General features: G+C 38.5%; 3 protein-coding genes across 3 annotated transcripts in view; 1 reads left to right on the top strand and 2 right to left on the bottom strand.

Moving 5' to 3' along the window:
- Window positions 1–3,469, bottom strand: part of LOC120801082 (FAST kinase domain-containing protein 5, mitochondrial) — a 4,252-nt gene extending 783 nt beyond the window's left edge. Inside the window, 3 exon segments of the mRNA XM_040147614.1 lie at window positions 1–917; window positions 920–2,192; window positions 3,365–3,469. The exon segment at window positions 1–917 is cut by the window's left edge and continues 783 nt beyond it. Coding sequence (XP_040003548.1) covers window positions 1–917; window positions 920–2,180 — 2,178 coding nt within the window. The 5' untranslated portion in view covers window positions 2,181–2,192; window positions 3,365–3,469.
- A 34,828-nt stretch (window positions 3,470–38,297) lies between these two features.
- LOC120801714 (glypican-6-like) lies at window positions 38,298–123,560 on the top strand. The gene is made up of 9 exons (XM_040148902.1): window positions 38,298–38,448; window positions 61,158–61,316; window positions 71,859–72,250; window positions 78,702–78,867; window positions 96,551–96,681; window positions 97,348–97,491; window positions 121,030–121,166; window positions 122,268–122,443; window positions 123,355–123,560. The coding sequence occupies exons 1-9, from the start codon at window positions 38,298–38,300 to the stop codon at window positions 123,558–123,560; spliced, it is 1,662 nt and encodes a 553-aa protein (XP_040004836.1).
- Window positions 123,561–126,399: 2,839 nt separating this feature from the next.
- dct (dopachrome tautomerase) lies at window positions 126,400–130,939 on the bottom strand. Its single transcript, XM_040148788.1, has 8 exons — window positions 130,654–130,939; window positions 130,225–130,524; window positions 129,519–129,619; window positions 128,575–128,741; window positions 128,241–128,420; window positions 127,945–128,080; window positions 127,655–127,853; window positions 126,400–126,575 (listed from the first exon to the last, which is right to left on the bottom strand). Exons 1-8 carry the CDS (start codon window positions 130,937–130,939, stop codon window positions 126,400–126,402), a joined length of 1,545 nt encoding a protein of 514 aa, XP_040004722.1.
- Window positions 130,940–144,179: the final 13,240 nt, after the last annotated feature.

Here is a 144,179-nt window from a genome sequence, read left to right as displayed (position 1 = left end):
GGTAAGAGTTTCTATAATGTCACTAGTCAGGTTGAGCCCTGTGTCAAACAGCCTCCCTTCATCGGGCTCTACTCTGTGAAGAGCTGTAGGCTTAACTGTGGGTGATGGGTATAAAGGTTCTGTGGTGCTTTTAGTATTTATTAACTGTGCTAAAAGATCATCAGTTATAGTTACTCCTATATTTATTCTTCCCCAACCCTGGTTTGAAGTCAATTTGGATGAAGTGTTCTCAGGAGATAATGGAGTTGTGTGGGATGCTGGGTTAACAGGTATCGGCTGCCCAGTGGAGTCAAGATGTACTTCCAGGTCAATGGAGCGAGTGTGGGGCAGAATCATTCTCTTACATACAAATTTCTCTCCTCCAAGCAGATCCTGCAGAGCGGATTCTGCCTCCTGCACTTCAGGTTTCTGGCACACATCTGATTGAGCAAACTTCCACAGCAGCTCAGCGATCTCCTCCCTCAGTTCACAGCTTAGTCGAGGGCCAGTCCACTGAGGCAACTCCAGAGCCACAGATCCATCTAAAGTGAACAAGTCTTTTTTCAGCTCCAGCTGTGTCGATTTCAGCGCTAACTTGACAAAGTCAGGGTTCAAGGCTAATGCAATTAGGTCCTGTGGGAAGTGAGAGACAAAGGCCAGGCCTAGGAGACCAGTAAGCAGATGCTCCGGGTATCGCTGGAATTCAGCTTTCCTCTGCCTCAGGGCTTCTGTAAGGCTCGGATAGAAGCTCTGACTCTGAGAAGGGAGAAACCCTAATGTGCCGAAGGCCCACAGCAGTTTGCATGAGTCTTTACTCCTGCAGTGTGGCACCAGCGAGGGCACTCTTTCAGCAACAGCAATAAGGATGTCATCGTTGTGATAATGCACCGCTGAACAGGTCAGTGCCACATGCATCAGCCCCTTGACACCCATCCTGGGGCCCGTCGGGGAACTTCCTTTGTCATGGCCTCCATCCACGCTCTGTGATACATGTAACTGAAACGCAAGAATTTCAGCACATTCACCATGGCAAAGTCACTCATCTCCTTAACATAAGAGTGTGCCTTATCAACAATATGAGCCACTGTGCTCTGAGATATTGAAGTTTGGGATTTAAAGAGCCCCAAACATATGACGCCAACCTCCTCTGGGTACAATTGTTGTAAATGGTACATTAGAAGCTGCTGTACAGGACGGACTAATCCTGTAGGGCACTGCCTACCTTCACCAATTATATACAACAGCTGGACTAGCTCAGGGACCCCCATCTGTCCCAGATTTAGATGGACTGAGTCATAGAGGTGCTGCAAGAACTGGGGGACCTGTCTCCCAATACAGCGCCACAAATCAGCAGCTAACAGCAGCTGGTGTAAAGTCATCTGGTTGGCCCGGCGGCTCAGCTCGGTCTCACACAGCCCGAGTACGGTGTGGGCAGAGGGCATTTCCAGCCATACAAACGACTGCAGCACTTCCAGCAGCTGCAGGTCAGTAAAGAGGCGCAGGTTTTCCACAAAATATCGGAGGAGCATGATGAAGCGTTGGTTACTCCTCACTAATGACAATTTGTCTGCGTGCAAGTGGCTAAGCTCCACAAGAAACTGAGAAACATCAGATGGCTTCATGCTGCCCTTTAAAACAGCCACTTTTTTGAGCAGTCGGCAGGCCTCTTCCCATTCTATTGGGTGAGGCCGCTGGGTGACGTCAAGGGTCATGGAGGCATACTCAAGCCGGCATTTGTGGAAGGCACGTGTATCTACTTTTACGTCTGGTGGTATGGGTTTTCTAAGGTACGGTGACACTGATGGCAACTCGGGTTCAGGGCCTTTGTTGAAAGCTAAGTCAAGAAGTGTGTTTTTTGAGCTGGAAAGGTGCCGCGAGCAGCTCACACTGTAGCGATTGCTCTGTTGCCAGTAGGAAGGTGCGAGAACGGAGAGACACCGTTCATCCTCATCATTATCTGTTTGGTTCCGGGAGGTTGCAGAGTTCCAAACAGAGTGGTGATATGAAGAAGGGTTGTAATACAGCCTGTAGCCTCCTTGGAGAGGGGCATCCTGGTGTTGAAATGCCCCTTTCTTCCCCTCCCGCTCATCTGTGTCATCCTCTGGTTTACCATAGAGGTGTTGAGCCTGGGTAAAATCCTTTTCCAAGCCTCGGAGGTAGCGTAGCCTGGGCAACCGTCGACACAGCATACAAGCAGCCATCAATCTGCCACACTAAACAGAGAAAACCATGATTTTAAAAAGTAGTTATAACAAAATAAAAATCTTAAGTCAACCAAGTGTGCAGTTTCTAATGTACCATGGTGTAGTATACTATACAAAGCTATAAATTGGGTTTTTGGGATTGTTTTGTCTGTACTTTCACTTTAAATTTCATCAGGGAGGCGACAGGCCAAAATAATGGTGCTTCTAAATTATGGGGAATGGTGTGACCCAGTTTTAAGACATTCAATTTTTATTTTAATGTTTATATTTAAAAAGTGTCTATTTATAGTGAACAAACTTGTTTTGTAGAATGATTCTGGGTAGGATGCAATCATTTCAGAACCTGTCTCTGAACTGCTGCTTCATGTCTGTAGTCATTATTCATGATTGATGGAACAGGTTCTGTTTAAAATACCCAAATCAAGCTAAATGCAACTGACTGACAGCAACATTTTGCAGCTGATCACTTTAGCTAATATTTATGGAACACTATGATAATGCCACAAATATGTATTGCATTGTGACTGTCTCATGAATGTGAATGTGAAACCAATTATTTCTCAAGCATGTTATGAATTATAATAATAATAATAATTATTATTATTATTATTATTATTATTATTTATTCCCTTAAAGGAATAAATAATAATAAGTAAGGAAACTAAAGGAAACTAAACCCGTCAGTTAAGTTTGCTACTTAGATTCATTTCTATGTACAACAGCTATTTTCTGACTGAAACCCAGAATCCCAGTTGTTTGAGTGAATGAATACATATATGTCTATAAATACACACTATAGATTTATTGAGTTAAATAATAAAACTTTGAATCAAAGCATCCAGATTAAACAGGTAAGGACATGACATGGTTTATGACAGGATGTAGTGAGCAAAGCCTAACTGTTGTATTGTTGCCCCTTCAGTCTAGACCATGATCATAAATGATTTCTGCTGAGACTGGCTGCTCACATGCTCAGTAATTTCAAAGAATCGCCCCGTAGTTAATACATTTATTGTTGCTGTTAGACTTCCTGGCCCAAAGTCTGGCAAACGAAACTTGACATAGTCCTCCTACAAAATGAGTGTTTCCCTCCATGAAGGCGACTGCCGGCACATCATTTAAACTAGAAAACATTTGGTATAATAATAAAAAAAATAATGATAATGTAACGTTCATCTCACCTTTACCTCTACAACATCAACATCGGCCTGCTATTAACTAGTCAATGCAGCATGAACATGTAAATACCTCGTGAGGTTAAGAGAAGAAGAAGTGTAAAGTCAACGGAAATTCTATAATTACACTAGCACGCAAGTAGGTCAACCTTCAAAATAAAAAAAACTAGTTAGTTAGTTAACTAGTTAGTTGTTTGCTAGACGATATAACCGGCGATATACTAAAAAAAGATTAAGACATCATGTTGTGCTGTACAGTATTGAAATAATGTGTCGGTTCTCTAATGAATGACTGTAAATATTGTGTCAGACCTGTATTATTATTTTATTTTGGCAGGTTGATGTAGCTTCCGTGGAGAGCAGCCATAACGAAACACAATGTGACTTACGGCGGCCGGGTGGGTTAAAAACGATGTCCGGCACGACGAAAGCGTATTTGGAAAAGAAAAGAAAAGAAAAGGAAAAGAAATACTGCCATAAAAGCACATACACGATAGCACCACTAGTTACAAAGTAGTTTAATTTGATTGATTCGCCCTATTCTTGTGGTTACGGGTAAATCCGTTTTTAACCTATATACAACTCACTGAAAAGTCAAGTCAAGCTCTCTTTTTTTTTCTTTCAAAGCCTTATACCGAGTAAATGTTTTGACAAGTTAAAGACTTATACCAAAAATGTGTTCAAGATAGTACTTAATATTTCATATTGTTAAAACCAAAACAACATTTGAAAAATTATATTTGAAAGAACTTAAATATATCCTAATTGTATGAGTTTAAATTATTGGTTGTTAGTTGATAGTATACCATTATAATACCAAAACGGTACGTTTATATACTACTTAATTACCAGCATGATTATATAATTATTGTAATGAACTGAACTCAATTTCTACTGTTATTCTGTTTTGCCAGACTGTTCTTTGTTCTTGTGTATTTTCAGAAGTTGAATAATATTTGAAAATTTGTACTGAGGAAATCCATTTCAGTTCACCTAACTCTAATACATATTTGAATTACCTTAGCACATATATTGATTATGAGCTGTTTCCTTGTAAACACTTGTAATTTCAATGAATCCATTTTTAGCAAAGATTTTAGATTTTAGATTATTTGTTGTATTATTACTTTACAAAAATGAATAGAACTTGAAACTGAGTTGTTACTGAAAGTAAACACTTAATAGAAGACATAAACTGTGATTTAATTTAAAAGCATCTGTTAACAATCATCAACAATGAGGTCATTTATCAGTAAGATTACGGCTGAGATTAATTACCAGCCCTAACTGCGTCAAAGCACTTTGCAAATAAAAAAATTAATGGTGGTTAATTCTGTTTAGCTTAATTTCTTTTTTAGGGTCCTGATATTGTTCATGCTGGCTCACTGCCACACTGCCATGGCTTAATGGGACACTTGAATAGAACAGAGCTATTGTTAATGTTATTAGCACTACCTGTGCGTTTTCCTGTTATGATGAAGAAGAAGATCCTGTGGTTTAGAAGCTAAGGTTTTTTCTGCAAGGAGCAAATTACTAAATCAAGTAATTTATATATGCTGAATATATGTCTATGCTATAGGCCATCAATAGTTCTGTTTTGCCAGAAATGAGTCTTCATCTGTGGTTTCTTTCCCAGTGGACCAACTATGTCCGGCAGCCCCCCAGTGTTCAAATAAGAAGTCATTATTGACCATATAAAATTCAGACATAATCTCCAAATATCCATTTTAACTAAAGAAAATACTGAGGTAAACAAACCTTTAACAATATCAGAAATAATTAAGTGCTATGTTCCCCCTGCCTCCTCAGCATACCTCTGTTTTACATGGTTTTCATCCTCAAACTAAAGTAAAGTACAGTGTAACTTTATGTCACAGAAATGCATCACAGTTGATTTATAAATTTCACCTCTTTGGAATAATGTGTTTAATATTACATTGATATCTACTGTTTCTTTTAATTTTGCAGTCATTTTATATTGGGATATTTAAACAAAAGATGCCTAAAAAATAATAGCTTATACATTTAAATTGCAGCACTTTTTTTTAACACTCTGTGTGAGCAGGATTACAGATTCTGTGCTTCCATTGTGTGTCTTCACACATGAGTGAATCTAGGGGTGAAAGGTGAACAAGACTGACCTATGGTCATAAGCAAGACAATTCCCTGCATTTTTACTCTGAGAGGGAACACTCCTCATTTTCTCTCAGTGGGAGGAGCATTGGCAACACATACTTTAAACCATGTTGGTAGCAGTTACATTCATTTTATTGAAGTCTTTGCTAACATCAGTGCCCTTCTCTAACTACAGGTTCCTCTTGACATTGACTGAAATTAAATTTCATATTGCATACTTCATACTTTCATACTTCATACATTGGGATTTTTGTTTCATAAGAAGTGCCCAAAAAAAATAAATAAAAATGCGTAGCTTTGAGTTAAAGAGTAATTTGTGGTTTCAATGTAACACAAAATCTGCTCACAATTAACCAGCACTGGCTCTGTAATTTTGTTTGACTTTAATATTGTAGAAAATTATTTCTGTCAACAGTAACAATTACAACAACAAATTATTACAACAACGACCCAACATTATGCCATTATACTCTAGAAATATCTTTTTTAAAGAGAATGTAAATATTTTTGTGTATGTTATTAAAATCTTATGCAAATACTGTATTCAGTTGATATGAACAGGGTAATCAGTAATAGAATTACTTTGCATCACAATATTCTTGTGATAACTTGTATTACTATAGCCTAAAATGTAATAATTTCACCTGGCTTTGTGTCTGTCCACGCAAACATTTGTAACAGATAGAAATATATTTCCAATTTTCTTTCTTTTGGTGGTTTTGTATTTATAACCTAATGTTCCACCTAATCAAAAAAAATTGATTTGCAGGTAGCAAAGTAGACACTAAGACATCAAATTATTTTTTTTTATAATTAGGTCTATCTAAAAATTACAGCCTAATTACACTGCAGTTAATCATTTTAAATCAGGCACATCAGGCCAGCAATTTTGTTTAATTTCTGAGGCCTATTTTCAACTCTCACCTCGTAGAAATGTTGTAAGTTTTAATAATAAAGGATACGATTTTAAAGTTTTCTGTATACAACGACCTTTCAAAGTTGTGAAGCTACTATACATCTGAAAAATACCAGTCATTACTGGAAATTCTATAGTAATCGGTAATAAACAGAAATAAGTACATACATTAATGTTAGTGTTAGAGAAAACAATTTCTCCTTAGAATGATACGATATATTTGTTACTTAATATACTTGTCAATCATACTCATAAGATATTTTTTTTGTCTTAACAACACGCAGGACAACAACAAAACCAGGTTATCAAACTTTATGGGCGTCGACTTGTGTAACTCTTGTGTTGATGTTTCCTGTAACAGCAGCCTGTTTGTTTCCTTGCTTTGTTATTGTTAGTCCTTTCTTTTTTCTTTTTTTTTTTTTTTTTCTTTTCAAACGAGTTTATCATTTCGTGGTTTGTGTATTTCTCCACCTCCGCATGTTTATCAGCAGCCTAAATCGAACGGTGAAACTTGAGAGCGGCACTTGGAGAGGAAGTAGTTGATTTATGCTAATGAAGGAGTTGGGGTTTAGCTACGCTGGCTGGGAGCCGCCCTTCATTCACCACATGGTTAAACCTAGACTCTACTCGCGCCACTTTCGCAATCTTACTACGATTCCCAAACTCCTAGCAAATCATAATAGCAGCACATGGTTGTGTTTTTTGGATTATACGTCCTAGCTGTTATTCAATTTGTTAAGTCTCTTTCTTTTCTCAATTTTGCAGATATCCCCGAAACAGTGTGAGTAAACGGTAAGTCCTGTACAAGTGAGTGAAGATGGTGGATTTTTAGAAGCTAGTGTCTAATTACGCGCATGTTATTGGCAAGAAACCTGTTGTTAGCCTTGTCGGGAGACGCGGTAAACGTCAGGAAAGTGAACTCCTCGGGACCGTACGCGACACCGGAGCCATACTTTCGCGTCTACATTGGGGGAAAAAACGTTTTAATCGTCAGTTTCCGCATTTGAAAACAATGTTGTAAGGGGCGCATGGCAACCTCTCCTCCATGGTTGGAGAATGAGGGAGATTTGAAAAGCTTGTGTTGCTGCTGCACCTCAAGTCGGTGCCTCGGGAAAGTGAGACGCACTCGTGAAAAATAATGCGTTGCACACCTTGGTAGTAGCTGCAAGTTATAGACTCGTGTGGCCCCGTTGCCGGCCACATGTTGGCAGAATTATAAGTTTTCACGTAATTTATGCGCAGTGGTGTACACTTGGAAGTGCCTCCAGAACAAAGCACAGCAGCACATGGGGTTCCAGCAGGCCGCGCGCCTTTGCTATCCCGCGAGCTGCCGAGTTAGCTGCTAACGCTAACCCACCGACGAGTTGATATAGTTAAGTTGCATTATTGACACCGGCTCGACTGACCATGTTATGTGCGCTTAAGTGGAAATGTCGGCATCTACAAGCACCCGAGAACACACACTTATATTTAATCTGTGTTAGCATGTATTAGTAAGCTACACCAATGCAGCTAAGATGGCTAGGGGAAAGCATTGCTTTGGAGTGGATGGAGAGTTAACGTTAGTCTCCCGACTCCGTGTGTCTTTTATGCGATTTTACCAAATGCTGCGGTTCAACATAACCGATCTGTGGATTAATATTAAATCTTTATCGGAGAATCATTTTGAAAGCGGACCACACTCGCAGGCTGCACGCGTTAGCCTGTTTGGCTAACACATGCTCGCAACGGTGTGTTTTGATGGAGCCCTCGGGTACTACTAGCTTGTTGTGTGCTGGATTCTATCTTAAGTTTGCAGTAGCTCGTATCATACGCTTGGTGCGCCCACCCATAATGAGCGCACACCTCAGTTGCACCTGATTTGAGTGTAAAGTGCAGGGGCATTCACACAGCGCCAGGTTAGTTATACTCATGTTGTGTTGTGCAGTACATATATTAAACGCTCAAAATGCAGACTCCCGGGCGCCATGTTAGTGCGTGGGGGAGGGGTACAGCAATGTGACTGGAGCGCAAGTGTTTGCTATCCTCAACAGTCCTGGTTCAGTCTCAGGTTTCCCTTAGAACTTTGTCAATATAGACAGTTCGGCATGTGGTCGTCTCTCTTTGTATTTAACGAATGCACCAGTGTTTATCAACTAAAGGTTTTCTGGATTGTCATCTGGACCCCTGTCTGCATCAAAGTACACGGTAATAGCCAATTAGGCGGGTTACTGGGCAAAACCTCAATGTTCGGCTTATTAGGGCTTTATGCAAGGATGACTGTGCAAAACACTAAATGAATCACTCTTCTGACCACTGACAGGACGACAGGAATTTACTATATTCCTGTGTAGCCACGTTAAAGTGAAATGCCAACAAATTTTTTAAAGGATTTCTACTTTCTAAAAAAAAAAGTTGAGTTTGCATCCAGATGTTGCAAATAAAAAGAAAAAATCGAAATGGATGGGTAATTAGAAAAAGGAACCAAAGTTCAGTATTTACAAGCAAAAATGTTAAGCGCTTCGTAAATGTGCACATAGCTGCACTACCTGCACCAAAAGCTAATATCAGTTCTCCCATTGTCTAACTTACTTTGAAATTGCATCTAATGAAGATTTATTATAATTTTTTTTAGTTCTTTAAACCTAACAAACACAGACTTCTCGGTGGAGGTCACAAAACAGGTCTTAACACAACATGAGTCATTCCAGTTGGAGAAAACGGTCTCAGGTAACTCAACTGTTATGTCACATGGTGCACTCATGGCAAAGTTACTGCGAATGTGAAGCACTGCTGAAGTGATCAGTTTTAATTAATAGACAAAAATTTCTAACGTTCTTTAGTTTCACTTTGTCAAATGTGAGGATGTGCAACTTTCCCGTTTTATATCCTTGGAAAATTAATGTGTGAATTATGGATTGTCAGTCCAAGAAAACAAGAACCTTCATGTCATCACCTGGACTTTGCAAACTTAAAACCAGCATTTTTCACAATTTCTTGACATTTTGTAGACTATATGATAAGTTGTTAATCAAGCATAATGCATTTTAGCTGATGATGAGAATCAGATTCAGCCCTGAATCGAAGTTGCTGACATTCTCTTGATGCTATGTCTCATTTATGTTTGCAGACCCCTGTGCACATCTGCCTCATCTCTGGAAAGCACTTCATTGTGGATTTAAAGACATCCTAATTCATTCTGTGAAAACTCCCCACAAACTGTTATAAGTCACTGTAGTGTCAAAGTGCTTACAGTGCAGGTAGTTTTATAAAATCTACTGCAGTGAAGGCACTTTCAGCACTATTCTGAAAATCTGAACTAAAGGAGACAGTTTATTCACAGACTTGACTGGTTTTGCCAGTTCTGGATAGACTGAATCCAGATACACATCTGGCAGGACCTTGTCTCCATCCTGCTGTGAGGTTCGGCACCCTGCTGTTTCAGAGCGAAGCAACTGTGTCTGGAGCAAGTCCCCTCTTATAAAATACGTTTCATATTTGTGTCATGCATACTGTCACTGTGAATAATGGCATTTCAGCATTCAGCAGTGCACAAAAAGCGAGGCTACTGAGTGTTGCTTAGAGTTTTACCTGTTTTCTTTTAATTTAGTAAGTACCATTAAATACAAGACCAAATAAGGCAGCGTGGATCTTTGTTTACTTTGTTATTATAGTATCAAGCATAACTTGCACTTACGTTCCTTCCACTAGTGCTTATGCTAAGGTGCATCTAGTGCAGATAGTGAAGTAGACTAGCACCTACTGCCCTAAGTGCTCCTTCTGGCATAAGGTGCTGGGACTCTCATCTGCTCTGTATTTTTGTGTGTGTGTGTGTGTGTGTGCATATGCACGCTTTTAATTGTGGCAGTTCTCTGTTAGTTTTGCATAGTTGCGCTGCAAGAAGAATAAGTTGTGCAAATCTATGCAAAACTGATGGTGACCTGTGTTTCCATCTGAAACCCTTTTCTGAATATGATTTTCCTCCATGGTGGCCAATCAGGTTTCCACTACAGCTCTGGTAATAAGGTAATGACAGGTTTCAGTAGTATTAAAGTGCTTATAGTGCAGGTAGTTATATGAAAATCTACTGCAGTGTGAGCACTTAAAGTACTTCTAGACACATGTCTCTTCTTGGAACACTGCAGAAATAGCTTGTGCACATGGGTCTCTGGTTAGTTTTGCTGGTTTGCTTTCAGCTTTTCACTGTATTGCTGTGCAAATCCATGCAAAACTGATCATAGAACTGAAATGAATCTGTCAGAAGTGATCCCTTTCTGTGCAGGTTGGGAGAGGTAGCAATGCTCTGCACTTGTGTGGTATTGCACTTGTCCCGGCCTGTTGAGGACTTGGGGAATTGTTCTGCGCTAGGTTCTTCTGTAAAATGCCCAGAAATGTATCTAGGACACCTTTTGTATTGGTCTTTTATATTATCATCCTCATGTCACCATCTCTATCTTGTCTGATATGCTGTTATCTGTAACAATCTAACTACCAAGTGTAGGTAGGTTACTTCATTTGCTCCATAGTTAAGCCATTTCGTTTATCTTGACAGTTGAAGATGATGTAGACTTCGAAGGAAAGTGTATAATCTTTTTTGTGATGAATATTCAGTTTTGAAAATAAAATATTTCCATTGGCTAACAGAGGTATTTGTTGCTTTTTCACCAGATGTACAACCCAGTGATCACCTGGTTAAATGTCTGAGCAGATTTAAAGAACAAAGGTTGCTTTGCTGTAAAGAATATAATTGTTTAAAAATTCATATACTCGTGTTTTGGGGTTTTTTTTTTTTTTTTGTTTTTTTTTTTCCACAATATGAAAAACGATGCTTTTGTTTCATGGTAAACAGTAAATTCTCCAAACTGCGCTGCCTGAAGTTGTCATTTGCTTACTTACCTTTTTAAGCTAATTTTATTATTGCAATATTCTCTTGTCATGTTCTTCACTATGCCTCATTACTATTTTGTTATTTTAAGGTTTATCTTTGGCTCTTAAATGCCTTTTAATGTTTTGTAGAGTGGATCGTCGGTTTAGCTGCGATGAAATAATCCATGAAGAGCGGCAGAAATTATGGAAACAGCTGTCGTTATATCTTTTGTCATAAACCTGATTTGCATACATTGAGTTAATTTTTACATTGTCCTTAAAGGAAAACGTTTTTGGAATGAAGTCAGCACAGAGATACCTCACATTATTTATCAAGGTCAAACATTTCACTAAACACTAATAATGTTAAATATTATTTACTGTAAAAGATCAAATGTTAAAACAGATTTCTAGAAAATATTACGACAAATTAAAAATGAATAAAAGAAAATTGTAAACATTTAGGTGTCCACTGCTGATTTATTCAACTTGTAAATTATAGGTTAATGAACATTTTGGAAGTTTTACATGTGCAGCAGGTATCTTACCATATATAGAGAGAACTTTAAAAGCAGCAGGACACAATTTTGATGCAGCTGTTAGTGTTACTCCTTGTAATACAAGGCATGTCAGTGTGGGAGTGATGAGAAGCTTCAAACCTGTGTTTTGAATTTTGGTACAGGGGGTAGTTTTTTTGTTCATTTGGATTGTTCCTTTAAACTGAATCTGCAGTTTGAGGAGAACAGTTACGCCTTCCTCCAGCAGAGGGAGGTATTTGCATACTTATTAAAGTGTGCTTATCTCAGGGTAAGTGGCCAATGTAGTGTTGTTAATGAAATGTTAGTAGAAACTTATTAAAGAAAGAAGCAAATTTAATCCAAATATTCCAATTTAAGACTTTTTAAAAATTGTGTAAACAACAGTAGCTTGAGTTTTGTGCTTTGAGCAAGAGATTTTACTAAATTTTCCAATTTTATAACCAAATGTTGACCTTAGCTTTTACAAAATCAACAATATTCAATATATAATGAAAATTATTCACCAATATTCTTGGAGCTTTTTTTTTTTTTGCTTTAAATTTTTTTTAAAAGCACCTGTTTTAAATTGTCCCAATTTATGAATTGGAAGGATGCTTTTGGTCGCTCTTTACCTAAATTCCATTGTCACAAGCAGGTATGTATTGCAGATATTACAAAGATAAATACTCCACCTATCCTACATATTTCTCACACACACACACACACACACACAGAGTTTTCATTATTCGGCATTGGATGGTAGGTTGGCTTAGAGAGCCATCCACCGGAGTATTCACCTTTTATTATCATGTCCTTTGTACTTGACAAACAAGATAAATGGGAAGCATCCAGAAAGGACATGAACTCAAAGATGCATTTCTGCTTGTCGGCCCATGCTGAATTGCTCCAGCAACCTCTATTTACTTTGATGTCTTGAAAATCATAGGCCTTTATTACACATAGAATGCTGCATGATTGTGTTTTGTCAGGTAGATGGCACCTGGTGTTTTCAAGCTGTTGTGCTAATGTGGCCAAACTGCGCCAGGGATCCACAAACACTGTATGCCAACTCGTTTCAAATTCACACATTTAACCCACACATTAAAACTCTACGCTAGTTTTTTTTAGACATGCCAGCGGCAAGCTCTAGGGGTGGAAACGTTGGCCTGTCTGGCGGTCGGTCAGATCGTCCATGTCTTTGGGCCAGACTGAAATATCATAGCAGCTACTAAATGGATGCCATCAAATTCCACACAGGTATTAATGGTTCCCATAAGATCAATCCTAATGACTCTGTTGATCTCCTGACTTTTCCTCAATTGCAACCAAGAGGTTAATATGTGTAGGTTTGAGTGATGTCTAGCGCCATTATCAAGTCAAAATTCCAGTTTGTCTAATACTTTGGTTTATGGCCAAGTACTTGCAAAACTAATAGCATTCCCATCAGCCTTAGCTGTTCTTTATGTACAGTGCTAATTAGCAAATATTAGCATGCTAACATGCCAAGCAAAGATGGTGAACGTGGCAAACATTATACCTGCTCAACATCAGCATGTTAGCTTTGTCAGTGTGAGCATGACATCATGTTGACATTAGGATTTAGCTCAAAGCACCACTGTGCATATAAGTGCAGCCTCAGCGGCTCGCATGGCTGTAGACTTTCAGGTTTGTTAGAACAATACCATTTATATCATTCCTTTGAATAAATATACAGTAAATTGTGAAATAGTCTAATTTTGGTAAAAAAAAATAAAATAAAAAGTCTTACTTGATCATCTTTGTCAGCCATATTACATTATATTGTATTATATTAGAGTAGGAATCAAGAGCAATTGTGTGCTGACTTGTACTGAACAGATGAAAACAACATGCTCAGGTTATTAAATATTTCAACATGTTGTTTGGGAGATGTCATCATCTTACATTTGCTATGAGATGGTGATAAGAGAATATTCTGTTCACGAGCTATTAGTTGTAGCCATGGGAAATGAACGCCTGTTTCTTTGCAGATGCCAGTTGTCTCAGTTGTTCAAAGGCGGACTCTAATTAAGACGCGATTCTCTCAGCACAAAAGTGCTCTTTGCTAGTTGTGCTGGGCGTTCTGCCTTTCTGCTTGATTATATTGTTCATCTCATGGACCTGTTCCTCCCTAATCTATATTCAGAGTTAAGTCTCTCTCGTTCCTCATCCATGGATAGAAATAATAGAAATTTTACTGGCCCTTTAACCCATGACTGTTATTTTTCAGTTCAGGCTTATGCAAAAACTTATTGTGAACAGTTATTGCCCTAACTGTCCCCTGGTTAAGAGGAGATCATATAGGATACAACAAAAGACTGTTAATTCATTATTTGGATGCAAGGTACTCACCTTTCCTCTGAGTGCCAAACCGAAATAAAACATGAAACAAAAGAAAACAAAATACAAAAACAAAAACAAAACAAAAAAAAAAATTAATATGCCAGATTTCCTTGAGGATCCGCCTGATGGGAGTCTGTTTCTGCATGCTTAAATTAGTTGGGATCCGTGGTGCAATTATTGTTGTGAATTTGTGAAGGATTATAAAGAAAGAGGATGTATGAGTCATTCTTCTTGGTGGTTGGCTGTTGTTGGTTTCATCAACATTTAATAGCCCCAAATTCTCTGCTGACGACCTCAAACACTTAATCAACATAAGTCCTGAGCACAGACTCTTGTCCTGATAGTAATTACCCAACCCCAACTGTGTCCACCGATTACTACCAAATAATATGTGGCACTCATGATGGTCCCAATTTAGCAGATATTGATTTGTTTTTGCTTTAACAGTCTTAAACCTAGACAGCTCTGTACAAGTAGTATTTACATGGTTATCAGGTTGGGACTGAATTTAGAGAAAACCTGCTTAGTTCCTCTTGGTGCTTGTAGGGCTAATTGAATATTCAGAGGGGAGCTTGTGTGTGTTGATGTTTTGTCTCAGGGGATTGTTTAATTCTGCTAACAGATACAAAAAAGCCTGTGTCAGCCATGCTGCTGAGGCTGCAGTTCACTGTTGGCATTCACTCTGATGGGGGTCTGTTCCTTCAGCTGACCTCTGTGAGTTAACCTTGGCTCCCTCTCCAGGATCGTGCCCGACCGGAGAATGAACTCCATTTTTACGTATGCATTTGGCACACCACAGCTGTCAATTTATGCTGATGCACTTTTGAATTAGCCATGGAAAACAATTAATTTTCTGAGTACGTTGATCAGGAATTTTCACAAGGAGCTTAATCACAATCTTTTGTGCTAGAACACTTGCTGACTATGTGGCTTGTGAAGTGAGACACGGACAGAATTCAAAGGATGTCCATTTGAGATTAGGAAACAATCTCTTGCCTACTTGATATACTGTACACACACTACATCTGTTGCGATGTCAAGATGGACCCTTGTGATTTATTTCAGTTAGCAATAATTGTATCAGTAATTTTAAGTTCCTAATTCGTGCTAGTAATACAGACTTACACATTTTCCAAAATAAAGGATCTTTCACAAGTTACGGTACACAAGTATGAGAATGGTGACAGCAGTGTCACATATTACACACTGAAGAATTCAAACTGCTTTTGGACCTTGAATGAGCTTATGTAATATGTGTGGCATAATATTAAGTAAAATGTAAAACCCAGACAAATGTTGTCATGTGATTCTACCGATATTATATTTTACACACATTATTCTTTGGACAAGAAATACTAATACAGAGTAATTACTCTCAGAACATGAATTTATGATTCTGGCCATGAAAAATGGTTGCAAGCTATGTGTGGATGAATAAATCTCCAAAAAAACGTCCTCGTAAAATATAGGCCAGTTTGGGGGATGATTGTGGGAAGCTGCAGTCTCAAGTATAAGGCCCCAAAGGCACTGTGTGCAAGAAAGAGCACTGCTGTGGTTATATACTCTGCTTTTAAATCACATAAAATGTCTTTAACCACACTGCATCGCAGCTACCAATCTGTGTCCTATTTTTCACTCACCCTTAGTGTCACCTGTCTCTCATTTCCTGTCCTTCGGGAGTCAAAGTTCACTTTGGCTCGAGAACCTCTCTAGTTTTTTTTCATCTGCACAACTAATTTCCAGTAGGCCTGCCAGTAAGATGCACTGGCAGAGGATTCAGCCTTGCAGATGTTGAAGCACCAACTGTTCTACAGTTTTCTGGGCCTGCAGCCTTAGAGACAATTTCAAGGTTGTTAACTGAAGGGACAGTGGTATCTAGTCTCTATAATGTTTTACTGTATTTGTGATTGTGTACCTCCTAAGAAGTCTTATGTCAGCCACAAACGATGCTATTCAAGATATACATGTAGTGTAGCAGCTGTCTCTTTTGAAGGTTTTCAGTCCAAATTGCAGTATGGAGGAACATAATAACTTTTTATGGATTTGGAGAGGCTGGGTGGCAATTAAATTGGCTGCTATCTCTCGGGTTTGTGTTATAGAACAACCACACAGGGAAAATGGTGGTGAAACATCTGTGAGTATTCCATCAGTATTATATGGTGTGAACGATCCAAAATGTGCCATCTGGGCTTTTGGTCCCATTCATGGACAGTGGCACTACAACACTATTTTGTGCTATTCCCACGTCTGTGTTTTTCTAATGTGCAGTTATCTTCAGTAGAATACCTCAGTATCCTACAAGAACTCGCCTACTTAAACTTATATAGCGGCATTTTTCTAATATATTTTCCAATATATAGTGGAGTGTGAAGTGGGTTTATTGGAGCTTTTTCACTGAAAACAGCTACATGCTGCTGATGGAAACAAGTTGCCGGAGCAGCAAGACTGAACTGAAACAATAAAGTTGTGGCCCTAAAAACCAAAACAATGAAATGAAAGACACTAAAATGCTCAATAGAGCTTAGGGGAATGGCAGAGTTGGCAAATAAATATCTGTGCAGGAAACCAAGTTGTGTTTTTTAACCCAAAATAGGTTTTCCTATAACTTTAACAAAGTATTTTTGTAGCTAAACCTAGCCAAATCTTAGCTATGTTGGCAGATCACCAAAGGATCATGTGAATCATTTTTGTAACAGTCATTTGTAGCAGTTTTTAGAGGCAAATGATTTGTTCTGCCAATAGGGGCACATGATTGGAAAACGTTCATATGTTTTGTTTTGGAGGGCAATGACGAACATTGTAGCCTATTATGTCATTTAGTATGGAAGATTTGATGGATATATCACCTTTATGTTGGTTGAAGTTACCAAATATTGACGTTTGTAAGATGTCCCACAAGTTGATTTTTCACTCAGATCAAGAGAGGAAATGGCCACAGCATTTTTACTGTATTTTGCCACCAGACTGGGTGTTGTGGGAGAAATCTGGTGGATTACTGTGTAATACAAAACAGGAAGCTGGCTGTTTCGAGAACAAATACAGGAAATGTTTTCAGGAGGTGTCTGAATGGCAGATGGTGGATCAAGTGAAAGCCAATACAGAAATCCTTTCAATGTACAGACGGGTGACAAATTAAAGGACCCATATAAAGTTTCTTAGTAAATTGTTGGGCCACAAAATCCTGCCAGAACAGCTTTAATGCACCTCGGCATAGATTCTACAAGTCTCCGGAACTCTACTGGAGGGATGAACACCATTCTTCCAAAAGATATTCCCTCATTTGGTGTTGTGATGATGGCAAATGAGAGTGCTGTCTAACACGTCAGTCCAAAATTTCCCAAAGGTGTTCAATTGGGTTGAGATCTGGTGACTGCAAAGGCCATAGCATATGATTCACATCATTACCATACTCATACGCCACACATGCACTCACCCAATTGTCAAGAATATGGTGATAAGGTCATCTGACCATATCACTTTTTTTTTCACATCTCTGTAGACCAGTGACTATGGTTTTTTGCACCACTGAACTCTCAAATGGGCATTCATCTTTGCAATGACGGGTCTGTGCACTGCAATCCTACCATCACATCCCTCTCTATGTAACTGTCGACGGACTGTTCCTGCTGACACAGTCTGATCACGTCCTGCACTGACATTCTCAGTCGCCTGAGGAAGTGCTGCTCTCCTGTTTTTTTCTTACATATCACACTAATGCCGGAGCATCAAAGTCATCAAATGTGCGCTGTCGACCAGAAATTTCCAACCCTATTTACTCATTTCTTTCCCATAGATGTAAATGCAGATGTCACTTTAGTCACTGTTCCTATTGAAACACAAGCCAGTTGAACAGTCTTTGTGACTGAAGCTCCTGCCATCCCTGCTCCACACAGTGAACCCTCTCTGAAAGTCACTGAGATCTTTTCCTCTTGCCATCATGGGACAAAGTAAGAAACAACGGGGCCTGCTCAGCAATTTTATACATGCAACAGAGCATGATTGGATGTTAACTGCTTAATAGTTTCCATGCAGTGCGCCTGTGTGGAAGCATCTTCATTTGTTATGTTTCTCCACTCATTTATTCAGATTGTTCCTTTGATTTATCACCTGTCTGTATTTCCTCCTTAAAAAAGAGAAAGGGCACTTTGAAGTGAAGATCCTAATTAAGACTAAAAGTACATTGGTTTATGGTAAATATAGTCTTAAATTTAAACTTTTGCTATAATGAGATGGAGGCTACCATCTACCTCAACCATTGAAACATCAGCGTTATTAATTAATCACTGCAGTATATTACATTTTGTGTTCTGTTTTCTGTTTACAGAGTGAGATGAAAGCATATTCACACTTACTAGAATAGCACATAGGCTAACAAGACCTCATACACGATGTCTCAGTTCCTGTCACTTTACTCTTTCTCCTCAGTTACACCACTAGTCGTGGCCAACAACAAAATTAGAATGTTAGATAAATGACAGAAGAACGTGTGCCACTGTGGCACTGTGTCTGCAAGACATAAAGTACATTTTTAGAGAAATTTGTATTTATTTTCCAGTGGATAAAGAGGAGAAAAGATTGCAGCTAAGTCTTTGCAGTTCATTCCCAACTTTTTATAATGGCGACATGAAACATTGGCTTAGCCTTATCTCACTTAAGGCATTTCACCGCTGGAGTTATGTTCAATCGAAGAGAGGCAAAGCTTTCTTTTCATTTTCTGAGAATAACTCATATCCCATCAAAGACCATGTATTCTCCCTCTGTATGTCGTCTGCTTGAAGAAAAACTCCTTTCGCCATTAAAACTTTTCAGTTCCGCATTCACTGATGATAATCTGTAAGAATGTCACAGTGACAACAAATCAACTCAAGGAATGCTCCACTGATTTTGTTGACTATGGTGATAATTACATTGGGAAATTTTTAGTTGTGCATAGAGGTTAAAGCTACTTTATTTCAGTCCCCCTGTGGCTCACCAATGCTGAGCACTACCTGACAAGGTTTGGAGGAGAGTTGTGAAGCCAGGTCATCTGAGGTAACAGACGTTGTTTTTTTTTTTCACTGAATACGCAATCTGGGGTATTCCTGGTCTGCTGCCTCAGCAGGTGTTGACAAATTTCAAACCATGCACCATAACTGTTACTTGTACCATAAAGGGATAAGGTTGAAAAAAGTGTATTATTCCTTTAAGCAGCATAAGAGGTGCTTGGGTTTTCCACCACATGTGCCCTGATCTTAGCCCATCTGTGTTATCTCATCGCCTGTCATTTTCCTTTGCCTTTCTGCACACTATATGAAATGTTTCACACAGAAGTCTCTGGAAAATAAAACCTTGCGGAAGGAGAGTTTTATTGACAGCTCAAATGGCACATTGATTTTCTCTTAGGAAACCAACAGAGAGGAGAAAGACACAAGCATCTTAGCAGTGTCTCATTAATAAATAAATTGTCTCAAAGGGGAAAAGAAGAGGTCTTGTAACGCTGCATCTTATGTTCAGTTGTGGGCAGTGTGGGTGAGAAACAGAACACTTTGGTGATTTATAAAACTGCTGCCCATTTGTAAGTTGCAATTAAGTAACATTTTGATAATGGGAAAATGCTCAAGCCAATTTTAGTCTTAAATGTATCGATCAAATGAGTCAAACTATACAGTATATCTCAGCATGCTGAATTATATGATCTGCTTCTAAATGTAAACTGGTTCATCCCATGTAGTAAAAGACAATACTGACAATCATTTTATTGTTCTTAACCTTAAAATAAAGTAAAACTGTCGCTGATGTTGTAAGTCCGACATGTAAAAGCATATTGCTGAAACTATGTATGAGCATTTGCAATAATCCTCCTATATCTCTTGCAGGGAAAAGATACATTTACAGTCCCACTGTGGCCGATGAATCATATGATTTATCATCACAGCGTGATTCCCCTCGGAATTGCTATTAGATTGCCGTGTCTTCTAATTACTCAGTCTGATTTAGCATAATATTACAGCTGCATCCTCTGAAAGTTTACAATGTAAAGCTGCAAGCAATATTCTGTCACTACCTTCTGTCAGGAGAATTGGTGGTTTGACCCCACTTGTCTGGAAATCACACTTGACACTCGTACTCCTGCAGGCAATGTCAAACGAGACAGCTGGGGCTAACTCTGGATGACATACGTCACTGACTGCTGCTAAGGATGTACCGTTTGTCAGAAATAAACTAATATTTCCTCTCAGCAACAGCTCTCTGTTCCGCTACATTTCATAATTGCTGCAAGGCAGCTCTGGATGCATGCTAGGCTGGAAAGATCTCCTGCGATACACACACAAGTGTGGCACTGACGTGCCCTTTGTCCTAGATCTATCTGCTAATGTGATCCAAAAGAGTTCTGCTCGTGTCTGCTCATTTTTACACAGACAGTTTTGACAAGAAACTTGGCGATACCGCCAGACTGAATTCTGAAAGGACTTCAGTGACTTGCCCACCAGAGAGGCAGCCATCACAGTGCATTGAGCCAGGTGCAGTAAAGTTTATCATGGCCTGCCTCAATGGTACGATCCTGCACTCTTTTTATAACATAGTTGAAAATGTAATGCACTCTTTACACACATGGACTCCACCGCTTAACTGCGCATCAATGTAGGGATTTGAATTGCTTTGTGTATGCATTTCATTGTAAAAGAACAGAGGAAATCAAAGAAGGATTCCAAGTATAGAAATGCGTGGGATTACACGAAAACAGGAGGCTTGAGGACCTTATTGATGAATTAGTGGGTGGAGTGTACTCCAGGCATATCTAAACCTGTGCATCTAGTGTTTTGTTTCAGGGTGACTGTATTTTTCATTAGAAAACAGATAGATTTTATTACATAAAAGGATATTTTCACCTTAAGTAAAACCCGCTCATTCAACAGATGAACATAACGTTAGTTTAATTTTAGCTATCTGTACGAACCGTACACAATAATGCAATCTCTCTGAAGGTTTTAACACCTCTTAGGAGTCCTACCCGTTCTTCTGCAAATTGAGACCTTAACCTCCGTCACTCTGGTATGAGTAATACAGGCTTTGAATTAGTGTCAACTTGGTAGTGGCAAGTTCACATCATCTCCCTGAAACTGAGTAAAAGGCTCACAGAAACCAAGTTAGTTTTAAATGAAAACAGAGATGTGATTTCAGTTAAGGATGGGCAAATGTATTGCTAAACCAGGCTATATAACAACACCCTTAATTGCAATCGTTAAAATCCTAACTACTTTAAAAAGGGGTAAACAACAGACTGCTTTATTTTACTGTCTTCATACCCTGTGATATCACTATAATTACAGTGAAGAATAAAATAGAATAAATTATACCATAAAGAGGCTCATTGCAATATCAACACTGTTCTTCCGTTTTTTCATTTTTCTTCCTTGTTACCCTGTAATAATATTACTTTACCCTTTAATTATTACAAGGGTATTGAGTAATTAAAAATATACATATTTACAGTGTAATTTATCACTCTCAAACGCAAAGTTGTCACCCCCTGCTATTCCCTAACCTCTTCTCTTCTTCTTGTCTACTTACATATTTGCCTTGGTATAGGCACCCAATAAGTATTTTATTGAGACCCTGTATAGCAGGTATTGTGGGTTGTAATCTAAAGTGTTAACAAATCCTAAACAGGGTGCCAACAAGTTAGTACTGGCCAGCGCTAGAATTACATAAAATGATAAATAATCTTAAAAAAAACATAAAATCCAGTTGGACCTTGTGGTTACCTCAAATGGAAACTGTGACACACTTGCAAACTAACACTCTATAATGAAAATTTACAAAAATTTGGCTACGAGCCAAGTTGCGGTGAAAAGTCCAAAAATAACAACAAGTAATGTTAACTTGAGGCCAAACACACTCCATGGAAAGCTCACAAACAGACCTTTTGATAATTTACCTCATTGCAGTAGATAGATAGTTAAGATTAGCCGTTGTTGATGCAGAACGGGCCTCTGCTATTCTCAAACCGATGTACTAAAGGAAATTTAAAAAAAAACAAAACCCAAATCCATCACAATTTAAAAACAAGAATAAATACCTCATAAGTCGTGTGTCATGTCCAAATGATTACTACTCTTATCCCCTGTTACAATAGATTAAAAATATTACTAAACAACTTAACCAAATCATTTATCATACTTAAAATAAACTCCAAACATATTACCTCTCAATGGCCACTATCCGCCTACCAAACACCAACGCTGCTCTATTATATTCTCACTGATGTGCAGTGTTTGTAGGTGAGGTACCAAGGCCACGGGGAGGAAGGAGGGGGCAGGGCTGAGTGCAAGAGCTTTCAGACCTATCACAAAACCAGGTTTTATGCTGCCAAATGACACATATGCTCATCTCTATGCAATAATGTAGACATGGCTGTACCAGCCCCTTAACCAAGCTTCCAGTACAATCTCAAGTTAAGGACATGATGCGTACGGTTATTCCTGCTTCATAGCACCAAATGACCTTTAATAGATGCTGACGCTCATGGCTTCAAACCTCACTTTCCAAAACAGCCAAGCATGATATCAGAATAAATTTTCATTAAGGTGCACATGGTTTCCTCATGAGATCTCTGCTCTGATCCGTTAATTCGCTTCTTTATTTAGCTAGTTTACTAGGTGGCTTATTTATTTCAGTTACAGGCCACTGTAAACTGCCATAAATCTGTCAATTGCTGAAGCAATATCTTGGCTACAGATAGAAGTCGATTAATGTACCATTACGTTTTAATTCCATTATCTTCTTGCCCTTTGAGTTACATCATTTTCGGTTTTTGATTGGGCCAGCATTGATTTCACCTGCAGCATGGAATAATTCAACCATCTCTCTTGCCAGTTGTGTCCATTTACAACTAATTTGCAAAGGATATGAATGTCAGATAAAGTCACCTTTGACTTTTTAATAAGCGATACCACCTTGACCAAGTGGATTAGTTGCCTAATCTTCCCCATACATTAATTGTACTGTGCATGCTTTATATCCAGGTCTGAGCAAGTTTGCAACTTTCAAATGAAGCATCATCCTATGAAATTAATTTTCTATGAAGACAAAGAAATATTCTCTGCATTTTCTATCTAATTAAAATGTTGGACCATACATAGGCTCAGCACATCGAGGCTGATAGTGTTTCAAACTTGTCAAGTTTATCAAGGATTCCTTAAGGTTTTGCCCCCACATTCAAGTTTCATTCATTCAAAGGGTTTTTTTTTTCATTTTTGTTGCAAGCAGTTTGATGTCTGAAATTGAATGTATTCTTGATGAGGGAAGCTGGGAATTGGCTGCCTGTCAGATCAGCACTATTATCTGCCTTTTAGGTTTGAAGCAAATTAGACTCGGGGTCCCCAAGGTGCCAGGACCCTTGCATACTGGTAGTGTTGAACTCTCAGAGCGTGTCACTTCCTTGATGGAAATTCACTTTAATCAGAAGAAGATTCACAGCCCCTCTGGACTTGTTCTCAGCTTTTTGATTTGTTTTCAGGGCGTGTCAGATAGAACGTTTTCCACCTGAAACCAAGAAATGTTCATGTGTATCAATTAAATACCCTATGAAATTTTTGACTAGTTATTAATCTGTTGCAGGCACACATAAAATCAGATTATTATCTAGCTGTTACACCCAACCTCAACACGTGACATGCCCAGGAGTGATGCAGACATATCCCACTTTGATGTCGCAACGTGCACATAGATTACGAAAGAAAAGTGAAACTAAGATCAAAAATATATGTAAAATATGGGTTAATTGATAACTGTACGGTCGGCATCTAAAAATAAATGTGCGCAATTTATACAGCAAGGCGAACTTTTCTCGGTACATAAACTGGGAACACCAACAACGTTAATTAAATCCAAAATCTGTAGTTGGATGAACACTGGGCACTGAAACTATTTTGTGTTAATTGTGTTTATCTTGAGAGGTGTCCCAAAGCACTTTGGTGCAGTGCCCGGGTTAGAGCAGCGCATCCAAATTCTCTTGCTGGTGCATCTGTGAAATATCCAATTAAGCTTTCTCTGGTGGCCGATGTTTTGTCACAGAAATGGAGACGACGATATTTTTCCTGACATTTCTTGCAAAAGAACGGGAGATGCTGTCGTCTTGACACAGCGAGGATGTCCCTGGTGAAAAGGCTTTGAAAATGTAAATGTATTTTAGGAACTGAATTTCACTCTGATACCGAAGCACGTGCTTTCATTTGACGTATACATCGTACACGCCACCTACCTCACCTGTGCGTGACAGCTACCTCGCTGAACTGCTGCTGCTCGCACGTGTGTGTGTGTGTGTGTGTGTGTCCACACCGCCGGCGGCGCTGCTGTGGAGCTGCTACTGCCAGCTGTTGCTTGCCTTTGATAACGGCCATGGATAATCATAATCATCCGTCGTTGATTAGTGGCCCGAAAAGCGAAGAGTCTTAACCAGAAAAGTAGTCATGTGATTTTGTTTACCCTCAGGGAGAGAGAGAGAGGAGAGGAGAGAGAGAGAGGGAGAGATTCACCTACTGCCCTTCACCTAATGTTCTGTTAACTCACTGACATAATTTAAATACAACCTGTATCGGGTTTCTGCTGTGACTATATTGTATACCTGTAGCCTCCACGTTCTCCTTTAATCCTGTGCCTCAGTCAGGCACAGGTGAGATAAGCAGTGTGGCCTGGGCGGCTTCTCTCATTTTTCCAACCCGGTTTAGATGAAACCGGCCCCCGGCCCTAACCCTACAGGCGTAAAGGGCCTACAGCCAAGCAAGTGCTTGGCACAGTGGCACTTTGAGCTTAATGCCGATGTCAGCATGCTAAGCGCAACAATGCTAATATGCTGATGTTAAGCAGATGTCATCTTTACCATGATCACAGTTTAGCAGAGCATGCCAACAAACTAAACACAACGCACAGCTGAGGCTGATGGGAATGACGTATGTTTTGCAAGTATTTAGTCAAAAAAAAAGCAAAGTGTTGGACAAATTGAAATTTTGACCAGAAGACCTTTAGGTTCACGAGTCATAAACTTGTTATTGGCAATCCATTCAACTGTTATTAAATATTTCATTCAAAACCTAAAATATCAACCTCATGGTGGCGCTAGAGGAAAGGTCAGGGGATCACCGAAATCAGTAAGATTTGTCCTCTGGGGATCATAAATGTCATGGTCATCTATTAGGGCTGGGCGATTGATCGAGTTTTATTTTCAATTATGATTTTGGCTTCCAACGATTATGAGACATGATAATCGAGATAAAACGATTATTGTGCCGCATTCCGTTTAACAGTGAGGCTCTCATTTTGTCTCGTGTTATAAATCCAGCGCACCCCTTTCCATTACAGTGGTGCAATTCCGCCCCTCCCTGAAAGCCCAAACTCCCTCTCAGCCAGGCTGTGGCAGCTTTAGTTCAGCTCGAGCCAAGATGGCAGAGAGAGAGACCGTGGTCAACAAGAAAGTTAAAACCAATTCAGCTGCTTCGAAACACTTTGATTTCAAGGAGTCCAATGAGGAGCAACAACAGATGCTGTGAAAGATTCGTTACACAGTGGTGACTGCACCATACGGCAACATGACAAATTTGTTTAATGATCTGAAATTCAATCACAAAGTGGTCTATAACCAAACAATAAATGAACAAAAAACATGAAAAGTAAAGCGCCCTTATTCCATTTATTCCACTGCAACACAGTCACTGATTAATGACACTCTTTATAATGCAACCCCCCCCACCCACTCACCCCTCCGGCTCTCAAAGACATAAAGAAATAACAGATGCAATCACATTCTTCCTAACAAAAGACATTTGCCCAGTTAGCACTGTTAGCAACCTGGGATTCAAGAAACTGGTAAACACTTGAAGCACATGCTGTCAGTGCACTAACTTGGATATTTCCATAACAGCACAGTTTGGATCTTGTTGCTCCTTCTCTATTCCAATCCATCTTGTCTTATCTGTGTTTATAAGCCATCAGGTGTGTTGTGTCTTACTGATTCCCACAGGTAATTTACTTGCAATATATTTTCTGAACATCCTCCAGGCACCCCAATAGTCCAAATCATTATGGTTTCTGGCAGATACAGAGCTAGCGAAGGATTAAAAGAGAGAGGAGCCAAGGAGTGTCAGGATTTGGTTTGTTTGTCCCAGCTGTGTTGTTTACAACCCCCTGTGCCATAGTCTGCTCAGCCCAGCACAACAGACCGCAGACGGCAGAGAGGCGTCGGACTGCAGGGGCTTTATTTCCTCACACACTCATCTGCAGGCTCTGTGTGTCCACCACAGGAGAGTGATTGACCACTAGCCTTAGATTGAAATTGATTGCATGAGGGCTATAACAATGAAAGGCTGTTGGTATTCTGGCAGAGGGCGTTGGAAGAGTGTCAAAGGATGGGATACCGCTATCACTAGAACAACTGGGTTCTATATTAACGTATTGTCTTGTAGTCAGATTCCTAAGATCGGAGTAGGCCTTAGATACGAGAGATACTCTGTTTCTAATTGGGTTGTATCGATCCATCCTGCTCCTGCTCATGACAGCACAGTCATGATGAATGTCAGTCCGCTGCACTGAATGAAAAACTGGAGTAACCAGGCAAATGTTGCTTCGAGTTCATGTGGGTCGACTGGGCGATGTGCGGACCCGGTTCTAGACATTTAGGAAAAAATGAAACTTTAGTGGCACAATAGACATCATAACCAGACTGCTTTAGTTTTGGATCACAGTTGTTGGATGATTTTTAAACAGTTCAGGATCCAATGTCAGTTTTTTACATCTAAACTCTAATGAGAAAAAATTCAATGTCTTTTTTTCAATCATTAGAAATATTTTTTTTAAAGACCAAATCAAATTAAACTAAAGAATTTTTTAAAGGACATTCGATTATGAGTGTATTTTCATTAAAAAAAAATCAGACTGCATCATATTTGACTGCTTATTGGAACATTACACTGGATTTTAACAATTGATGTCAGTAGGAAGGACAGGGCGCAAATACACACACTAATACCCAGACTATCATTTATTGATCTGCCTCTTTAAATCAACAAAAACATTAGCTGAGATCAGTGAGCAAATTTTCTTATCAACTAATCAATATTATGCATTAATGCAGGGTATTTAAAGCAAAGGTGGCGTGGTTTGTTGGAAATATTTGTTGTTGTAAGTTCTGACAGTCTGAGTATTTTTTTTATTCGTGGTGAAAAACGGTCTTTTGGGGAAACGCCATAAAGCCTATTAAAAATAACAGTTCCATCTTAGTACACAATGGCGTAACCAAAACTATAACTTTTATGTGTAATTTGGGTGTATGCTTCCTTTAACAGACAAGTTGCTTTACACTCAGTTCTTAAGAACGTAAGGCACTTACTGCATAATATAAGGCAATTATGACCAGATGAATGAGTATGATTAAGAAAAGAAGGATAAGCCTAATCTTGCCTTGAAGCCTGCTGATTTTAGGTTGCGTTAATCATTTTGACATTCGTATATGGCTATAGAGTTACAAAAAACCACCACCTTAGACATGTTATGTGGCATTCATTTGAGTTGCTCTGAGCAATTGACATTAACTAGTTCAGAACATGTCTTTAAAAATTAATCTGACATTTAGAACAAGCACCACAATACTATACAAATGCACGGCATGTTTTGGATCATTTATGTAAGTTTCATGGATCCATACCACTGACGTTGACACAGGCTTTATCTAAGAGTATCTGCCACTGATTCATTATGCTGCATTAGATGCCCTGGGAGGAGGAAGGGGGCAAAGCTTGAAGGATTGCACTGCATATTAAATCTGTCTTGCTGAACATCAGTAGAATGAAAAAATCCCATGAAGATCCAAATGCAGATATAAAATAACAAGTTGCCAGTTGAGAGCGAGTGACTTTTAACTCACATGCAATCCCAGGAAATGGGGTGTAGCATAAATTGCAGGCAGTAAAATGGAAGGTAAAAAAAAAACAAGTTAATATAATGTCACTTACTGTATGAATGGCTGATTTCATTGGTAGTTTTTTGTTGCTTTGTTGTCTGGAATACACTTGCCCAGTGCCTCTGCAGCCTCTGGATAACTCCAAGCACAATACTGCGTCAGTGTCTTGCATGTACAAATCACTAGGACGAAATTAGGGAGAATTTATTTACCCATCATTAAATTTAATTATGGACACATGTCTTAGTAGTCAGCCTTCTGATATTTGCAAAATCTACAGCACCTTAACTGACAGTTCTTGATTATGGCCAGCTAAGTATTTGTACTTGAGTCAAACCGCGGTCCTTAAACGCCACTACCAGAGTCCAGACTAGACTGGAGCAGCCAAGGCCGTCAGACCAAAGATAAATCATTGAAATGGCCGGGTTTAATGACACCACACTTATCTCTCTGTGCTAATCTACCAGGCTTTATTGCTTTACCCGGGCTGTTTGCTAGTGTTTGCAGGTTCTCTCAGGTGAAATTCCTCTTCTCAGGGTGGTTCACATTCAGTTTAGACTGCAATCCAATGTTACCAGAATGCTAATTAATTTTCACTGGGCCCCAGGGAGGAAAGAGTTCAGGCTTTGCTTTGGACAAAATCAGAAATGATAATGATTAAAACCTGTGAATTTTGTAGGTGTGTTGTTCAAATGTTTTTATTTTTGCTTTTGAGATTTTCAAACTACTGTACATTTTGGTGTGGCTACAGGGCTGTGCTGCAGTTGACTATAGCAGACGCAGGATTTATCATGGGGAAAATCTGTTTTGTTGTTTGCTGTATTTCCATACTGTAACTGTTGATCATTCTTCATTATATAATGGATTCATTTCTCATAGTCAGCCCAAGACATGCCCCCAAGACATGTTTGTTTCTAATGCAATGAACAATTGCTGAGATGACAAAGAATGAATAATGAAAATGTATTCAGTCTCCCCCTGCCTCAGGCTCTTGGAGAATGTGTGCGACCTCTCTGGCCATACTTTTCAGGAACTTCATTGGTGAACCGCATCGATAGAGGAGCGCTGATGCTGTCAGAGACACGCAATTTTATCGCGCATGCCTTTATTTTCACACTTTGCATGTACCTGTAAGGTGTTGTAGTAATTAAAATAATTGACTCTGGAAATTAATCAATCTCATTACAGTGCACAAATGTCACACTTGTACCAAATTGTGCATGTCTCCATATAAGAAATACTTAATGTGCCTCTGAAGCATTATGTGTACTACAATGGTATTATGGAGTAAAAAGGACAAGAACTTGTAAAGCAGTTTGATTCCAGTCCTGAAGGTATTGAAAGATTTAGCAAAGATGGGTGAATTTGCATTACTACAGACCTTAATTAAAATATATATCTTTCGGGTATGGATTATAACTGCCTCAGATGTCTCTTTCATTTAGCACTGGGTAAGCCATGAATGAGGGCAGCGTAACACGTGATACCTTTTATCAATGATGACACCCTGTGGTTTTCATATTCATCAGCGGAGTATATGCACTGCTAATACCATCATGCTTTACAGTAGTTTCTGCTCTGTGCTAGGCTCTGTAGGTTTTGTGACTTTTTTAAGATGCTTGATTTAGGAAGTGTTCTTACATAATTTTGACAAGATTAAAGGTTCGTGTTACCACCAAGCTCCAAAAAAGGGGGTTACTATGTTTTTTCCAGAGTATAATTAAGGTCTGTAAAATAGTTGAATGTGTCCTAATCTGAACCTTCCGGATATGAGATCATAAACATTACAGTGGTGATGCTTGACAATACAAGATGAATACTCTTGCTTATGTCTGCACAGTAAAGTATGCAATAAAGAAACCCCTTTGTTAATTTGTAGTTAAAGCTGATTTAATTAGAATCACTCAACTTGATTCCAGGTGACGGCAATTAGCTTTGTGTAAACATAATTATAATCTGCAGTTTAAAAAATGCGTATAAGTGAGATGTTTTAGTTTTCAGTTTTTGATGAATCATGTCATCCCAACAGGAGTACTGTTTAAACTGACATTGCAATATAATATTATATAAATAATATGGTCACAAGTTAAATGGGTGGGATGATCTGAAAAGAAACTAGCAACTATAGCTGTTAAACAAATGTAGAGGAGTAAAAAGTACAATATTTCCCTCTGAAATGTATTGGAGTACAAGTATAAAGTATCTCAAAGTGGAAGAGACGAGCCCCATCTGTGCCAGGAGCTTATGTCGATCAACGTTTTACTTTTAGGTGACCTCTAGCAGCCGTAGTAATTACGACGGGAGCAAAAGAGGAAGCTGGATGATTTAGTATATAGAGCTATGTCACCTAACTTCACCTAACGCTGTTCATTTCTAGTGCGAAACCGATTGCCAGTGTTGTTTCTTTTATCCTTAATCATTCCACAACCTTAGCTGCTTGTTTATTGCATGACGACGAAGGTCCTCTAACCTTCAGGAAGTACTTATTTTAACCCAAACCACAATCTTTTCCTGACCATTTCACGACCTTAACTGTGTGTTTATTATTATTACCATGACGACCAAGGTCTGGTACGCCTTCCCTATATGGTTGTTTAAGTTGGAGGCCAGGCTGAAATGGAAACACACAAGTAAAGTCCCTTTAAATGAAATTCATTGCACTTTCATCAATTCCACTTTCTCTGAAACTTCAACTGCTTTAACCGCTCACATTTCAGTTGACGCTTCCTTCCAACATCCTCAGTTGAAATTTCAACTATTACCACTTACACGGTAACTGACATTTCACCTGCTTCTGATCTTTTACTCTTCAAACAACACTTCAGCTGCTTTCAGTGGTTACATGTCAACAAAAGATTTCCACCGCTTTCATCTCTTACTCCTCAAATGACAATTCAAACACTTTCACGACTTCACTCAGCACTTGTGCATAAATTGACACACTTAAACTGAAAATTATCTCAGCACTTCAGTGTCAACTGCTGTTTGAGCTTCTTTTAGTTTTAGTATTTTGACTGAACTTTTAAATGTTTCGGTATTTCATCTGTTTCAAACCCTTACGCAGCAAAATTACAGTAAATTTAAATTGTAATGTAAAATTTCCTCAGAAAATTAAGCCTTTTCTAGTTCTGCTTGGTATGGTTTTCATTTTCTTCTGAAAAAAGGATCAATTTGCTATGTGTTATTGAGAGTAATGATGGCATGTTTCATTTTTTGCAGTTTAGACATACGGTTGGGTTAGAGTAAGTAGAGATGACTGGGTCAAACTGATTTTATTTGTGTCCCATTTTCCTCCTGAAATTCCAGTCTTATTATGGTGGAGTCCTGTTAACATGAGCCTCATGTTCCTGTAACCCAAGGCGAAGTGGTCTCAGGTGGAGGTCCGTACAAGAGCAATTCAAGAATAGCTCTACAAGTGCTTTAATAAAACCAAGTGAACCTAACCTCGAGTAAAGACACCGGTGCCCACTTCCAGTGCAGGTTTGGGAGTGGCGCGTACAGTCAAGGGTTTGGTGACTAGGTAACCCCTTTAAGTCAAGAACAGTCTTAAGATTTTGATCGCAATTTTATTTAGAAGGTAGTGTTTGTTGATTCTTTTCTTGGTGGATCTTTTGCCTCCCAGCTCTGCTGAAACACGGCGGATCGTCTCACTGGAAGTGGATTAAAAGTTGCTGTCCTCTGAGCATCTGTTCAGTTCAGCGGGAGATGTTACTGTATGTCTCCCCACAGCTCCAGACTGCTCCTGCAAACTTGTGTGTTTTCACATCTCAGAGGAATGTGAATGAACGCACATTTGCTGAATGTATAGACTGATACAGACTACTTCTCTCAGGAAGGATTTCAATTTCACTTGAGGTGCTTCGGAGTGGAAATAAAAACAAGACAGATTTTTATTTTTTAAAAGTATATTTGTTTAAAATTTGCTGTTTATGGTACTCCAGATGGTGTGTTTAGGGAGGTTTGTGCAGTTCATTACAAGATACAAAAACTTTTGGTTGGAGATCATTAATGTTTGTAATTGTTTATGACTACAGATGTTTATTGCTTAGCTCTCTCTTCTCTTTCATCACATATGAATTGTCTCAGTGTCACCAGAATATCTCCTGGGATACATTATCTCTTTATCTCAAGCGAGGCCTGGCATGAAAGGAACTATTTGCCAATTTTAAACTATTACATTATTCATTAAACATTTTTTGACAGTGGTGTGAGTTTGGATTGCAGCAGTTTTAAAAGAAGTTTGTGAGATTATTCCAAGGCCAGGGTGTGTTGCTTGAAAAGGCAGTTTTGCTGAGTTCAGAACTGATTCTGTGGACACTGATGTTTATCCGTCCGAACGATCTGGCAAGATAACTGGTAGAAATAGGAGAAAGCATTTCACAGAGAGTGACTTTGAAGATGAAAAGGAATGTATGCACCATCCTCCATATTGTATTTTCATTGAGGTCAATCCAGTTAACACGTCAGAGCGATGAGTACGTATTTTAACATCCAAAGTAAGCTGAATGTATGAATGGTAAACAGAACCAAGCCTGCACAATAGTAAGTGTGATTTATGCATATACAGGTTATCACCAAAATCGAAAATAAACTTTTAAAGGAACACGTAATCGTTTATTTCAATGTCAATGTGATACAGTGATAAACTGGCAAAAGGCTGACTGTCTGAGGAAAAGAAGTGAACCACTCTGCGTCAGTATCACGTCAGTATCACAACAGATCATATTGCAGTAACGCTTTCTGTGTATTAGAAACATATCACAGCAAACCATGTCACCAAATATTACTATGCCCATATTTTTTTCCCCCAACTTACTGGGCTATGAGCAAACTTCTCGTGCTTTCAGCCACATTGCTGAGCTGTAGGCCTTTTTCTGGGAAACCGTCTCCGTACATGCTCTTTTCTGAGGTGTCTGTGAAATAAATAGCTAAAACACTGCTTTATCTCAGGAAAATGTAATAGGTAATAGCCACAGATTATAGCCTACTTTAGTAGCACCTTGACGTGAAGATGACATGAAATTAAAAACTGACCAGAAACTCTGACTTTGAAATGTAACATGAAGTGGAAGCTTTCAGCCATTAACTAGACAATTCACAATAGCATGAATCCAGGATTACTGATGGAACAGTCCCATGAGTAACCATATAAACATCTTAACTGGACTAATGCTTTGATCTGATTACTTTTACTGATAATTGTTTTATTATCTGCATGTAAACAAGGCTGCTGGTCCTTGAGGTATTTGCAGGTTGGTTGTTTACATCCATCAACACCATGGATCAAATTATTTTAAATTATTTTGACAATAGCAATGGCAAGGATTAAAAGGGGGGAACAAAATCAACAAAGAAAAAAATTACAGGAATCTATAATACTTCAAGTGTCTATAGCTGAGATATAAATACTGTAGGCTTAACCCTCCTGGGACACAGACATTGTGATTAACAGTGGCTAAATTAAAAATAGAAAACAAAGACAATATGGCTTGTCTCCTTTGAATACACCTATAAAAAAAAAAACGCAGCTATCTACAGTAACAATTAGATAATAAGAGTGTTATTATCAGTGACAAGATATCTAGTCAGCAGTCACATCCAGTGAAAATTCCCCCAAATCTTAGTAAATATTACAAGTGTTGAAGACTAACAGATTTGGCACACTGACCGAAGACAAATATATACTTCATGAGGTACAGGCTACAGACTGGAGACTGGATGTGCTTGTGAAGATGTGATTTGCTCTATTGTCTGACTCATGGAAAACAGCATGTTAAAACTGTCCACACTGTACATGGTTCCAGAGCCATGTAGACTGCATGTCAGTTGTTCTTTTTTTTTTTAATTTTATCAGATCTGAGAACATATTTATTGGACCTTCTGGCTGATTTGATGGTGGAATTTTGACTAAGTTCAAGCCGGATTCCACTCCACTAAACTTTTTTATTTTTATTTTAAAGGCCTTAACAAAACATTTTGGGGTTGTAGCAACTGACATGTCTCTTCAGCCTTGAGAAGATTTGGGAACGCTAGACTTCAAGAACTACACAAACACTACACAGCCTTTCTGGAAAAGCCTATGCCAGAGGTGCATGAAATTAGTTCTGTGCTTCTCACAAGGATCACAAGGATATACTGCCTTTCTACATGTATTAAGGATTTGGTGAAGGCATACTGTAGATGTATATTGTGGTAATTGCCAGGAGTAAAGTAGTCCCCATACAATGAGAGAGATAGCTGTATTCAAATTCTTGGCAGTAAGCATGTTCTACGCTTGCCACATACAGTACATAATATGAGATGCATACAAGCATGTGCTTTACACTCTTTCTTATTTATGATATTTGTGGACACAGTGTCAAACAACAACAATGAGTCTGGTTTCATTACATCATGGTGTCCACTCTGGGTCTCTCCGCTCCTCTAATTCTGACACCCCGGTTGCTGCCACGAATAAACGTGGATTTTTTTCTCCCATATGAGGAGTGCATAGCTGCCCCAGGTACAGACATTCAGTGGTTAGAGGGGTGAAATCAAAGCCCATCAGGATGCCAGTCAGGGAGAACACGTTGACTAATATTCAAATATTCAGTTATTTTCTTGTGTCTGTTGTCGTGACTCAGAGGAAGGGCAGAAATGAGGTCATCTGGGTTTGAAGTTCAGTTTATCAGCTTTCAACAAATCAATTTTCAATTTCTACCAAAAAACATAAATCCCTCGGAGCTTTTCTGATGAAAGACCCATTGTCTATTTCTCCACTCCAAACCTTTTTGTTCCACTCTTAACTTAGCTGATCACCACTGACTGATTTATGATTTACCATGATTTGTTTTACTCTTCTTATCTAGCCAACTGCAGATGAGCTGTAACATAGACAAAACTGTTTGACTGCTATAAGAATAAACAGAATTACAATAAGTCAGTTCACAGACCTATGGAACATCTTACAGGCTGAGGTAGAAAAGGGCAATTTCAATTTTATTTTCCCCAAGGGGAGATTTGTCTTGCAGCCAGGTGAAACGCTATACACACAGTATAAAACATAGTAAAACACATAAAGCAGATCACAGAAGTGTGTAAAACACATGCCAACCCCCCCCGTCCCAGACAAGCTCCCATAAAGCAAGGTACATCAGCACAACATGTAACTTGGTGTACATCTGGACATCATCATCCCACCCAGTTGTCAATGGTTAAGACAACATCACCATCATCCCCTACCAACATTATCTGACATGATCATCAGCTGACTCATCCTGAGCATTTAACAGGCAGGGCTCTCAACTGCAGAGACATAAGTTGGACCATGTGGAGGCAGCCGCAAAACCCCTTGATTCAATGGTTTCTCATGCTAACGATCCCCACTTATAAACACAAGCTTTGGCTGAGTATCAAAAGAGTGAGATTGCAAATGCAAGCAGCCAGAGAGGAGGTCTCGCAGTTGGTTGGTCTCATTCTGAGATATGGTGGAAATTTCAGTTGTCTCAGAGGATGTCACTGCTGTGCAATTGCCTCTACATATCAGAAGAAATCAGATGAGGTAGTTCAGGCACCAGGTGAGGATGTGGAGCTCTCCAGGGTGCTGATCACATAAGGTTGGGGTCAGTTGCAATTGAACTGTTCCAGGTGCTCAGGCTAGTTTTTGCCAGGTGTAATGGCAACTGCCGGCAGGAAGTTACAGGACAATCACTGAGCCGTTGTTTCATCACTGAATTTGCCTGTTTATGTGGTTATATGTGTTATTTTTCACGGTTGCTGAGATTTGAGGAGCTGTTCTTACTGTGCCTTGACCTGATAAGTACTGTTAGAGTGACAGCTCAGACATTTTTTTATCCAAGTTCAGTTTGTTGCTTTTTGCAGTGTTAGTGTGACAGTTGCCAAAGTTACAGTTTAGTCACCTTGATGGCTGCAGCGTTTGCTTTTTTTCCAATCAGCATTCGTGGTTTTGCCAAGATAGTAAAACTGCATTTTTAATGCAACCTCAGTCTCCTGTCTTTTAACTGCGCTTGAGTTTGAGACTGACTATTTTTTAGACCTTCCTTTGGAGTAGTTCTGGGTCTGGCCAGCTGGAAGGAGACCCGAAGATAAACTTAGAAAACATAGGAGGGACTAGATCTCTAGCTGGTCTGGGAGCACCTGGGAATCTCAAAAGAGCTGGAGTAAATTGCTGGAGAAAAAGACAAAAAAGAGAATACATATATTTCAAATGGCGTGCACAGGCAGCACTGAAGGCCGTCCATACGCCCTCACACACGTGCATACGTACAGAAACCATTCCTGCAGTGCTTTATAGTCTAGTAAGGCAACTTGACAGCTATCTTAGCTGAAAATTTCCCATGAAATGAAGTTTTCAATGTATTAAATATGTTCATTTGGATGAAACTGCCCCCTGTGTTTCAAAGTTGCACACATTAATTAACTGTGACATCTCCAGGTCAAAAAGTCTCCGTATAAAAGTAGAGCGGAGAATTGATGAAGGGAGCTGTGGGATGGCTATAAGACTAACCACTGTTTCTATCATCCTTTAGTTCAATGTCATATTCTAGAGACTACATTTGTACTTCAGATAATGTTAACATTTGTGTTTTGAGAAGTTTATTTATTTATTTATTCTGTGTCTCCAAGTACATCATTCACAAGGCCACATATGCTGCAATCATCTGAGTCGGAGACAGAGACACATGGGAGTGTAAGTTTGGTGTGAGATTTATTTGTTTTTCTGTCAAACTGTAGTCCCCTTTTGAAGTGCTGAAGACCTACGACCAACAAGGTTTTTTTAATCTGTGATGGCCACCTGTGACGGTATCAGGGAGATACAACACTTCCGCTGTGACCTGTCAGCGAACATATCGAATCTTAAAGCAACGTGTACATAATATATTTTTATAATAATGACTGTCTTTCCTGAGGGTAATCCAGTGTGACCTCATGAAAGGGGAATGGAGACTCTTTCACCTCAAAAAGGAGAACCTGTCCCACTATTCCACTCTAAAGCTGCACCCATGGATTTAGACATCTAATCCAAAGTCTTCCAGTGCAGCATCACTCTCTGAAGCAATCCAATGTCACTTTAAAGTACCTTCCAAAATGTGGTATCCCATACCAATAGGAATTCTTTGCACAGTGATGGCAGCCATGTTAATCCACTGTTGATCTACCCCAGGATCAAGCTGTTCCAAAATCAATAAAGCCACGAAAGCTTGCCTTCTGGTCTTCGTCACATCCTATACATCCTCTATTTAACACAATTTGATACAGTGCTACTGGGGTTTCTATTTGGTGTCAGATGAATGGGGAAAACATTTACATTTTCTGGATTCGTAAAATCACTGGAACATCATCATAGAATGGGCCAAATAAAGGCTAGTTAAGTATTTTAAATCATATTTATAAATATCAATAATTATAATCAAATAAATAAAGAAATTGAACTGGAATAAACCACATTTCACAATACACAAATATTCTCTTAGAGCTCTAAAATATACCCATGAGAACTGATAGTAGCGATACGTATTGTACAGGTACCTTATCATTAATATCCCCAAATTCCTGTAGGGTCAATGAGATTTACTGTAAAAGGGTGTCTAAAGCAGTACTGCCTGGTGATGTGTATCTTAGCGGATGAAACTTCATGAAAACTACTTCTTTCAAACCCTGACTGATATTTTATCATATCCCATTGTTGATCATCAATGTCTTTCTAGCCTACCTTTATATAGCCTACTTTTGTCTCTGATTTATTTATTTCTACTACATTACCGGTGGTATGTGCCGACCTGCCCCCCCCCCCCCCTTGAGATAGATGAGGCCGGATTCCACTCCACTCCATATTTTGTACGGAGCCACTGCCTTGCCGGTGCATCTGATCTGAACACAGAGGGCTCCCCTCTACACAGCATTTCCACTCCAACGCAGCAACCAGGGGCTTCGTGTGCTCAGCGAAGTTGAGTCAACACGCCGGGAGAACGCGCCGCGTGGATTCATGTGGCACCTCCATACGCGCAGTTCCTCTTCTCTGCGACGCCGGAGGACTTTTAACCGGAGCCCTGTTTAGCTTTGGGGAATGTGTTGGTAGACACTAATAGTTTAGTTGCAACCATAAAACATCCACTTATTAAGTACCTGCGGATCTACTGCAGGGGAGTTTTTTTTTTTTTTTTCCCCCAGCAAGCGGGATAGCCTACTGCAGACAACCTTAAACAATAAGGATCTTCACAGAAGTGAACAATGCTCAGACTAGAGACCATCATTTGCACTTTTTCCGTGCTGTCGGTTGCGGCAAGAGCAGATTTTAAGGCACGGAATTGCAGCGAGGTGAGGGAGGCTTGTGTCGGGAAAGGTTTCAGCTTCGCACATGTTCCTCTTCAGGAGATCCCAGGTAAGGTTGGACTGAGCGCCACCCGTCAATTAGGCTCACGACCTGCCTAATGCAGCGTTATAATGTGCCTCGTGAATAAACAAGGGCTTTCGTAAAAAAAATAAACACATCTGTAGGCGTGTGAATGTTTAGCTGTGGTTGGAAAAAGTTAAAAAAAAAAAACAACCCAATCCATCCCACTGCAACTCATTTATGGTGCAAAACAGGTCTGTGAAGCGGTCCGAACGCTGCAGGGGTAGCCTGCGACTGCATCAATCCTCCACCACCATCCCAACCACCTGTCACTCACTAAGTTGCTGCGAGTCTCACTGACCAAAGTTTTAAGCTGCACACAAGGGACATGCTTGGTCGCCAAAATAGACCCAGTTGACCGGATAGGATAGTGACCAACAGCTGGAGCAGCCTCCCGCATCCCACAATTTGCGCCAGTGAAAGTGTCAGGCCCGGTGTGATCAGCACACCGGTAACTGAAAACGCCCGAACACACAGCACCGGACCTCGCCGTTTATGTGAGGTGTAGTGTTTGTGCATTCACGCTGCCATAAACATATGCTGCAATATCAGCCGGCCATCGGTACTGAACGTGGAAACAGGCCCGCAGGCAGCTGTGGTAAGGCCAGTCTCAGGGTGTCCAGCAGAGGTCTCCGACGGTGCTAAGCAAGCAGAGGTAACGAATGGTCAACTATGTGGATTAACTCCGATTCCTGCGAAAAAATGGGGTGACACGGTGAAGGGGGGCTGCTGGCTCTGGCAGTGCTTCACTAGTAGCCCATAACCACTCTACATAATGTCAGCCACAACCCTACAGAGCAATTCAATCAAATACCTTATTGATTGAATGGCATACGTAGGCCTATTTGCACCTGGATCCTGTGACAGTAAAAGGTAAAAAAATGGACAGAGATCATACATGCAAATAATACAAGTTTATCGATGTTTAGTTGGATTCCACTTTGACTGTCAGAGCATGGACACTTAAGTGCCAGTTTTTTTTAATACAATTTTCAAAATACTTATATGTAAGTGGATCTAAATAAGTAGTTGATAATTCTTTTTTTTTTTAGCAGTTTAAATCATATTGATATAAATGACCCATGTAGAATGTCAAAGCAATGCTTTACTACAATAATATTAAATATACCAGGAAATAAATTCTTAAAAGGTACACCATTAGGATATAAATACATAAAAGTCAATTTTTGCTAGTCACGCATAGTTGTTATTTAGTTAAATATGTCTACGTATAAAGAAAAGTAATTAAGGATAGGTGTTTTTTTTTTTTTTCCTATTACCCCAGCAGAGTTATCTTTCCGGGTCGTTATTGTTATGCCTCAGGGCCAATGATCCTTTCCACAAAGCAGGAAATCTGGCAAAAGTAAAAGGCTGCATATTTGATAGCCGGCACACCTGTTCAGAGATGGGTTGAATAACGAACTGATTAAATCCTTTGGATCCAGGTCTCTGACATCACAACTAATCTCCCAAATGAGGGAAAAATTCAATCTCTCTCATCTCTGAGTGATGTCACCCTGAATAAACGCGTTTTGATCTGGTCTTTGAATGAGTCATAACCTTACATGTCTGCTGTAGAGACAACGCATTATCAACACCTCAGCAACTTTGCTCCGTGATGGGCATGTCCTTCAGGCTTCCGACTTATTTCCTTTCACTCATGCAAACAGCATTTGAGCTGAGCCAAGTCTTGACTAAAGTAAAAGAGGAAATGCCCTTTATCTAAAGGTTAATGTAAAAGCACAACATCTTTTGATCAAGAAAGGGTGTCTGCCCAAACTTGTTCGAGTATCTGAAGAAGAAATACGGTACATGTTCTCTTTGGAGATCTTCCATTTACACTGTGTTAAGCTGTGGAAATTCATATAGTTTTGAGCTGATTTTAAGTTTTGTCTCACTTTGGTGCTATTTAAATTGAGTTTGTTTACAATATAGTAGTTGCTTGGGGTTAATAGTTTATTTTTTGGATAAATCAGGTAAATGTACACGATCTTTAAATTGCATTTAACTGCACAAACGTAGTAGAATTACTGTTAAACACTCTATGAAGGACATGGTGAACTTGTTTTAGATTTGGGGGTTTAACTGACAGATTACATCACATTACATTCACTCATTTGGCAGTGCAAGGAGATCAGGTAAAGAAGCGCACCAAAAGTGCACATTAAGTGGTAGGTAGGCATGTTGGGGTGTTAGAGGTGTTAGAAGAGGAGGTGCTCTCGGAAGAGATGTGTCTTCACGAGATTCTTGAGGACAGAGAGCGATGCCCCTGCTCTGATAACATTTGGTAGCTCGTTCCGCCATCGGGGAACCACAAACGAGAACAGTCTGGACTGTGATTGCCTTGTGTGCCGGGATGGCAATGCCAGACGACGTTCCTTGGAGGAACACAGTGGCCGAGAAGGAGCATAAGATTACCAAACAACATAAAAACTGCAATCACAAATTTGTTTGACCTTCATTGTCATTACTTTCATGTCGCAGGTTTGTAATATTCGCTGTTTAGGAAGTGGCACTGACGCGCATTCATGTGGCAGATGGGGAGCATGTTCAGTCATGACATTAGGTTGGAGTTAATATTCCAGGTCTTGTAGATTAGTTGGTCCTTGTAGGACTCAGTGAAGAGCAGCTCTTAAAGCTTCCAGGAGGCTATAGCTTATTGCCATAACACTCTACTAACTCTCTGATGATTTGGGAAAAAATGTCAACCTTCATATTACTGGACAACCTATATACGGTAAATGATGCTCTCACTGCTTCTCTATACTGTACTTTTATGTAAAATGACGGCTCTTTGCCGTTTGATGTTTTGAAATCAGCATTATCTGATCGGCAGAGCCGTTAACATCAAATTGTAGTGACAGATAGATGTATGTGCTCTTGCTGCTTTGGCTATAAGATGCCATTAAATACCATATTAGACATCAAATTAGTTAGAAAACACTAGATTTCGACTGTCACATCATATATATATAAAAAATGTATATAAATATATAGCTATAACCTATCAGTTTATATACAGTATATACATTTTGAGTTACATTATCTGTTTAATGATAATCACATTAGACTTCAGTTAAATTCTTTATCACATTTATATCAATTAATTTTATTTATTTTCATTGAGAGCCTTTTTCAATATGAGGTACTCATATTGCCCAGATCTATTATATTTGTAATGGTTCAACCATTACAAATATAATAGAGAAATAAAAGCAGGGTATAGTGTGCTCAGCACCACTTGAATTGCTCTACCACAGCTACGGCATGTTTTTGTGGGAGCTAAAATTGAAAAGCTTAATATCACCAAGTTTTGCTGTTGTGTTTGGTCAAACAGAAGGAACCAGGTCAGGTGGAAGGACAGCAGTTGAGTCAGTGTTATTGACAGACATGTTGTTATGATCCAAAGCCTAAAGGCTCACTTGATACAGTACTTCCACAAGACTGAGGCGATGCTTCTGCCTGCTGACCAGGCCAGGCTGGAGGCTGTAAGCTGCAACATGGTGAAGACATTTTGAACCATGGGAGCATGAACTTCCAGACTGCTGTAAAAGTCTTTTGAGTGTTCACGCGTCAAAAAAATGCCCAGAGCATCTCCTTCGCAACAGCATGCTTCATGTAGTATATTTCGATTTAATTTGACAGCTAACAAATTCATAAATTTTAACTTTTTAAAGCCTTAAAAATGTCGCCTTGAAAGTCTAATTTTAAATCCATTTCTTCATTGCTCTGGTTAAAGATCTGACCTGCCCTCAGTCTTGCCCCTTCTGTCTCACTTTCCACTCAGCGGGTCACCCACCGTCTGAGATAAGATGGGAAGATATGGAAAGTGAGTCATACAGCAGACTGCTGCATTCTGTGGAACTTCTTAGCATGTCATATTCCGTCATGCAGTCATTTGACGTCCAGCTCTGTTTACTCCCAGCCAGGAGATGGAGATGGGACAGAAATAACGTTGCTGATATTTTATGTGATCCTTGGCTGCCTGCACAACGAGGCAAATGATCTCTGCTGAAGCGTGTAATGTGCACAGGTTTTCTACTGTCATGTAATGGGATGGAGAGGATTAAAAACGGCTAAATGGAAGTGCCTGCAGAGGGAATGGCCAGGTGACTTTGTTAGCCCCTGCAGCATACGTCAGTATCGCTGTGATGTATTGTCAAATTATTTTGACCTTCCTGTCAGTCACACACGTGGAGATTGATCTGAGAGTAAAGTCCTGAGAGGGATCACAGCTTTTGAAGGGTTTATGGTGTGTTCATGCCTTTACATTTCACCCCGCAAACATCACCATATTTGTGAGAAAACTGCAGATAATTGGAGTTTTCATCAGCAGTTATTGTTTCAGTTTGTATATATAGCCACAGTATTTGAGGCTGCACTCTGCTACATAATGCAATGTGAACGTGTCCTACTGAGAAGCAGGGGGGGATACTATCAGGGAAGAAGAATCCAAACAATCATCATTTTTCCCGCAGCAGAGGGGATTTCTCAAATGCTGCCTCCATCCCTGTGTCATCAATCATGCTCATGAATGCCAAAATGGTCTCATGATGGGCTCTCTCTGTGGGTGATCCCTCCGAGAGCTGTAGGAAACATTTTGTACTGCAAGTGTTTCAGGGTTGCGGCATTGGAAATAGAACAACACAACTCTCAAAGCTCATCCAGTGGACTGTGTGATTTATTTATTTATCTTTTTTTTTTTTTTCAGGTTTGGTGAGATACAATTTGCTTCACCACTGAATAAAGTTCGCTGTGATATTGTGTGTAATGCAGAAGTGTGTCAAGTACACTACACCTGTATAATTTAATACTATCGAACACAATAGTTCTGCATTAAAAGCCCTGAAAACTTATTTTCTCAATCAGTTTCTTACTATGAGCAGTTGAGTCCTTCATGAATACATTAGGGTTTTGCCGGTACTTTTCTCACTTGTTGGAAGTGGGCAGGTCTTATTAGGAATAAGATGACGGCATGAACTTCTGAGAACCAATCTGAGTTTAAGCATCTTTTGAATCAAAATCTTAAAGGCAGTTTTGAGGTTGTTTGCTTGTGTTTACAGGCTATGGTCAATAAAATCTTATCAAACCCCATCCACATAGTCCTGATGAAGCAGATTAAGTGAGTTTTTGAGTGTAAAATGGTGGATTGCTTTTCTTAACTTTAGAGAAATTTGAAGCCAAGTTTTCAGGGGCTTAATGCTAGACCTGAAACGATTAGTTGATTAATTGATTAGCTGATTTTGTTTATTCATTAACTGTGTCAGTCATATTTTTTTTTTTTTTTTTTGCAAAAATAATTAAAAGATTCTACACATTCTAAGGTTCCAGCTTCTCAAATGGCTGATCCTCTTTCAAGACATTTGAAGATGTCACATTGGGCTCTGTGAAGTTGTATTTGACATTTCTTTACCATTTGTTTACATTTTGTAGACCCAAGACTAATTCATTAATAAAATTTTAAAAAATTAATAGTGCGCAGATTAATCAATAATGAAAATAATAAATAATTACAGCCCTACTTCTGTTTTCTGTAAATGCAGTATATATTCCTTATTCAGATGTTGCTTCATTAGCTGATATTCACAGAACGTCTGTGACAGTCTGGAACACTATATTTTCCATTACAGGCCATTTAATTTGTTCTAATGCAGTATTGACATGGAACGCCTCCATGTTTGCCTCCATAAAGCCGCGCAAAGTTTTTTGACTAAATTATTTTATTCTGCCACTCTGGAACTTATATTATATGTAATAATGCTCTTTTGCAGCTCCCAGAGGGAAGATATCCTCAGCTGTGAATTTGAATGTTTTTGAGTTTGTTTGGGAAGGATGGAAAGTAATGTCTTCAGGGTTTGTTTGTTTTTAACACCAAAAGTACTTTCTGGATAATATTTCTAAGCCCTAATCCTGTCTGTGACCCAAGCCTTCTGTTTATTTTGTTTGTGGCCCTCAGCATGATTTATGTCCAACTTTCTGTTGCTCATAACCCTGGTTGCTTAAATTTTAATAGAGCCTACACATTTTAAAACCGGAGATGATTTTAGTTGTCAGGTGGGCAATTATTAACAATTCTGTTTATTTTTGCTAATTTCCAGTGCATATTATGTTAAATAATTATTCAGATATTTTCCGTTGAATTTTACTTGTTTTAAAACTGTGTAGCAACAAAGCTTACTTCTGTAGTTCCATATTGTAATTCCTTAATACATTAAGAATGGAAACAAAAACACATGCAAGACACACTGGGTTATGGAGGCTTGGCCTGATGTGCCACGTTCATACTGTTGTTAAGCACCAGCTGTCATATAGGTTACTGAAGGAAATATGCTGCAAACCCAGCCATGGAGAATTAATATTAGTCAAACTCATTTGAGATCAATCTTTTTTGTAAAACAAGGAAATGGATTGACGTTATTCCCCTGAGATGGCCTGGCAATAGCTATATAATGGTTTAAGAATGATTTGAAATGTGAAAGAATGAGGGCTCCTGTTGACAACAAGAAATTGAACAGATGTTATTTAGATCTACAGTATTAGTTCCTGTCAACAACTGTCCAATTAAACTCTAACCTGCAGACACTGAGAGTTTAGGAAACTGGCATAAACACATTTCCACTAATCATTGCTCCTATTTTTTTCCTATTTCCTATCGGTATAGACTACACATGCTACATGCCTGATTTGTTATGGTAGGTTACAACTCACAGTATAATAATCACTTTCAATCAGATTCCATTGATGCAGTGGACATCATTCTGTTCATAAACTCTCAGGCTCAAAATTGAATTTACTCAAATTGAAATGGAAGGTAGTGGAGAGGTTTTATGTTATGTTTCTGTATGTTTAAGATTATCAGAAGGCTGGAGTCATTGTTCTCTTATCTGTTACTTGATATCTGACTACCTTGTCTGATTCTATTTATTATCTATTTTTTGGAATTGTCTACACAGTTTACACAGGAGTAGTTGACAAAATCTTGCTGTCTCTTTTCAAGCTGTCCACAGATCCTTACTTACTTTCAGAAAACAATTCCCAGGATCGATGTGTGTTTCCTCATTGACTTGAGAATCATATTTTGGCTTTTGGCTGTTGAGTATAGCTGGTACTTTTCCCCAACACCTCATCTGCCTGTCAAAACCTAGCCATCATGAAATAAAGCCCCCTTGAATGCCTCGTTGCTGTCGTTGGATCTATCTTTAGCCACATGTCTGCCACTCCTGTCTTGTTGACAACGTCTGACTAGACCTGATGTGCAACTGGAGATGATATTTGCCTTTACACTGCTCCTGAGGACCGTTCAGAGCAGTGTGTTTCATTAACCCGCTGTGGGGAGCAGTGTGTTGTGCAGCTGAGTTGTGTCCTCTTCCTTGCAGTTATGTGGACTAGAGGGCACTTGCACAGCAACAAGGTATCAGAGCTAATAATGGCCAGTTTTGCTAAACTAAACTGTGAAAGCTGAATTAAAGGTAATGATCAGCGCAGGTCTCCGACTGCTCCAGGCCTCCAAACAGCCACCAGCTTCTACCTGTAGTGTACTCCTCTGCCATGCTCCACTTAGCAAGTTGACACAGAAGAGAGTGGCTTGCCTGCTCAGGTCTAATTCTCAGGGGCTTCTAGGCATGCGGCCCACGTGGATCGAATATCCACACCGGTCTTCTCTTGCCTCCACAAGGCTTTTTATTCCCTACTTCTCGATAAATATCAAAGCCAGACATCGTGCTACATATGCTGATTATGCTGTGTCTGTCATTCCTAAATGTGCTGAACATGGTTTTAGGGAAATCCATGCATTAATCTTAACTGTAATAATACTGGCGCACCTTGCAGAGGGGTATGGCTCATGAATATTCCATAGCTATTGCCCTCGAGGTCAAACAGTGTACTTTTTGTTTGTATATTTATCTTCTTGGCAAATGTTTATACAAGGATAAATCTAGTATTTGTGTATATGTGTTGCATGTGGGCGATTGCCTCATTGTAGGATGTAATATACAGCTGAAAGAAATTATTATTTTTTACAGATTAAACTGCTGATCTCAATTAATTGTTTAGTCTGTGAAATTTCAGAATTTACCAGAGCCCAAGGTGACACATTCAAATGGTGTGTTTCATCTGACTAACAATCCAAAACTGAAAAATAGTCAGTTTGATATCGTATATGACATAGAAAAGGAGCAAATCATCACATTTGACATGCTGGGGTCAGAAAATTGCATTTTTGCTTTTTGAACGAAATTGACTGAAACTGTTAAACAGTTATCAACATAGTTACACTTTAATTTTCTGTAGACCGAGGACATTATTTTTGAACCCAGAGAAGTAGGGTAGGTAGGTAGGTATCAGTTGCAGCTTCAGAGACAGTTTCGTGTTCAAACGTCATAGTGAAGCCCAGTTTTGGGCAGGATACAAGTGAAAATGAAATATATTGTCTAGAAAACCTATTTCTCCAAAACAATTTATTCAAAGCCTCTTAAAAATGCTTCTTCTGTAGTGACAGAGGGCAGTTATGCATTTGTATTTCTTCTTTCAAGGAGTTTTTTTAATAGTATAATATTTCAATATGAAACACCGTACCGTTGAGTCAACACTTGGCTGTTTTATCATGCACACAGCCTTGCACATGGCATGTTGCAGTGGAATATCTTGACATATTGAAAAAAAAAAAAAATACTGACACATTTGCTAGGAGTATGAATCTGTTCCAACATCTTTATTCTTGTCCTTTTTCCCTTCACGCTGACTCTCCTGAGGATGAAGAATACCATCATACCATTGTACTGTGCTGCTTTTATTGTAGAATGTTTTATGTCAGTGAGATTTCATTTCCTCTTGAACCTGTCCTCATTCACCCAAGGACATACACTCCTCTGTATCAGCATCCCCCAGTTATTTAAAGCACGAGCATGCCTTTCATTATGACTTCTGACATGACCCAAAATGTGATTGGAATAATGTCATTCAATTTTGATTGATGCAAGTTCTAACTTGAGTGAGAAACTTGGCTATTCTGTACACAAAACCCTCTAGAGACATTATTAAAACTGTAAAGGAAAGACTGTGTGGAATACGCAGATTTATAGATCACTGCTAATGTTCATATGCAATGAATTTCATTCTCATGTACTATGGATCCTGAGGATATGATCTGAGTTTTTACATGTAGTTTTCTTGTCAAAGTAGGATTATCCATCAGTTGGGGGCAGGGCGTTTCAGGCTGCCATGTAGAGTGAGAGGTGAAAGAGAAACAATGAATGCCCATTATATTCCGTCTATGTACATTAGGTACCTTGAATGTCTGAAGTTATACGACTTAAACTTAATATGATCGTGTTAGTTTCATTGCAGTGAGTTACAGCAACCTCTGGCTAACCTCTTGACTTATTTTTGACAAGAAAGTGAAACGAGTGAGCTAACTCAGTCTGTTTATGGGTTACATATAATGAGCTCCTCACAGTGTATCATTTGGAAATGTGATGCTCATGGAACCAGAAAATAACTTATTAACTTATTCATACAGTATATTCACTCACTTACTTGCCTCACAGCTGGCCAGGACCACTTTTATGCATGCAAACGTATATGTTGCTTTGTGTTTGAGTCCTTGCTATTGATTCAGTCATGCGGTGTGTCTAAAACAACCTTAGTCACACAGACGTTAGCCTAAATCAAATTAGCTCAGCCTATTAAATTTTGCAACAAAGCAAAATCTAATAAAATTGGAATAAAAAATTTGTTTTACTCCACTTGTCTCCATGTGAAAATTGACTGTGTCTTTGCTGAATTAAGGTGTAATATATATATTAAACTGTATATATGCACCATTCAGCCAAAACATTTAAACCGGCAACCGGTTATAATGTTGTGGCTGATAGGAGTATAAATGACATGCATGTATGGGTGCAAATAATTGATCCAAAAATATGTTTTGTCATGTCTCTATCACCAGTATATAAGAAGAACACATTCCTTTCAGTTTCATAGGAAAAAAATGGGCAGATGCTTGAACCCACTCAGAATATTCTCAAAGGAGAGAATGAGTCTGGTACTGTTTTGGGATGTGAGTTTGGATCAACCCCAGACTAAAATGACTGCAATTTTTCTGACAAATTTACTGATGACTAAAATGTTGTTGAGATGTCCAGAGTTTCTGTTGAGTAAAAACAGACCAAAAATATGAAGGAATTGAAAAATTTTGACTAAAACACATGGACTCCCAATCTTGAAACTAAGAGCTCCTAACAAACCACCAGAGTACTTTGCAGCTGTCTAATGTTGATGAAGTGATGTGACAAAGAAGAAACTTCACTAACATTAGGAATGTTGCTCTCATTAGGACTGAGTGTGACTTCAAGTGTGAATGTATAAAACGTTTGTCATGGGGAATCGTGGGACCTAGCAGATGGCAGAACACATATGCCGTGGGTCTCTGGCCAGGTACACTGATGAATACTTCTGAGACTTGGCCTACCTTTGCTGGTATACACAGGTACTTCGACACTTAATTCTCTGGGCTGACTAATAACTTGAGTTGTAGCATATTACTTTGAGAAAGCCAAACATGTCTTCATATAGACTAAAAAAACACTTGCCCTTGAGAGAGCATATTACAGACAAGTTAAGAATTTCTGAAGTCATGTTATAATTTGGCTCTTGCATCCTCCCTTTTGTCACCCTCCCTCCTAAATTTGTCATATTTCCGTTTCTTTACCTCTGCGCTACTGCGTGAATCACAGGAACCGAACATCATTGATGTTTAATGCCATTGTAAACTATTTTTTGTATTATATCCAAAAAGTGGCACACAGAGTAGAGTTTTGTGACATTTTTTAAGGCTGACTCTTATGCAGCTGGGCTTAAGTGCATGGCTGTGAGATTTGACAGCTAAATGGGACAGACCTAAACTACAATCAAGTATGTTATATTAAGTGTAGTTTCAAAATGGTAATTTGCTACACCACTTTACTGCGCATGTACCGACACTTCATGCAGCCTGTTGCTGCAGTTGTTCCTGCTCGTTTATTTTTGGTCTGTTTTTTTCACCCTGAATTTCACTTCTTGGCTACTTTTTAAATTTGAACGCTATCATTCAGTAATGCTACGACGACGGTCGCATTGTGTACACCAAGGGACCGGCTGATCGTGCTGACACCGGCTGGCATGTTGACCCGGTGAACACACAGACGATGCAGAGGAGGAACGAAGTGACAAGGGAAAAGAGCTGGGATCAGATAACAGAGACTGATGGAGAAGAGCGTATCTTACTTCTATCACCATAGGCAACATGATATCACTGGACAATAAGATAGACAAGTTAGTGGGGTTACGTCCATACTACAATACCAGGGAGTTCTCACCCGCCATCTCGGTTGTCGTTTACATTCACCCCTTCACTAACGTGGCAGCTGCGTCTGAAGTCATCCACTCTGTTACTGTGAGAGTCCAGACTCTGCACCCCAGGGCTTTCTTCATGATCTCTGGGGACTTCAACTGAACAAGACTCTCCACTTTCGCTCAGTTTGTGGACTGCACTATCAGAGAAGACACGGGCCCTGGACCGTGTGCTAATGTTAAAGAAGCCTGGAAATTCTTCCTCCTTTCTATTGACTTACTAGTTATTTAGTATTATCATTATTTTACAGTAGTTTTTACTTTTTTACGTATTTACTTCTGCTCCATGTTGTGTAATTGTAACAAACCAACTTCCCTACAGGGATCAATAAAGTTTTTCTGATTCTGATTCTGATTCTGAATGAGGCATTTGAGAAAAGTCTGCAGGTTAGATATTAATGCCATATCAGACAACTCTTTCTCACTGACATAGAACTTAAATAGGTGTGACTCAGGCAATTATAAAAATAGAGGGATTTTGAAAGGCACCCACCCGGGGGGGGTCATTGAATGTTCTGAACAGTTAACTGTGACAACAGATGCATGGAAAACATGACTGGATCCACAAATTAAATGAACACAAAACATTCAAGCAACAGTAAGCCAGACAAAAAGATTCCGTCTTTTTTATGTAGGATTATTACACAAAAAAATTCCCTCAGCTTGCTGGCAGCAGGTGGACATCCCGCCTGGTATCACTAAATGAATAAGATGCCAATTTCTTAAGTCTTTCCGTGTGTCATTCCATTCCCACATCATTTCCCTACTGACTAAGCTCTAACCCTTACTAAAACGACATTAAATGACACGCAGGACTAAACGTGAAAAGCTCAAAATGCGTAGACATGACACGCGGAACGTCGTGAAAAGTGACGTACTATTTATATGCCATCCCATGATATCATGTAGCAACATAAAGAAGTCTCACTTTGAAAACTACGTAAGCCTGGTGAAGGATGGGGAATGGATTACCAGTGCTCACAACAAAGGAAACCCTATACATATTGTATTTGCAGTCCATGATAAAATAATCTGAAATCCGACTATTATTCATTATACACTGAAAATGTGAGCACATCCCAGGAGGAGGAAGGTAGAATAGAGCTGCTAATGTAAGAGCTTCATTAGCATTGATAATAACCTAGCTGATTTGACAGACACTTCATTTGATTACAGCCATGGGACTGACATGAAGTGATTGCGATTTATTATTATATATATTTATAGGCATTATTAAAATGCTGAGTGCATGCATAAACGTCTCTCATTAAAACTCAGCTTTACATTTTTCTCAGAGTGGGAACATGGTTAACAGTAGTGGCATAACATTTGTATGTATTGAATATGTATTGCTACTTGTTTTCTTGTTATTAATATGTTAATGTGAGTAGGATCTGATGGCTCGATGCAAAGTGAAGTTGTGCATCATCCTGTTTAGCCCTGCGAGGTTAGGCTGGGACAAGTCTCTTTGTCTCACCCTCATAGTTCTGATATTACTGAATGACTCACCATAAGCCAGCTTTGATACAAGGCTATTAGTGGAAAATAATTCCCCTTCAGCTCCTAAAGTATGGTTTACTCAGGATCACAGGCAGCTTGAGGTGGAAATCATACTTGGTACCATACCAACCAAAAGCAAACAAAAACCCCATCTGCATAATACTTGGCTCTGTGCAGACCCAGTGAGTAAAGAAACAAGAAAGACTATCCCAAAGCTGTGCTAAGACATTTACTTGAAGAATAGTTTTGTTTTCACATGTGCTTCCAAAAACCGTTTGAAACTCTCATGGGTCTAAACTCATATTGTTCTATCTTTCTGTTTGAAAGGATGGGACATAGGGTGATAGAAAAGCGGATAAAAGTTTAAAGCTATGGGAAACTTTATCATAGGAAACATAACTAAATCTAAAGTATTGTGACGTTAAAAAAAAATTGTGAATGATGAGTCCATGAGAAGTCTCTGCATGCCTGTGTGCATGTGTGTGAGTGACAGAGAGAAACACAAAGAGAGAGAGAGAAGCAATACTTTGACAATGAAGCAATGCCAACAAGCTGTTTAATGTTCCACCTCTGCCCATAGGTACAGCTACATATAACAGCAGAATATGTATTGTAGTTGTATACTTGAATGTTAGAAAATACATTACTGTGTCAGTGCCAATTTAAAGTTTATTTGCAGAAACTTGCTGTGTTCCATAAAAATGATAACAATGGAACTGTATTCAGCCAATAATGTCTGGTTGGGGATTTGAGGGCACCACCAACTCCCATCTCCAACTACTCACAGCACAGCACAATTTTTTTTATCCCCTTTCCCAAAGCTGTGAACCAGCAACACAGATGTGTGTGTAACCTACGACTTCTAGCAAGGCTTTTATTGTTAGGAACATACGAATCAATGGCAGAGAAGTCGATTATGCTGCAGGACTGGTCTGAGAAGTTCCTGATCTATTATATTCTTTGATTCTTTGGGGGGTGATACCGAAAGGATTTCAGTGAGGAAATGTTGCAACAATAATGTTTCAAACTACAGAATGTATTTTCTGAGGAAAATGGGATTTGATTGCTGGGGGTTTGTCTGCTAGAGAAACCGGGGGATGAACTGAATTGCTGGAAAAGCTGTAAGTGAAGAATGCAGCTGAAGAGGTCCGAGAACATAAGCGAGCATATAGGTCGCTTGTCCCTACCCTCAGATACGACCCATTGGAGCATACCAGCAGCAGGCGTCATGTTGTCATGGGAACGTTCATAGTTTGATTTGGTTTAGGCACAAAAACAACTTGATTAGGTTAAGGAAAGGCATTACTTAATGTTAGAGTACCTTCATCGTCATGGTTACAATAATAAACATGCGGTTAAGATTGTGGAATGGTTGTAGACATAACAAACAATGTTGACTACTGGTTTCACATGGGAAACAAACAGCGGTCTCCTCTGAGTAAGTCCTGTTTTCTTGCGCCTTCCATCCACCCCAACCTCCTCCTAACAGTCACTTTGTTGCTCTATATACTACGTCACCCGACTTTCCAGCTAACCTAACAATAAAACGTAACTATGGGTTGTAAAGGCTGCTGAACAGACGACCAATGGGCTCTTTTTTTTTTTTTTTTTTTTTTTTAACGGGAGGACAGTCTCAAAATAGCAAGCTGAAAATTTGGCCGAAGTGTAGCACTGAATGAACTGTGCGTGTGTGCACTTACAGTAATGTGTAACTGAAGGAAAGAGTTGACTGCTGACTGTAAGCAGTGAAAGCAGCTGAAGTGTTAAGTGTTTGAATTTCAAAGTGAGCTGCAGGGTACTAAAAGGAGCCTGTATCCGTTGGATTGTATTAGCTGAGCGAAGGTGAAATAGCATGTGAAGCATTTTTGGTGTAGTGGCTGTTCCAGGTTACTACAGCTTCGGCGATCCACTCTATCCAGTAACATTTGAAAAGTCTAGATAAATTGTGTGATTATTTTATTTTATCCCATTCATGTGTGTGGGAAGCCAACAGTGTGCTATATCAGGCTTTGCTGTACAGGCAATGCATATTAGTTGAATGAAGTCATTGTTGATTTCAGTAGTTTGATGTTATTGACAATGGAATTGAAAATATCACCAAAATACTATAAATTAGTAAAATAAGTTAAAATGTTATTACACCTTTATATGACACTACATCAAACTCTTAAGTGTTTTTCTTTGCTGTTGAAGAACTGTCTGGACCACACTCCATCCTGTCCGTTGCTAATGTGTGGTCTGTACTCCAGTAGATAGGTTATCTGTGAGTCTACAGTGCTGTTTTAACCTTAGCTAGGGAGGTCGTGGCACTTTGCTGAGTGGTGAAGTCCCTTGAAAGCTCCTTCCCATACAACAGGCTTATTTTTTAAGTGATGTTTTGCTCTGTTGAGACTGCTGGAGCACAAAGTAAGGTTTTGTGTCAAGATGGATTTTTTTTTTCTCTTCTTGACATATCTGATGAAAAGGCAACACTTAAAATGTGTAACCCGTGGGACTGCCCAGTAACATGTGTCCGACTGGGCCGTTTTAAAGACAGTGTGTGATATTATGGAGTCCCTAAATCCATGTTTTTAAAAAAATATAACTTTATGTTTAAGTAAGTGGGGATTTGAAATACAAATACTTCACCTGCTTTTCAGCCAGTGCTGGCCTGATAAATGGTGCTGGAATTGTGCACCATCATGTGCTCCCATTGCATGTGCCTCAAGACCCTCATGCAATGGGGGATGTGAATGCTCCAGTGACATATCTGCACAGAAATCCCCCTTCCCTTTTTCCCTCCAAAACCTTTTTGAGGAGGTGCATAACCTAGATTATTTTGTGGGTAAATACCTCTATATTTTGACAGTGTTCTGTTCTCTTATTTTCACAACACTTTCACACAATGTTCTTGTTTATCAGGACCATGGAAATGCAATTTTCTAGGTAAATTAACTATATAACACAGTAAATATATTGAAATTATTTTTAAAGATTGAGTACAATTATTATAATTCAGTTATAAAATGGATTTGTAATGTGTGGGATGTTTATGTTTGATTGATTTATCCATCAGGCGGTTCAGGAGCCTCTCCCTATTGACATGCATAGCAATACCCACCACTATTGAAAAAAGGAACATTAATAGCACATTATTTTAAACAAACACACATAGTGAAAATACTGAAACATTTTAAATTACACATCTGAATTCTATGTAAATAAAATAAGTTATTTTTTTGATGGAAAATGAACACCTGTGGTGAAAATAATGAAACATTTTAAAAGTCACATTTCATACCTATAAGAGAGGATGTGTTATTGGAATAGAACTTTCTCTTTACAGTCCTTTGTTTCAGGCTGTCCTTTGCATACTGAAACACACAAAGATGTTCCCTCTCCAAATGCCATTTTTTAAATAGATGTCTACTTTTTTTTATAGAAATCTGCCCGTTGGAAAGTATGACTTATGTTCAGTTTATGAAGAGAGAAGAGAAATTTACTGCACTGCTTTTAATTTACACAAGCCTATGTTGCTCTAGCCAGTAACTAAAGCATTCTTTCTGCCTCATGCATACATACATTACTATATTTTATGAACATCATCTATTGTGCTTTGTCAACCAATATAAAGCTTAATAAAGGGCAAACATAAATCAAGTTGTCCTGTTTTACATTGAGAGACTGTCCTACTGAACAAAAAGTTAAAAAAAATGGCTTTTTTGCACCAAAATACAATTATAATACCTCTTACTTAACCTTGGGTTCAGCATGTGTGACAAGATAATCTCAACCCAAGGTCCATTTTCAGAACTTTCAATCGCATCTCACTGTCTTCTTCAGCGAATGGAATTGGCTCAGGTATCACAACGACTAGCTATTACATGACTGACGTTTCATACTTAGATCATGTAGTGAGACCTGAGGCGCTTCCATTCGCTGACAACGACTCTGAGACGCAGTTGAAAGTTCTGGATGCGACAAGTTGAGGTTCAGTTGATATTAATTTGTCACACACTGTAGTCACTATTCTGCATGTGTTTCTTGAGCTGCTTTGATCTGCAAGCACCAGGCATCACATGCTAATTCATTTTCTAAAGTCATCAAAAATGCAACAGACTAGAGTTGTGAATGCTGAATTTCTGAATTGTTGGTAGCTTAGTCATATCCAAAAAAATGTAATAATGCATGCCGGCTTGATTAAACATGCACATTTTTTTCTAAAGTACCTTTCACACTTTCATCTGTGATCGAATGGACAACTTCACATGTCACCGTCATGTGTGAGAGACTTCTATTGAAGTCACTAAGGAAATTTAATAACCTGTAGAGTGATCAACAGCAGAAGCATTCATTGACACAGCACAGAGAAGGTTGCAGCATTCATAGGCAGCCATATTCAGTAAAAATGATTACAAATCAAGTTAGTTTCTGACATGCTTGTTCCAAAGAAAGCTGGTATCACCTATATGTTGGGACTTTCTCTCTCTCTTCCTTTTTAGTATTATTCATTAGAAAGGCTGCTGACTGAGATGTAAACCTAGTGTTTGCTTATGACTTATTGCATACTTTAAATTCTGGGTCTTGAAGTCTAATATTTTTAAGTGTTGCCTCATGTCGTTTTTTTTTTGCACACGAATGTGCAAAAATGATCGTGTTCTCATATCATATTTTTTCTCACTCTGTGACGTTCGCCTATTGAATTTCTTCTCTTGTTCTACTGCTGTGCGGTCTATCTGTTGCTGCATGCAGTTAGAATTTTACAGCTGCCATCTGCTTACAGCTGCTTTCCTGATTGGAAGCTCATGCTCGTTGCAGACAATGTACATTAAATCAGAGAATAATGTGTGTCCAGGGGCCACATCTGAAAAATCTGTGAAATGTCATTCATTTAAGTTATGTTACAATCCAGATGCAGGATACATGCTAAAGCCAGTTGTAAAGGGAACTTTGGCAAGTCAGTTCAGTTTATAGTTGGACTGAATTCCACGTGATATGTGACGTGACAATCATTATTGCCACATGATTGTATTTCCATTTCATTTCCTGACGTGCTCAGCGTCCCACAGTAATATTGGCTTTTAGACTGTGAAATGAAGAAATAAATGCTGTTACAGCCTGAGTCTGCATTATCTGTGGCTCTTCTAAAATGGCTGCTTGGGAAAATGGAAAGATGTAGATCATTAACTTTTGATTCACTTCAGTATTTTCCCAGTGTCATCAATTATGTAATGTGCAATAGAATATTTTAAAGGAATGTGTTATCTGTTTCCTTATTGATTTCATAACACCTAGCCAATGATTCCGCTTACTGACAGATCAAATGAAAAAACATCACCATTGTCCACAAAAAAATCTTAAAGATCCTACAAATCACAAGCCATTTCTATTCTGCCAATTTCTGAAATTAGGAACACATTTTCTGTACAGAGACAATTACAGTGAAAGTGTCTATCTCATTTCATGTAGGGATACTGGTCAATGATAAGGCCTTCATGTTAGACTGCTCACACAGGTCTGACAAACCAATCATAACTATAATTATCTGGCATGTGGTTTATAGACACCAGCTCTCGCCCTCATTTGTTTTGTTTGGTTTTGTGTCTGAAAGTGGTAAAAATCAGTTTAGAGGTTTAAATATGTCTCTAACAAACTGAAGTGGCTCAAAAATCACATTTCTTTTACATAATATATTACAGTTTTGAGGGAGTCTGGATTTGTCTGTGATAACAAAATCAAAAATGAGAGAGCAAAAGTGCGAATGGATTAAGCAAGGTTATCTGCCCCAGCATAAGCTTCAATCTTTCACATGTCCGGCTAACTAGCTTTCCTAACGCAGCATTACTTGCAAGGCTGAGGGCTAGCATATAACTAGCAAATTAGGTTATGTGGGGTTACAGGCCACACATACGTATACCTCAGCACACACATTCAACGCATAGGTCCAGTGTGCGCAGCCCACATTTACCATTCAAACATACACAACACTACACCACTACTACTACTACTACTACTGCAACTACTACTAGGATTAGCACCATCAGTCAACTTGTAAACTCTCCTCCCCCTACTGCAGTGGCTTCCTCACCAGCCCATTGTGAAAATAATATTATCTTCTTCATCAGAAAGATTGGTCTAATTAGGGCAAATATCAGTCCTCCCATCTCTGCAGTAGACCTCCCTTGACCCTCTTTGGATTTGTTGAATTGTTTTAGGCCAATATCACTGCATTGATCTTAGGAAAACTGTGTCAAATGTGATACCCTCAGATTCCCCTTGATATTATCCCTAAAAAACTGTTCCGATTCAGTTAGCACTGCTCTGCTTACATCATGAACAGCCCCTTGCCTCTGGAATTGATCTTTTTAAGATTGTTTCTATTCAACTAGTGCTGAAGAGACCTGTTCTAGAGCCCACGGGCTTAAAAAACCTTCCAGCGAATTACCAAACTGCAAAAATCCTAAAAAGGGTAGTGCTAGACAAACTTCTAAGGGCACTTAATAACAACAATATTTTTGAGAGGTTTCAACCTGGGTTCCGCAAGCTACACAGCACCTACACAGCTCTTCTTAAGGTTACAAATGATTTACTGAATGCTTCCGATTCGTGTTCATGAGTGCATGTTCTGTGTTACTATTACATGACCTCAGTGTAGCAATATCATCATGCCCTCGCTCATTCCGGCCTTATAGACTAAAACAACGATGATAATAACAACAACAACAACAACAGCAACAACAACAATTATTATTATTATTAATAATAATAATAATAATAATAATAATAACTTTATTTGTCCAGCATAGTTCATAGAGCAAGTGCAACACAAAGTGCTTTACATCAATAAAAGTTAGAAAAATACAATAAGTTGTGAGACCATAAAATGCAGATCCCATAAAAATAATAAATAGCTCTGATACCAGTAAAGTAAATTGCTACATAAACAAATGGTGACCACACAAAGCGCTTCACACTATGGCCACATTCACAAATTCACACAAACATTCATACAGCGTTTTTTTTTTTTTTTTATACAAACAGCGCTTTCTATATACACACATATTCACACACCGATGATACATCGGAGGCAATTTGGGGTTCAGTGTCTTCCCCACGGACACTTCGACATGCGGACTGGAGGAACTGGGCATCAAAACACGGACCTTCCGGTTAGTGGGCGACCCGCTCTACCTCCTGAGGCCACAGCCACCCCACACAACACACAACACAAGCCTAAAAAGATTTTACTGTTTCGTTTGAAGCTGTATAGTGAATCAGATGATCTGACCTCCTCTGAAGGCTATTCTACAGGCGAGGGCTGATTACAAAGAATGCAGCATCTCCGTATGTCTTAGTTCTACTCTGGGGAATATTTAAGAGACCTGGTGAAGACCATTGCGGGTTTGTTTGTTAAATGTAGTTAATTGTTCTCTAAGAATGGCTCAATGCACTTCCAATTTTGATTCGTTCTGCCTTCCTACAGGCTCTTTTTAACTGAGAGATCTCTGCCATTTTCCAAGGTGGTTTTTGCTTTGAAGAGATCTGTCTGATTTTAAGAGGTGCTAAATGGTCCAATGAGTCTCTTAATTTAATGTTAAAGTCGGTCACCAGGTCCTCATTGGAGGTCGAGATTAGACAAATAGGAGATTTAATAATCCGAGTTACAAATTTACTAGCTAATTCAGAGTTGAGATATCATTTTCTGTCGGGATTTGGAACTGGCTGAGAGACAGAAAAGAAAATGCAGAAATTGTCTGAGATGGTCAGATCAACAACTGAGATTATAGCAATGTCTAGTGCACGTGTAATAATAAGGTCCAACATATGACCACGGTTATGAATTGGTGCCTGGTCCTGCCGAGTAAAATCCAGTGCATTAAGGGTGCTAAGGAATTCTGTTGCTTTGGAGTCAGCTGAGTTATCTGTGTGGAAGTTAAAATCTCCAACAATCAGGATACAATCATGGTTAGTGCTGTCTATTGATAAGAGCTCAGAGAACTCATCCAAAAATGCAGCACATTGTTTTGGAGATCTGTAGACGATAATGTTGAGGATAGAAAAAATAACTTTAAAATTAGAGCTTGACGTTCAAAAGAGCTATAATTCCCTATAAAAATATTTCGCCCACCTACTTGTCAGAAAAAAATTGCAGCGGTTCCCCCACCTTTTTTGTCTAGCCTGTGATAGTAAGTAAAACTGAAACCACGGGGTGATGCTTCAGTAATAGGGTCGCTGTCCCATCATCCTTCAGCCATGTTTCTGTCAAAAGGATACAATCTATTTTATGTTCATCTCTGAGGTTTTTGATGAGGAATGGCTTATTAATGAGTGACTGTACATTTAAAAGTGCCACGTTAGCTGTAGTGCTTAGCCTCTTTTGTACAGGAGGTTATGATTGACAAACAACAGGAATTATATTTCATGAATTATGTCTAACTAACACTGGAGTTGAAACAGAAAAAGTGGATCTGCACTTCCAGATAACAGGGATATGAGGAACTGGGGGGAGCTGTCATACAAGACGGTGGGTGGAACATCCTGGTTTCTAGACTGAGTATTATTATCTATGATAGTGGACCGGTAGGGGGAGCTCGAGTAGGTAACAGTGCCTGTGCTGGTTCCAAATTCATGTACTGTGAGCGAAGAAGATTGATGGTGTATCCTGGTGTTCTGCAGAAATGATTTGTCACGTGCTAAAACAATGGGTGGGTTACCTTTGGGACATATCATCAGTCACCATAACATCTTCTTCCGTAGCTACGCAGACAATACACAGCTGTACCTGTCATTTAAACCTCCTGACATTAGCAAAGTGGCTTCATTACATAGCAGTTTAGATGACATAAAAGACTGGATGCCCGATAAACTTTTATGATCGAACTGTGACAGGACAGAAGTTCTGATCATTTTACAGACAATACAGCCACTCCTCGCTCCTCTCTCTCCTAACATAAATTCAGCTTCAAAAAATCAGGATATTATCCTTTACTGTGACTTAAGCCTGGAGCAAGGCGTAAAGAAAGTTGTCCAGCTGTGTTTTATCAAGTGAGGAATATTTCCAAAAATTGATCAATTTTGTCTTTTGGTAACACAGAGAAAATTATACCACTCACTTCTATCACTGTAAGATCCAGATTGTTCAGAATTCAGCAGCCAGACGACGGACCTGAACGAAGCATTTTTCGCACCATCACAACAGTGTTGGCTTCTGTTTGGGTCTTCTAACTGTTCCACGGTCCGGGTTCAAAACAAAGTGTGACTGAGCTTTTGCTGTACCGGCTCCTTGGCTCTGAACAGCCTACCACTTAGCTCAGGTTTGCTGACACTGTTACTGCCTTTAAATCTCATCTTCATACTCCTTTTCAAAGTGTGGCCTTTCTCAACAACTGATATACTTGCTTCCTTGGCTATCTGTTTTTTTATAGATCACTTTTTTATTTTTTCTGATGCTGGAATTTTGGAGCCACAATCCTGAAAACTTTTCCTGTAATATAGATGGTGGGAAAAAACATATGAAATAAATAATTTTATTAACCTACATTATTATGTTCTTATTGAATCACTGAGTAGTTTTAAGCTTTCAATTTGCATAGAAAGTCCTTACTTTCATATAACACTTTTAATATCGATGGCATTATACAAATATAACTTAGAAGAATGATGGCTGTGGTATGGAAAGGTAGGATTTTTTGAAGTGGTGCAATAGTTTTTGGAAATGTTCTAATTTTACATACTCTAGTCATGTTACAGTTATTAAGACTGTGTATAGTCAGTGTCAGTTTTGGTGTGGACACAAAAACATTTTTTTCTTTTTGTCTATTTTGCAGGTGAACATCTTCGTGTATGTCCTCAGTCAAACACATGTTGCACCCAGGAAATGGAAGACAAATTTGGCCAACAGAGTAAACAGGACTTTGAGAATCTGGTTGATGAAATGAGTCATGAATTGAGAAGCACCTTTGTTTCCCGACACAAGAGATTTGATGGTAAGTCTTAAGCCTTTTTTTTTTTTAACTTAATGCTTCATGCTGATTAATTTTAATTTTATGTCCTTTTTTGATTTGATTATTTTAATGGTCAGTCACAGTAGACCAAATTGCTACGAAAAAGGAAAATCAAAGGACTGAGACTGTATTTGTTAATTTGAAAAGATTCTCTGTTTGTACGTTTGTAACTGTCCTCACTCAAGAGGAGATGAGATGTGAAAATCTCATTAATATGCCTTGGAGTGGAGAACCCTCTTGTTGGATTAGACAAACATGGCTTCTTGCACAGCAGATTGACAGCTTGAACAGCAGTACAGAGCCAAACTCTGCATTATTAAGGTTGTTTGGTGGTCCTGTGCTGGGTGTGATCTCGTCTTAGCCCCATGGTGACTATCTTTACCACCACACATCCACTGAGCTTCTGCTATGGGTGTGGATGTACTCATTACTGTTCCAAGCCCTCTCCTTTGTCTCCCCCTTGGTATGCTTCTCTGTGGAGTCTGCTCCTTGTAGTTACAGTTTAATGAGAAATAATAATCCCTCCAGCTCTCAATATTAGACTGTGTGGGGAGCAGCAGCTTATCACTGTGGACAATGGTGAAGGGTGGTAGAGGTGAAATTTGTCAAGCGCATCCACCTCCGCATTGTCAGCTAATTTATTAGAAATGCAGCATATAACCTCTTAATGAGTTATCACTCAGAAACCTTTTAAAGATTGCTATGTCTGAATTCTCTATTGTCTCCAGGTGAATGGGAGGACAAAACTTAAAACAATTTTTATAGTCAAAAAAATCTAGAAAAGCCAAAGGAAACAAGAGAGTTAAAAGTTTAAAGAGCTTTTTAAATGGGAAATGAACTGCACTCATATAGTGCTTTTCTGGTCTTATTGATCAATCAAAGCACCTTACACTATATGCCACATTCAACCTTTCACACACACATTCATACAGCACCTTTTCTATATATACAGCACTTTCGTATACATACACACACACTCACACACCAATGATGCATAAAAAGTGTACTGAGACTTTTGCACGACGCATTTTTACAGCACCAAAAAAGTAGAATCACCCTAATAAAAGGATAATGTATGCCCAGCATGTTGCCATCTACATTACTGTAGCATTGCGGCTGATAGAAGTTGATAAAAAGATTAAGCTAATTTATTCTACATTATATGGATCTCATTCAGTATGATTAATATGTAATCTTGTCCTTTTCCTTTGACATGCATGGTTTGCATATACAGTAGAATAAAAACACACTTTTCTGCTTTCATGTAGTAGCGCATGCACATAAACAACATAAATCCAAGTTCATTTTGAGTGTTATTAGTAAATCAAGCACCTTATAACTGCACGTTTGCTGACATTTTTATGCTCTTTGTTATAAATCTATTTGCTTGCTTGTCATCCATGTAATTTAAATTGCAAAACAACAATCTCTCAAAATGGAGGAGTCTAGGGGCAGGGAATCTTGAATTGTCTCTGAATTCAAAATTGGTATTGAGTAGTAATTTTACTACCAGTGCAGAGCTGAGACGACCGAACTGATGGTAGTCGACAGCTGCTCGTGTTAAGGGCTGTCACAGGTGCACAAACAACAGAAGGCAATCAGACTAGAATCACAAAAATGACAATACTGACATAATACAACACAACTAACATACTTTAACAGATGCCTAATTAAAATAAAAGGTCACACTGTTTTTTGTGAACAGTTGTGGTTCAGCTGTATTAGCGAACCTCAGCACCTTAAATTTCATGTCCTTATATTTGAACTAAGGTTATCATCCACTACAGTATAACTCATATGATTCCAGCCCATTTATAATATATTATTTTCTGAGACTCAAGGTTTTGTGGGTAACCAATGTTAATAATGCACATTAAGGTGGCTTGGCCTGAGCCTAATCTGTCAGCACCTTGTCGTGTCACTTTACAAGATACTATTTTACATCGTTAAACCCTTAAGCACTTGTTGCGTGATCTGTTAATATCTTGTAAATGATATATAAATAAGATATGATATAACAGGAATAAAACCTCACCCCTTAGATGTCAGGATTGAACAGTAACACTAACAATGATTCAGTTTATCCAAAAGTAATTCTAATCTTTGTCCAAAAGGAGGAGGTCAAAGCATAGATTTTTATATTCCGCTTTCTAAATGTATCCAATGCCACTACTAAATAATGTTTGAGTGATTAAATGCGCAATTTAATACTCAGAAGTCAATGTTTTGTCTTCCTTCGCTCATGCTTTACAAATTATTCAACATATTGTATGAAAGAAATGCTATTGAGTTACAGTATGCAACTCTCAGATGATTGCACATTGCCCAGAAACTCAATGTCACAATGCCTGGGTGATGTCTGTCCGTTTTTTCCAGGAATATACACTTCTTTAGCCCGCATATGATTCCTGGAAGCGTGCATAAATAAATAAGTGTTATTTTGATCAGCTGCTGTCAAGATAGTGAATGTCATAAGGAGGACTCCAGTGAGGGAGGAAATGGGGTTTGTCCAGCAGCACTTAGATGCATGACTCCAGGCGCCCCTCTTCCTCTTGGGGTTTGCTGCCACTCTCCATAATTTCATCAGCGTCAAAGCAGATGCTATATGCAGGTTTCAGCTCCACAGCCCTCTGGTGTCTGGAGACTTTGTGTCTGCTGACAGTCTTGACTGACCACCCGCTCAGGGAATATGCAATATTGATTACTAGATTTGAATTACAAACTTATGTTTATTTGTCATTAATTGAATCTGAGTGTTTGAAGTTGTGTGGTTATTTGTTTTGAGCAGGAGAAATCAGTTGAGATTTACCAAGCCACTACCACATATTACTATTTTAGGTATAATTTATTTAGGAATCTGCATTTTTTGGCTTCATGTCCCTTTTTAACAAAATATCGGTCTTGATACCGAGCCAGAACACAAAGCTAAAGTTCCAAACAATACCGTGCTGTTAGTTCATTTAGATGCTCTTTACTATCTATTTAGCACGTAGCTCTGGAGTCCCACCTACACAGAATCAGTGTATGTGTATATTTTCTTCTCTTGATGCAGAGTTTGTGATGAGGGTTACTGTATCTGACAGTAGCTGGCCCGCCCACGCATACCTGACACTACAGCCTATATGTCACAGTACGAGGGCACACGCTCGACTATGCCAAGACCATCTGAGCAGAAATACAGGAATATCCACAACAACCCAGTTACACAGTACAACTGTATGAATCTAAAAGAGAAACAGCATCATCTGAAAAATCAGTGTCAAAAATGATGCCACATTTGCTGCAATTTATTAATAAATGTGCTAATTTATGTATCAAATAGAATGTCAGAATATTCTCATCGTTTTCACCATAATACATACAACAGGAAATAACTGCTCAGAGAAATTAGAAAAAGCAATGGAAGGCACAGAGAATTATTTTCTACCTTGCTTATTAAAGACTAAATCAGGGGTCTTAATTGCTAATCAATTGTTGGCCCCCCTGACCACGAACACCATGGTGCTGGGTAGGCAAACGGAATATTAATGTGGTCCAGCCTCCACAATTGATTTTTTTTTTTCGCAGTGACTGACTCACACACTGTTATAATCCTGGAAGGTTGTTTTACCGTGCTGGTCAAAATTGTTGGCACCCCTGAATTTCAAGTACACAATTAAGAATGTCTTCAGAACTAAATGCATATTAACCAGTTTTGTATAACCAGAATATTTTTAATAAAATGTCCAAGGTTACTGAACAAAAGAAAATTAAAAAAACACAAAACTTGCATAATAGTGAAATGATACAAACACAAAATGTACCCCAAACACAATTATTGGCACCATTCACTACTATTTGGCTGCAGAACCTTTAGCAACAATGGCAGCCTCTTAACGTTTCTTGTAGCCATTTAGAAGCTTTTTGCACTAGTTTCGGCTACTCTTTCATTACTATACATTCATGGTCTCTTAAGTTTGCAGGAGCCCTTATGCAATGGCAGATTTCAGCTCTCTCCAAAGGCTTTCAATGGGATTTAGGTCAGCACTCATTGCTGGACAGTTTAAAACAGTCCATCGTTTGCTTTTCAACCATTCTTTTGTGCTGCTGGATGTGTGCTATTGGTCATTGTGCTGCTGAGAGACCCAAGGCCTTCGCATCAAACCTGTTTTTTCTAAAACTGGGTAACACATTTCTCTCTAAAATGCCTTGGTAATCTTCTGATTTCATCATTCCTTTGATACATTCAATGCCTCCAGTACCAGAAGCAGCAAAGCAGCCCCACAGCATGATAGAACCTCCACTATGTTTTACTGTAGGTAGGGTGTTCTTTTCCTTATGGGCTTCATTTTGTTGCCTATAAACAAACTGATGCACTGCATTTCCAAAGACTTCTACTTTGGTTTCATCTGTCCATAGAACATGATCCCAGAAAGACTGTGGCTTATCTATGGAAGTTTTTGCAAACACTAGTCTTGCCTTTTTGTGCCTTTCTTTCAGTAGTGGGGTCCTCCTTGGCCTTCGCCCATGGAGCCCTAGTTGTTTTAGTATGCAGCGTATGGTTTAAACCACCACTCCAGATTGTTCCAGGTCAGCCTGAAGCTCTTAAATGTCTTGCGTTATGTTTTTTCCACAATCAGCCTTTGCAGACTACTCTCATGGAGTTTCTTCTTAGCACCACGTCCTGGAAGCGTCTTAACAGTTTTATGACTGTAAAACATCTTGATAACATTACGAACTTTTGAAACAGGGGTTTCAAGTTCTTTGGCAATTGCCTCGTAGCCTTTGGAATTGATAATAGCATTTCTGATATTCTCAGACAGCTCTCTTGTCTTTGCCATTGTGAAAAGAAACTGGAAACAATCAGCCCCTTTTATGCAGTAAAACCATCATTCAGTAGTTAATTCAGGTCATGTGAACACTGAAAATTAAGCACAGGTGAGTCTTATTTGTTTTCTTATTTTGTTTAAGGAACTAATTTTAATTCGTCCAAAGGGTGCCAATAATATCGTCAAGCATACATTTGATGTCTGTATTTTTATTTCACCATATGAAAGCATTTTTTGTTGGTTCATTAATTTTGGACATTTTATTAAATATTGTGATTATACAAAATGGTTTCATTTTGCATTTATTTCTGAAGATATTCTAAATTGTATACTTAAAATTCAGGGGTGCCAATAATTCACTATATACTTAAACAAGAATATAAAAAGTGAATTATTACCTCCCTCAGCAGCCCTTGTCAATGTGCCCTGGAGCAAAACACTTAACCCAAAATTAGTCCAAAGAAGCTGCAAACCATAGAAGACCTTACTGTGACGGCAGGCTAGCAGGTCTGGGTGTGTGTGACTAGATGAATGTGATGCTGGACGGTGCTGAGAAGGGCATGCTTGCTCAACAAAACGATTCTTATAGTTAAGAAGTCTTACTGGACCATCCAGTTAATGTTCCAGATCCAGGTAGAAATTCCACAGTACGTACCTCTTTAGACGGTAGGGTTTTTACATGAATGTCTGGGACTGTAGCAATCCTCAGTAGGGTTTCTGATGGACAAGCTTTGATGTTTTTGAATTTTGAAAATAAAGAAGATTTCACTTTAACTTTTTCAAACTCTATTTTTTGTTTATTTATTTTCACAGGACTCTTTGTGTTAGATGACAGAATGTCAAATCCCTTACTTAACTTTCATATATGAGAAAATAGAATCCAATGAGATTAGATTAGACTAGATTAGATTACATTTCATTACATTAGAACTTTTTTGTTGGATATCATTTTTTGGACTCACCAACATACTATTTATTTTTTTATTTAGCAGCTGCGACTTTACATTGAAAACTTGTGCTTTTACCTGTCACTGTGTGACTCACAATAGGAAAATCACAGGAATTAACACAGGAAAATGGGAGACATAAAAGGTGAGCATGTCATGTACTCCACAATATATTAGCACTCGAAGCAGCCCTCTGTAGACCAGCACTTCCTGTCAGACCAATCAATGATCCACCTTATGATTGACGTGTGGATTTCGAAGTGCCCCTTTTGGCAGCAAACCTCACAGTTTTATGTAAAGCCATGAGAGCTCAAAGAGGCTGCAAACCCAGCACTGTACTTTATATTATGCAGTTTCAGTAATCACAAAGTGAGAGACGGGTTCCCTTTGAGTGGCTGAAGTCCTGTAGGAGAAGACACTGACTGGCTCTGCTGGATATAACCAGCTGTTTACGCTACTGCATTAGGGCCAACAAACCATGTCATATCTGCAGTTTACGCAGTTTGGCTTCACTAATAAATTACACATTGTTCTGACAATGTGTTGCTTGCAGGAATGTGTTTTGCAAAGGACACATCTGACAAATGACCAGAAAAAAATATTGTATTGAATTCACCAACACTACAAGTCTTGAATACTGTCTGCACTAATGGAAGAAAAAGTCATATCCTCCTAAGACAGCAATAAAGCATGTGTGAGAGTAAGGTAATTTTAACATTCTGTGAGCATACTTTTCATATTTTACTTTCAGTAGGTGTGCAACATATAACGAATCAGATGTGATTTGGTGTTATATCATGGACAGTTGTGCCATTTTGTTTCTCTGCTTCTGTAATCTGTAATTTCACCTGAATTGCTGAACACTAATGACCACTTTAAATCTATTATACTTTTGTTAGAGCCATTCTGATAAGTGACTATAATGTGCATGGCTCAGAATTGCCAGATGGATCTCTGAGTGGATATGTGTTCAGAGTACGTCATGTGACCTGGCTACCATAAGCTGACTTTTTTTTTAAGTGTATTTGGCTCTTTTGGTACCTTTCATTGGTGTGTGGCCTTGAAATCAAATGCTGCACTTGCTGCAGAAATAAATTGAGAAATTTTAGTATTGGTTAGTCCCCTTAAGGAATATCTGATTTTATATTTACAAGAAGTCATACCAGCTCCTTGCAATTGTGAACAGTTCCACAATATTTGTTGTGTTAAGATTGGAAGAGTGCCAAAAATGTTCCAATCGATTGTGGGTTTTAGCATAAAACAATCCAATTTACCAATTTAATTCTGCAGGCCACTTCTAATGAGGATCTCCACAGTAGATGTCATCCCATCCAAAGCTGCTTAAACTGCTTATGTTCGTAAGACCAAATCAAGTTGACTCTATAGTCTCTATTGTCTCCAAAAGCTGTGGCCTGTTTCTAAATGGAAAGCAAGCAACTTGCCTTCTTCCATCATCAAGCTCAAGGATTTAAAATAAGAGTGGTCTTTTTCAAGATTGCTGAAATAGAGACTACACACATCTCTGACATCTAGGAGAGCATCCATCAGTAGGTTTCCTATGAGAGCTAGCAGCTATGGAAGCACGGAGACACAGGCTTTCTCTTCATCACAGAGAGAATGGCTCGGTGTAACCTCTGCACAGCTCTGTGCGCACAATGAGGAATTGGAGCCAAACTGAGCTTTATCAGTGAAATGTAATGAACTCTCTGCAAGTTAGGTGTATTAGAATCACCCCAGTCCAGGATTTCAGCATCGTTATCCTCTGTTTGCAGCTCTTGCAGCCCTTCATTTAGACAGACATCTCAATTACTACAATGGGTTAAGGATTTATGTTAGCTTTCCTGTTAATTTTAGTCTCTGACATAACACTAAATTTGCTATTATAGAATATGAACCCTCTCATGAATTTTCGCTAATTAGATTAAGATGTCTTTTTTTTTACTAAGTATTGTAGTCACTGAATTATACTGAGGCCATCCATAATGTAATTATTAATTATAATCACTCCAAAACAGAGCTTAGAATTATATCAAATATATTGTCCACATTAACAATAACTTTCCGGTTATATTAAATTAATATCTCAGCTAATGCTGAGAGGTATTTTTTTTCTAAAATGCACCTTTTTAAATGAAATTAGTTTTGAAGTGGTCATTAATCAGTGTGCATATCACTCAGCACCAGTGACTATTTTCATTACCAAAAATGAGTTGCTGAAGCACATTTCATGCTTGGAGCTTTGCATATTTAACTAACTGCTCAGTGTAGTCTTTCATTCACTCTAGAGCATACTCAGAATAACCATACATTGGCCAACACTACAAGTCCTGCATACTGTCTGCACTAATGGAAGAAAAAGTCATATCCTCCTAAGACAGCAATAAAGCATGTGTAGGAGTGAGGTAATTTTAACATTCTGTGAGCATACTTGTCATATTTTACTTTCAGTAGGTGTGCAACATATAACGAATCAGATGTGATTTGGTGTTATATCATGGACAGTTGTGCCATTTTGTTTCTCTGCTTCTGTAATCTGTAATTTCACCTGAATTGCTGAACACTAATGACCACTTTAAATCTATTATACTTTTGTTAGAGCAATTCTGATAAGTGAGTATAATGTGCATGGCTCAGAGGTGCCAGATGGATCTCTGAGTGTTCAGAGTACGTCATGTGACCTGGCTACCATAAACTGCTGTACAGATGCTTTACAGATGCTTTACAGTCACAGGATGAGACTGACCTCTAACAGCCGTAGTAATTATGACAGGAGCAGAGGAGGAAATCAGGTGATGTAGTATAAAGAGTGCTAAAGTCCACTTTGGGAGGAGGTTGAGATGGAAGGACGGGTTGACAAAACACAGGACTTTCACACAGGGGAGCGCTGTTCATTTCCTGTATGAAACCGATAGTCAGTGCTGTTTCTTTTATCCATGAACGTTACATCACTTTAAGTAGATTTTGTGCCTCAACCTAACCAAACAGTGACCATTCCACAACCTTAACCTTGTGTTTATTATTGTTACCATGACAACAAAGGTCCAGTACTCCTGCCGCTGGTACGCTTCTATGGGTCAAATGTGAGGGTAGGGACAAATGACATATATGGTTGTTTAGGCTGGAGGACTTGTCGTTCAGAACATACTGAATACATATCATGGGCTGCAGTTACTGTAAAATGCACTCACTAGTCTACAACATCTGTATAGTCTTAATGGTCCAACTAACTAATAATGATTGAATAACTAACTGTAATGACCACAAAAAAAAAAAAAATAGTAACAGGGTTTCTTTATTTTAACAACTTACCCGTTGTTACACGGACAACCCATGCAGCTCACTGTTTTTAATTATCCCTACCTTTTTAATGTTTTATTTCTGGCTTGTCCAGACAGTCACTCCTCTTTCCACTACCCCATATCACAGAGAAACTAGAGACTTTTACATTTTTTTTATTTACAGTGAATTAAATGACTATGTATGAGGTGAAGCCGCTGCTCATAGTGACTAATCCACAGAGAATTATCTAAAACAACCAGATTTATTTTCAGGAGTTTGCATGGATCAAAACAGAACTACAAACTGAGAGTGAATATTGGACGTAAATTTTTATGGTCTCCAGAAATATTAAGAAAAAAACAAAATCTGTCTTGTGGATGTGTAAATAGGCTACTGTTTGCAAACATATTCACCATAAAAAATTTATGAGATAATAATATATGATTATTGTGTTTACAGCTCTTTCCACTACCTTTCAAGTTGCCAAAAATCTATTAATGCTGCCTTAAAGCTTTGTATTGGACATATTGCCCTATATAAAACAAAAATGTAAGAATAGAAAAGACTCCACTAACACTATCACTAATCTCCACTACCCTTTATAGGACTGGAGTCTCCTCTGACTAGTCTTGAACTATTTCACTTTGCAGTTAAATGTGCAGAGTTTTGAAGCCTATTTAAATTTTAATCTTGGTCCACGAAAGCCAGCACTATCATTATGAATAGCAGATGGTCAGAAATGTTGTCATCTGATATCATTTTCTGGTGAGCCAAAGAAGTCATAGAAATCATGAGGATGACAACAAGTGGTGCAAATAAGGAGAATGCAGAATGGCTGCAAACCTTACAGACAAACTGTATTGTGGAATGATAATAATTCATCTGACAGCCTTATGTTTCCAGTATATAGAGCAGTACTCCAGTCAGAATCTATAATTAGGAAATCATTCACCAATATATATCCTTTCTATCAAGGTACAGTCTGTGCTGCCACTGCTTTCTTTAAATGCAGGTAATGTATTTGGGGGTTTAAAGGTGAGATGTGGACAATACAGACCTCATGCACAGCAAACACAGAACTTATTGCTTTCCAGAAATATATGAGGAAGGCTCCTATTGCAAAGTCAAAAGTAGTTTACTGGAGATAAAAATCAGCAAAGCTGTGATCTCTCTTCAAAATGAAATCAACATCAGACGCCCTAACTCATATGCTATTTTTGTATATTTTTTCTTGTCAGCATATTTGCTGTCGGAATTGCAATCAAGCAGACTTCCTTTTGAAACAGCATTCTGTTTTGCAATCACACACATTTCATGTAATTTAAATGTTATTTTGTTGTAATTCTATTTTAATCACAAATTTAGGCAGGGTTCCCGATGCATCAAGGCATATCTGTGCAAGCCATGTACAGAATAATTCACACCAACATAGTCAAATATGAAAGAAAATCAGACAATAAATAACACTTTTTCATTTCTTCTTAACCCAGAATTCTTCCTGGAGCTGCTGGAGAACACAGAGAGGTCCCTGAATGAGATGTTTGTGAGGACTTACGGCAAGCCTTACATGCAGAACTCAGAGGTCTTTGAGAACCTGTTTGCTGAGCTGAAGCGCTATTACACAGGAGGGAATGTTAACCTGGAGGAAATGCTTAATGACTTTTGGTCGCGGCTACTGGAGCGTATGTTCACGCTGCTCAACTCCCAGTACGTCATCACTGAGGACTATCTGGAGTGTATCAGTAAGTACACCGACCAGCTCAAGCCCTTTGGAGACGTGCCCAGGAAGCTCAAGGCTCAGGTTACCCGGGCATTCATCGCTGCACGCACTTTTGTCCAAGGGCTCTCTGTTGGCCGGGAGGTGGCCCAGAGAGTGTCTAAGGTAAAAGTTTTTCACAATTTTTTTAAAATTCAAATTTAACTGGATTATAAAACACCCAAACACATCAACTGCTTGTTTCTGTCAGTTGAAAACCTGCAACAAAACCATATTTGATTTGATTTGACGGATTCTGTTGGAAAATAGTCAGTATTTGACCTCAGCTGAAATTAAAACTTGCTCGGTTTCCTACACAAATTTTACAAGGCCCATGGTCTTGTTAAGTGTTTCTGCTGTGAGCACACATTTCCCCCTGGTTTTTCACGCAAACAAGTTCCTGCCAGATACTGTTCTGACTAGGCTCTGTGACTAGGCATGTGTTCAGGAAGTTTTGGGCTCAAAGCGGCTTTTTCATGTGCAGTCTAGAAAACAGTGTTGATGGGTATGTGGATTGCTCCGGAGAAATGCCCAGACAATGAAAAAGGAGAAGAAAGAAATTTCCGCCAACACTGTTTATTGCTCTCTTGCCTAATATTTGTTAACTCAGTATACAGAAGCATTAATCATGCCGTAGCCTTAGTATTCTGTTTGATGCGCTGTAATCTTAATGCAGCTTCTGCAGTATATCACACTGCCCTGGGAGTGTGTGTAGTTCTGATCATGTTCAACGTAAGATTAAAGGCAAAGTAAAAGGCTGAGGCTTGGATTTATTAACACTCAACAACAACAGGACTGTTTTTGCAAGTCCCCAGCCACCCAGGTTTCCTTTCACTACTGTATTGATATCAGTTGGATTGGATAATCAACAATATTATAAATATTTATAGGCCTGCCGTGCAGTATAGACACAGAAGCCAATGAAAGTATAGTAACCCTGCCTTTCTCTTAGAAATCAAAACATTCATTTTTTGTTAGTCCCACCATAGTGCACTTGTTGAACTTTAAACATATCCCCTTCTCTGTCTTTATCAGCTCCCCCCACCAGTAGTAGTGGTGAGGCTCATTTGGAAGCAGCCACAGAGGATGTGTTGTTAGTATGCGTTTACTGAGTTACGCCCTGCGTTTCTTATAAGCCAGCATGCCCCAGCTTCACCTCTTGACATTTCAGTGGGACCTTAGATCCAGGTCATGTGTCTGGGACTGCAGCCCTTTGATCCCCCGGGGTATAAACTCATCATGAAGGATTGGGTGTTAGCATAATGGAATAAGACACCCTGCTAGAGGTGTCTGTTGCACAGTGTCTCAGCATTAAGCATGGATGTCACATCCATGCTTGTTGCTGTTGGGATATACTGTATATTGAATTAAAGTAGATGATGCAGTACTTTATCTCTTTTCACAGCTTAAGAGACAAAACACAAAACCTGGCAGAGCTTTGAGGAAGCAGAAACTCATGAAGAACTATTACTGCTACTATTAATGCTGATAGTAATAACAATAATTATTTCTCCTCACTCCTCAAGCAGGCAAAGTGGTGTCTTCTCTTTTGCACTTTTGCTCAGCTTATGTTTTTTCATTTGTTTGTTTAAAATGGAATTTTTTAATTGTCGTCTCATTCTTATTTAATTAATTTTTAACCATCTGTTGTTATTCTTTTTCCTGCAAATAACTTAGTAAAATTGTTTTGAGGATTATTTCATTAATAAATTAAATTTTACATACAATTTCCTATTACTTTCCATAGTTGAGGCTTGAACAACTTGCTGTACAACAATGGAACAGTTTACTTCAGTAATTAGAAATATGGCAGTACAGATGAAGATCTGTGGTTTTTCTATGATTTTATCGTAATCTACATATCATATGTTATCCCCGACTAGCTACCTGTTGTGTGCCCACGTGGTGCTTTACCACAGCAAATTCGCTGTATCTATGTAGCACAAACAACATTGGCAATGGCGTATGCCTTGTCTACAGAAGACCTGTACAACAACTACAGCCTGTTAAATAACATGTTCTGAGTAACTAAGAGCTGAATATCAACTGATTCTGTGGTTGACTAACAACAACACCGTATTGATCCTCTTTGTAGGTATTAACAGAAAAGGCAGCCTTGTATCACTGTGTGACTGGGTACATACAGTTACATTGAGATTTATTCAACCCTGCTGAGTTTTAAATAATAAAGGTTTGCTGATGAGTTGAGTGACATTATCATATTGATAATGAAAAAATGGAACTTGATCTGTCTGAGTAGAAGGATTTTTTTGTAACCAATTCATGTCATGGTTATTAAACCCCCTATCAAATATTGATGTTTTTTAATCACTTGCTAGTACACAAGGCCATCGAATTGTTGCTGAACACAATTAAGCTTTCTGGAACTCTGTAACACTGAATTTGCTTCAGCTGTGATGCAGATATAAATCTGGTCTATGCAGGTGGCCAAGCTTAGTAGCAAATATAGCGAAGATAAAGGAGCTGTCTTAAAAGCTAAGAGAAGAAATTATTTCTTTACTCCCAAAAGTCAGTGGTTACAGGAAGATTTCCAAGACACATCAAGTTCCAAGAGACACAGTTGGCAGTATCATACACAAGTTTAATTCTCATGGTAGAGCAGCAAACTTTCCTGGGTGTGGAAGAGAGAACAAAATTTCTCAAGGGAAAAAAACACCAATTACTGTCAAAGACTGGAGGAGGACCTGATGAAGGCAGTCAATTTCAGACTATAAGAAGAACACTAAAAAAGCAAGTACGTCATGCCCAGAAACGTTGTCTCACTCCATTCTTGACCAAAAAGCACATAAAAAGTCAACTTGAATATGTAAGAAAAAATTTTGATTGGCCTGGAGAGTTCCAGGAGTCTATTTTTATGGAGTGATGAGACTAAAGTGGAACTGTTTGAACCAATGGATCAGCAGTATACCAGGCATAAGAAGGACAAGGCTGACAAGAAAAACATTCCAACAGTCCTAGGGGTCCTTCATGTTGTGCAGGTGTAGGAACCTTGCTAATTTGACCATGTCAATGGCATCATGGATTGTTCAAAATACCGGGCCATTTTGAAGAAGAATGTGGTGCCCTCAGTCCGAAAATTGAAGCTTTACATCACTGAACATATAGTACATCTAAGTCAGCCAAAGTTTGGTTCAAGAATTGTTTCTGGAATATCCGTAATTGGCCATCTCATTCCCCGGATTTAAATCCCATTGAAAATCTTTGGCAGGAGTTAAAGAAAGCAGTGGCAGCATGGACACCAATGAGCTGGTTAAAACTTGAGGAATGGGCTAAAATACCAAAAGAGAGATGTCAGAAGTTTTTAAGAAACTTTCAGAAATGTTTAGTGGAGGTAATAAAGGAAGGATGCTTGATAAAATATTATAGTAGGAGTAATTTTGCTTATGGACTGTCCTCCAGTCCATAAAAAAAACCAAAAAAAACCCCACAGGTTATTTGTTCAAGCAGCTTATTACGACCCATATTTAATTCTAGATATTGTACTGTAGCTAGTAGTTATGATGGGAGCAAAGGAGGAGTATAGTATTGAGTGACAAAGTCAGCGTTAGGTTAGGAGGAAGGGTCGGGGTGACTGGATGGGTCGAAGAAACACAGGACTTTCACACAGGAGGCCGCTATTCGTTTCCCATGTAAAATGGATAGTTGATGTTGTTTGTTTTAACCATGACCGTTCCCCAACCATAACTGTGCGTTAATCCTTGGAACCATAACGACGAAGATCATCTAACCTTGCGGAAGTACTTACTTTAACCTAAACCACCATCTTTCCCTAAACCTAACCAAGTAGTTTTTGTGCCCAAACCTAAGCAAACCATGACCGTGCCACATCTTTGACTGCGTGTTTACTAATGTAACCATGACGATAAATGCCTGCCACTGGTATGCTCCCATGGGTCGTGTCCGAGGGTAGGGACAACCTATCTGGCAGTTTAGGTTGGAGGAATTGTTGGAATATTTCATTTACCTTTAGTACTATTAGTAAGCTCAACTTTAGGTTCGCAAATATATGCATTTTTTAATATGCGTCTTCAAATATTCATTATTAAACTCTTTTCGACTGTTTACCAAGGACTTAGTTGATATATTTTCATTAAATTTTATTAAAATCACTAGAATGTCTTGCAGATTACGGGGAATGAATAATCTTCATTTCAACTGTAATACAGTTTTTACATACATACATACAGTTTTTGTAATACAGTACTGAACTCATTCAGTGTATCATATGTTAATTTTCATACATGGAAAGAAACCACTGATGTTTTGTGTCCAGCTTGTTGTGCATTCACATAAAGGGGTATACGGCAATAAAATGTGATAGGAATTTCTCCTCTTCACAGCCACGACATTCATTTACCACATGCTTTTGTCCAAAGAAACTTACAATAAGTGCATTCATCCTCTATAGAACAAGAACAAAAATTGTTAGTGCATAGTGCAGAGAGTCTTACATTAGCAAGTGTTAATATGGCATGTTTGGGTGTAGTAAAAGGCACACACCTGGTAAAGGCAGATTGTAACCCTGAAAGATGGCTAAATAAGATGCTTGTTAGTGATTCAAGGAAGCATTCATTCACAGAAAAAAAAAGTCCATTAGCTGTGACCCAGGAGCTTTCTTTTCAAACATCTTGATAGGGCTTCAGAGTGAAACCATTTGAGTGTGAAGAGAAAGAATGTTGAGTGCTGCATGCTACTCAGAAATCATGTAAAAAAATATCAGTTTTACTAGGTCATGCAGTCAAGTTTGTATTAGCTATCTCAAATGCCACTATACTAGCTTACACAAGGCAAAGCGCTGATAAGATTTAGCCCCTTAGATATGATACAGCAGAACCGCTGATCCAGCCAGTGGCCTGCTTTGTGCCGTAGTTTGTTCTGTGGGTAATTCTTTACTATCACAATGCCTCCTGAATTACACATACAAATATTTCTTTTTAGTCTCCCGCTGTTCACCAACATGACCTACAGTCTATTCAGGCCACACCAGCCAAGTCAAGTCAAGTCAGTTTTATTTAGAAGAAAAGAACCTGAATGACCCGGATGCTTGTAATTACCACTGTTCATTTGATGTGCCACAGTGCCCCATTAAGCTGCAAATTTTTTTCTTTGTCTTCTCCCTAAAAAGACAAAAGTATATCTAAATCTAACCATCCTTCTCACAGTTATTAGTCTCCCCAAAATGATAATCTGTCTTGGGAAACATTTGAAAAGCATCGTGTTCAATGAGTTGTGAAGGTTTAGCTAGCTTTTGGATTAAGAAAACAACATTGAAACACTCAATTAATACCACAGTTGTTGGTTAAAATGAATAATTATGTACTTGTTCTCCACCCTCGTTAAGTGCATTATGAATTTAATTGTAGCTTATAAATTAATTTAACGTTCACACATCAAGATAATCTTGTGGCTCTGACCAAAGCCACATGAATGTGCCTCCACTCATATGTATGACTTAAGAGCTATACACAACATAAGTAAGACGTCTTTGTTAATATTGAGCATATGTGTTCAGAAGTATTTCTAAATGAATATCTGTATCAGTGCAATTATGCACCTAAACCTATCATTAACTTATTAACAGAATCCTCTTTTAGAGATGCTTTGAAAGTCTGTGATTGATGTTTTAGTCAGAAAACAAATACAGGCTCAGTTTTGAGATCTCAGTCGGCAAATTTAAGCCGAAAGCTAATATGAGGAAGAAGTGAATAGAGCTGTCTCTTAAAGCCCACTCCATTAAATATCTGCCTCATTACCTATAAATTAATCCTGTCAGTACAACATAATAATATATTTCAGTGTGTTGTTGTGCTCTTTTAAGGCCTATATCAGTAGCTTAAGTTAAGGTGCGGTGCATATTAACATGATTTCTGAAATTTCATAGCTGTGGAGTGATTATCTGTGAAAACACACTTGTGCATATCCTGTCTACTGTAGCTTGCATTTTCTGATGTGTGTATATCATGATGACTGATGAGGCCTTACCGACATCTTCAAACTCCACCTGTGACACAGTAACATCATATCTACCTTTTTATTTGTGAAATGAGGGAAATGAAAAGAGAAAGTTGAACAACTGAAGAGCAAAATGCTTGAAAGCTAATTCTGGCTGAAGAGTGGACAGATAAACATGTTTTTATTTCATTTTGACATTTAAATTCAGAGCAAATTGTCTGACGGTGATACCACACACTATGATTGACAGAGATTGCATGTGATAAAAGTCTTTGTTCAGCAGAAACTCTCTCTTGCCTCAACACTTGTGGCAATTCTGAATGTGCACACTAATACAAATCTTTGTCAAATGATTTCCAAAATAATAAACTGACAATAGTTTTCTGGTAAAACAAAAGTTTTCAAATTGTATCAGACAAATAGTCTTCTCTGGACGACTCACTTTAAAACTACTAAGAACCTCAGCTGAACCTCAAATGTAAAATGGCAAACATTCAAATCTTCCGGTTAACTATTAAATGACAGACCATGATTAAAATTATCATGGATTTCGTAGGAGCTGTCGAGATGCTAATGACTGCTGTCACACTCTGTGTTCTTGCAGGTAAGCAGCACTCCAGCATGTACGCGAGCGCTGACAAAGATGCTGTACTGCCCATTTTGTCAGGGCATGCCAGCGGTTAAACCCTGTAAGAACTACTGCCTGAATGTCATGAAGGGCTGCCTGGCCAATCAAGCTGACCTGGATCCAGAGTGGAACCAGTATATTGGTAAGTCTTTTAAATGCTTTTATGTGTATTTACGTGTGGGTGTATGGCTCTAATGGATGTGGTGGATATGGGAAAGAAGCACATCACATTAGCACTCACAATTATGAGACATTTATAGAGTCAGTTTTCAACGTCACCATCACCTTAGCCATACTACTATTTGCTGCTTTACACAGCAGGCTGAATCCAGCAAGTAGCATGAACTGCTTAAAAACTGTACCGATAATAGTATGAGTTGAATAATCTTTTTAACTGCATGTTTTGGACCAGCAAACTACAACAATGAACTGAAAGCATTTTAAGGCATAAGCTGAAAGCTGCAAGCCTTTTACACCACATGGAGTAACTGGATTCTGTTTTAATATCACAAATATTGCCTTATGTAGTTAACACCTTTTTTTTTGTTACACTCATGAAAGAGTAAACACCTTAGTGTTGAAACACAAATGCTTTGGGCACTTTGAGGCTAATGTTTTATGGAAGTAAAGAAAGGCCCTAATAATTTGAATTTATATAAGGTTGAAATTTAAATGCCACAGAATTTACAGCATTGAAATATTTTTACATTATTAATAATCTATCTGAATTTATATGGTTTTTAATTTCCCTCTCTGAAATTTCCACAAGGTTAAATTTCACAGTAATGTATTCAGTTGTTTGTACGATTCAAATTATTATGGTCTCTCTATGCTTCCACAGTGTTTGGTGTTTCTTTTGGCTTATGCAAGGTGAACGCGTGTAACTCTCAAGTAATGCTTTTCACAACGTTTTTTTTCTTCAAACTTTATTGACATGATAAATGAAATGTAAAAGGCGATTAAAGACAAAATGTAAAACTTGTAAGTATGCAGGAGTACATAAATCAGTGTGTTATGTCGTAGAGTTTGACGTCCTATTTTAAAAGAGGTTACAGCTAGGGTTGTATTGTAACCAGGTTTAATTGACAAACATTGGGCCCTCGGATAAGAAGGTGCTTTATTTGTTTTTCTTCTATCAATATTTTCATGCATGAAAAGATTTTATTCATGGAATTCTGCCCTCCTGCTGGGCTAAATGGGGACTTGTAAAAGGGCAGAAGGGCACAGCGGGGAGCGTCAAGTTTTGTGAAGAGAAGTTCAATGGGCACTTGTTCAGCTCAGAAACAAAGAATACAAACATGAATGTAATATTTATGTTTTTATTTAATATTTAATAGAATGCATTGAACAGATGATTCCTGCTGTCAGTTAGATAGGCTCATCCTGTAGGATTGAACTAGAGCAGTGACAGTGAAAATGTGACTAGGGTGCTGTGGGAAATAAAGGAAGGAGCTCTGGTTGTTCCTTGCTACACTGAAATCCCACCACTCAAAATTGAAATTGCACACGAGGTGTTGAAAAAGACAATATGATTCAGCAGTTTTAACTGTTGGGGTGTTTTAAAATAGAATTAAAGATGCAGTAAAATAAAAATTATAAGTTCTGATCACATGTCCCTGCATGAATTGTTTGTTACTTCTTAGTATATATGAAAAATATATTTCAAAATCCGTCTTTTCTCATCCCGTAAAATGTTGAAATATTTTTAATGACTAATTTTGCACTCTGGGGTGTATACACAAATATATCCAGTCAAATGTGATATGGGGCAACCAGCCATCCCCTCCCATCATATAAAATCAGCACCTGACCGTTTGCTTGCTGGTAGTTAGAGTAGTTAGCAGAGTGATGTCACAATCAGAGGTGTGTGTTTAGATGTAAGTTGGTAAAAAAGAAAACAACCTTATTTGTATTTCTGATGAGGATTTTCTAGAGACTGTTGCTCACAAGTCAACACACCTTTGTGCGGTCAAATCAGAGCCCTGAAAGATCTGATCACATGCTTATTGTTCGGTTCTCCTCACCAGTTCCTCGTCATCTGTGGCACTCGGCTATTATACGCTGAGCATGTAGTGCACAACAAGTTTGTGTAAGATCGGGACCTTTACACAGCTGCACAAAGTTTTGTGCCAGTCTTTGTGAGAATAACTGCAAATATATGGACCTGCGAACCAAAACAATGAGCGGGTCAAAGCAGTTGAAAGCTGCAAAGAGCTTTACGGTGGAGCTTTGATTCTCAGTGGGATCTTCGGCACTACCAACATTTATTACATTATAAGGTGTCATTTGATTCGTTGTTATTATCAAAAATGTATCCTAGTGAAGATTTAAAGATATAATTGATTCATGTAGACATGTAGACTTTGGAGACAACAGTAAAGACTTTCATCAACAATGGCCTCAACAGAGATGTCTGCAAAAGAGCAAGTGCATATTGGATTTCTTATATATAAGAAATTTCTTTATACTTCTTTCCTTTATATTTTTTCAGTGGATAACAATGTCATTATTTAATGTCTATCAGAGCATATCGGTCTCTGTTATATTTAGTGTTTTGGTAGTAATTTATTAGGTCAGGGGTAGTTTTGCTTGTTCTGCAAAAACAATAGAAAAAAAACATTGTTGATATATTACTAAGGTGATATAATACAAAACTGCACCTACATGCATGATGTCTGACAGTTTATTTCTATGACTATACATTGCATGTCAGGCAGGAAAGAAACAAAATTTGTTGGCCTTTGCTGTGGAGGCATGCTGCTGAACCGAAGCAGATCTGTTTCACATATTATCCGTGGTGGCCTTAACGGCTCTAGGTGTTCAGCAAGAGCAGGGCAGGGCAGCTGCAGTGCGACAGGAGAAACGACACAACTGACAGATGCCGGCTTGTGTTATGTAGGGGTGTAGTGGAGTATAAACCCACAATAATGAACCACTCAAAACCTGGAAGACTATGTACGCAAATTCCAGTATGCTCTCTTGCACTTTTTCTTTTGTATACTCTGGGGTCAGTCATATTTGTCTTCCAGTGGATCATGGTGTTCTCAGATGAGCATGGAGCAAAGCACCAGCTGCAAGTGGGACTAAAAGTAAACACTTCTCTGAGCTAAACAAAAGCAAAAGCATTGACCGATGCAGATTCCAAGGGACACACAAGTAATTGGTGGTCCGCATGGAGTAAAGTAAGAGGCTGTCAGTCATTTTTGAGCTCCATAACTTATGTTGTTAGAAATTTCTGCAGTTTAAACCAAACTGACAAATACTGAGAAAGAAAGGACAGCTTGATGCAGGTTTAGCTTTAAAGCTAACCTACAATGTTTTATGAAAGGATCATTTAGATTTATAAGGAGGGTGTTATTCATGATATATTTAGAGTTATTTGGACAATTAACAAACTGACCAGATGTGAGTGAACCAGAATGATAATTATGAAAATGAACTGTAAACATAATTACAGATTTTATTTTTCTCACTCCATCTTGTTGCAAAACAATACACTTGTTGTGTTCATCAAGTCCTTAAAAGAAAGACAGGGTGCCTTCTTTTCTGACACCAAGGGGCATGTTGGAAATTTGTTGGGTTTTTTGTAACATCACGTTACAATATGGAATGATATCTGTTTAAAGGTCAAAAAAATTCAGTCAGAAAAGGATGAAACTGCATATTACGGCCTAACAGTCTTGCCTCTTATGAAACTTAACAGGGTGAGATACCTGCATTTGACAGAAAGAATCTCAATGTTTTTACTTCACATTTGCTTTTATATACATAAATCCATCATTACTCACATTCTATTTGATTAATATTAGTTTTTCTCAATTTATTAGTTAATATATAATTCACTCGATATTTTGCAGTATATATTTACATTATTTTTTAAATTTTTATTTTATATTTAGAACTGTGGGGAGATTTCTTTTTAACCTTTTTAGATGAATTTAAATTTAATTAAACTAATTGTCATTTTAGGTCAGTACTTTATAGCTGAACTAACTTATTCAGGTCACACAGCATATAAGCAGAACACTATACATAGAGCATCTTCCAGGCTTGTGATGTGTCACGACAGCAGCACATGACCTTTTACGGGGGGTGTTGGTGCTGGAACTTATTATAGCATTTGGTAAAAATCGTGTAAATTTTGTCCCCGCTGGGAATAAAAATAATCCAGCAGAGGCGCGGATATATAGACGAGAGAGGGGGAAATCCCCCCTTCCCCGCTGGCGAATCGCACCCAGACTATAATTGATAAACCAACATTAGCCCAGCTATTGCAGTGAATGTTAAATTTTAGAGTGGCAGATGGAAGATGATGGTGTGCTTCTGCATTATTAATCTCTGATATGAATATTTAGACAATCTTTCCTCTATTTTGCATGCTGCACCAACTTTAGTGGAGTCATTATGGTTTAACAGTCACCTTTTAGTTGGACACAACACCCGACACACTGAATAATAGTTCATGATCTGATACCAATATTAACTGGTTCAGTAACTCCTAAAAGTGGTACCCAGAATGAAAATCACAACCTCTGTGTGTGTTGTTACTTTAAAATTATATATTTACTCATGTACATGCAGTATACAATATAAAGTTCCCAAAAACAAATGGAACACAGCACAAAAAATAACTCAAATACAGTGTATTTCAATGTCATTTTTACCAGTTATACAGATTTAGGGGTTTTATTGGTGAGGTGAAGCGCATGGCTGAAGCAATTAGTCAATTCATTAATTATTTGACAAATAGAAAAAAAGTAGCAAGAATTTTTGATAATTGATTACTCATTTAAATACGTGGTTGCAGCCGCTCCCAAGTGGGGATTCGCTGATTTTCTCTGTTTCTATATCATTATAAACTGAATCTTCTCGGGTTATGGACTGTTGGTCAGAGAAAACAAGACATCTGAAGACATCACCTTGTACTCTGGGATATTATAGTATATGTTAATATTTTCTGATAATCAATAGATTCAGAAAAAAAATCCGTTGCAAACCTGAGAGTACATTTTAAAAACGAAAAAAGATCCGATGCTGATGAAACCAGTAGAATAACACTGTCCCAAAATAAAACACTGTCTACTATCGCTGTAGCTTCTGTTGTTTTTGAAAACACAGTAATGGACAAAATTGGTTGCTAAGAAACACCTGTCAGAGCTTACATTCAATCAACAAAGTAAACAGGGCATGATCACTGGCTGTTGCAGTATGTCTGTTAATTACAGTTTCAACAGGCCAAGCAGCAGATTAATCTTCCGTGTCAGTGTGTTTTTAAGTTTGTCTCCGAATATAGCAATATTAATCTCCTTCCGTCTATTTTCAAAGCCACTTATCCTGTCCTGCAGACGAAACAAGAGTCACCATTTCCCCTCATCTGCATGTCTTTGGACTGCACGAGAAACAGGGAGGACACACAAACTCAAACACTGTGTGTCTCTACTAATACATTACAATATACTGTATATAATTGAGTGTCAGTAAGAGAGATTGTTGCTTGCTTATACAAACCAACCAAGAGTCTTTCAGTCCAAGTAGGAATGTCTACATTCACTCCCCTAACAAAGAATCAGATTTAGACGCGGCTCCACTTGAATTTAGACAACTTTGCATTTCTGCCATTAATCCTGGAGCAATGTTCATTCTGTCTTTATCAGAACTCTTGTCAATTGGATTATTGTTCCTCTGTGTAGATTAAATGCCAGTTCTATATCTTTTGGCGCTGACATTTCATGCTCATTATAGAATGAAAGATTTTCAATTAGCTGAAGGTCCAACCACAGAAAAGGTATCGACTTGGCTCTGGGTGTTAAATTGTGAAGAACGCTCTTTCATGTTCTGCACAGACAGATTAGTGTAGTATGTAATGCCATATACATGGGTAGTATTTTACTATGAATCATACTGTACCAATGCATTGTTATTTCTCGGACATGGCAGTTAGTCACACTGCCTTTATTTACATATAGTGGTCAGCCAGAATGGGTTATATTAGCTCTCTTAAAAAGAATAAGCTTTGGCTTGAGACAAACTGGGGAAAACACCTGAGAATCCTGCAGAGCCCACACAGACTTGCAGCTAAAATATTCATCTTGCTTCCTGTGGCATCCATTCAGACCAACATCAAATACCTGCTCCACTGACCAGAGAAGACAAGATATTGGGGAGGTGAAAACTAATCCAACCAAAGAGTGAGAAATCCTTTAAACCTGGAGGCTGTGCCCCTGATAGCAATGATTTTTCCCTACAGCACCTTTTCACTGCAAGACTCCACTTGCAGGAAATAACACCCTCTGATTAAATAAATTCCAGCTTGTGACAGAACTTGAACAAAAATATGCACAGTTCACATAAACCAACTCCTCACCTTCATTTATCCATTATGTGACTGTGGAACGAAAAGGGACTGCTGTGGAACTGCCAGAGGCAAACTAAAACAGATGTGTGCCTGAAGAGCAGCTGGAATGCTATATATATTCCACAGAAATGTGAAATGTCTCCGAAATTTATTTGCCCGTTCAATATCTTTTTTCTGTTTTTGTACTGCACTTTCACAGCAGAAGAAAAATAACAATGCGTCAAGAGTTTCATTTTTGGATGTTTTGCTTTGATGCTTCACTTTCTCTGAAATGAACTGTTTGTTGTTGAGGCCAGTGTACAATCAATGATGGAAAAACTGCAATGCTAAATCACATCATTCCTATGTATTTGTATTCATGTGACACACAGTGCACATATGCATCTCGGCGAGGAGATCTTGTAAGTTTGCACTACTAACGACCTTAGATCAAATGGGCTTTCCCATGTGCTTGTTTTGCTTGCACATGATTAATTACACAAGCAGATAAGATATGACCAGCATTTGGAAAGGAGCTGTTCTTGAAACTAAAGTAGCTTTAGTTTCAGAGGGTCATCTAATTGGTAATTTTAATACGTAACAATTTTGCTCAGTAGTGTTGGTGAGTATGTGTTCATGTAGCAGCTAAAATGAGCATAACATAACATAAACTAAATAGAGCTAGAATGTCACACTGTAATCTGTACTTCTTCCTTAATGTTACACTGAACAAATCAAATCTGAAATAAATCATACAGTAGATGAAACGGGCTCTGCTTAGTAGCCAGTCTCTAATCCATCCATTCCCACTGGAGAACAAATCCTTGCTGACCTCTCCCCACTCTGCTCCTAATCACAAGACTTGCTCAGTGCATTAATTATGGAAGCAGATGCTGATTACAATATTTTAAACACTATATTGTATGGATACTTGCAATAAATTCGTGGCAAATACCAGAATTTGATGAAGAAATTAATTTGTAATAAATGTTGCTTTGTTATGTACCGCATCACCTTATAACCATGCATTTCATTTTCCATGTGCATGTACATGAATTAGTTAGAGCACGGAGCTACTGATGAACAGCTGTCAGCCTGTTCAATGCACCTGAGAACTCTGCAATGAACATAATCAGGACCCACACACCAAATGCTCTGGGATATATAGAGCATTATGCTCGCTGCATAAATCTCTGGATATCTGTTTTAAGAAGATTGCTTTGACAGTATGTAGTTTTCTTAAAAGCTCTTCCGGTCGTGTATCCTTTTTGTTGAAGAACGTTCTGAAGCAGACTGTTTTTAACCATTTTTGATGTTATTTATCAAGCTGTCCGTACAAACTGATGCCCTCTTCCTCTCAGGTCATTTGAATATCAGTTGCATGCTGTGGTGATGAATATTGTCCTCTGCAGTTTGCACCCCACATGTCATTATAATTTTCTTCTTTTTTTTTTTTTTCTGCTGACACATAGTTGACACCTGTGATAGAACATTTCCTCCTGCAACTTCACAATATTCATAGTGAGACTTGCCCTTGGCTCAAAGTAATTTTTAAGTGAACTGGTTGGGTGTGTATTTGCAATCTTGTTGGATTGGTGTTTACAGGCTGTTACTGTTCTCTCTGGAGAGACATGTCACCACATTGGAAGTGATCTGCATCGATTCTATCTGCTCATTTCTTTTTAATTAGGTGATTAGTTTCACTTGGTAACTGGAGCCAGCCACAACCCCACTGTTTATGAAAATTCAAGCCGGCAACATATCCTTTCCATTGTGAAAAATTCCTCATGAATAAAATATTGACTGGAAAAAACCTTACCCAAACACGCTGTGAGTGGACAACCCATGGCTACAAGTCAGACCACACATAGACCAAAATATCTTCTGCTCACAAGGATGTTAAAGAGTTTTGAATTTTGTGCTTTTACCATAATTAATTCAAACACTGATATACAATATTTCACACCTTTACAGTTTACCATAATTAAGGGAGTCTAAAACTCCCTTCACACCTACAGAGTGGCACGGGTTAAACATGAGCCTAGCAGCCAAATCATCCAACCAGTGACCCTCCTCCCAAATAGATTTGAATGTGGTCCAGACAATACTTGGCTTTAGTTAACAGGCATTTAAATTAAGCATACGGTAGGAATTTAATTCAGTGTTATTAATGTTTAAAATAGATTTAATCCACTCTGCAACTGATCTAACAAATGAAGAGAGAGATAGAGAGCACACGAGTGGGCGAGTGAAAGAGAGCAAGAGCATTGAAAGAGCAGAAACTTATCTCTATTTGGTACTCATCTAATGTAATTGTGTATGGAGCTGCAGTTGCAGACTTGAGTCTCTGGGAACGGTGACAGTCACGGATTAACCTATGACAGATGTCACCTATGAAATAATCAGTGGTGGAGGAGTATCCACCACTGATTAAAAGTAAGTATGTAAATAAGTATCCTTTTCTTGAGTAAAAAGTAAAAATATTCCCTTACAAGTAAAAGTCCTATATTGAAAATCTTACTTAACTAACAGTATGTAAGCAACGCATCATGTTTTATAAGTATTTCATATGTTTTCTATGCAAAAATCTTAATTTCATAAGTAACTAGAAACTCCAGCTGTCAGATAAAAAGTTCAGTGTTTCTCCCTGAAATATAGTGAAACTATAAAGTGGCATAAAAATAAAATACTCAAGTTCTTTAAATCTTTACGTAACTACAGTAGTAGAGTAAATGTACTTAGTTACACGGGTTATATTGAAAACCCACTAGGCAAAGAGAGAGAAGATCGTGATGACAGTTTGCTCCTACTGAATATCATGAATCAATTCTGATTTGTCTCTTTAAAAATATGGCCCTAATGCCACTTTTTATCAGCACAATCTTCCAGTGTAAATGCTGCATCTTTAGGTGTAGTATTCAAAATCTGGGGCCTTTTACCCCTGCAATGCTGATTAATGTCTTGGTTGGTCATGGAACTGCTTAGACTCCGTCCTCTACCGTTATTTATGAGTGTAAATAATTATGAGTCTCTAGGCTTTGCTTGTTCTACATAATGTCCTCTAAGAAAAAGGAGGACAGAAAAACCCCTTGCATCTGATATTTCTCTAATAATTCATAATATTTTGAAATCAGAGCTACAGCGTACTGAAAATGGGAGAACTTGAACTCTCGCAAGCAGCCACAGGTCAGCCACACCCACATCTAAAGTAATGAAGTTTAATTGAAAATGTAGACTTTTCATACGAGTGGCCATCATTGTCTTCACCTTGTATGGGGTCCAATCCGTAATGTAATGTCATAAGAAAATTAGCCTCAATAATACCTGCAAACTAGCAGTTTCCTCTGTTTCTTTTTGTGTTTTTCCTTCCTGTATGAGGTCTGAATTTCCATCCAGAGGACAGATGCTTTTGAACAGCGATGATTTACACTAGTGGTGCCTAAAAGCCATTTCACCCACACCTCTGGAGTTAAATGGATTTATAATGGTTGTTTGCACTGTCTGTTCTTTGCAGCTTGTTTCACCGCCCATGGGCAAAAGGTTAAGTAAGTAAAAAGCTCAACTATAAAAAAAATTCCCTCCTGCCAACACTTCAAAATATATTGTAAACTACTAAGATTACAGAAAGTCTGATAATGGATCAGAAAAAAAGGAACTGACAATATCTTGGAAGTAACATAAAACTCATCTGCCCTTAAATTTAGTTAAAAAAAAAGCCATAATTTCAAAATAAAGCTCCTTGAATTTAGATTATTTTTCTTGTTTTCAGCGTAATAACATTCAAACTAGACATGAATTCTGCTCCCTTATGCCTGAAGAAAAGGAGCTCACCGGGGTGTAACACATCATCAGTGCACTTAAGACGTTAAACCATTCAATTACACAGAAGACGTCGCCTCTTAAAATAATGCATACCTTTCAAAAATGTTCTATAAGTAAGCTGAATTTTTTTTAATACTAGTGCAGCATGTGGTTTATTATTTTTTTGGTCGCTGTAATGAGTGTTCCTGTTCCTACTGGCCATGAAGCAATATCTTACCTTACTAAAGAAAATACGTTGTAATAGATGGGGACAAATTCTCAGTCTGCTGGGAACAGTGAGTTTCTGGAGTCCCTGCTGGTTTTATTCCTTTAAGTTCAGCAGAGTCCAGTGTAGGGCTTCAGCAGTCTGAGTTATTCAGATCCATTGGGGATTTTTATTCTGGTAGTTGCGTATAGGTTTTTGCCTGTTTTGTGTCCCAGCAACAAACCGACATCTAACTAACAGGACTTATCCCTCTGCCACACCTCAGCAAAGAAACACTGTGCAGTGAAAGTAACCTTTGCCAACTTTTCACTTAATGTGGTAATTTAAGGCTGTTGAATCATTAAGATGACTTAAAAAATTTGGAAAATCTGATCTCTCCAGTTAGATTTTAAATCCCCTATTATCCTGCTCATTTGGTAGTCTCTGCAGTAAAGACTGTGCCTTAAATCATTTCAACAAAATTAAAAAAAAGAAACGTGCAGTGTTTTTTTTGTCCTGCCTAGTTTGGTCTGACTTTTTGGAATCTAGTTTTCTTAATAGATGTTCAGGATATTACTGTGAAGACCATTCCAACCATTTCAGACTTTTTTGCTCATGCTGAAAAATAGAGTCCATGACAAAATGAGGACAATATAAGCCTAAAAAGATTGTTTTAAATAAACCTTCAATAACATTCAATAATATATTTTTATTGGCTTTTTTGCAGTGTATTTGAAATGTGGAGACCATTGATAAAACTCTTAAGTCTTTCAGTAATGGTCCAAGATGAAAGAAAAATGTAAACCTGGAAACTGAGGGCTGAGGAAATTACCTGACATTATATACCTTTACACAGGAGTTAGACCCGGCATGTATCACCCATTTACGTCATCTGTCTAAAGAAGTCGAACAAATATTAGAATATACTGTGACAAGGTGGCACTGGGTTCAAACACCCTCACTTTGATGTGCAAAGGCATCTGTAACAACAACCTTAATTTCCATTTTGTTTTATAGTTCTTTGCTTGCCTAATCACTCACAATTACATGAAGATGTGGTTGAGCAGATCTCATTAGAGATTCACTTCGCACCTGTGCCTCTACGAACCTGCAGAAAGAGAGAAATTTTGTGAAGAGAGAAATTATTCTCTCTGGTGTTTGCATGAGCAGCGAGGCCTATCATTGTCTTTCCTTGGTACAGCTCAGCTGTTGAGCCCGTCCAGATCACATCTGAGCTCTGTGGCGGCAATGTGCTCCGTAATATGTGGCTCTTACAAAGTGCAAACAAGGATGCTGACTAGGGGTTGTTACTACACATTCCATGACATCTCCAACTCCATTAGTAACACAATCTGCTTGTGAATGGCTCATTATTGGATTATGCTGCTTAGTTTCATTAGCAGGGCAGTACACTACCAGTGCTTCTCCAGTATGGCTTTGCATCATTAGCCATGCTCACTGTTTAGTGCGCTGTTATCCCTCCATTACAACTTTGTACAGTAATAATGGAAAAAGAATGATGACAAATGTGTCATGCTTTATTTTTAAACAAGGCCAAGAGTCTGGAGCCATGTTGGCAGCTAAATACTAACGTAGGCATGCGAACATGTTGATGTTTAGCAGGGAATATTAACTATGTTCACCATCTAAGTTTACACAGTTTACACTGTCAGCACAAAACACACACATCTGAGGCTGACGGGTATCCAAGGGCGTAGGTTTGGCTTCATCTCATTTTTGTCAGATGGCCAAAATAATATGCACACTTGTTCTCTATCTCTCTTTTCTGATTCATATTCTCACACACGCACTTAAAGAGCCTGACTCTGCAGAAGGTTTACTTGAACTGAACATGTGTCTGCTGATATAACTTGTTCATGTCTTAATGACCCATATGCAGTAAGCACTCTGCTCTTGATCCACTCATGGAAGGGGGGAGGGAGGCATAAAATAGTAATTTCTCCAACTAATTTCAGATAAAAATACATTTGGATCGATTACAGGACAGTCTTATTAGCTAATCTCAGCTGTTACTTACACTTCAGTTCTTCTTTAAAAAGGACCTGATGTCTTAATTTGCTTTGGGAGACATTTTCACGTCACAAATTAGCTCACACTTAACCATTTAAATTTAAATATACCATCAACTGATGTTGATTTTTTCCAGTGAAGATGTTTTCAATACTGTGACATTTGAAACCTTTAAACTATAATTACTTACCACTTCGGACTCACCATTGCTCATCACCAACTCCATGACTGCTACTGCCGGGTTGCAGCTGGTCAACAATGCGTAATGCAGTTTGAAGTTGAGCGTTGCCAGATCATAGTCAAGTATCCCCCATATGCCAGTCTTTCACTCTTTATCTTAAAAACCATCATTTTGCAGAAAACACACAAATCTGGAAACTCATAGGTGGCCTCATAGATTTTACCGGTAACACAGAGGGAACTTAAAATGGCAAGATCGTTTGAGATGGGTAAAAATATTGGTAGGGACAATTCAGCAACACCTTGACATTGGTAAGGACATGTCCCTACTGTCCATACCCAAATCTATAACCATGTGCGAATCTCAATAGTTTTTCAGGTAACTAGTCATGACCCACCGTGTTGGACAAATTGACATTTTGACCTGATGGTGCCAGATGAAAAATCAGGGGATCACCAAAATGACTACAGTTTATCCTGAGAGGGGCCTGAATACGTGAAGCAAATTTCATGGAAATCCATCCAACAGTTGGGAGATTTCACTCCAAACCACAAATGTAAACCTTGTGTTGACGTGAAAGGGAAAAATCAGGAGATCACTAAAATCTTAGGATACATCGTTTGGAAACCATGAGAGTCTTTACCAAATTTTGGCCCAATCCATACGGTAAATGTAGAGATATTTAACTTGATAAGTAATATACATAAAATATCTATAGAACTTTCTGGCTAAATAAATAGATAAGTAAAAATGTTTGACTTCATGATGGCACTAGAGGGAAAGTCAAGGGAACGCCAAAGTCATTAGGATTCATCCTCTGAAAATATTGAACATTGGTAGCAAATTTCACCGCTATCTATTTAATAGAAATTTAATTTGAACCAAAAATGTCAAACTCATAGTGGCACCAGAAGGAAAAGTCATTGGGATTAATCTACTGGTGACCATGAATATTTGCCTAGATTTTTAGATATTTCAGTCCGGAACAAAGTGGTCGACAGACAAGATTGTCATCCAAAGATCCTTGAAACAAGCGTGGTTACAATCCTTCTAAAAGCAGAGTGTTGCAATAGTCAACTACATCTTATAGAAAAACTCTTGTTGTATATGTTTTTATACAGTATAGTCACAATATGCCCTTTGTAATCCTTGTATCAGCAGAGGATACTTATGATACAGTATTGTCCTTTTCTATGATTGTCCTTAAAAGTCGCTGGAGGTCGACAAAAACGATCAACATTATCACCAGCTTGTTTATCGTAGCCATACAGAAATTTAGCTTCTACATAATGGTTTATTATGAAAAAAAATGTATCATCTTGCACATGCTTTTAAATTGTGATAAGAAAAAATAGTTATTGATGGTCTAAGTGTGCCTTCTCTGTTTTATTGTTATTAATACTTCAAAGCTTAAATCTTTTTTTGACATTATGTGGAAATGTGTCTGTGCGTATGTGTTCAAATGTATGTGTGCGTGTGTGTCTGTGCACATTTACTGTATGTACATTTAAGGACTTTTTTTTTTTTTTATCAGTACAAGGTGTGACCAAGTGACAACATGAATTTTTTTTCCTTTCCATTTTTATACCGTTTCATATAGCACCATTAGTTGGTTGACTGAACCACAGATGAGCTATGCTTTACAGAATCCAAATTACACTAGAGCCATTTTTCATCCTGTGGAGCTCTCACAGGCAAAGAGCCATAGATGGGCTTGTTCACTTTCCTTATTTGTCCTTGTCTGCTGGAGGCTTGCCACCGGCTGACATAGCCTGAATTTAAGTGGACATCAATCTCGATAAAGAGGCAGAGCCCAGAGTAATATTACCTCCTCAGATTTTTTTAGCTGTTTAGCAGGACAGCACAAATAAGCATTTTTCCAAAGTGAAACATTAACCTCCAATATGAAACTAATTATTTTGATCATGCTGTGGTTTCACAGCATGGGTGTCTTTTAGTTTTACATGTCTGCATCTCATAAAGTACAAACTCAGTTGTTTATAAAAACCTCAGCTCAGAATAGGATAAGATGTGTCTATTTGCATGGCTGTTTCGTGATGATAACAAGATTTCCTCCGGCTGGCCAGTGGCCTATCTCAGTGCTGAAAAAGTGATGCAGGGAAAATTTGGCTCAGAGTGGCAACCAGGCCACTGTGGACTGGACTTCATGCACTCTTCATAGATGGGTGTCATTAATTCTCCATGTAGGTAGAATTTTTCACATGCGGCGCAGTTGCCCCTCTTCCTCTGGGACAAAGCCATACCCTGGCCTAACTCAACTCAATCAGAGCCCCTTCTCATTCTCCTACTCTCTTCTCGGTCTCTGTCTTCCTGTCTGTCCTTTGTCTCTGTCTGCTCTCCCTCAGTTAGGTCTGAAGACAAAATTCCCAGCTCCCTCTTTTTGTCAAGCCCATCTGATAAGTTGCAGATAAGTCACCATTGTTAGGAAAGATTGCCATCGCCTCTGATGCTGGAGGCACTCTTCTTTTCTCTTCTTATGAAATATGAGTTGTTCCCACCTGGCTCCCTTGACCTATATTTTCAGTATTTGCACTTGAGAGTTTTTAACCTTATGCTTGAATTTAGATTTTTTTTTTATTCTTTATGTGTTTGTAATAAAGTAAGCAAATGAACCTGAGGCATCTGAATGAATTTACATCATAATCAGATTAAACAGCAAGATGATTGGCAATGCCAAATTATTTTCAAGAACCACAAGACAAAAATAAAACATTCAGCCTTAATTGCAGTTTAGTCTCAAGAAAAACATTATGACAACTGTTGCTTTTCTTTTAGCATCAATGCTAATAAACAAGTAATAACAAATCTTAGTTTTTCATTTGATTTCTCTGCTGGTGCACGTATCATCTACAATTCCACCCCCACGGATGCACGGTGGTGCGATTGAAGCGCTACTGTAGAAAAACCATTTGGCACTGACATACAATAGTCTGTATTTTAAAATCTCAGCAAGCATCACAGGCTATTTGCAATCCACAGTGTAAACAAACAGAAGAACTCTTCAAAGGCTCAGGCTTCAACATAATTGGAACGGAAATGGAGCCAGAGCTGAGCTAATGTTTCTCGACTCCCTGCCATCAGTGATCCCAGGTCCCAGAAGAATGAAAATCTGGACAGGTCTGCTATCGAAGTACTGAAGTGTAATTAGGATTTTTTTTTTAAATTTTTTTCTCATGTACAGTATTTGACTCCTATTTCCTCTTCAAATCTTTGGCTACCTTTCATACCCGAGTATTAGAAAGTTTCCAACAAGTTTCCTTGTTTTCATATATGTTTTTTAAACCGTTTCAGTCACCGTTCCATGATCTCTTCTCTGAAAAATTATCTTTGTCTTCACAAATGATTCCATTCTCTTGTGACGGGTGGGGTCACTGGAGCAGCAAACCAAAGGAAACATATGATATTGTTTGAAAAACAACAAGCTGCTTTCTGCATTTTAGTGCAGATTAAATAGGCAGTTAAGGCACTCACGAACATGTAAGAGCATTGTTTCTGTAGTCTCCAAATGATGGGCTGACCTTATTTAGTAAGGACATAATTGTAGCGTCATTATGGCAGACTGCTGGTGAGGTCTTATCCTGTGAGGTCTGTGGATGGAGAAAGCTCTCCTGACAGACTGTCTAAGTACTGTCTCCAGGTCTGGAACTTGCACAGTTATGAGTTAGTGGTTTGGTGATCTCCAACTGCCTGTGCCACCCTATCCAAATGCAGAACTGACTTTACAAAGACTTTGGCACATTAACATACGGACCCTGTGGGTTTTAGAGCACTTAAGCACTGTTTCATGGCAATACCAATTAACCCACTTAGCCTCTAAAAGTTTGCCTTACTAGTTTGAACGACTTCGAAATCTGCACCATCACAGTTATAAATATTAAATATGTTCAATGCAAAATCTTTTTTTTTTTAAGTGATCAGAGGTGTTAATTGAATGTGATGAAAACAAATGGACTCTGTGAAGATGATAATGGAAGTGCCTCATGTTCAACAAGGCCTTCTGGCTTAAGTCCACACAGTGATATTAATGAGCCGTTGACCTTTGAGTATTCATTGCCCACAGCAGATGTGAACGAGTGCTTGGCTTTCAGAAGTTCTATTAAATCTATGACTCATCGGTGCTTTTCGTTGCATGCAGCGCAACAAAATTTTGTTGACTTGGTTAAATTGATCTACATAAAAATTGAATTTGCCCCAAGAAGGAGTCATGCTTCATGAGTGCGTGTTGGGAGACTTTGATGCGAAGGTGGAGGTAATTGACAGTACTGTGTAGTAATCAGAAGCAAAGACAAAGTAGTTTGCTGTTTAAAACGATGACCTCCAGTGAAAGATTGCATAAAATTATTATTATTTCCATTTCATTGTTTATAAAATCCTGATTTTATAACTGCAACACGATCTGACAAAATCACCATACACTTAAGTTATAGACAATGGCTAAGCTGTGATTTCGACTATATTCACTTGTTAATGATCACTCAGAGAGAAAGTTAGAAGCTCATTCGTGTCTGTGTAACTGTCATGCGGTCAATTGAATGAGATGCATATAGAGGTGTGCCTGTGGAGGGAGAGCCTGACCTCGAGCTCGTGGGGCAATACTGGCGACTCTCTTCTACGGAAAGTAACTAAGGTTACCTGTTTTGTTTTTCCTTCTTTTTTTTCTCCAGCCTGACTGACAACTTGAGAAAACAGAAACAAACAAAAAACATATTCACCAGTTTGACACCTGCATTTTAGAAATCACTCCAAATACAGAAAACACAAGCAAATACCCACATAAACAAAAAAACAAAACAGAAAGATATCCGGGCACATGAGTGGAACCCTTTCTGCTTCTTTTTATGATTGTGTTTTTCCATATTTGCAGTAAATTTCTTAATGTGTAATCAAATGAGTCAATGTGTTTTCTCAGTTTACTTTGTTGCAGTGCGCTGTGTTCTCTCTAGAGCTACTAATGTTGGACCCTGCCACATCAGACATGACAGGAATGCATCACTAAACGTTAGAGCGGGACTACATAGTGAATATTAATAAAAACATAGACTGAAAATAGAGATGGTCAGTTACATTCCAATCCAATCCTTTCCAAAGTAGATTAAAAACACTGCAACTCAATTTTTGTCAAGTTTAAAAAAACTTGACCAAAATTGCTACATTGTCTGTATGCTTGACCATTTAGATACCAGTTTGTTTGGTTTTTGCACCTCCTTCTACACCTTCTAACACCCCACTTTTTTTTACCACTGTTATGACAGATGCCATGCTGCTGGTGGCGCAGAGACTGGAGGGACCTTTCAACATTGAATCTGTCATGGAGCCTATTGATGTCAAGATTTCAGAGGCCATCATGAATATGCAAGATAACAGTGCCCAGGTCTCCTACAGGGTATGTCAATTAGGTTTATTCTCCAGAGAACAAAAGTAACAACTCAGACAGATTGTGGAAGTCTAACTTCTCACAAACTGAAGAGTGGGTAAGAGGGGGGCTCGCTGTAAGTCATACTGGGCTGTGTCTAAGGTGTGTAGTACAACACGTTCTAATTATGTCCAAGTTTAGGTCTTGTATTTGAATTATATGTTTCACTTTGGTCAGAAAATCTTAGTTCAACTAACAGTAGTTAATGTGTTTCCTGTGCTTTACTGCATTTTTTCTTTGCCCACAAAATTGTAGTCAGAAAGAAAAAAATGTAGGTGGTTGTGAAGAATTTTTACTGCCCACACAGTTTGGCATGCCAGTTTTCATTCAAAGCTAAATCCACTGTTGGCTTTCCCATGCAACAGATGCAGTTTTCTTTATGGTTTAAGTATATGTGGTCTTTTCCCAAAAGCCTGTAAAAACTTAACTCTATCATCTTAAATAGCAATGGTCTCAGCCCGTAGTTGAATCACCTATCAACATGGTTACCTCAGCTTGCCGTAGAGCACTGTTACACTGGTAATGTGGGGTGAATGCCTCACAAGACCTTAACAAAACAGCATGTTTTCCCTATTTTCCGCATCCAAAGTAATTTAAACCCCTGACAATTGGGTGCCCATGTTTTTGTAATTGCAGGTTTTTCAAGGCTGTGGCCAGCCAAGACCCGCAGGAATGACTAGGTCTACCCGCGGTGTTTCGGATGTGTTCAACGCCCGCTTTAGGCCATATAGCCCAGAGGAGCGGCCTACCACTGCAGCTGGCACAAGCCTAGACAGACTGGTAAGGAGACAGAGCCAATGCTGCTATTTTCAGGCAATACTCTGCTTCAGTGTAAATATCATTTGTCTTTCTGACTTGACACTGTTGATTAAAGCTGGTGATTTGCCATCGTAAGCCCCTGGAGCCGGAAATTAATTCTTTGTACTTGTCCTCCATTCAGGCCCCTATATTGATTTGTGTTTGTTAACGAATCAACAGCTTTACCCCATGAGGGCAGTGGAAGGTGTGGTGCACTGCATTCCGTACCCTTCTTATCTCTGTGTACTTGGACAACAGAAAAGAAGGGGATGAAAGAAGATAGATGGATAGATTTTGCAAGGCTGACCATATCAATTGTTTGCCAAAAAGCACACCTTTATTTTCAGGCAGATTAGTTGTATGGTTGTTGGACTGGATCTTGATACATGGATTTCCATCTCAAACAACCTTGAAACCTAAAATGCTGCATCAGGGTAAAGGTTAACATGGAGCTGACAGTCCAATTCAGCTGAGAGACAGTTCTCATCATGGATTACCTTTGCAGCAACAGTGCCCTTCCTTTCTCCCCCCTAGACCTTTTCAAAGTGAATCTTTTCAAATTGTGTCTCAGTTATGTTGGTATTTATAGCTATTTATAGCGGAAACGCAAAAAATTATTTTTTCATCATTGACCTTTGAAAAGTATCAAATGTATTAAATTGGTTTAGTGGAATGACACAGTGCCTAAAACATGCTTAATCAAATGTCTTAGTGCTTTCGGTCAGGTTAATAATTGGTAACTTATTAAATGAATATATAATTAGAAAAAACTGCAGTTTTTTTTCCATCTGGACCCTTAAAGAAATTAGTTATTTGTTTTATTCAATACTAATTATGTTTTTGCACAACCTAATTAATTCTCCACACATTTTTGATGTCTTATATACAGCATTTGTTTTTTTTTTAGCTTTTGTATGTCCATCAATGATTTCTTCCACCTACACTGAATTAATTAAGACTTTCTGTTTCCTGCCTTTATGCTGCAAACCAGAGGATTGTTTGGAATGCGATGCAACACAGTGTAAGCTTCAAAATTTTATACTCATTTCAGTTGTTTTTTTTTTTTTTTTTTTTTTTTCTGGGACTAATATCTGGTATTGTTTTATGTATTATGACTGGAAGCCAAAATTATGTATTAATATTGTGTGGATGGGCATGAATAGGATTGTATTCTAAGCATTACAGAGACTTACAGTAAACAAGCATTGTGACCTGTTAATCCCAGTGGCATGCAGCAGCTGTCATGTTAAGTGTTAGTTATGGTCTCATTTTGATCTCACATGGGATTCAGTGTCACATACTGTCTTTGAATTTGCAACGAAGGATCATTTTTCTGTTAATATATCAGGGGCTCTAATGCAGAAACTGTCCAGAGGTCGATAATGGCGTCTGTGGTTTATTATGGCATCAGAGTATCAACTGTTAAACACGGTATTTTACAGTCGAGCTGCTAACTCCAGAGGGATTGTTGAACACATGCCATGGTGTCCTCATCTAGTGAGGATTTCTCTCTGGAGATCCAACCAACATACCTATTCTAGATGTATTCCATTCCAAGACCCTTATTGCCATAGCTAATAGAGTCAACTCCTTAAGGAAGCAAAGCAATCAGCAGGTGACCTGTGCCGTCAGAGCTGGCAGAGGGGAGAACTGTGAAGAGCTGGTGGGGGAGTGTTGCAGCCAGCATCTGCTCTAATGGTACAGTGATGTGGGGGCTACAGCCTGCTCATGAATAACTGGGCAATTAGCCTGCTATGAGAATCTTACAAAATGGAGCTCAGTGACAGGAGCTTATTTTCGACGTATGATAACTAGACCAGTGTGCTCGAGTAGAAAATTCAATTCCATATCAACATTTGTTTGCCTTAGGAATCCATGCTGATCTGGCCACAAGAAGCTGCTAATTGTGTCATTTCTGTAACGTTTTGTAAAAGGTGTTTAGAAAGAAAAAAGAAAATGCTTGGTTTGTCTCTTGGCTCATTTAGGCTCACATCCATCATTTCAACTGCAGTCAGGTTTCCGCTGAGATTCAAAACTCTACTTTCCATAGATTTAGGAATTTCCGTAAGTGTTTGAATGCTTTTTGGAATATGCGATTTCACATAAGAAATTAGCAACAACATATTATATTTAGCTGCATTGACTCATAGCCAAATACATTAAACCTGCATTAACTGATTTTTGTGGCCACTTGAGGAAACCAAAACAAACTGTATTCTCAACACTGACATTTCAAGTAGTATAACTTGTGAGCCAACAGCATACAGCCTTTGTACACATCCAGCGTTGACAGGAAAACAATAGCATTAATTTGTTGTTTCAGGCAACTTGACGAATATCTCCTTTTAGCTCTGTTTTGGTCCCCACTAACTTCTGAAGGAAATATCTGTTTTTTTAGCTGCTAAACGCTCCAGTGTGTTCACCAGCTGGTCACTAACTATGTCTGTCATTGAAGGTAGTGTACAGTGGCTATATCAGAACTTACCCTTGATTTAATATATTGATGAATGAAATTAATACATGTAAATATATGTTAAATGACAAAGCATGTGGCAACCACCACAGTTGAATGTTGAAGTCAATGTGGAAACACTCCACTTCGGCCACTTAAACTGTCACCTATTAAAGGGGCAATACATAAGTATTTTCATTTAAAACATTCAAAAATAAACTAAGATTAGCAACAGAATGTGAAGAAATAACAGTTTTCACATTATGTCACAGACCTCTACATATTGTGATGTGGAGATACAGTGTCTACTGAAGTTAGCATTCTAACCACCTAGCATCGGCCCGTCCCATCTCGCAGTACCACTTTGTACCTCAAGAGGCAATAGTGAGTCACTGTAGCGTCCAGTCTGCCCTCAGTCCAACATGAGAGGCTAAAGAAGTAATAACCATGAGTAGGCCTTAAACCGGCGGTACAGTTATCCTCTCTCTTCAACATTCCTCCATTCTTTCCTCAAGCTCAGCTGCTGCCGCTGCTGCTCTAGCATCTCTGCCCGTCCCTCGCATTCCTCGACCTCTCATGGCTTGTCCTCTACTCCTGTCACCACTATCTTTGAAAGTCCATGGGCCCACCGATGCATCGGCTCACTGGGATTTGTCCGAGTATGCCCAACGGCCCGTCCAACTATGGCAAGGGGGAAGGGGAGGAGGTAGAAGGGACTAAAGAGTACATTTCTTTGTTTCTTATGATAGGGGTGGACACCCCCTGGTAACGTGCTGTACCCTATTTGTTTGGAGTATGATTTTTAACAATTAGCCAATTCTCACTTATTGCCCCTTTAATATAGGCTATAATAACTTGAGAGTTGCTAGTGGAAATAAATATAAAAAACAGCAAACAACTGCTATGTTTCTTAGTGATAAGTTTGTAGTACCTCTGGATTAGGTTACGATAACTGGAGAACTTTATCATACAAAGTAGAAAAAATATGTAAGGTAATGAACACTTAATTTGTGTAAGATTACATGAGAAAACAGGCCGTCTTCCTTTTTCATCATCTCAGAAGGCCTTTTGCAGTCCCAGCTACCACATGACATAAACCTGTTTCCTAATAATAACATCACCCTTACAGCATACACTGTATTTATTGGAAGGATTTAACAGCTGCGGAAATTCTCCCTCTGTGGCCTGAACTGATACAAGGTTTATATCAAACAAATGTCCATCATTGTTCACTTTTTCTATTAAAATGGTTTAGAAACTGATGAATGTGCTATATGAGAACTATAAAAGTTGCATTAAACTGTTTAATCCCATGCTAAGTGTTTATGTCGTTTTCGACTGTACACTAAATGAAACCGCCGCGGTGCCACAATAGCAAAGTATTAGTCAGCATTTAGTATTCTCTACTAACAGCAGAAAAGGTTGCAAAACTTTGTTCAGCTAACCCTGAATTATCTTGGTTGAGGTCATATGTTTTAGATATCACACGCATCTGCTGTGTCCTGCAGCCTGTCTCCGGCTGTCTAACATCGAACAGCACAACATTGGTTGTTAACACACAATAGGCAAGCAAAAGCGTAACAAGGACATGCAGAAAACTGCCCTAAAAATCCATGAGTGCCCGAGTTATAACCTTACTTTTGTACATTTCTAACTGAAAAGCGAAGTTAAATGAGTTTCTGTTGAGGCGCTGCAGTTGAAATCACAGCCTTTAACACCCAGCAAACTGGCAGGCAATATGCTATTTTCGATCTTGCAGAATATAGATGTGTCAGTACTGACTGCTGAGGTAGCTAGATCACGAGATAATCTTGGTAAAGGAAATTTCCACTATACAAAGCATGTTGTGACAAAAAAAACAGAGCAAACAGAAGAAGTACCTTTGTAGTAATCATTTAAAAATAATGGCTTTTTTCTTTAAGAAACAGCATTTGGATTTGTTATAGAAGGTGTAGTACAATGAAACATAGGCCACTGAACTAAACAGAATCCATTAGGGCTTACTGCGCACAAGACAGTCTGCATCACCACTGGTCCTTGAACAAGTCAAACTATATCAAAATCATATTTGGCGACATGAGTTTGGTCATAATTGTTGGTCACTTAAGCCCAATGAAGCCTGTAGCAGGATGTGGTCTTCGCTATGGTCACGTTAGCTAATTAGGAAACAGGTGGTGAGGACTCATCAGTCACCACGTTATATTAATGATTTAATATTTATTTCTTTTCTTTACCTCGTCAGTGTCAGGAAGTTGGCTTACCAGGTGACTAGATCCAAATATTTCTTTGGATTTGGCTGAGGTTGCGTAAGGATACATGCTATTCGTTATGTGGCATATGAACAACTGAGTTGTGGCAGTAGGCATCACATGGATTTTCCAAAATTCACCTTTATATCTCTGTGGCTCTTTAGAGCTGAGGTGAGGTAGGTGGTCAGTGGGAAAAAACCAGCACAGTGTGGTAACTGATGTACGAAAAGCAATTAACCTGCCATTGTTGTTTATGAACCTAGTTCTTGCCTCTTCCCGTCAATGTGGTAAGGCTGCAATGCCTCAATATGTTGCTAGTGATCTTTTCAAAAGGGTTCTGGGTGTTGAACAAATATTTTGTTCAGTATTTTGAGGATAGTAATCAAAAATACAGTAATACAGTGACTTTGGCTTTACCTGATTCTTTCCTTCAGCGTGCATTTCTTAATTTAAACTGCTCCCTGTTATTTATTTTTTCGTGCCACTGTGCTATACATTAAGATTATTTGTCGTGCCATGATTAATGTGACCGTATTTATGTGTTTATCATCCAACAGGGACATGACTGGGTTCCCTGTGAGAGCACGTCTTTGTTGTCCCACACATTGTCCTCGTTTACATTCTGGCACAGGATAATTACCCGTGACAGTGACACTGCTCAGCCTTGTGAAAGTTGACAATAGTTAAAAGTGTGCTTTGATAACAACTTTTTGTCTGGATTTACTGCTAAGTTTGTGAGTAAAAGAATGTGCAAGGGATGGCAGGGAGTGCCTGCGTTCATTTCTTCTGTTGCCTATAGAGGAGCCTGGAGGAGTGGGCCCACCTCCAGCTCAATGAGCCATGACTCTTTAATTGCCTGACATTCTGTCAGAGCACACACCCTCAAAGCTCCGAAAGAAATGAAGATTTTAAAGTCCAAAGAGGGGAAAAAGGCACAACAGTCTGTTGGGCTCAGAGGCACATTTGAGATTAGAGGTGGTGCTTTTAATTTGACATTTGTAACAAGTTTTGTGAGTTCCATTTAGAGTGGTTTTATCGGTCCTCTTTGTTGCTTTTGTGTAATACATGGTTCATATTTTATCAGTATGGCACCATAAACAATGAGAGCCAGACAAAAACAAGACTAGCCTGTAGAAAGTGCCTGTAGGGAGCAATATTTGTCAAAGAATTAATCCTCTGATCCATGACCTTGTGTTTTTACATAGTACAGGACCTTTTTTATGTAACTTTCAGAAGATAGTTCTTGAAAGTCAATCAGATGTATCAGATAATTTTTTTTTATTTAAATTATTAAAGCATCATTAGCGACTTGAAGGTTATTCATGTACAAGCTTGTTTTATTAATAAATGAAACTCTCAGCGTTAGCCAACTCCAACATCCTTGACAAATTCAGAAAGCTCTCTTCACAGAAAAAACTTTCAAGAAGAAGGTCTTCTTGCAACAAATACTTTCCAAAAAAAAATGCTCCTAGTAATAAAAGAGACAAAATAGGAGAAAAATACCATTTAGGTTGTGATTATTGATTAAGCGCAATAGCATCTGTTTTCACCAATCCAATTTTTACCTGTTACTTAATATTCAAAATCAGCAATGGTATTTTTGTTTTTCAGTTCAAACAAACATGATAGAAGGTTAAATATTGTGACAATACACATCAAATGGAAAAGCTATAATTGTAAACAAATTATAGCTCCCCTTTCATCTTTGCAGACATAATTTACTCCTCTTTCCCCTCTCTCTGTCTCTCTGCTTGTCTCACCCTGTCAAACATTTTTTGTACTTTAAGATAAAGTAAACATTTCTGGAAACCAAAGTCAACAATCAACAGTGGCTGTCCAGCGTGCATTTAGGCATACACCCCAAGGTTAGTCTAGACTTGCCAAAGCAATTCCGACTCCCGCTCGAAACAGAAAAGTACTTAACAAAATATTGTGGAAAATGCTCATCAGGCAAAATGCAGGACACTTTTGAAAACACTCACAGTGGTTTCAGACCATGGATCACAAGATAAATACGAGGGATTGCATGAGGATTAACAAGATAAACAGAAAACTGTGTTTATTTTTCTTAGTTTTGTCTAACCTTTTGGTTTTTTTTTCTTGTGAAACACTGCAAAATCTTTACTTCTTCAGGCCCCTGATATTTATTTATTCAAATAAAATGATCTGAGATGTGTTTTAAGACACTCTTGGAGTTTGGAAAAATTACTAGTTTCTGATGTGTTTTTTTTTTTTTCATAAAAGAAGTTCAATTACCTTAAATTCTAAAATTACATCTACTCCTACTCCCTTATTGCAAAACCTATAAATATACAAATATTTTTCTTTTGACAAGTTAAATTGCTCGACACAAGATGTCTCTTACTTCAAGTACATGCTCAGTGTATGTGTCTTGGTGGTTTAAAGTTTCTGTATCATACTAAGCTGAATATTGGACCATGATGGGCGTCCAAAGTGGCTGTGGTGGCGCCAAATCGTGCTCATACATGCGTGTCTTAAACTCAGTTTTCAGGTGAACACAGAGAAACTTTTCCTCCTTCAGCAGATGAAAGGGAAAAAAGCCTTCTATTGTCAAACTCTGCACATAGGCTACACCAATCTGCTCAGTAAAGGTCAAACCTCCAGGTGAAGTATCAACAGGCAAAACACATTTTTGAGTTGAGGTGGACTTTATAAAGAATAACTAAAAGCAATCAATATTACTGTGACATTAGATCAAGGACAGTTCGCTGTGCTTTATATCCTAAGGTCTGTTGCGTTCTTTATCTTGCCCATGTGCATTTCATCACTTGGAATGCAGTCAAGTCAGAAAGAGGCAGTCAGTGTTGTCCTCGTGGCTTGCCCTCTTAATAAGAAAAGGTGGCAGCATGGTGGATCAATGCTTAGAATTGCTGCCTCGCAACAAGAAAGTTTTGCACTTTCCTTCATGTTTGTGATTTTCTTTTTCTCTAGGTATTTCAGTTTCCTACCACAAAGGCATGCAAGTCAATAAATTGCTGTTACGTGTGACTGTGTGATTGTCTACATTTGTTAGCTTTGCAACAGACCAGTGATCTGCCAAGGGTTTTTCCTCACTTTTAGTCAATACATGGACTCCAGCCTTCCATGACTTAGAAGTGAGTGTATGGGGAGAACGACTGAATACATAAAAAGGTGTAAAAACGTTTTACAGGGGTTTTTTTTGCATGGTATGTGGTGGAAACTGTGATATCACTCATTCTCTGCTCACGTTCCTGTCAGGATGAATAATTCATTCATTCACTTTGTACATGGATAACTTGTAATAGTATAACATTAAGTAAAACTGAATATTCATGCACACAATCTTTTCTTTTCTCTCATTCTTTGCCATGTTCAGTGGGAAACACTGAGTAAAACATCCGTGTGTGGTTTGTGGAACCCGGTTGTCAGGAAAAAGGCACAACCTCTACTTTCCCAAAATCGTGACCCATGCATTATATTTCTGCAGTCAAGGAACATGTCAAGCCACACCGAAACATTCTTGTTTTGGATACAGCTTAATGGAATTAAAGTGGGCGTATCCACAGCTCCACTCTCTGAGTTGTCGTATGTACTGACTCTTGCCCAGGCCATGCAGTTATGGAGATTCCACAGCTTCTAGCATAACTCATACTTTTTCTAAGACCATACAAAAATAAATAGTCTAGAGGTGTATATGTGGTGTGATACTTCAGGACATTGTTTGACTGTAAATTGAATTCCCTGGGTAAGAGATGGATCTCAACCGTAAATATTTGACTGTTAAAATTAAAGCTCAACAAATTCCAAAAGTAACATTAAATGAAAATCACCCTTTCTATACCACTTGTTAAATGGGTTTAAACAGATTTCGTCTGACTAGTTTTGTGTGCAACCCAAACACTTTATTTATTTATAACCAGAGAAATGTAGAAAATACCCATAAATTAAAAAGGTGCTTTAGTGACTGTATACTGTATTTTAAAATTGTGACCCCCTACCTTTTCAAATTAACCACCTGTGCATTACACACTAGTCATGCGGTCTCTGCTATTTGTTTTGAACACAAAAGAGCAAAACACAAAGAGCTTACCAAAGCAGACATGATGTTGAGGCACCATTTTCTCAGTTTAACACTGTTTTTACTGTTGGTCAGCTAAAAGAGAAAGTAACTTCCATTTTTAATCATGGCTTTTTGGTGAGCTTGCAAATATGAAAAGCTGTGTCACATCACATGCTAATATTCTCCATTTTACAATGGACAGAAACCTGAAGACACTGGCATTTGTGCATCTTCATTGTTTGTTCCCACACAGCAGTGGTAGTAGGTTGCTGTATGTTCGCTTTTTCAAGCATTAACACATTAGATCCAACATGCAGAAGAATTATTTACTTGGTGTTAGGTTTACTGCTGGCTGCCTGGTGGGGAAATGGGGGAGCTTGGGTAGAGCTGGATAGAGTTGAATGCCAGGAATAGAGATCCAGGGTTTTCCTGCAATTTATTTTAGAGATGTTGGGAGTCCCAATATTTCTTAGGGTAAACGTGTAGAGGCCTTTAGAGTAGGGATGGAATTTTTTTTTTTTTTTTTTTTGGTATGACTCGATATATGATATGGGGTTTACAATTCAATTCAATCCAAAATCAATTAAAAGTTCAATGGCAACAATGTATGACTGCAGAATACATGTGCTTTATTTGTCCTTTTCCCTTTGCTTTTCCCCATCTTTTTCCCCTTCCCTTTCCCTATGTAGCAAAGTGTAAATAATATTTATCAAAAATATGAAATCTTCTAAAATAAAATAAAAAAATGAAATATGAGTAAAATAACGCAAAGTCTCAAACCTAAAAGGAGAAACAAACAGTCTAAACTCAGTCCTCAAAAATAGCTTCCAGTTGCAACCCATATATGCAAAATGATCAAGTGTAGGGTCTGGACTGGCCCTGCACTGGGCTGAACACTTGAACAATCAGCTCACTTAAAAAAAAAAAAAGGCCATAGTTCCACTACAGTCAGTATAGGGATATCTGTAACGTTAGCTCCCAAGTGCAATTCAAACTGAGGACATTTGCAAGACATAGCTAGCCATCTCCCAGTTCCCCCTCATAATGTGCACTGTTATTGTGATATAGCACAGAAGGTCCACCTGTCTGTTGTGACAGGCAAAACGCAGTTAGCCTCTTTCAAGCTTTCCATAACATTTTGTCGCATTTCTCCATAGCCATTTGGTCTGACTATACTAAAAAAGTATTTTCTTGATAGAGCTTGGTATTTTGGCTCTAGCACTGAGACCATCTTTCTAAAGTCCTTGCTTCTGACTACAATAAATGCTTGTTGGCTGGTTGCAATGAAGCTGCCAGTTGCTTTAGTTATTTCTTTAGCTGGTTTGTGGAGGAGGGCTAGAAACTGATTTCAGCAGTGTTGTTCCCTTGGCAGTTTTTTCAGTGTGTCCTTTTCCTTTGTAGTGTCTTTATGGTAGTGCTGGGGATGAGTGCTCATGTTGTTTGTGTTAGCTGTTGTGTAGGGCATTATCGTCTTGCGCAACTTACAGATAGTCTTTGTATTGTCAGCAACTCTTTCATTATTTTCTCCACATTCTACAAGAAAGCCAAAATACAGCCACACCCATGATGTTAAAGCAGGTGGAGCCTTTTCTACCTCTGTAATACTGCCGCAACTGCCCCTTCTGAAGTCCAAAGAATGGAATAGGCGAGGAAAAAAACATACGGTTGACTATGGAAGGCTATTGACTTCTGTTCTGTTATCATAATGGCAAAAATAAAAAGTAGCTGTTGTAATGAGACGAAAGCGCTGCAGGGGTCCAACAGTTGCTCTTTACTGATGCAGGTAAAAGTACAAAAAAACAAGATCCCAGAAGTATTATTAAATATTGAAGAATGCATACAACCCTGGAGAGAAAGCTAAGGCACCACTTCTTCAGGTGAAATTATATTAATTTAATCCTCAGGCGTACATAGGCAAAAAAACAGACCAACGCATCTCCACTCTAGGTCTTCATCAGGGTCTGACAAACACATGCCAAACACACATGCCATGTTCCATGGGTCTTGTTTTTTTTTCTTGGTGGTGTAGGTAGTCTAGCTGCGACACACAGACACATCTGTGTGCTCATGTTCTATATTGTTCTGTATGCAAAGCAGAGCACAGGAATATGGAGAAAATGCTGAAAGTATACCAAGTGTAATTTGCATGTCTGAATTTAAAATACAGACATGGAGAAGTGCTGGCTTTTATTTCCTAGAGTTGACCTATTGCGGCTAAAAAGCAAGTAGAAGTATTTTGAGAAGGACAATGAACCACACGGTCTTCTCTCAAAGACAGTGCCGTTGCAGGTTTCTTTCAAAATAAAGCACTTAGTGCACTCTCGGTCATTGGTTAGATTCCCAGACACTGTAGCTCAGGGTTGGGGAAAGGACAGCCCAGAGAGGTGACATACCACTCCCACCCCGTTAACTTAGGAGTCTGTCCTCCTTTAAACAATGACCCCTTCTGTTGTCTATACATGCTGCTTTTCACAACCCAAAGTTACTTTTTATTGTTAGGTGACCTCTAGCGGCTGGAGTGATTATGACGAGAGCAAAGGAGGAAGTTAGGTGACATAGTATATAGAGCCACAAAGGAGGAGGTTGGAGTAAATGGATGCGTTGACAAAACATAGGACTTTCACAGAGGACACAGGTGTTTGTTGCCCTTGTGAAACCGACAGTCAACATTGTTTCTTTTATCCATGACTACTCCACCTTAACCACTGGGTTATTATTGGAACTATGACAACAAAGGTCCTCTAACCTTAAGGAAGTACTTATTTTTAACCCAAACCATGATCTTTTCTAAACCTAACCAAGTAGTTTTTGGGCCTAGACCTAACCAGTGACCATTCCACAACCTTAACCGCATATTTATTATTGTTACAGTGGCAACAAAGGTGGGGAACACCATGGGTACACCTGCTGTTGGTATGCTCCTAGAGATCATATTATTTTTACCATTATAATGAAAGGCGGGTATCTTTGCTGCTGGTACGCTCCAAAGGGTCGTATCCGGGGGTAGGGACAAACAACCTATATGGTGATTTAAGTTGGAGGACTTATAACTCAGGCACCTATTACCTATGAATGGGAGGTAGACTCCCTCTACTTCACACATCCATCACCTAAGGTTTGTGTTATGCTTTCCGCATCCGCACGTACGCAAGGGTCCGCTAGGGTCCAAGTGACGAAAATTTCGTCATCAGATATACGCGGGGCTCTGTGCGGAGGCTGTCTGTGTGTGCATCCGCAAGGGAGTATAATTGAGGCATTTGTATCAAGAGGTATGATATAATTAAATAATGTGTCTGAGGGATGTGCACATATCCTATAGAGACGCATCTCAATGAGGCTATCAGAGAATTGAGGTTACAGCTATACAATATACCAAAGCTCTATGACCTTGGTTCTGTCGTGAGATAAAGACATTGAGCCAGAAGGTCCAACAACCATAGAATACTTATCTTCCACAGTTCACTGTTGTCATTAACAACACAACACTACTAATGTTATCAAAGAGACAGGGAGAATAGGAACAATGAACCCTACTTGGTTGGAAATAACTCACAGGCTTAATATACAGCGATCAGCCACAACATTAAAACCAGTTACTGGTTTAAACAAAAAAAAAAAAATGAAGAATAAGACACAATTATAAACCAACTCAGTTTAACTTAACGCAAAGACTAATCTTAAAGAGCAGCTCTCAACCAATCATATGATTGATCACATGTAAACTCAAAGTTTTAACACACGACCATTCATCATTTTTAACAAGACTAGGTCAAAACCTAGTTTTTCGCTGGACCGCCCTTTATTTGTTTGCTTCTCTCCTACTCTCTGTGCTCATATATACAGCTTTTTAATATAGCCAAATTCCCAATAAGGCTGTTCTCATTTACAGGTTTTCTGTTTCTGTTGTCAGATAACGGAACAAGTATGAAATAGTAAGTGAAACGCGGGTCATCAAGACTACATGTTAACCAGCAGTCACTTCCAAGCCATTTCCAAGCTGCTGCTCTGCACTGCTAAAGTCCTGATTTTATAACCGCGACATCGTCTGACAAAATCACCATTCGCATAAATTAAGACAAAGGCTGTGATTTTGGCTATATTTGCTTTTAAAATGATCACTCAGAGAGAAAGTTAGAAGCTCGTGTCACTGCTGTGCGGTCGATTGAATGAGACGCATAGAGAGGTGTGCGGCGAGGAAGCCTGACCTCACACTTGTAGGGCAATACTGGTGACTCTATTCTATGCAAAGTATCTAAGGTTTGTCCAAAAGGTCAGTAGACTTTTTGATAGGGGCTTTTGTGAAGAAAAGTTGCTAACGGGGCCTCAAAAGTTGGTGAATCTCGCAACAGAGGCGCTAAGTTGGCTGCACGCTGCCTGTAAACGCCCCCCTAGTGACCTAATAGATACTTTTTGCATCAGTGTATTTTGAGAGAGCAACGGCCAATGGGGAAACTACTTCTCAGTCAGTCAGTCAGCAACATTCGTGGATATTCATGTTGCAGTCCGGCCAAAAGTCCTTACATTTAATCAGTGATCTTTTATTCTGCAAAAGCCTGTATGATTTTATTTTTAAGTCAATTGTATTTGTGTGTATTCTTCGATTACACGGGTAGTGGATGAAATTAAATTAATGGGGATGAAATTACACAGAACTGGTTGAAAATGGGCTCAAAATCAAAATCAAAAATCTGTGGAGGTACATCATAGAAAAACTTATTATAAGGTTAATACAGTAACACATTGACAAATGCAGAGTGAAAAATGCATGGAATGACAATGTAGAAAAAAATAGTGCCTGTTTTGTTCTTGTTATTTGCACCAAGGAATACTAAAAGAAACCCCGTCTAAAACACATTTTTAGAAAACAGCTTACAAGAAAGCAGCAATTGCAGCTTGCAAGATAAAATAACTCTGTTCTGGATTATAATTATTACTCACATCATCCTGACCCAAAGCTACAGAACAGTATATTGTAGGGGAACATTATGTGTGACAAAGAAATCTCAACTCAAAGGTCGAGTAATCTTCTCTGAGCATCTCAAAGCCGTGTGCTTGCCTCTTTCGCTGTTCTGTAGTTTGAAAAATATGAGCTTCGGGTCTCTTTGGGTTACCTGGTTTTGCTAAGTTACAAGTTCACAAAGTCGCATCATGTTGGCCACTCAAGAGTATTTATAATGCTGAAAATGCCATTCAAACACAGTAGAATATGTCAACTATAGTCAATTATGTATGGTCAGGTAGGATCCTGCTGTTTGTTAGATGCTTTTGTTTTATGGTAGAACGGAAAATATGATGATGAATGATGCAAAAAAAGAAGGAAAGATTACTTTTTACAGCCTTTTTTATAAAGATGTGATTTAGGAGGTCTCTCCTAATCTAGTATTGGAAAGCATCCGTCTTTATTGTGTCACCTGTTCTTCTTTTAATTGAATGTATGCATGTGTATTTATTTTATGTATTATACCTAATATTTCTTTTGAATTGACACTATTATAGATGAGGGTAGGTAATCAATGTTAGGCACAGTAGGTCCTCAAAACCCTTTAATTTATTCCTGTGAAGTTTTTGTAGTCGCACCCACCTCTTAGTTTCCCCTGAAACTTCACTGCACTGAAATTCATTGACATGTGCTCCTTAAGTGGTGATTTCTTTTTCCACTTTTCTCTTTTGGTTCGATGTTAAATTTAACATGCAGAGTTCAATTCGATTCAATTTTATTTATAGCGCCAAATCATAACAGATGTTATCTCAGGGCACTTTTCATATAGAGCAGGTCTAGACCATGCTCTTTATGGTTATTTTTACAGAGACCCAACATTTCACCATGAGCAAGCACTTGGCGACAGTTAAAGGTTTGAGGAAATTGGAATAGCGTTGCATTTAAAGCAAACAGAATGGAAAAGTTTGACAGTGTCAGTTTTTGCCAGTTTTGTATGAAGTTAAGTCTTTTGAATCTTTGTAATATTTAAGCTGCTTATAATATATCATGTACACTTATGACTCATTTTCACCTGGTATTAAAATGTGTTCCGTATCTGTATATTTCATCTGTATAAGCAAGCACACATATACAAGTTATAAATGCATGCAGAATAGAATTACATTTGGATTGTAACTGGTCCAGGCTCGCGTTGTGATTGGATCTCACGCCAAACAAGTTACAAGGTTACCTCAATCGCCCTATTTCTGCAAACTCAAGCAAACATGGCGAAAAGCCACAGACGACCCACCCTCTGGAATGGAGCAGAGCTTAGCATAGTTTACGTATACCCCAAGAAATGCACCAATTCAGATTTGTTATCTATCTTACAAAGATGCATATGCTGTATGTGGCCAGTTGTAAACGCTAAATTAAAATGACAAGTGTAAATGGAGTTTTTCCGGAGTTGTAGATAATTGAATGCTGCAGTTGTTGTAGCTGTTCTGGGTGTTTTTGTAGTTGCAAACAAATGTTAAGAAATCATAAAACATGGTTAAATAAATGAAGGCAAACAGAGAGAGGGAGGGCACGAGAGAATTTGCCAATGCTGTATTTAAATAAAATATTTCATAATAGCTGAACTAAAATGGTTCAGGTTTTCCTTTGTTCATACCAGTTGTTTATACCAGTTACTATTAATGCTAATAGTAGAGTCACTCCGTACATTGTCCCTTTTTTCTCAGCGACTAATGCTGGTGCCATAAAGGCTCTGCAACTTTTCATATCTGTCAATGCATTAATTACGTACATTGGCCCCATTACACTCTAGGCTGCGTGCCTCTCAGGGGAACAAGGGCAGCAGGGAGAGACCAGTCCTGTTGATGATTGCTCTGTTCTCCACACAGCATAGCTTCTCTTTAATCATCTCCGTTTTTCAAACTTCTCCTGTCGTAGCCTTGGGCGAATCACAAGCACAAACTCACCACTGTTTCATCAATATTCTGTCATTTTTCCTCACCATGGGAGCCATGTGTGATAAATTTTGCTCACCATGATGAGCCATATTGCCTAACTGTGTCGTTATCATGGGACTCAGTAAAATGACTGAGGCTATATTATGTCAAACGGGCCACTGAATATGACATACAGTAGTGTACACTGGCAGCATGTAAATACAACATGAGCGACAACAACATACAGCGATATGTCATTTGTAAGAGGAAAGACCTGAACATACCCTGTGAAATATGGACAAAAATCCAGTTGGTAAGGTTTGTTGGTAGGTTGGGCTCTAACACCACCTCTGTATTAACTTGCAAGTAATGAAAAATCATATGAAATGTCCCTAAAATCACAGGGGATGACTACACCACTTTTTAGGGTTAAGATATAATTCTTCTTTTAGTGTTTTTTAATCTTATAATAATTTTAATTTAATAATTTTTTAAACAAATGTAAATCTCTCTCTCTATATATATATATAGAATGAATACACCAAAGTCGTTGGTTTGTAATCTCTTCTAACAATACAGTGTCTGCTATTTTTGGAACCAGCATTTTTTAGTTTTTTCAAGGTACATTGAGATTCACCATCACCTTAAATTACAGCATGATGGATTATTTCTCCTACAACAGCTATGAAGACTGTTGAAAGTTGAAAATAAAGTTATGCCTTCTGAGTGTCACAGAACAGAGTGATTTAACTCAGTATTCAACTTACTCTCACTGAAGTAAGGTATCAAAGCTAAATTTGACAACATGGTCAGACAGTATGGCAGCAAATCAAATATCATGTATTGTGCAGTTACATCAAAACAGTGTTTCTGTTTTACAGTATATTTTTAGGTAATCAGTTTTAAATCTTAAAGCATGTGTAACACTGATAAGTGATAAATATGCATTGCTTTTGTTTATTGCCTCAATAGTATCTTCTCCTCAGCTTCTGTCAGTTATACCACGAAGGTTGATCTTTCAGCATTCCCACTATTGTGCGAAACCCAGGCTGCAAAATCCAAACATATACAAAATAATAGCCAGTTTTCAATAGCAACAGATTCAAGTATCTATCCCCAGAAAGCAGCATAATAACCATCTCACAGTGCTGTCACTGGCAGAGCTGTCACCAGGAGATATAAGAAAGATATACGCACTGCCCCGGCTGAGGTTTTGTTGAGATCTCCGTGTTAAATCATGCTGTTGTATTCTGCTGTGGCAGATTTATGCTAGGACATAATGAGTTATAATCAACGGAAACAAGGAGGGTGGTTTCAGCTAGGAGATGACAAAAGAGCAATGGCCCGCAGAATAACGCTGCAATAGGTTTATCATGAACACATGGCATGCAGCCCAACAGTGGAGGGCAGCAACCAGCGCTGCACTGTCATATCAAACCACGTTTAGTTTGCAAGTGGTTTTTGTGCTGTTTTCTGACCAATGATTTGCTTCGGTGTACCATTCCCATCTGTGTGAGTACAGCAAGATAAACAGCTGAGCGATGTCTTTCCAGTCTCATCTATTGTGAAGCCACAGAGGGGAAACATATTTGCTTTTGCCCTCTGTTGATGGATATTGATTGAATGAAAACAGCCCACATCTATATGCACTCTGGTAGCTACCTGCTCTAAGCAACACCGCCAGTCACCTTTGAGGTGAATGTTTTCAGACAAGGGCAAAAGAGACATGACAAAGTGGATACAACTACTGCTCAAAATATTATCAGAGGAAATTTACTTGGTTACTTGGTATGCTTTGGTTTAGCCAATATTATTTCTACGCTTCCGATTTTTAAATATGCTAAAAGTGCTTTGGAGCCAGGTGGCAGGTCTTGGTTTATGGTAAGACCTGAGCCAATGAGGAGCGCTTTATGACATGTTAGACACCAGATTAAATAGCCGTGTCCGGGGACATACACCCACAGGGCCTCAGCCCCCTGATACTCGACACTGTGGCAGTGGATCTGTTGGTTACATTACCGCATAGTGCACCCAGACTTAGACAGGGGAGTGTATTAGTTTTTAGGATTGGCTCAGTCAACAATATAACCCAAACAAGAATGTGATGAAGAGGCAGAGTTATTCTTACTGTGGCCTTCTTGCTTGTGAGAAACTTTTCGGTCTGTCCTCAAAGTGGTCACTGGTCAGGGAGAGACTCATGGTATGGCCAAGGTCTTGGTATGAGCAGAACTGACTCCCTGACCTCTGTAATTGAGATGCAGGAAGAATATTGCATTCGTATCAAATGAAAAACTATTTTAACGCAGACAGGAGGAGCAGTTGCCAGGGAAAATAAGTTGATCGAGGAGTTGTCTGCTCCTTGTGGTTTAGTGGTAAGACCTGCTGCCGAGTCTATGCTTAGATTGAACATGTGCTAATTTAGCTCTGACTAGCACCAGAGGGATATGCTCTGTGTCACACACAATTACATCCCCAGATAGGTGCTTGGAAAATTATAATTGCTAATTTAACAAGATAGAGGTGTTTTAACTGTCGGGACAGAATGCCCAATAAGCTGTGTTTTTGCGTCTGCAAGAGAGAGAAAGGGAGATTTAGCAGCTGACAGAACAGCCTGGGCACACACTGAACACTGTAGCTCAGCTTTGGCAGCGCTACGAGCATGATTTGTGTGTGTTTTCGAGAGTAAAAGTTAGAGAGATAGTCTAGCCACATATTTTTTGTCTTACTGAAAGGCAGACACCACGTCCGGGCATCATCCCGCAGCCTGATAAGAGCTCAGGCCCCTGACATTGTGCTGTTGCCAGGAGTGGGACTATAGCTTCAAAGCCAGTGACACGTCAGCTTTTGATCTGAGAATAGGCAAGGGCATCGGAAAACTAATGGTACAGTTCACTCACATTTCTGTGCTGAGCTGAAAGGTGGTACGCAGCTGCCACCCTGGTAACGCGCGTACAGAAAAGCTCTGTGTGTGCACTCAGGTGCATGCACACAAAAACAAGACAGATGATAAATATTGTAAGAAATACTTTGAGTGTCTGTAAACACACAGAATTTAAGCCTGCTAACACCATTATCTCAGTAACTCATACTGTTGTTTTTGTAAATAATTATTCTCTGTAAACATTTCTTCATGTTTGTTCATTCAAGCAAGCCAGTTACCTTTAACAGTGAATAAACATTGTACTGTATATCCAGTATGTTTAGGTGGATTTCATTTATGGTAGAAAAAAAAAAGGAAAAAGATAAGGTTATGTTAGGATCCTGGCAAGCGAAGCTATGTGAGCTGTAATAAATTACAGGCTATGTGTCAGTGTTGTTTATTGCTGAATTAATCTTCTGTATTGTGGTTTAGTGATGTTTGGTAAACTTCCTGTTTTCCTGTTCCTGAGGGAAATAAGAAAGAGACATGAAGAGCAAGAACAGAACATTTGTGTAAATTTCAGCATATATTAAGTACCATGAAAATTAGTAGCGACTACAATCATGTCCTACAACTCGTTTAAATTTTGGTTCTCAAGAGGTTTAAAATGAAAACATGGTGCAAAGGTGGAAGAGGAGCGCTGTAAGAGCAGTCCAGAGATGACAAGGCATACGCTGGATATCACAGTGGAAGGAGAGAGACCAGAGGCTTGATTCCTCAAAGTTCCTTAGAACAGGAGTTTGTTCTAAGATCATGGGTCAAGTAGCCATGCAACCTTTACTTAGGACTGAGGTAACCTTCACTTAGGACCTAGGTAACAGAGAGAAAGTACAAAGAGAGATGAGACGTGAGTCATAGTGAGGAGGCAGAGAGAGAAGGAAACACAATGAGAAAGAATATGGTTCATGACAGGAGGCATGGAGACAGAGGGTAAAAGAGAAAAACAGTGGCTGAAGATTAAAGGAGAGAGCACGGAGCTTTTCCTGTTCAAGGTATAACTTGATGATGCTTAACCAACAATGAATTGATCTTACTAACAAGAAGTGTTTATGTAGCCAAAGCCTGACATATATATATATATATATGTGTGTGTGTGTGTGTGTGTGTGTGTGTGTGTGTGTGTGTGTGTGTGTGTGTGTGTGTGTGTGTGTGTGTTTATATATAAGCATAAATATATACATACACATATACAATAAACCTGGCCAGGGTAACCTGCCATCTTCTTTTTCAAAGGTGTGTTCAGGATATTGTGGAAAGTGTGAGAAAAGTTGTCCAGCTGAACCACTGAAACCTTTAGCACTTACAAATCTTAAACATTACATTTACTAACATTTGCAATGTTTTTCTTCCTGAATGTAAATATCAAGCAGTACTAAGTCAGGCAGCCGTGTTTTCTTTTTTTATAATGAATTTAAATAGATAAAACCTTTCACTTTGTAAATATCCTAATAAAAAACCTGTATGACTGAGAACCTTCACAGTCCTTAATGTGAAGCAGAATATTCTATTATAGTTCTCTCTTAAGCATCTCTAGGCATAAGGAACAATATATATCATGCCTTTAAGAAACATAGAATATAGATGATGTGATGCATAAAACAGAATGAGAGCAAGGCCATGCGCAGCCCTGTAGGATGAGCCTTCATCACTAAGACCTTGGCAAAGTAGAAAATATATTAAATTCTTATATTCTTTCTTTCAGTGCAAAACAGTATGTGACAACATTAAACTTTGATGTCAAGAAAAGAATTGCTAATACAATTACAATGTAATAATTCCAATATACTATAATACAATTATGACATATTTACACTATAATTAGATGAAAAGAAAGAAAAAGAAATCCGTTTATGTAAAAGAAACATTAACAAGTGTAATACATTAAATTGGGTTGAGGGTAGAATTATCTAATGATCTAATTTTATCCATTGTGAAAACCAAAGCTTTTCAAAAAACAGGTCTTTTTTCTGCAATGCTTTAAGGCCAACAAATGCATATTTTTGTTTTTGTTTTTTTTATCTATTAAATGTTTGTACATTTCTTATAAATGCTAAATAGCGAGACCTAAAGTAAATTGTTGCTGCTTTTCAGTTTTCTAGCAATACATTTTTTAGATGGTCTAATGGGTTTTTCTAAATGGTTTATTTAGTTCAAGAAATATAATTTTATCAACCCATAAAGGAACACTAAATATTTTAGGTCATCTGAACAGTTAAAGATCACCATATTTGGAGATAGATGGTTTTTATTACACAGTGATAAGCATATTGATGTGCCAAGTGTGAGTGTGTGTGGCAGTATGGCTGTGTGTTGGGGAAAAAAGAAAACAAAATCTGCATTTATCTGTCATATTTAAAACATTAGCCTATGTCAGTGGAAGAGTGCATTCATTGAAAACACTTGCACAATTAATGCATATAAGATAATTTATGCCTGTCTTTTCCCGGCACTTCTAATACCTTCAGATGCAAATGTTGGCAATGTTTTATATTTTGTTTAACCTTACAGGTTACTGAAGCCCTGTGATGTTAAATTTCTAATATAAATGATCATGGCTTGCCCATCCCGTGAGTAAATGCTTCTATCAGCGGCCTTGTTAGCCCTCATTACTGAGGCATAGGTATCACATGTTAACGCCACCTTTAATGTCATCAGGAATCAGAATAGCTATTACACATAATGATATGTGTCATCTGTTAGTATGTCAATGAAAACAAACACAATGTAATATCCTGATGTGAGCCGAGGGGGAGGCGTTTTGTCTGTGATCTTCATTGTGATTATTAATGACAATATAAGCCCTGACAGTAACAGACAGTTGATTATAATGAGGATCTTTGCTCTACCCACACTCCTCTCAGCTTCCTCACATACCATCATCATACTGGAGTCATACTGTAACATGCTTTTCCTGTACATACTGTAGATTTGTGTGTATTGCATTAGCCGTCCTACTTACATCTGTTTCCCTGGCAAGTACTTGTTCTACGTGAGACCACATGCAGATTCATGTAAACATGAAGATTGATGTGAAAGAAACATCATTAGCAAGCATAACTGGTTTCCTTTTAAAATGTATTTCTCACGTTTATTTCCTCTCTGTGTTTTCTTTCCAGTTGCTTTCGTCTCCACATTTCCCAACCTCAAAGACATAGTGCCATCTAGTGTACATTGCAGCTGGTTGCACGCCAGGGTTGCTTGTTGCAGTCACATTATCTATTTATGGGCAATGCGCAATAAAGACAGAGGCACACTCTTCCCAGAGGCATATTTATTAATGTGTGAAAAGGCTCAACACTTCCTCTTCTTATGAAACTTTACTCCTTTAATCGGACATTTGGGGTACTTTAGGCTCATGCAGTTATTTTGTTTTATTCCCTGTTAGTTAATGTTCTGTCTCAATCGGGAGCAGCAATATATATAGTCTTAGCAGCAATACAGCTGCTAAGACTATATGTTTTTCTTTTTTTTGTTTTTTTTGGGGGGGGGGGGGTTGGTTGAAATACGAAAACATTCAACATTCATTCACTGTTATAATGGATACATTGCTGAGCACAGCTTTATGTGTCAATACTGCATATTAGACAATATTAATGACATTATTAGTAGTCTAAAATAATTGGACGAAGTGAACTATTTGTCTCTTTTCAGCTACATGAAACATGGCAGTACCACGTTTAATGGAGGTGCACATTAAATATTTACATTGTGGAAATGTGGGTTTGTCAATCCCAGTGTAATTCACTCATTTTCGCAGGCCAGGTTTTGCTGGCAGATCCTGAGAAAAACTGTGAATCTCTCACTTGTTAAACTTAACTTAATGTGTGCAGTTTAGTCAAACATTGCCAGTCAATCTCTTGCATTGAGTGCAGCCTTGACCCTCTGGGCAGCATCAGAGCCGCTGAAATGCTTTGGCATCAGTGTGACAGGATTAACACATCAAAAGCAGTGTCGGGGCCTACAGCAGCGTCACACAGTCAGTACAGCACCTTTCATGTTCTGCTCAGGTTCACTACAATTTCACATAAGCCAACAGCAAGTCAGACGGAAAAAGATAATGGGCCAACCTGCTGCTATCAGGCTTTCCCTCAGCTTCAGTGAAATATGTCAAATTCTGGTTTGATGAAAGATTGGAGTTCAACAGGCTCAAGTCAGGAAAAGATATCTGACTGTGTCACGTGGCCAGGAAGCAAAGGATCATTTAAGTCTGACATTCAAGCTGAAATTATTGCTGCAAGCCTGCTTTGGTCTTAATTTTCAAGATGCAAACCTGCAATAGTCAACATGGAAGGAAAATTAAATCCAAATGATTTTTTTTGAAGTGGGTTAAGATGTATCAGGGTTAAATGCCATGATTTATAGCCTTTTTTGAATAAGATATGGTGATAAGTGAGGATGGGGCAGTTTTATAGTGAATTTACAAAAGAGCTGCATCATGAGTAACAGGTTTTACTCAAAAAAGCAGAGTTAGGATATCTTTAACTCGACTAAAAAGGTCAATTTAAACAGTATCGTCTTTCATATACTGTATATCAGAAACATCAGGGAAATCCTTGCCTGCATTTTCTTTCAGATGCTTTTACAAGGATATATGTAATGAATAATGTTGTAAGGGTTTGAGTGCTAGAGCATAAATAAAGGACAATGTGTGTGTGGGAGGTTTATTATAAACTTTTAAAAGAAACTGTATTGGCCATACTGTTTGCTATATTTTGTAATTTATTTTCTGGCTCGGGAGAAATAATATCTTACTAAACAAACTCCAAATTAGTTGCAAATGTGCATCCAATTCACATATCACAATTTGATAATATAATAAATATTATCTTAAATATAACTTTAAGATGATATTTTCTTTTCAGCGCCCATGTTTCTTGTGTTCCAGTATGTACTGTATCCACTGTAACTTTAGGGCTGCAACAGCTTCACTTTGTTTATACAAGGTTTTTTCTTCTTCCGTGTAATGACCCCTGTCTTTGCTTAGGTGGTTGACATAAAAGAAAAACTGAAGCTGTCCAAGAAATTTTGGTCCAACCTGCCTGAGGCGATGTGTGTGGAGGACAGAGTGACCGCTGGAAATGCCAGTGATGAGGAGTGCTGGAATGGACACACCAAGGGCAGGTGAGGGCGCCAGTGCCTAGGGCTAATGCAAGCTAGTACAAAGGGTTATTTAGAAGTCCAATGTCTGTTCAAGTGGCCTATGTTAATCATTTTAATCCTGGAATAAAGGACCAGATTAGTTACTTTCACCGATTTAAACTCAGCTATGCAAGCGCTTGGCATACTTTGACTGTGATTCGTCAACTAAACAAACAAGATGTGGTCTTTTAAATACTAAAGATTTGATCATTTTGGTCCATGGATACACTCTTTAATATATTGTATAATTTGCTTTGATGCTATTTGCATTTTTCTTGGTATTATTTTATTGAATTGTGTTTTACTTCTTTAAAATGTGCTACCAGATTGGTGTTTCCTCTGTTAATCTGATTTCATTTTCAAGGCAAATATTTGCACAAGCACTCCAATTGCCTACAGCCATTACTGAGGTCACAGTTAACCAAAGTTTGCTACCAATATGTACAACGTCAACTGTGTGATCAAACAATGTTAAATAACCCCTACAACTAATATTTTAACTCTGTATATTGGTATTGTGTCTGTCAGCTGCTGCTATTTTCTGTGACCAAAAAGAAAAATCAGTCATGGGGATCAAATTTTACCTCTTGTAATATTTCAGAGGTGTATATAATTCAGGGTGACCTGGGGTTATGGTAAACAAATACTGCTGTGTCAGACGATTTGTGGAATGCCCTCACATGATAGCCTGCTGGGTACTTATCAAAAAAGAATGCAGGCACCTGACATTTTCCCAGGAGTAATATCGGCCAAGTAAGTCAGATGTTACCCATCATGATTAGGTCAAACAGTCATTTTGCCAACACTGATTTGTCCTCAAAGAGCAATTGTGAAGTGCATCATGAGAATGAGACCCACATCTCAAAACAGCAAAATGTTTGTGCAGTCACTCCACCCTTAACTTCTCTGTGGTCTTTCTTGTTAGACATAAGACTTCTGATCATGAGAATTCATTGCACATCAGAGAGGTCAGATAATAAGTTTGGCTATGAACAACGTCTTTCTTTTCCTTTTACCAAGCACCTTGTCAGAAATAATAAAGTCAAATTATTTATATAATTTGTTGTGTTTTTACACTGAAAGGTACTTCCCTGAAGTCCAAAAGGATGGACTGACCAACCAGGTGAATAACCCTGAGGTGGGCGTGGACATCACCCGCCCAGACACCTTCATCCGCCAGCAGATCATGGCTCTGAGGGTGATGACCAACAAGCTGAAAAATGCCTACAACGGCAATGATATCTACTTTCAAGACTCAAGTAAGCTATTGCCATGCAGACACGTGACAACATGCAACTTTTTTTTCCCTTTAGACGGGAATTATATTTTTAGCCTCACCATCTCCATCCAACTTGGTCAAGTTCATGCTCCAGCTTGTCACTAATCTTGATAAGCTGTCTCCTAACCTTGAAGCAAAGCCAAAAAGATTTGGTTCAAATGTCATTTTGGGATTTACGGAATGTACAGAGTCACATACAAACACAGAGTGGTTTTGAATATGTTTTTTTTTTCTTGTTAAGCCTCTATTAGCCGATTTTCTTAGCCCTTTGGAGGCAGCAACACAAGCTGTGGAAAAAACAATGATTTAATATCAATATCAATCTGTGAGTTACAGTAGTAGTATTAGAATTAATTTGGTGTTTACTTAATGTAGTCACTCTCTATTTAGCTCATTTTTGGGTCACCACCAACTCTTGAGAAAAATGGCTGGCCGAATGCTCCACTATGTTTATCACCGAGTTGCTAACTTTGTCTGCCTGCCACTTGCATCTGAAACCATCAGAAAGGGATACTGATGAGAGCAGTGAGAGTGAAAAAAAAAACTAGATAGGTTGCTGGCTATAAAACCAAAACAATGAGCTAAAAGACACTAAAATGCACCATAGCGCTAAAGAGAACTACAAACTTGGGTTCATAACTATAAGTCAAGACTCAGTTATAAACCCACATGGTTATGACTCCTTTCACATGCACATGATCATTTGATCCACTATTAATATAAAAAATAAATTAATTATTGCAGTTTTAACTTTAATGTGAAGCAAGCTGCATATTGTAGCTTTAATGTGACAGTTTAAGATTGTAAAATCCGGTTGAATGGTTGACTAACATTACTCTACTATTTCAGTAATGTGCTCAGTCTGGCTTGTGTTTTGTTATGACGTTGCAGGTGATGAAGGCAGTGGCTCAGGCAGTGGCAGTGGCTGCACAGAGGCCTGCCCCACAGACATGGACAGTGCTGCCACCGAAGCTCCAGTGGTGAAAGCTGACCGAAGCGGGCCTGCCGGTGACTCAGCTCCACTCCACGCACCCTCTGTAGCCCTGCCAACCATGTTGGCCCTCTTAGCCCTGGCACTCCACCAACAATGGAGATAATGCTGGAAGAATGGGCCACACATGGACAGCAGGGTTTTGGGTTTTTTTTTTTTTCATTTTTTGCAGTTTTTGTATTCAGGCAGATTGGAGCTACAGTCAAGCAGACAGTATTCAGGCTGCCGCCTTGAGGCTAGAGGAGTCTGCTCTGAAAAAGAGAGCAGTCATGCATCATGATTTCCCACTTTCCCAAAGATCGTGCAGTGCCATCCTTAGACTTGATATTTTATGGCATCACTTCACCATCTAAGACTGATGCCGACCCAACTCAACAAACTCTGCTTCAGAGATTGAAAAAAGTATTTCTTGCACATATGGCAGGTATTAATGTAGGTCTCCATGTTGAAAAGTATAACACGCACTTTGATTGTTTTGATTTTTTAAATGCAAAAATTGTTTGTGTCTTGGAAAATGTTGAGAATGTGGTTATTTGATGCACCTAAAAGAGGCACAATAAGTTTCATATGTGTTCAATATTATATTTTAAAACAAATACAAAGGATAATGATCTAAATGACATAAAATTCAGGAACATGTGGTTTCCACCTAAAATTTTAATTGAATCTATTTTCCATCATCATTAACTCATGTGCCATTTATTGATTTTTTGAGAGAAGTGATCCAAGATTCATCAAAACTGTCATGTTTTACGATATTTTCAACCATGGCATTTGGCAAGATTGTACGTACACCTAATGATGAGTTGGTCATAGATCTGCTCTGCTTTTAGCTATCTATGAAATTGTTCAACAGCCACCTCGTAATACAACTCACATTATGTTAAAAGGGATAAGATTGACATTTTTATATACTCATTTGCCTTGCAACAAATTTATTATCTGCAAACTATTCTCATATCATGCTGGTTTTCTCAGGCTTGGCCTCAGGAGTAGACAGTCTGGACAGAATTATTATGGAGAAGTTATTGTCATACAGAGACAGTGCTGTGGAGAAGGACGTCTGGGATGCCTTGCATAACCTGCTGCCACCGTAACCTGACCCCGGATAAGCGGCAGAAAATGGATGAATGGATGGATGGAGACAGTGCCACCAATGTACAGTAGTGCCACCATAGTGATGCTGGCTCTGTAGTATTGTGGGGTGCAGGTCCTTGAGTAAAATCAATGCTTTCATGTCAGAGTGGGCTAAACAAATTCTAAGTCTCACTAATATTTAATGATTGATTATCTGGTGACATTATACAGCTTTATAGTGGAAGTCCTACGCAGTAATCTAAAATCATTACTTTGTCCTGTATGGTTTGTGTAAATGGACATGCACATTGCACCATGAAAAGCACATCAATTCAACACAGAATCACCATCACTGAAAGAGGTCTTGTGCAGCTAAAATCTCTATATTAATCTACAGTAATTGGGGTCTATAAAAGTTTCCTGCTGCATCCTCAGAATACTCTACACTTATTTCCACAAAAATGTTTGATAAATACTGAACTGCAAATACAGGAACAAAAAAAGGTGTGTTAGCCACTTTTGCGTATGTGATTTAATAGCCAAAGCTTATTCTGTAACTGCTGTAACAGTTTAGATAAAATAGTCGTTAAAATGCGCATTGTAGCAACAAAACTAAAATACTGTCAGAAAGTATTAAAAAGTCAAGTTGTAAATCACAAAATTTTCTAAAACAAATTACTACCACAGTTATGTAAAAGGTTTGGGAATTATTAAGAGAAGAAGTAGCAAACAGCACACAGTGGGTACTGGAAATGCAAAGAAAGGGTCCCTAAATTTATCTGCAAAGCCTGAATGGTTATGTCTGCAGCACAGACAGGCTTGAAGCCGACTACAGTCACCTGTGAAATGAGAATCTGTGGAGACTGGACAGGGCTGAATGCTTCAGTGAAGCTCCTCAGTAGAGCGTACTTACAGAGAATGTGAGAGGCCTGGCACTGCTGAGGGGAGCGGACAAAACCAGCCTATATGTACGTCCACTGTTCTCTGAGAGCCCGTCAGCTCCATAACCACCAGGCCAGCTAAGCTTTCATATCCACAGAATTAGCCTGTGTTATACCTTTCGCAGTATATCAATGAATATTTGTTGAGCTTGTCTTTGTTGCATTTAAGTCAGCGTTTGCATCCACATTGTAAGAACAAAACCTTAGAGAAAATCTGTCAAATGTGTCATTTAAAAGGATTCTTTATTATGAATATTGACCTTACAGGATGCCCTTTTTATGTTTTGTATCATTGAACTTTTAATGGTAATATTTTTGCAATAAAATATTGAAAATGGTTGTCTGGTCAGACAAATTACCTGAAAAACAGAATTAGCAGAAAATGCTAGAAGTCAGCATTTTTTACAATCAGTGCATAGCTATGTGAATTTAGATCCTAATGAGGTAAAGCTTGTTTGGAGTTTGAATACAGTTTCAAACTAAGAGGGGAAGAAGAACTAGATGAGCAAATATGCCTTACTGTTTTTCAGTGCAATTAAGATGATTGCATTTGTGTTTTGTTACTGTTCTTGAGAATAAATATTTATTAAAAACTTTCCAATAGACCTGTATTTTTGGCAACTTATAAAAAGAAATTGTTAAAGGGACATATTATGGAAAGATTTATTTTCCATAATATTTATTACTTTATTTTGATTGGTTTCACTTGAAACTTTTAGTAAGTTTCTATCGATATTCTTCAGTAGTATGATTCGCATTATTGTTCTTGTATGAAATTACTCTTAATATCTAAAACATACAAGTGCAATTAATTTACAAGATTAATATTTTCCTCTTGCTTCAGCCCTGGGCTTTGTAGATTGGCTGCTCCATCTCTCCCTAGGTATGTATGGGTACTGAAGTGTGTTTCAGAACAACAGATGAAGTCTAGGCTTCCTCTGTGTACTTTCTATTTGTGAAGTCTGCTTTTATCAGAGGTTCAAACCCACTGTTTCTTCGTTGACGCAGGTAGAGCACAAAGATAAGGAGAAGCACCAGGAGACCAATGAAGACTCCCCCCAGAGTGGAGCCCAGCACAAACACAGATGGCCCTCCGGCTGCATCTGTAAGGATGAAGCACAGGTGGAGATGTACATGGAAACCTCTTTGCGGCAGAAAAACAACATGTAAATGTCACCGTTTATGTTAAAATTGGATGTTTCAAATGTATGCTCCCATATAACAAAGAGAGATTTGATAGATTTGATGAGGCTGCGAACCAGCATGTATGACTCAACATTACTCCGCTCTAAACTTTTACTTCTGACTTTAAAACTACCTTTTAAGCCCATACTGTGGTTTGCAACAAAAACTTCCAAATTGTCAATTTCAAAACGCTGAACTGGGAGCAAAAGAGGATGGGGCCATGAGTAAGCATGTACTCCAAAGCTAAAAATCAAAAATGCAAAATACTATGATTGCAGTATTTTGTGCTTTGAAGTAATGCATTCACAAGACTTGAGTCTCTGCTCTGCTCCGCTTTCTGTTGTCTCATATATTGAAAAAAAAATGGTCTATGGTTTGACAAACAGGCTGGCATCACTCAGCAGTCTGTTCCAGAGACTTGAGTTTAAAGACAGAGATGTGACTTTATGTACTTGTAGTCTTATCTGAGGTCAGACTGAAGTTGAGAAAGTTAAGGAAATAGTTGGATGTTTTGGGGAAAAAACTTATTTGCCTTCTGGCAAGAGTTAAATGAGAACACGTGATACCACTCACTGCACAGTTGAAAATAATGAAACTACCACCAGCAGCCACTTAGCTGAGACTCCAGGAAGTCACTGCACCTGGCCAAGATATAGTCACAGCCCCCATAAAACCTACCTACTACCTATTGTTTTCACTCTTACGTTTTTGTACAGATTACACAAAGAAGATAAAACATGTTCATTAGTGAGTTTTGGAGATGCTCGTAAGTGGATTTTGTTACCGTAGGTCAGAATCAGGCTAGCTGTTTCCCCCAGTTTGCAGCCTTTACACTAAGCCAACTGGCTTGGCTAGTGGCTGGAGCTTCATATTTACCATACGGCTGGGAGAATGGAGTCGATCTTTTCATCTATCTCTCGACAAGAGTATCAAAATGTTCCAAATTCCCAAAATGTCAAACTATTCCTTTAAACTAATTCTTTTAACATTTGCTCACCTAGGGCAATGGCGTAGGAATATCCCAGTTGTTCAGATGTGATATAGATCTCATCATTAGTGATCGGAGGGAAAAAGGGAACCATGTTGTACTCCCTGTTGTGACCAATGGGGGCCATCTCATCTGGGAAGGTGGTGTTGGATGGAACAAACCTCCTCATCCACTCGTCAAAAATGGCATCAGTGAAAGCGTGGAGCACCTGCAAGGTAAACAACCAGAAAAACCACAGGGATTTTAAAAACAACTCTACCGAGCCATTTAAGTGTAAACCACGAAAATTAGATTCTGACCAGAAAGATGGGGTCGTTGGCTGCAGAGTGGGACAGAGAGCTGGTTCCATTGAGCAAGGAGTGGACAAGGTTGTGAAGGTTGTTGACTGATTCATCCAGTTCTCCATCTGGTTTTTCGTACCCTTCAAGAGCATTTCTGTGAGTTACGAAGCACGAAGTTATTTAAACCACAGTTAAAAAGTCATCTTCAATCTAAAGTTCAAGTGGAATCTAGACAATTGCTGGCATCATCAGTTAGAGTGAAGTAGAAGGTATAAATTTAAAATTATTATTGATACTAAACAGTAGAATTATACCTAAAACTAAAGGAAGAGTTGGTGAAATAGGGAGGGCTGTCAAAGTCCCTGATTCCAAGACAGCTTCTGACATCGTTCATGGTGGGCAGAGACATGTTACTTTGCTCCATTATCCCTCTCTGAATGAAACCCTCATTGGTGCCGTTACAAAGAGTCACCAGGCGATTGTAGTCATCCAAACTGAAAGGGAAACAATTAAAGTATTAAAATGATTGGCTGATTTGTATCAATGAAAACACATTAATTTTCCCCAAAATGTTTATTTCATGTTACTCCAACCAATAATTATTGGGCGTCGTCGTCCCCCCCGCCACCTTTAATATTTTGTGCTGACCTGTTACACACCACCCCCCATCTGGAGAATCTGGACTGGTTACTGATGAGAGAGGGGTTGTCTGGGTTTCGGGCCCCAAGCAGGGAGTCAGTACACACATCACACTCACTCTGCCCTGTGGCAAAGTTCCAGTAAGGGATCGCAAAGTTCTCATTGCCAGTCAGTTGCTACAGGGAACAGACGCATTTTATTTATATTAGTTTACATTAGTATCAGAAATGGTTATTTTGGACAGAAACATGGGTTTTTGACAGCCAATGTACCAGTCCTGATTGCCACAGAAACTCCAGTCTAAGATCTTTGCATGACCTCTCATGTATTTCTCTTCCCTGAGTTTTCTGTCTGCCATCTCTCTTCTGTCATTCCCTCTCTCTTTTTCGAAGATTTTTGATCAAAAACTGTGCATCTTAAAAATGTTCCACAGTCATTTAAGAATTATAAGTATCATGTGTTTCATCCTGATTTTGTTCATTAAAAAGGTTTCCTTCAGTATACGATACAAATAAAATTTCTTCTGGGCAAGTTATCTTCACCTTAAGGCAGAGTGATTCACTTTAGAAACACAATAGGAGGGTCTCTGTGCTGTTAAGAATGCATTCATCAAAGTGTTATTGATTAATAAACTAATGATAATGGATACACTATACAATAAAAAAAAACATTTTAATAGTTTAGCTTTAGTGTACTTTTCATCTGCTTTTTATTTAGCTATCACCAACGAAGAACCTCCAAGATATCAGTCACTGATGTACCAATGCAAAAAGCAAATATTATATACAAAACAATAACACAATGAAACATGATAACCCTAAGTGAGAGATTTAATTTATATATATATTCCCAACCCACTGTTTCAGGAACCATTGTCATGCCAAAATAAATGAATAAAATAAATAAAAATAAATCAGTTGAAAACCATGATTTTCTCAGAAGATTACACATACCTGTAGCTCTCTCTCGAGGCTCAGAAGGTGATACCTGTGCCAGGTAATGAATGCTGGACCTTTGTGTGAGAAATCAATGGCTTTGAATGGGCGACCCGGACCTGCAGGGAAATTGAAAGTGCTGGATGAGCTCCTCTTTGTAGCATCACATGACAATAGTGTGATCAACACACACTATATGTAAAAGACATATTAGTACTTTTTAATTCATGTATAATGCACAAATTACTTATGAGTTCTTATGAAAAACCACTAATAAATTAAAATCCAACCATAAACAGCCCTATTTAATCAGCTAAGATACGGGACAAAATGTAGACGTCTAATTTTTAAGTAAAAGTAAATAATTATGAATGTGAATATACTGGTAAGAAAGAAATACGGTTTGGAGATTTAATTCGCATAAAATAGTGAGAAAAAACATTAGCCTACCCATATTATTTTATCAAGAAACATCTGGAACAATTTTAAAATAAGGCTATAAAAAAGTAATATCCTGTAGAAAAAAAGAAGGGATTTCCTGTGTGAGCGTAGCATCTGTAATATATTATCAGAGCTAATTTGGATAAATGGGGATTTTACAATGAACACAATTCTATTTTATATTCCTAATATTTCTGTTATTATTATGTTCCCATTAAACAGAATCATCCATATCTCTAGTTCTAAAGGTTTCATGTCGAGAAATGTGACCATGCTCATTTACCGAGAAGAGTGTCTCGGACTGAGTAGTAATGTTGCCACACAAAGAAGTCGTAGATGGAGATGTTGGCAATCTGTGGCTCGGTTCCATTTGGTCCCAGGAGTCCTAGCCAGTGCTGGGTGGCAATAACATAGTCTGGGTGGATGGTGGTCTTAGCCAGTTCCAGAGCATTGAGGAACTCCTGGAGCTCTTCGGGGGTAAGGGAGTGGATGTTCTTCCGCACCACAGGGGTTTTCCTCTGGTCACAGCTAGGTCCAGTCCAGCCAAATTTACACTGGCCACAGTCGTAACCTGCAAAGTTACCTGCAACACAATGGCAAACTAAACGTCAAATCACAGGAAATTTAATGTTGAAGATGTTGATGATTTAACTGACTCTACCGCTCCCTCAGCTGCTCACTTAGCATCTTAATGAAACTGTACAGCACTCACCAGTACACCTGCAAGTCTGATTGAAGAACTTGGTTGGCCACCTCTCCCTGTCATCAACATTTCTCAGTCTGTACGGTCCTCCCCAGGGTTTGTTGTCGACTTGAACTGCAGAGCAGCTTCCTCTCCCCGACAGAGAGCCACACACATTGGCAGGATCTGAGCCCAGAGCAGGGCAGCACTGCTTGGACAGGATCCCCTCCACTGTGCAGCACACTCGAGGAAACTGAGCCTCTGCAGGGTCCGGCCAGAGGAGTAAAAAAAGAAGACTGAGACCCAGGGCGTTCATTATATTTCACCTGTTTGTTTCCTCCAGTCAATGGTGAAAAATCAGTTTGTAGATCAACTTTCAGCAGTTAAACAGTCAATTAGTTTCCCCAGAAGAGCGTAGAATCTCACTCTGCTACGGTCCCCCGTTGTGTATCTTCAAATTAGATTTGGTGATAGTTAACATCAGTGGAAACAACACTTAGACCCAAATCATGTTGTGTTCCAGTTGGTTACATGCACATTTAGAAAGCCTATAATTTCGCCTCTCTCTTTTGTAGAGCTAAGGGGGATTAAGCCTTCGGTCTTGTGATGATCACCTGACAGCAGAGCTGTGAGCTGGACTAAGATCTGGATGTCAGACTGTATTGCCTAAAGGGACTATTAACTGTTGCGTAGCTACTTTGTACCAAAACACTAAATTGAGCTTGATTTATTACTTCAAGTAAATCAGAAGCTTCCTAAGCTGCCTTTAATGAAACTTTTCACCCAGGTCTCAGCTGACACCCTTTGCTGTGCATGTGAGGTGAGAAAAGACCAACTGTTGGAAATGTGGGCCTTGTTGTTCTACTGTATCAATCCTGGTATATGTCTGTGAAATTCACAAAAATAAACAATAAATAACCACATATATCAAGTATCAAAAAATTAGTTTTAAGGAATTATTTGATATCTGATAACCAGATCTTTTACTTAAACAAAAGTAGAAATGCCACAATGTAAAAATACTGTGTTACAGGTTTAAATCCTGCATTCAAAAATTTGCTTTTACTTAAAGATAAGTACAAAAGTATTAGCATCAAAATAGTATAAGTACTCACTATGTAGAATAACCCATTTGAGAATATTGTGTATGTATATGTATATTATATATTTAGATAATTATTGTGTACATCACTTCAATGTTGTGGCTGGTAAATGTGGGACTAATTTTAATAAATATATATAATTCTGGGTAGTCTGTGTATTTTCCCCTAGGATCAATGAACTCTCATCTTAACCTGTAATATTACATTATCATTTATTTGTTAATTATATTTGTATGATTAATCGGAATCTGCAAAGTAACTAAAGTTATCATTAAATACAGTGGAGTAAAAAGTACAGTGTTTATCTCTGAATTGTAGTGGAGTGAGTCGTAGTTAAGTAGCAGAAAATGGAAAAACTCAACTAAAGTACAAGCTCCTCAGAACTGTAATAGAGTACAGTACAGTACAGTTTTTTGGTCCAAACTGTAATGTAACTTTTGAAACCCAGTCTGCACTACCGATTGGATTACAGTGCTACCTTAATGAAAGACTGACAACAGCTAAAGCAGACATGACGTTCACTTTGTCTTAAGAAATGCTAAGCAGAAATGCAAAGAATATGCAGTTTGTAGTAAATGAGCAAGGCTAAAATATTGGTGTGGTCCTTTGCGAACAGAGAGCTCAAAGTTTAGTTCCCTTGAAACAGTCTGAACCACAAAAATGCCCGAAAGGCAGAAAAAACCTTGTCTGCTTCAGACTCATTGAAAACCGAACCTCATTGCGTCAATGACCTCTTTAAAAAACTGAGAGAATGATGCTGAGGTTGCATGACTGGATTTCATGTGACCAATTGTCCCATTCATCACTGAATTTAGAGGGGTAGAATGTAGGACACACGTTGTTTTTATGGATTTATTATTACCTGTATGCATTTTGTGTTTCCTTTCTCTATGTTCTGTTTTTTTGAAAAATAAAGTTGAGCTTGACTTGAACTGTAGACACAGACATGAGGAGCAATCAGTGATTTTTTAAAATGAATAAACTCATCTTGTGTCTTTCTCATTTTCTATTTTGTTTGTTTTTAACACTTAAACCATACACCGATGAGCCACAACATTAAAACCAGTAACTTGTTTTAATTAATGTTGTGACTGAATTGTGTATATATATATATATATATATATATATATATATATAGCCAGATGTTTTTGAAACCCTTGATTCTTAGACTCGTCTCTTTGACCCAACCTCCTGATGCATTCCACTACCCTGGCATGTGACTGCTGACTGTTTAAGTACATGTCGTATTTAGAGTTAAGGGGAGTCTGTATTCCCCCACACAGAAGAGAACATTATGCATTGTTTTATAAATTACTGGCTACAGTTCCTAAGAAAACTAGAAATTAACAGGTGCAGCACACCATTATTGATACAAGATTAAGAAGAAATAAAACTATAAAATTTTCTGTCCTAAGTGAATTTAGTCTCAAAACACCATTCCTCCCCTGCTATCATAATTTCTGGAGACTGTCTGGTTTTTGAAGCATTCTCATCGCATCAGACAGCATGCCATATGTTATACAGTATATCACAAGATTAAAACAGGATATAATCCCACCATGACACCAATATATGTTCCAGTGAGGATGCCGAGCATAAAACTTGATATTTCTCTCTGGAAACACATTTGTGCTTTGCTAATATTCTCTATAGGTGCCAAACTCAGAATTTAGTCTTAAATATCAGCTTAAGTTCAAAATGTCAGTTTATATATGAAAAATACTTAATCATGGATTCGCTTTATTGGAGGTGATTATCTTCCTGTCAAAGTGACATATTTAAAATCAGTGTCCAGCTCCAAAGTATCTTTAAAGAGGTAAAGCATCAGATAAACATGAGTCTGTACTTAGAGCAGACATAAACATGGCCCTATGAGAAAATTCATGTGTGACCACTGAGTCCTTTACAAAACAGGCCCTGTGAGGTTCACTGCACTCAACCGGATTAGTGAGCAGAATTCCTGGCAGTCAAATGGAATTTCTCTATAAAAATTATTTCACATTTATTGCAGTAAATAAGTCTGCAAGCATGTAAGTGAGAGAAAAAATAATGACAGGGTTGAGTGTAACCACTAATTCCATTGTTGTTCATCATAGTCATGGCTTGTCATGTGTAGGAAAATTCGATGTTTTGCATGCAAAAAGCGTAATCCATTTCAAAGCAGTACGTAAACTTAAATCAAATCAAAGACGAGATAAAATCAAACACTATCAAGTGAAAAACATGCCCAGAGATTTAGAGAAATGAAAAAAACACAAGCAAATGCGCAAAGAGCTCCTTCGCCATGAACTCACATAGGTTCATGTGCTCACACATGCATTACATTTTTGTGTTTGATACACATATCAGTGAATAGCATGCTCTTTGTCCTTCAAAGATCATGTCCATGAAGGACAACTGTCACTGAAGTTTTATTACATCTAAACAGTTTCACACTTAACAAAGATTAAATATTTGAAGCTGTTTGTTATTATTATTATTATTGTACATGTTTAAAGATATATAAAAACAGCATTGTAAGTAGAGTAATTTACACTGGATTATAAACATTTAAAAATGTGCCCTCTGGACTTGATTTTTAAAAGGGCCTTGTTTAGTATTTCGTTTTAATTCATGTGTTTTAGTTTAAGATTCTAGTACTTTTTATTGCAGTATTGCATTTTAGCAGTATATTGAAAATGGTAACACTGAACTGAACCAGCCATCAGATTGGCCAAAATTGAAACTGCACTGTGATACTGAAAAGCCACGGCACAAATATCGGTGTATTGTTGAATTCTCTCAACAAAATTATTATTACTCTCAGATATTTTGACTCTGTTATTTGGACTACCTACTGGAAATGCCTCCCACCTAAAACTGACTTCTTCAAAATGTGTAAATAAACAGATTCCATTATTCCTACAGAAACACAGGATGGTGCCAGAGAGCCATGGAGAAATAAGCAAGTATGTATAGTGGCATGCAAGACATTGTCTGTTAGAGTGAAAAATATGACTGATAAAAGGATGATTGGTCTTGCTAATTAAAAAAAATATGTTTTATTTCTTCTTGTGATCTGTTTCAGAAAATCATACTGACAGAATAAGATTACTGCCACTATATTTCTGCTGTTTTATAGGATTATTCTGAGGAGACACCATGGGAATATATTTGAAATACAAAACAAAGGAGAAGTGGCAAGAATTAATTTCGATTTGCATATCACTTAGTAGTTATAAAGCTTATTGCATCTATTTACTGCTATTTCTTTTCATATGAAGTTCCCCTTCTCAGGTTCAACATAAGGATGTGCAGAATAGTCCATGATGCACCTTTGAAGTAGGACAAATGAAACCTGTCTGTAAATAGTCTTTCAACACAGATGTTACCATGTGGATGGAGAAATGCATCCATTTTTTTGACAGCTTTGTGAATATTGCACTTAACACCTAACCCACTCTGCATAAGTTTTAAAGGAATATGTGTTCACTAAATAATGGAAGGCCTTTTACAATTTTAATTAAGACCACTTCAGGTACATTTACAAACAACAGAGCTCAGTGTCCTAGAAAATGGTGAAAAGCAACCAATTTAAATGTTTTTGCTTGATTGTATTTCTGTATTTTATTAATGATATGTAATGTGAGGAGCCACTCAACAGCCCCTGTTGGGCTTTTGGGCTTTCTTCTCCATATTCGTAATAGTAAATCAGCCCATACCAAATCTAAAGTATTTTTACTCTTCTGCAAATGCAGGAGATGGAGAGCAGGTCATGTAAACCTCACTGTGGTTCGGTCATTTCTTGCACGGGTCCCCACAGATCAAAAATAAATGATCATAAACCAACAGACAAGATGAAATTAGAATGCTGCTTATCAATTTTCAAATTAAAAGCTCCCTAAAGTTCATTATAAGTTTAAAAATATATGTCACATGATCACATGATCTAATACTGCCATGACTATCTAACTAATTTTATTAACACCATAACTCTAATCAATGTTTTTAATTATTCAAATCTTGAGATAACCTTTGATGCCTAGTTCTTAAGAATTTATCAAAATCCACATCCCTCTCCTCTACTAACTGATCAATCTCGCCTATATACAGTTGTGACAGACTTCCTCTTCCAAACAATACTATGTCAATATCCTACAAAAGCTGCATATGTCTTTCTAGTATCTCATTTTTATTTTCTGCTGTTTCCCCTGATATGATGTTGATGTTTCTAGTTGTTTTTAGTTGTCAATTTTTAAGCGTGGCCTATTATCCTTTGTTTTGCATTAAGAAACCACAAATGCTAAAAAGCCGACCTTAAAAGAAATGCTATGCAAACATTAGCAGTAGTTGTTGTAGTATTTCTCCTTTATATTCAGTCTGACAGTATACACAAGTCTGAGAGAAAGAGTGAAACTGTATAAGGTAAATGCAGTATCTGCAGACTGTGGCAGGAGGGCAGTGTTGCTGTTTCTGGTGGCCTTGGTTCAGTGGAATGACTCGCCTTAACAGTCTGCATTTCCTTCAGGATGCTCCTCTAAACATGCCATGAAATAGTGTAGGATTGGACATCTTTGTACTTTAACTGTCACCATTTCAAATCTCAACCATACCAAGCAGTGACTGACAGTATATACAGTGGACTGGGTGGTATGCAGTCTTGTGAAATGAGTGGCCTGTATAGAGTTTTAATCCTCTTTAAGACTCCTATCCATCTTCAAATTAATATCTAGGGGCCACATATCCCTCTGCACTAGTTTGTACTGGTGTAACCCACTTCTCTAGCAAACTGATCAAATTATTCACTGGAAAACAAGATTAATAGTTATGCTGCAAAACATGCTTCAGGTCAATTACTTGGGAGATTCCAATGATATACTCATTACACTATAAAGCCAATTCAAGGACAAGCAGCATGAAGAACTGTGTTGTAGATTAATCGACATTAAAGGTCAACATGCGTTAAAATTGATGAAGATGCTATCCATTTTCATCAGTATGAAGTGCACAGTATATGTGAAACCTATAATGCTCATTACATGCATTTAAATGGGTCTGTCCTAATTACTAATCAGTCTCTTGTACCATTAGAGATGGAAATTAGAAATACAAAACAGACCCCTGGGCATCATTCACTCGGAATATATTAGAGTTTCCATTTCTACTCGTGTTGGCATTTTGAAAATGAAAACCTACAACTCTCGAGACTTCGTCAAATATTGTAATATTTCGAAGGCAGGATTCTCACTTTTCATTACTTAGGCTAGAATCTCTGTAAGTGTGTAACACTAAAGAGCAATTGTTTGTGAATATAACTACTCTGTTATATTCACAAACAATTGCTCTGTGATACATTTTTGTTTAACTGGTTTCTAAAAAACAAAACTATACTGTTTATTTTGCTATGCCCCAATCAGAATATTGGCTAGACCCTTCAGTGATTCTTTCTTCAGCAATTCCCGCCCACCTCTCTGGCAGCTTACCGATTTACATTTGAGCATAATGCAAGCATTAGAGGAGGCACAAGGCAGCCCTGATAAGTTACAAAGTGCTCCAGGGGTAAACCTCGTAAGAGAGGGTTTGGAGTTATTTACAGCGTTCAAATCCTTCAAAAATTCATGTCTGGAGGATGAGATTGGTTTTGCAGTTGATGCTTTGCACACAAAGCAAACACAATACATATGGAGGGTGTTTAGCTGTAAATGACCAGATGACATTAATTCTAATTGACTGATCTCATCCCATGCTTAGGACCACTGTGTATGATACTGCTCAGGACACAAGGGTCCTGTCAAGGCACAATGTTACACACAAAGCAATAAAACAGAAACACTAAGATTGGCTTAAGAAAAGAGGAACACAGAAGACTAAAAAATGATTTTTAAATGCAATTTAATTTTCAATGAAGCAATACTTAAGTTGTATGGCATTTTCTATTCAAAGATATGTTTTGATTGTGCAATTCTCATAATAAGAATGCTCAAAAATTGCAAAGCCATTACAAAGGAGGTTAAAGGCAATGGAATTCCTTCTTATCAGAAATGCTTTCTGTACAGTTGTTCCATTTGAAATGCATTTAATTGCAAATAGAAAAGAAGAGAGAGAAAGCCAACAATGCACAGGGCTGAAGCATTTTTCTCGTCTGCTTTGAGTGAGCGTATTCAAATCTAAGCGGGCAGACAATGAAGGAAAGGAATCGTGCTCTGAATAGCCTCTCTCTCTCTCCTTTTCATTCCCAGGCCAATCCACAGCCTTCTTCTTCGCTGCTGTTTGGGGCGGGCTTTTCCACTCGCAGCTCAAACTTCCCCGCCACCGTAGAACAACACATCGACCTGATAGCACAGGAACAGCACACATGTAGGCACTATTCATCATGTCACTGTGAGAGCCCTGTGTGTGAGGCCGGGGTCCTCTGTAAACATTGCCTATGACATTCTTCCTGACATACTTGGAGATGTTGTGCTTTCACACGGCTATTCACCCACTTGTTTGACAAGGATGCCACTCCTTACTTGAGTCAGGCTTTGCCAGGCCCTTCCTCTAAAGCCATGGCCAAGCCTTGACCCGGTATCCCTCTCCCCACTCAATCCAATGAGGGTAAGAGTATTTAGGGATCATGGGGCACAAAGTGCTCGAAGCCTGTGCCTTTGTCGGGGCAAGCTGGGGAAGGACACCCCCAGCAGATATGCTGACAGTCTCGTGGGAGCAAGAGAAGAAGTTGAAGCAAGAAAGTGCACCCTTCAAACTTTCCAGTGCAGTGCTAGGAATTCTATTTCTTCTCAACAAAGATTTATACATATTTATACAAGCCCAAATACTGATAGGAAGGTGGTAGAAAAAAATCTTGGAATTGCAGAGGTAAACTATATGTAAATGCCATAAAGTAATAGACTTGTAGTGCAAATCACACCATTTTATCTTTAATTTTGCTTTCGTACCCTCCCCACTCCCCCCCCATCCTCTTTCCTCTGGCTTAAAGGTGCATCAGAGATATGCATTTAAGCATATTCAGAACACGGGGCGTGAAATTAAATGTGTGGCAGAGTGAGAAAAATATACAGACGCTGGAGATGCCTTAAAAATAGTCATTTATGCAGATGGAGAGGAGTGAAATCATTTGCAATGGGATGACCCTCTCTCCAAGCATTTCTCCCCTCACTGTTCTTCCCTAATCTTGCACTGTATCTTCATTTTTCATTGAACTCGCCAGTTTGCTGCTAAGCAGCCTTGTAGATAAGGCAAAGTGCTAAAAGGAGACGACAGAAGGAGCTCAGTGGGCCCGTTTCTATTGCACTTTCACCCAAGGCAATGGGCAGAATTTAACGGATTCCTTCCAACATATGTTTTTGCCAGATAAGTAAACAGTGTGTGTCGGAAATGAAAAAAAAGCATTTGCAATTTAATGACATTACAGCTCCCAGCTTAGCCCGCCGTGCTGCGAGGCGAGGAGCAGAGAAAGGGGAGAGCGGAAGAATGGAACCGGGTGTCATCAATGTTTTTTTTCTTTTCCCTTGCAAGAAGCAGCACTGAATTCTTCTTATTCTTTTCAAACCCCTTCCCTTCTCCATCCCTTCCTGCTATTTTGTTCTCTTGCCCATAGTTTCCTTGCCTTTGTCGGAATGAAATTATCTATTATTTTATTCAGAAAACTTGCCATCCCCTGCCATTCTACCCTCTCCAACATCTGATTCTCTCAGATTTTCTGAGCTTAAACACATCTACCCTGGCCATGGTGCTCTCACTCTCTCTCTCTCCTAAACTCTCTGTCTCTCTCCCTCACCCCCCTCCCTTAGCATCCTTTGTCTGGCTTCATCAAAGTGCAATAGATGCTTGGCACAATTGAGAAGAGCAAGCCTCCATGTTGTCATAACATTCAGACCCAATATGAGGACCAGTAGTAGGTGATGAGTTGGAGAGAGAATCACCTCAGAGCCTATATTTCAGTGACAGTAAACGATCCATCCATCCTGTGTGAAACTCAGTGATTTCCCCCCTTTCTCCCTGGCGGCTGTCAGGCAGCTGCCTTATTATAGAAGGCTAATTGTGCAGGAAAGCAGATTATGAGAGTGGTAGGATGTACTCCTTGACCATGTGCTAATGTGATGACAAGTTTGGGGACCCTTTAAGCAAAAGACGTCGCACGCCAGGGCACTTTTGGCACTGGCTATAATCTGCCTTTGGTATTAACTCAGCAAACCGGCTTGTTTGAGTATGGATCAATCGCTCGCTCATTATTTTTACAAGAAAGCTTTATATTCAAGGCGCTTTCCTGGTGTTGATCTCTCATTAACCATGCTATGTAAATGCACTGGCAATCCCTGTGTAAGGGATACGTCACCCCAGGGCCCAGGCTTGCAGAAGCATGTCAAGGAGAAGAAGGGGCAGGAAATTTGGGTCAGTTGCCTTCGCCAAAAGTTGAATTTCAGGTTTTGCTTAAAGCCCCCTGCTCAGCTTTTCTCTTTTAATGTTTTTTTGTTTGGTGATGTTATGTTTTAAATGTCAGCCCCGGAGCTGTCCAGCAATTTCGGAGGCACAAAAAGCCCAGTCTCAGTATCGCTTCCAAGTGTTCATGTTACCTCTGTAATCGCTGCTGGCTGCAACATTACACACACTCCATTCACTCATGGTCTTTTATCACCTCTGAGTGTATTGACTGTACAGGTAAAAGGTTAGATAGGGTCAGAATGAGGTGATAATATTACAGGACAAATAGGAACGCCTGATTCGCTGTGTAGAGTGGCGATATGGCGTTATTAGCTGACTGCTGCTAAACTAACTTCTTTATCTGAGCAGAAAGGACCTGATATGTGACACTGGATCTCGAATCTACATGAATTGAATCAGCTGTCAAGATGCATTGTGCATCAAATTAAGGGAGATATATTTCAACCTGTTTACTCATTTCTTACATACACACACACAAACATCCAACAATTCACGGTGCTCAGCCTTCTGTTTGTCTGACAAGAGATCGCGAGGCACGTGGTATGAGAAATAGAGGATTTTGCCATATTTGGCTTCACTGTGAACGGCATGGTGAATGACGCAACAGGAAAGTGAACCTGACAGCACCAGGCATCGACTTGGCATTTCTTTTGCGCCCTACATACATACATCTCTTATTATTGCTCTGTGTTCGCTATGTATATTTTTACACCTGTCTGCGCTAATATCAAAGTGTAGAGGTTTGTGTTTAGAAATTCAAGTTCATTTGTGTCTCCTGTAAGAGTTTGTATGGGTGCAGTCTCTTTGAGGAGGAGAAAAACATGGTGATATTCCCGGGTTTGAAAAGGACTGTCAAAGGGCAGTGTTCGACTTGACCTATTTTATTTTTCATACAAACAACTTCAGTGTGCTTGAATTAACACGTTGAAAGTTTCCGAATTTTCCAAGGATGTGTCATATGTAGCAGCACTAGACAGTTCAATGTAATATGCTTCTGGTGTTTATTTGTACCATACTTTTAATTGCTATTGGTAACTTTGACAGCTATTTACTTGGCAGAAGAAGAGGCTGAATAAAACCATGTCTCTTACATGTGGAATAATTAAGAAAAACATTTAGAGACGCGAACCTCTCAGTGGCTCAGAAGAGAGAAACAGAGATGTCTCTGTGTCTGCATGTACTTCAGCAGCTCCAAGCCTTTCATCATTTTTGTTAGTTGCACAGTGAGAGTGAAGGACACACTTTTTTATTGCTTTCCCTGTCTCACATCCTTTTATAGATCCCCTTTCTTCCTACACAGAGGCAAACAAAGCAAGTATAAATACTTTGTTCAAAAAGCCATTAACTTCAATTTAACCCTATTTGTGGTAACATAGAACATGGAAAATTTCCACAACACAATATGACCAGGCACAGCGTGGTGATTTGGCTAAAGAGTAAGGGATGTCTGACAGACCCCTGCGTGTGATATCTAGTAGGACCATTCATAATAGATTTGTTCTGAGGACCTTCACATTACTTCCCAATTAAGGTATGAAGTCATGCTCCTTCATCAGTATAACTAATGGCACGTTTCATGAACCAGCCAAGTTTTGAGATTAAAGACGTGTTCTGCAAGTGTTGGATTTTCTGCTGAATACGATAAGGCACCCGTACAAAGTATTGCTTTGCTGTCATCAAGGTACATACATTTGGGTTCTTTATATCAGCATTACCAAGGCATCTATATGGTTGTTCCGGTGTGTTACACCATGGCTGCAAAACAGTGTGTGGGGGAAAAAAAAAAAAATTGACAGATGCAGACATGAGATCAGTGTCAGCTCTAACAAACAACAAGCACAAGCACTAAACCTGACACTTTAAAACTTAAAAGCATATGAAGAAATCACCTTTTGCAGGCTGGACGAGAGTCTCTTTAACAGAAAAGTGCTGCAAGCGGAATGACAAGCCGTCCGCCAAATGATGGAGACAAAATACAAGTTTCCGTCCACTGAATCCATTCGTCAGGATTACAACATTTCAGTACACAAAGATTAGTTATGGAGTGACATATCATTTGGAAATGATCTATTTTGCCACTGTTAATTACAACAAGTCTGCAGAATTTGACTGCTAAACCTTGATATCACAATGCAGGGTGTGAATCCCAAATCAAGCTTTGCACACCATAATCCTGTTAAAATGTAATAAATAATCCCTGTGAATTAATGTTGGCAATATTTCATTTTAATAAGTTCTTGTAAAATCGAGAGAGAGGGAAAATTGATGGCATTACAGCTCACTCACTTCAAGTGTGGTTGTGAGTGTGCATGAGGAAATCATTCCTTCTCATTAAAGGTGCAATCTTCGAGCCCCCCAGATCTTTGTTGTAATAACTGGGGAAAATAATCTCTTTTATTGATAGGCACATGTAGCAGAGAGTATGCCAACTGACAGGTACTTATCTTTTGCCTGTGTCCTGTGCTATAGAAAGATATAATTCTTTGTGACTGCTCCTCAGGGCATCAGCTCTTCAACTTCATTATTTCTACTTATGATAGATATAGTTTTCCTTGAAAACCTGAGAATTAATACAAGAACCAGCAATCTCTGCCAGCGGTCATTTGGAAATGGAACAAAAAATGTAATGTCAGTTTAAAGAACATTTTTAAGGCTGTTCACTGACATTATTCTAATTTATTGATGGATTCATAAAATAATCCTATGCCTCCTGTTTTAGGTTATTAACTTATTAACTTATTAATGATTTCAGTGGCTACCGAGCAGCTATAGGATCTTTTTGAAAATATGTAATCTTGTCAAACACTCCAAAATATCTGTGCTTGTTTTTTTCCTGAAGTTTCTGCATTTATGCTTGTGTATAGTATTCTCCAATTGTATATTTTCAAACCAGCCATTGCAATGTCTGAACATGGCTTGTCAAATAGTAATCCTTCCGAATAACACTGAATATGAATATAAGGTTATTAGTGCAGTGAGTTCCTTTAGACAGCAGTGGGAGCTTTAGAGTTAGACAGCCTTGTAAGATCAGAGGGCGCTTCTCACTTTGCACATTTCCTTTTGTTTTAATCGGACTCTGATACAACAGACATCCTCAGGTTGGTCTCTAAATCCCATTTCAGCCCTGTTTCCACTTAGGTATTAAGAAAGACTAAACGCCGTTCAGAGACGAAGGTTAAAATCTACCTCAGGAATTCTTATAGTTTGGAGGTCATGGATATCCGTTTTTCCAATTATTTCACTTAGACTTCCGCTATTTGATTAGAAAACTTAAGTCTTGTGGTTTGTTGAAACCTGCTCAACTTCCCTATTGTTTGCAGTCCCATGAATTACAATGCCATAAAAATAATATTAAAAACGGCAAAAATCAATCTCGTTTTCCTTTAAACATTTTCTTTTCTTTTCTTCTGACCTTGTGTATTTGGAAAAGTATTGAAGTGGTAACGCTTCCCATTAATGGAAATTAAAATAAAATATACCAACACCAAAAAAGGAAATATTTTTGGGCTATAAAGAAAGATGTATTTGATTTGGTTGGCAAAAGTCATTAACAAACCTGTATTTAGGATCTTCTAGAACTTTTATGAACAAACTTGTTATAAAATTCCAGGTCTCTGAGACCCCAAATAAAACTAACTTGTTATTTTCTGTGATGGACTTTTGTAATATGTTGTGTCAAAAAGAAATTCTCTAAAATTAGGAAAATTCATTATGTATTAAACTGATAAAGCAGCATTATGTATGTTTTTTTTTTAACTGCTTAAAGATGGCCCGGGGGGTCTCCAAGACCCAAAACGGAACAACATGCAAAATTACATATTCTCACATCAGCAACGAGGCCTGTATGTTTCCACACAGGGGATGTATAAAAGTAGGATTTCATCAGCTACAGCCAGGGTGTAAAAATTAAAGATATCTTTTTCTTTTTGATATAAGAAGGGCTCTAACATGTATATTAACATGCAGTGATAAATAATAGTAGGGCTATGATCATTTTGCTTTAATCATGGATGTGTTGATGCCAGGCAA

The sequence above is a fragment of the Xiphias gladius genome, chromosome 16 (genome assembly GCF_016859285.1).
Source record: "Xiphias gladius isolate SHS-SW01 ecotype Sanya breed wild chromosome 16, ASM1685928v1, whole genome shotgun sequence".
Classification (NCBI taxonomy): Eukaryota; Metazoa; Chordata; class Actinopteri; order Istiophoriformes; family Xiphiidae; genus Xiphias; species Xiphias gladius.
This window is presented reverse-complemented; position numbering and strand designations above follow the sequence as displayed.

Bases quoted from the DNA above. Each gene is read 5' to 3' on its own strand.
- LOC120801714 (XM_040148902.1), top strand. From the start codon at position 38,298: ATGCTCAGACTAGAGACCATCATTTGCACTTTTTCCGTGCTGTCGGTT. The intron at 38,449-61,157 runs GTAAGGTTGGAC...TCTATTTTGCAG, and splicing joins TCCTCTTCAGGAGATCCCAG to GTGAACATCTTCGTGTATGT. The intron at 122,444-123,354 runs GTAAGCTATTGC...ATGACGTTGCAG, and splicing joins TATCTACTTTCAAGACTCAA to GTGATGAAGGCAGTGGCTCA.
- dct (XM_040148788.1), bottom strand. From the start codon at position 130,939: ATGAACGCCCTGGGTCTCAGTCTTCTTTTTTTACTCCTCTGGCCGGAC. The intron at 130,525-130,653 runs GTGAGTGCTGTA...ATTGTGTTGCAG, and splicing joins TCAGACTTGCAGGTGTACTG to GTAACTTTGCAGGTTACGAC. The intron at 128,421-128,574 runs GTCAGCACAAAA...TTTCCCTTTCAG, and splicing joins TGGGGGGTGGTGTGTAACAG to TTTGGATGACTACAATCGCC.